General features: G+C 50.2%; 3 protein-coding genes, 1 long non-coding RNA gene and 1 pseudogene across 18 annotated transcripts in view; 1 reads left to right on the plus strand and 4 right to left on the minus strand.

Annotated features, from left to right (window-relative positions):
• The window catches only part of LOC131381192 (uncharacterized), a 63,030-nt gene extending 45,832 nt beyond the window's left edge, over positions 1-17,198 (minus strand). Inside the window, exons 1-2 of the long non-coding RNA XR_009209751.1 lie at positions 17,159-17,198; positions 1-59 (exon numbers count right to left, since the gene is read on the minus strand). The exon at positions 1-59 is cut by the window's left edge and continues 61 nt beyond it. This is a non-coding gene — a long non-coding RNA (uncharacterized LOC131381192). The remainder of the gene's footprint in view (positions 60-17,158) is intronic.
• Positions 17,199-22,359: 5,161 nt separating this feature from the next.
• On the plus strand, positions 22,360-22,929 carry LOC116482152 (large ribosomal subunit protein uL6-like; annotated as a pseudogene).
• Positions 22,930-38,360: 15,431 nt separating this feature from the next.
• Positions 38,361-40,541, minus strand: CHST14 (carbohydrate sulfotransferase 14). Its single transcript, XM_032175368.2, has one exon. The coding sequence runs from the start codon at positions 40,301-40,303 to the stop codon at positions 39,173-39,175; it is 1,131 nt and encodes a 376-aa protein (XP_032031259.1). The 5' UTR covers positions 40,304-40,541; the 3' UTR covers positions 38,361-39,172.
• A 2,750-nt stretch (positions 40,542-43,291) lies between these two features.
• BAHD1 (bromo adjacent homology domain containing 1) lies at positions 43,292-71,465 on the minus strand. 7 transcript variants are annotated; one of them, XM_032175939.2, is made up of 7 exons: positions 71,257-71,465; positions 51,696-53,141; positions 49,250-49,629; positions 47,518-47,677; positions 46,990-47,066; positions 46,102-46,202; positions 43,292-45,583 (listed from the first exon to the last, which is right to left on the minus strand). In XM_032175939.2, the coding sequence occupies exons 2-7, from the start codon at positions 53,125-53,127 to the stop codon at positions 45,394-45,396; spliced, it is 2,340 nt and encodes a 779-aa protein (XP_032031830.1). In that variant the 5' UTR covers positions 53,128-53,141; positions 71,257-71,465; the 3' UTR covers positions 43,292-45,393. The 7 variants fall into 7 exon arrangements, with proteins under 7 accessions (XP_032031830.1, XP_032031828.1, XP_032031826.1 ...); XM_032175937.2 differs by having other exon boundaries at positions 49,250-49,632; positions 71,257-71,387; XM_032175935.2 differs by lacking the exon at positions 71,257-71,465 and adding an exon at positions 69,956-70,270 and having other exon boundaries at positions 49,250-49,632.
• Positions 71,466-75,295: 3,830 nt separating this feature from the next.
• Positions 75,296-106,223, minus strand: IVD (isovaleryl-CoA dehydrogenase). 9 transcript variants are annotated; one of them, XM_032175947.2, is made up of 13 exons: positions 106,047-106,214; positions 104,321-104,410; positions 104,056-104,107; positions 101,249-101,418; positions 100,694-100,787; positions 100,356-100,492; positions 98,960-99,056; positions 97,082-97,175; positions 96,584-96,665; positions 95,884-95,988; positions 95,704-95,776; positions 77,342-77,402; positions 75,738-75,823 (listed from the first exon to the last, which is right to left on the minus strand). In XM_032175947.2, exons 1-12 carry the CDS (start codon positions 106,188-106,190, stop codon positions 77,347-77,349), a joined length of 1,194 nt encoding a protein of 397 aa, XP_032031838.1. In that variant the 5' UTR covers positions 106,191-106,214; the 3' UTR covers positions 75,738-75,823; positions 77,342-77,346. The 9 variants fall into 9 exon arrangements, 8 of the variants coding, with proteins under 8 accessions (XP_032031833.1, XP_032031834.1, XP_032031836.1 ...); XM_032175942.2 differs by lacking the exon at positions 77,342-77,402 and having other exon boundaries at positions 75,296-75,823; positions 106,047-106,223; XM_032175943.2 differs by lacking the exons at positions 77,342-77,402; positions 106,047-106,214 and adding an exon at positions 105,726-106,029 and having other exon boundaries at positions 75,296-75,823.
• Between the last annotated feature and the right edge of the window lie 10,981 nt (positions 106,224-117,204).

A 117,204-nucleotide genomic window follows, 5' to 3' on the forward strand; every position in this document is an offset into this window, starting at 1 on the left:
AGGCTGCAGTGAGCCATGATTGCACCACTGCATTCCTGTCTGGGCAACAGAGCAAGACTCTGCAATAAATAAATAAATAAATAAATAAATAAATAAATAAATAAATAAATGTACTTTAAATTTGAGGCTTAATTTACATACAGTAAAATGTACAAATTTTAAAGTACAATTCTGAGTTTTGACAAATGTATGTACTCATGTAACCATCACCTCAGTCAAGATATAGAACATTTCCATCACTCCAGAAAGTTCCCTGTGCCCTTCTCAGTCTGTACTATGCAAAGAAGCCACTGTTCTGATTTCTAATACGACAGATTAGCTTAGTGTTTTCAGACCTTCATACAGAATTGTAGAGCGGTTTATTTAATCCAGTGCTTTTGAGATTCATTCATGCTGTAGTATGTATCAGTAGTTTGTTCCTCTTATGCTTAGTATTCCATCATATGAATACATCACAACGTATTATGACTTTACTTGTTTATGGACGTTTGGTTGTTTGTAGTCTTTGGCTATTATGAATAAACCTGCTATCAACATTTGTGGGCAAGTGTTTCAGTGGACATAGATTTTAATTTCTTTCTTTTTCTCTCTCTCTCTCTGGTCTCCAACTCCTGGGCTCAAGCGATTCTCCTGCCTCGGCCTCCCAAAGTGCTGGGATTACAGGCGTGAGCTACTGCACCCAGCCTAACTTTATAAGAAACTACCAAATAGTTTTCTAAAGGGATTGTCAATTTGGTATTATTACACAAAGAAGGGAAACAGACCCAGCCACGTTAATTGCCTCAGAATAATTCGCCCAAGCCTATGTGTTCTGGAATCTCTCTAGCTGGGGCTGGGAAAAGAAAAGGTTGTGAGGTGGGAGTGAAGAGATGCTAACCCGGGAGAGCCAGCCTCGAACCGTCCGTCCGTCCTGTGTGCTGGGGGAGGAGCCCCGGGTACAGGCAGGAGACAGGGCTGTCCCGGCTGAGCTCTGGGGTCCTGCCTGGGGGTTGGCCGGCAACATCACTCCTTGCCAGCTTCTCGGGCCCCCTGGCTTGCCATTGCTAACCCAAACTCCCCCACTGGGAAGCAGCAGGAGGGCGGGCACAGCACTAAGCTGCCTTCACACCGAGGCGCCGGGAAACGCGAGGCCCGAACAGAAAGCCTAGGAGGCGTCTCTGCAGATCCTGCAGGGGGAGCCGCTCCCACCGCCAGAGGATGGCGGAGGGCGGGTTTCCACCGCTTGGAGGGGAGGCGGGAGCCCCCTTGGCCTTGGCGGGAGTGTTCCAGAGCCTGCTCCCCTGACACAGCCCCCACGGTCTACACAGCGCGCTGGACTGTTAGGTCTTTTCTCTATTCTCCAGTAAGTGATTTTGTTGGAAGCTGCTTACATGGAGAAGTGAGATCACATCGAATCGTAAAATCAAACATCTCATCTCAGCTGAATATTCCTTTGGTTCCAAAGATACCAACTCGCAGATTCTAACAATAGAGTTGTCGACATTGAAACAGGAGTGGAGGAAATAGATTTTAAATGTTGGCATTTTATACAGACAGCCATTTGAACCACGAAATACCATCTAACATACAATGGGTAATTGAATAGAAAGCAAACACTTTTTCATCAATAAGATGGAAACTGCCTTTTGTTAAAAACCTGAAGATACACTCTGAGGAGGCCCAATTTACCTGGCAACTATGTGCCTTTCTGTCTGACTTGTCCTTGTATGTTAATATTTTGATTTACTTGAAAGGAAAAGTTGTAAATATATGAGAAGTGTTCATGATGAAATGGAATGAAAGTCTGAGAGGCCTAATCAACCAGTTGTCTGTCCTCAGATATTCACTGGGTTCCCAGGTTAAATACTGCAGGGGTTCCAAAAGAGGTGAGGAGGGCCAGCGGTTGATTTCACTGGGAAGACAAGACTTAGGCACAAGAAGCAATTAGCTATACAGGATGGTCTGTACCATGTAATTATGTCACTAGTCATGAAGATTCAAATTTTCCTAAGACCACCATCATCCTACCAACGTAGAATTAAAAGTTCACTGAGCCGGGCACAGTGGCTCATGCCTGTAATCCCAGCATTTTGGGAGGCCAAGGTAGGCGGATCACGAGGTCAAGAGATCGAGATCACGCTGGCCAACATGGTAAAACCCCATCTCTACTAAAAACACAAAAATTAGCTGGACGCGGTGGCGCATGCCTGTAATCCCAGCTACTCAAGAGGCTGACGCAGGAGGATGGCTTGAACCCGGGAGGCAGAGGTTGCAGTGAGCCGAGATTGCACCACTGCACTCCAACCTGGTGACAAGAGTGAGACTCCATCTCAAAAAAAAAAAAAAAAAAAGTTCACTGAAATTATGCGAATTTTTTTACATTTAACTTTTTGCATAAGCAATATGTTAACAAGATTCAACCGTAAGGAGATATTTAAAACATTTTCACAAAGTCTCCCTCCTATGGCATCTCTTAGCCACCCTTCCCATCTGTTTTCCTTCTACTTTATTAATCTGATCCCAGAGTTGCTTTATGCACCAACACACACATAGGAATAAGCTCCCCTCCTTTTTACACAAAATATAGCATACTCTTCACACTGCTCTATATCTTGCTTTTTCCCCTTAATATATTTTGAAGATCTTTTCATTTTTTTTTTTTTTTTTTTTTAATTTATTTAGAGACAAGGTCTCATTCTGTTGCCCAGGCTGGAGTGCAGTGGCGCAATCATAGCTCACCTAAACCTTAAACTCCTGGACTCCAGAAATCCTCTCACCTCATCCTCCTGAGTAGCTGAGACTACAGGAATGTGCCACCACGTCCAGCTATTTTTATTTTTTCGTAGAGATGGGGCTCACTTTGTTGCCCAGGCTGGTCTCAAACTCCTGGCTTCAAGCAGTCTTCTCACCTCGGCCTCCCAAAGTGCTGAGATTATAGGTGATAGCCACCTTGCCCAGCTGAAAATCTTTACATATCAGCTTACAGAGAGCTTTCTCATTAAAAAATATTTTTCAAATAATACGGTATTATCTCACTGTATGAATGCACCATAAATTAATTATCCAGTCCTTTTATCTGTGGGCATTTAGGTTGTTTCCAATGTTTTGCCATTACAAACAATAATGCAGTGAATAACCTATTATACATGTCATTTTACACATAAGTTTATCTTTAAGGTAAATTTCTAAAGTGGCGTCTGCTGGATGGAAGGAAGTGCATTCGCAGTTTTGAGATATATTGTCGAATTGCTCTCTGCAGAGGCTGTCCCACATCGCCCTCCTATGCCCTCACCCACAGAGTGTGTTATCAAAGGTTTGGATGTTTGCCAAACTTTTCGTGAAGAAGGTTTTCAGTGTAGTTTTAATTTACATATATCTTACGAATGAGGTTGAACATCTTTTCATATATTTAAAGCTCATTGTGTTTTTTTCCTGTGTATAGACTCATACCCTTTGCTCATTTTTTATTGGGTTATTAGTTTCAGGTTTTTATTTCTAAGAATTCCCACGTAACAGAGAAATTAAGTTTTTTGTTTGTTTGTTTTGAGACAGAGTCTCACTCTGTTGCCCAGGTTGGAGTGCAGTGGCGCGATCTTGGCTCACTGTAACCTCTGCCTCCCGGGTTCAAGTGATTCTCCTGCCTCAGCCTCCCAAGTAGCAGGGACTGCAGGCATGCACCACCACACCTGGCTAATTTTTGTATTTTTAGTAGGGACAGGGTTTCACCATATTAGCCAGGTTGGTCTCGAACTCCTCACCTTGCGCCCGCCTCAGCCTCCCAAAGTGCTGGGATTACAGGCGTGAGCCACTGTGCCCGATCAAGAAATCAAGTTTTTGTGATGCAAGTTGCAAATATTTCCCCAAATTTTACATTGTCTTTTGACTTTGCTTACAGCATTTTTTCCATGCAGGAGAGTTTTTCTTTTTAGTGTGTTAAAATATGTCCATCTTTTCTTTTTGTGGCTGCTGGAGTTTAGTCATAGACAGAAAGGTTTCCCCATTTTAAGAGAGGAGTTAAAAGAGCAGAATGTATTTTATATATATATGTGTGTATGTATATATATTTTATATGTATATGTATATACACATATACATATATACATATACATATATATACATATATACATATACATATACACACACATATATACATATACATATATATACACACACACATATATATGTGTGTATATTTTTTTGAGATGGAGTCTTGCTCTTTTGCCCAGGCTGGAGTGCAGTGGCATGATTTCGGCTCACTGCAACCTCTGCCTTCCAGGTTCAAGCGATTCTCCTGCCTCAGCCTCCCAAGTAGCTGTGATTACAGGTACCCGCCACCACACCTGGCTAATTTTTGTATTTTTAGTACAGACAGGGTTTCACCATGTTGGCTAGGCTGGTTTTGAAGTGCTGACCTCAGGTGATCCGCCAGCCTCAGCCTCGTGCTGGGATTACAGGCATGACCCACCACCAAGCCAACATACTGTATTTGTGTAAGACTATTTGAAACAAAGCATTTATTGCATAATGTTGATCCCTACTCCTGCCCTACATTAATACATACAATAAATAAGCATATGATACGATAATATGATCCAAGGTGACTTTTTTTTTGAGACAGGGTCTTACTCTGTCCAATTCTGAGACCCCCTCCAAAGAGCCCCCTCGTGACTTTGGGGATTGCAGGAATACGTGCCACTCAATGCTCAAACTGCCTGCATCCCTTCTTCAAGCCCTCTGCAATCTGCAAAACTGAAGGGGGGGAAGCAGTATCCCTAAGCAGGGGCTGGGCATCCTCACAGCCTCCTTCCTGCCTGGCACTGGTATCCTCACCTATCTGCAGTGTGGTAACATGACCCTTTTCCCCCAGAGCCAGGTTACCCGCAAGCCAGTAATGAAGTGTTTTTTACAACCCTGAAAGAAATACTTTAATAAAGCATGTGGTTGGATTATCAAACCCACAAGTATAAAAATATTGTGGTGCTCACACATGCAATGCATGCTGGTTAGTGACTGCCTCCAAAAATGTTTTACTTGCCATCACAGAGAAACGGGTTTATTGAAGATAAACGTTTTTAAAAGACTGACACATAATGAAGTGAATCATAGTTCATTCACTCCTTCAACGAATACTAAGCCCTACCATGGACCAGATGAGCAGCATGCTAGAGATGCAGTGGTAGGCAAGAAAGACAGAACTGCTGCCTTTGATGACCTTACCTTATAGAGGGGGATATAGACATGCATCAAATATAGAATTACAAGCTGTGGTAAGAGCTACAGAGGAGAGGGACACAGTGATCAGGGAGCAAACCACGGAGATCTGATCTGGTCTGCAGGTCAAAGGAGGCTGCCCAGAAAAGTAATGACTGAGGTGAGGGGGCATAGACTATGTAATAGAATGGGGGTCCAGGGGAGAAGCCTCAGCATAGGGGAGAGTGTCCAGGGATTATGCTAGGATCACCTCGGGCTCTGGGATAACAGAACTCTCTACCAAAAATGTCTTTTATCCAGAGGCCCACTGGGTGTCTTGGGAAATGGCAGAGAGGATGTTGGGATTCAAAGCTGGGCTCTGGGGACCGGGCGCGGTGGCTCACGCCTGTAATCCCAGCACTCTGGGAGGCCGAGGCGGGTGGATCACCTGAGGTCAGGAGTTCGAGACCGGCCTGGCCAACATGGTGAAACCCCGTCTCTACTGAAAATACAAAAATTAGCCAGGTGTGGTAGCACACTCCTGGAGTCCCAGCTACTTGTGAGGCTGAGGCAGGAGAATCACTTCAACCTGGGTTCCAGTGAGCCGAGATCACGCCACTGCACTCCAGACAGAGCGAGACTGTCTCAAAAAAAAGGTTGGGCTCCTAAATAAGAAAGGTAGAAAAATGCTGCCCCAAACTTCTGAGAGAAGCAAGCTGGGTGGGCAGGAACTCGTCCTAAGGTAGAAGAGCGCTGGGCCACATGAACACCATCTTGAAGAACTAGCTGGTGTCTCGTTCACAAGCCAGACTATTCAAGGTCTGGCCCAGACTCAAGAGAGCTGGACTTGATGACAGTGGAGAAACCATCCCTCCCCTCGCGTTAGCAGAGATGGTAGCTGCAGCTTAATGTCATGAGGGCCAGGGTAGTGGCCCTGTCTCTTTTTGGCAGCCAGTGGCCAGAGCAGTAAGAAAAGGGCAGCTATACAGAGTGGTAGACATGGCAGAGGCAGGAGCAGCAAGGGCAGCTTCAGCTGAGAGTGAGCTGGCAGAGTCAGCCCAGTGGAGAGGAGGGGCCCATGGTGTTGAGGTCTCATCCAGTGACTTCAATGTGCTGGGGGCTTGCTTAGAGATCACGGAATTGTTTTATGTCATTAACTGAGCTGCAGGTTGTCAGATTATGAAAACATGATGATACAGCTTAGAAAATGTCCAGAATTGGGAGGTACCAAGGCTCATAGTCCCTCGAAACAAGTGGCAGTCTCTTGGGGGACATTTTCAGCAGCACTGAGTCAGAAGTGCAATAACACCTGTGACATTCAGGATTTTTTTTTTTTTTTTTTTTGAGACAGAGTCTTGCTCTGTCACCCAGGCTGGAGTGCAGTGGCGTGATCTTGGCTCACTGCAAGCTCTGCCTCCCGGGTTCACGCCATTCTCCTGCCTCAGCCTCCCGAGTAGATGGGACTATAGGCACCCACCACCATGCCTGGCTAATTTTTTTTTGTATTTTTAGTAGAGACGGGGTTTCACTGTGTTAGCCAGGATGGTCTCGATCTCCTGACCTCGTGATCCATCTGCCTTGGCCTCCCAAAGTGCTGGGATTACAAGTATGAGCCACGGTGCCCGGCCGACATTCAGGATTTAAATAAGACCTAGGACATCAAAAACCTCATTTACTGCAGGCTCTGGCTCTTTGGGTGCCTACCACTTCCTCCCTTTTTGTAGATCCATTCATGATTGAGAAATATATCAAAAGAGGCAAGTAGAAAACCTTTATATTTATAGTTATTTAAGGAAATGCATATACAAACCCACTAAAACTTTTTTTTTTTTAGAGATAAGGTCTTGCTCTGTCACCCAGGCTGGAGTGCAGTGGTACAATCATAGCTCACTGCAGCCTCTAACCCCTGGGCTCAAGCCATCCTCCCTCCTCAGCCTTCTGAGTAGCCAGGACTACAGGTACACGCCATCACACCTGGCTAATTTTTTAATTTTTTTTGCAGAGAGAAGGGCTCACTATGTTGCCCAGGCTGGTCTTGAACTCCTGGACTCAAGCAATCTTCCTACCTTGCTCCCAAAGTGCTGAGATTACAAGCATGAGTCACCTTGCACAGCCACTAAAATACTTTAAAACAAAACTGAAAAACCGCTTTTATTGTTCAACAGTTTAACATTCTTAGTATTTGCAATAGCTAAGCTGAAGGCACAAAGGTAAGCAGAAGTAGATATATGGTGTCTATCTGCTTGAAATTCATTGGCTAATTGGGAGCCAGCCATTAATTAAACAATTGCCCTAGGAGATATATAATCACACATAGACAGGAGGGCCATAAAGATGAGGTGCATCTCACTGTGAAAGCTTATAGAAGGCCAACTTATCTACTGGAGGGAGTCGAGGAGGCTCCCCTGAGGAAGTGACATCTGGGAAGGTCTGAAGGATGACAGGCAATGCAAGGTAGACGCATAGGAGGGAAAGCATTTCAGAGGGAACAGCATGTGCAGAGGCTCTGTGGTGGCAGGGAAGCAGGTGTAACTGACACCTGAAAGGCCTATGTGGCTAGTAAAACTGTTCTAGGAAGTGGAGGTCAGAAAGGAAGACAGGGTGGACCATGCAGGGTCTATGGCTGTGCTGAGTGTATAGGTCTTTATTCTATGGCCGTGCTGAGTATATGGGTCTTTATCCTAAGAGTGGAGGGAAGCTACTGAAGGATGTAAGCGGAATTGGGCTGGAATGGGACAATGGAGATTTGGGAAGCTAGAAAGGAGGCTATTGCAATAGTTCAGACACAAGACGGTGTTAGTCGTCACCTTAATTGTGGCACTAGAGAAGGAGTAGAGATACAGAGAAGTGGAGGCATCTTGAAGATAAAACAAGATTGACAACTGACTGGAACATGGGGAGAAAAAGCGGTTAAGCAAGATTCTCAGGTGCGTGGCCTGTGGAACTGCATGAATAGACGTCTTGTTCATCATGACAGGAATAGAGTACAAAAGCAAGGCTTGGGCTGTGTGCAGTGGCTCATGCCTATCATCCCAGCACTTTGGGAGGCCGAGGCAGGTGGATCACGAGGTCAGGAGGTCGAGACCATCCTGGCCAACGTGGGGAAATTCCGTCTCTACTAAAATACAAAAATTAGCCAGGCGTGGTGGCGCATGCCTGTAGTCCCAGCTACTCAGGAGGCTAAAGCAGGGGAATTGCATGAACACAGGAGGTAGAGGTTGCAGTGAGCCAAGATCGCGCACTACTGTACTCCAGCCTGGTGACAGAGCAAGACTCCGTCTCAAAAAAAAAAAAAAAAAAAAAAAAAAAAAAGAATCTGGCACCTCCTCCTCTCTCCCTTGCTCCCTTCTCACCATGTGACATGCGTGTTCCCCCTCCACCTTCTACTCTGAGTAAAACCTTCCTGAGACCTCACCAGAAGCTGAGCAGATTCTGGTGCCACCCTTGTAGAGCCTGCAGAACTGTGACCCAAATAAACCTCCTTTCTTTGTAAATTACCCAGTCTCGGGTATTCCTTTATAAGCAATGCAAAACAGACTAACACACTTCTTCCTCTCCTCCTTTTTCTTGGGGAGAAAAGCATGAATTTTGAACATGTCTAATTGTTAAGTACCTTTGAGATGCCTAAATGGTGGTGCTAATTAGCATCTGGATACATGACTGTAACAGAGGGTGAGCCCTGGGCTAGGGATCTGTATTTGAGATCGTTGGCATATATGGTACTTGAAACACCAGGCATTTGGCCAGGCATGGTGGCTCACACTTGTAATTCCAACACTTTGTGGGAGGCTGAGGCAGGAGGATTGGTTGAAGCCAGCAGTTTGACACCAGCCTGGGAAACAAAGCAAGACCCCATTTCTAAAAAAAAAAAGAAAAAGAAAATTAGCCGGGTGTGGTGATGCACACCTGTGGTCCCAGTACTCAGGAGGCTGAGGAAGGACTGCTTGAGGCCAGGAGTTGGAGACTCCAGTGAGCTATTATTGTACCTCTACACTCCAGCCTGGGTGGCAAAGTGAGACCCCATCTCTAAAAAAGAGAAGAAAAAGGAAATATTGGGCAAGAATGAGAGAGTTGGGAGAAAACATACAGTAAGAGAAAGAGGACTGGGGAGGACCTTGACAAGCCTCAACATTCAGTAACTGAGTGTAGGAAATAACCCACAAAAGAGCCAGAGGAGTAGGCAGCGGTCAGAGAGCAAAGAGTAACACTAGCAGAAGGGGCTGTCCAGAAAGCTAAGGGAGGAGGGTGTTTCAGCAGAGAGAGTGTGATTCTCAGGACTGAATCCTGCTGGGAGGTCAAGAAAGAAGCCTGAGGATGCCCACTGAATCTAGTGAGACAGAGGTCACTGGTGACCATGGGGAAAATGATTCTATGCAGTGATGGGGGCTGGAGTGGAGGAATGAATAGGAAGTTCAGAAATGGAGACAATGCATATAAATAACTCTTTCTAGAAGCTTGGGTATTCTATTAGCACATGCAATTGTGACGTTAAAACCACTGTATTAGGATTCACTGAGGCGAATAACATATTTCAATGGAAAGAGAGCCACTGTTTGTCAATAGGAAATGCACATACTAAAATAGAATTGGTGCCCCTCTTGATGAATCTGTGGAGCATTGATTCTGGTAGGACTGCTACATATATCCTGACAACAACAAGACAAATGTTCTTCATTTTGGGTACGTACCTGTAAACCTAAACAGCATGATCTGTATGTACAGATGGTTTGGTAGACAATTACTGACACAGGGGCATTTTTAGCCCTTTGATCTACTAGGAACAGGAAGTGGCAGAAAAAGAGACTAATCACAGTGACGGATGTTTCCTCAGAACTACTGACTTGCAGTATGTATCAGCACCCAGTTCTCACCACCATTGCCTGTGGCACTTCAAACAGCACGGAGACCACTTCAAAACCACGAGGCAAAGTCTGCTATGGAAACACAAGCATGCGACATTCATTCAATCCACAAATGAGAACTACAAGGGAATGGGAGACTTGGGGACTGAAACACACACTAAAACCCACACTTTGATACCTGATCACGTCAGAAGCAGGAGATTATTTCAGTCATTCTGGATCTCAATACTTGAGACATTTTGACCCATTTGAAGACACTGACAACATTCACTTGGTACCGAATAGGCATCAGCACACTTTTCCGATCTGTGTGCATATACCAAAAATCTCTTAACCCTAGTTTCTGATATCTGAAGTTTCTGTTTTGGCGGCAGGCACCCCTCCTTTTATTTTATCCTTTTTACCTAGAAAGCAGATCCTGAAAAGTTGAAATACATATCAAGAGAATAGAGAATGTTTAAATCTTTCAAATTGGTGTTCATTAAGGCAAGTATCTCACTGGCACATCATATTGACAGCAGCAATGCCTTCCATTAAGAGCGTTGGTACTTAAAAATGGCTTTGGGCATGCTTGAAATGTATTTACTCATCGGCTGAGCATATATTAAAAGGAAGAGTTTTCAGAGACAGTTATTTGACAGTGACAGTTATCTATATTCATACATCAGGTATTTGCTTCTCCCCATCTGTAAGCTCCTCTTTGGGTTTAAGAACACACCAGGGGTGGCTCACACATGTAATCTCAACTTTGGGAGGCCGAGGTGGGAGGATACTTGAATGCAGGAGTTCAAGACCCACCCAAGCAACATAGCAAGACCTTTTCTCTACAAAAAAAATTTTTTTGAGCAAAGGTCTTCTCACTGTCGCCCAGGCTGAAGTACAATGGTGATCTTGGCTCACTGGAACCTCTACCTCTCAGGCTCAAATCCTCCCACCTCAGTCTCCTGAATAGCTATCTATTCACATATATGAGCCAACATGTCTGAATATATATATATATATATATATACACACACACACACATATATTTTTTTTTTTTGGTAGAGACTGGGTTTTGCCATATTTCCTAGGCCGGTCTCGAACTCCTGGACTCAAGTGATCCGCCTGCCTCAGCCTCCCAAAGTGCTGGGATTACAGGCATGAGCCACCATGCCTGGCCCCAAATTAAAAAATAATAATAATAATAATAATAAGCCAGGCATGGTGGCATGTACCTGTGATCCCAGCTACTTGGGAGGATTGCTTGAACCTAAGAGGTCAGGGATACAGTGAGTCGTGACTGTGTCACTGCACTCCAGCCTGGGTGACGAGTGGGACCCAGTTTGTTTTAGTCACGGTTCTTCAGAGAAACAGGACAAATGGGATATATATATAACATAGAAAGATTTATCCTAATGAGAATGTATTGGCAAGCTGGGGACCCAGGCGTATCAAAGGTATAGCTCCAGCTGGAGTCCAAAAGCCTGAGAAGCAGGAGAGGCAATAGTGTAAATTCTAGTCTGAAAGCTGGCAGGCTTTGAGAAACATAAGAGCTTATGTTTCAGTTGAAGTCTGAGGCAGGAAAAGACCAGATCCCACTCAAGGCAGTCGGGCTGAAGGAGTTATCCCTTTACTCTGGAAGGAAGGTTAGCATTTTGGTTTTATTGAGGCTCTAAACTGATTCAATGAAATCCACTCACGTTAGGAAAGACAAGCTGCTTTACTCAGTCTACTCATTCAAATGTTAGTCTCTTCCCAAAACATTCTCACAGACACACCCAGAATAATGTTTGGCCAAATATTTGGGCATCTCGTGGCCCAGCCAAGTGGACATGCAAAATTAACCATTACAAAAGTAGAGCACAGGAAAACCTGCTCCTGCACCTAAAACCAACAGTCACTCATTCTACCTGCTAGTTCACAAGATTACATCCAACAATAGTGCTGGTAAGTACTTTATACAAATGGCTGCAATTTATAGAGTCTTACATGCATTATCCCAATCTAAGTCTCCAAACCCCATCCTACACATCCAGAAACCAAGGCTGCAAGAAGTGACGCAATTTACCCAGTGCCATACAGACAAGTCATGAACTGTGAATCTGAATACAAGTCGGCCTGATTTCCCACTCTGTGCTCTTAACCACTATGCCAAACACCCCAAGGAGATTATGTCTTTACAAGGATAGAGGAGGAAGTATTCTATTATGTGGTACACAGCTAAACTGAGTAATATTTACAGGCATTCCAAGCATCAAAATCTTATGCATAGTTTGAAAAAAAATTTAAAATAGTAGATAAGTGAGAAAGGATTTTTTTCTTCTAGCACAAACCAAAAATGGTCAATGTTTATTATAATTTAAAACTTGAGGCCGGGTGCAGTGGCTCACGCCTGTAATCCCAGCACTTTGGGAAGCCAAGGAAGGCAGATCACCTGAGGTTGGGAATTCGAGACCAGCTTGACCAACATGGAGAAACACATCTCTACTAAAAATACCAAATTAGCCAGGAGTGGTGGCACATGCCTGTAATCCCAGCTATTCGGGAGGCTGAGGCAGCAGAATCGCTTGAACCCGGGAGGTGGAGGTTGCGGTGAGCGGAGATCACGCCATTGCACTCCAGCCTGGGCAACAAGAGTGAAACTCTGTCTCAAAACAACAACAAAAGCAAACTTCAGGAAGTTGATTCTCCATTTCTATTTATTATTATTATTTTTTGAGATACGGTCATGCTCTGTCGCCCAGGCTGGAGTGCAGTGGCACGATCATGGCTCCCTGCAGCCTTGACCTCCCGGGCTGAAGAAATCCTCCTGCCTCAGCCTCCTGAGTTGCTGGGACTACAGGTGCCCGCCACCACTCCCTGCTAATTTTTGTATTTTTTGCAGAGATGGGGTTTTGCCATGTCTCTACAAAAAATGAAACTTCCGGGGCCCAAGAAATCCACCCGCCAAGAAATTGGCCTCTCAAAGTGTTGGGATTACAGGCGTTAGCCACCGTGCCCTCCTGGTTCTACATTTCTGAAGTCAACAAATAATAGCATGTGGATTGTAAAAGCTGCAGTGCTTAATATTAACGCAAGAGAAAAACAAAACTTTTTTTTTTATTAAAATGATGTCTTGCTTTGTCTCCCAAGCTGGGGTGCCGTGGTGCCATCTCGGCTCACTGCAACCTCCGCCTCCCGGGTTCAAGCGATTCTCCTGTCCCAGGCTCCCGAGTAGCTGGGATTACATGCGCCCACCACCGGCTGATTTTTGTATTTTTAGTAGAGATGGGTTTTCACCATCTTGGCCAGGCTAGTCTCAAACTCCTGACCTCAGGTGATCGCCCGCCTCAGCCTCCCAAAGCGCTGGGATTACAGGCGTGAGCCACCGCGCCCGGCCAAAAACCATAACTTTCGGAAAAAAGAAAAAATACATTCAAAGGAGTACACATAAAATATACGCACAGTTCGAAGAGTAGTACAATAAAGGTATTGTATTACTTTAGGTAGAGGTAAAGGTACTCCCTCTACCTGAGCGGGAAGGCTGCCTAGGGGTTGGCGCCCAAGCACCTGGGGACCGGCTTCCTCCAGCAAGGCGCTGCTGAGTACCAGCTCCGACAGAGCCTCTCCGCAGGCTGGTCTCGAACTCCTGCCCTCAGGCGATCCTCCCTGGAGACTCTCCTGGAAACAGCAGTTTCCAGCGCCGGGGACGGCGGTCCGCCCACCGTCACCTTTGTCTCTGCCAGTCCTGGGGATGTGGCTCCCCTCAGCAGGCACCACGTTTTCCATGGCTGAGGCAAGGACAGGCCTCCTGCCAGGAAACCCAACATGGTGAGAAACCTGGTTGACTTTTGGGCCTCACTTTTCTCACCACGGAACCCGAGCGCTCGGGGAAGAGTTTCCCTGTGCCTGGTTCCTGGTGTAGGGCTCAGTGGCGGAGAGGGGCGTGGCGGATGTGGAAGCCCGATTTTCCTACTGTCTGTTCGGAAGATTTTCACTTCTCCGTGTCCCCAGCATCTGTCTCATTCTCAAATCTGAGCTCTAGGTTGTCGCTGGGGAAAATCTCGGGTCCGCATAATTGTTTTTGGCTTTCTGGGGGGCGGGGAAGTCAAGCCACCATTTTAAAACCGGAAGTTCCCTTTCTCCCTGAATCATCTCGGCTCAGCCACAAGTTAGAAGATGGAGGCGGCACTCGCTCATGGCTGGAATCCCAGCGATGTGGGATGCCCAGGCGGGAGGATAGCCCGAGGGCAGGAGTTCGAGACCAGCCTCGGCAACATGGAAAGACCCCCCCCCCGCCTCCTCCCCCTCCCGTCTCTACAAAAAATACAAAAATTAGTCGGACGGTGTCGCGTGTCTGTAATCCCAGCTACTGAGGAGGCTGAGGTGGGAGGATTGCTTGAGCCCAGAAATTCCAGACCAGCCCGAACAACATAGTGAGACCTCACCTCTACAAAAACAAATTTTTTTGGAGACAAGGTCTCACTCTGTCACCCAGGCTTTCGCCTGGGCTGGAGTGCACTGGCATGATCTCGGCTCACTGCACCCTCTGCCTTGCGGGCTCAAATAATCTTTCCTCCTGAGTAGCTGGGACCACAGGTGTGGGCAGCCAAGCCTGGCTAATTTTTTGGTTTTGGAGATTTTTGTTGTTGTTGAGATTTTTTTTTTTCTTTTTGTGAGACGAGGTTTTGCCGGGTTGTCCAGGCTGGTCTTCGTAGTCCTGGACTCAAGCGATCCGCTAGCTTTGGCCTCCCAAACTGCAAAGATTGCAGGTGTGAACCACGGTGCCCAGCAAATTTTTGTATTTTTAGTAGAGACGGGGTTGCACCATGTTGGCCATGCTGGTCTCGAACTCCTGACCTCAGGCCATCCCCACCCCCACCTCAGCCTCCGAAACTGCTGGGATTATAGGCGTGAGTCACCGTGTCCGGCCGAAAAACATAACTTTTGGGGGGGAAAAAAAAAAAAAACATTCAAAGGAGTACACATAAAATATACCCACAGTTCTAAGGGTAATACAATAAATGCTCAGGTACCCACCCACTCTGTCTACCTGGGGGGAAGGCTGCCTAGGGGTTGGCGCCCAAGCACCTGGGGACTGGCCTCCAGTTTGGCGCTGCTGAGTACCTGCTCTGATTGGCTACAGAGCAGTTTCCAGGGCCGGGGATGGTGGTCCGCCCACCGTCCCCTTTGTCTCTGCCAGTCCTGGGGATGTGGCTCTCCTCAGCAGGCACCACGTTTTCCATGGCTGAGGCAAGCACCGGCCTCCTACCAGGAAACCCAATATGGTGGGAAAGCTGGCTGACACTTGGGCCTCACTTTTCCCACTACAGAAACTTTCCCCCGCGCCTGCTGCAGAGCTCAGTGGTGGGGAGGGGCTTGGCGGATGTGAAAGCCCAATTTTCCTACCGCCTGCTCGTTAGATTTTCACTTCTCCGTGCTCCCGGGATCTGTCTCATCCTCAAATCTGAGCTCCAGATTCTCGCTGAGGAAATTCTCGGGGCTGTATATGTGTTTTTGGCTTTCCGGGGGGGCAGGGAAGTCAAGCCGCCATTTTAAAGCCGGAAGCCCTCTTTCTCCCTCAATCATCTGGCTCAGCCACAAGTTAGAAGACGGAGGCGCCCAATGAGTTCATGCCTGGAATCCCAGCGATGTGGGATGCCCAGGCGGGAGGATCGCCTAAGGGCAGGAGTTCGAGACCAGCCTCAGCAACATGGAGAGACACCCCCCCCCCACCTCGCACCCCGTCTCTACAAAAAAATACAAAAATTAGTCGGACGGTGGTGCGCGTCTGTAATCCCAGCTACTCGAGAGGCTGAGATGGGAGTATCGCTTGAGCCCAGGAGTTCGAGACCAGCCCGAACAACATAGCGAGACCTCACCTCTACAAAAAGAAATTTTTATTTATTTATTTATTTTTTTGAGACAGAGTCTCACTCTGTCGCCCAGGCTGGAGTGCAGTGGCGCGATCTCGGCTCACTGCAAGCTCTGCCTGCCGGGTTCACGGCATTCTCCTGCCTCAGCCTCCCGTGCAGCTGGGACTACTGGTGCCTGCCACCGCGCCCAGCTAATTTTTTATATTTTTAGTAGAGACAGGTTTTCACTGTGTTATCCAGGATGGTCTCGATCTCCTGACCTTGTGATCTGCCCGCCTCAGCCTCCCAAAGTGCTGGGATTGCAGGCGTGAGCCACCGCGCCCGGCCAACAATTTTTTTTTGTAGACAAGGTCACACTGTCACCCAGGCTGGAATGCAGTGGCGTGATCTCAGCTCACTGCATCCTCCGCCTTGCGGGCCCAAATAATCCTCCCTCCTCCCGAGTAGCTGGGACCATAGGCGTGGGCAGCCACGCCTGGCTAATTTTTTAGTTTTGGGTTGTTGTTGGGATTTTTTTTATTTAATTTTTTTTTTTTTTTTGGTGGAGACGGGGTTTCGCCATGTTGCCCAAGCTGGTCTTTGTAGTCCTGGACTCAAGCGATCCGCTAGCCTTGGACTCCCAAAGTAAAAGTGCAAGGATTACAGGCGTGAGCCATGGTGCCCAGCGAATTTTTGTAGTTTTAGTAGAGACGGGGTTGCAACATGTTGGCCAGACTGGTCTACAACTCCTGACGTCAGGTGATCTGCCCGCCTCAGCCTCCGAAAGTGCTGGGGTTATAGGCGTGAGTCACCGTGCCCGGCAGAAAACCTAACTTTTGGGGAAAAAAAAAAAAAAATTCGAAGGAGTACACATAAAATATACGCACAGTTCGAAGAGTAATACAATAAATGGTCAGGTACCCACCCCCTCCGTCTACCTGTGGGGGAAGGCTGCCTAGGGGTTGGCGCCCAAGCACCTGGGGACTGGCCTCCTCCAGTTCGGCGCTGCTGAGTACCCGCTCTGATTGGCTACAGAGCAGTTTCCAGGGCTGGGGATGGTGGTCCGCCCACCGTCCCCTTTGTCTCTGCCAGTCCTGGGGATGTGGCTCCCCTCAGCAGGCACCGCGTTTTCCATGGCTGAGGCAAGGACACGCCTCCTGCCAGGAAACCCAACATGGCGGGAAACCTGGCTGACACTTGGGCCTCACTTTTCTCACCACGGAACCCGCGCGCAGAGGGAAAGTTTCCCCGCGCCTGGTGTGGGGCTGAGTGGTGGGGAGGGGCGTGGCGGCTGTGAAAGCTCGATTTTCCTACCTCCTGCTCGGAAGATTTTCACTTCTCCGTGCTCCCGGGATCTGTGTCATCCTCAAATCTGAGCTCCAGATTGTTGCCGGGGAAAATCTCGGGGCTGCATATTTGTTTTCGGCTTTCGGGGGGGCGGGGAAGTCAAGCCGCCATTTTAAAACCGGAAGTCCCTTTTTTCCCTGAATCATCTGGCTCAGCCAGAAATTAGAAGATGGAGGCGCCCACGAGGTTCATACCTGGAATCCCAGCAGTGTGGGAGGCCTAGGCGGGAGGATCACCTGAGGGCAGGAGTTCCAGACCAGCGTGGTCAACCTGGAGAGCCCCCTGTCTCCACAAAAATTAACCAGATGGTGGCGCGCGTCTGTAATCCCCACTACTCGGGAGGCTGAGATGGGAGTATCGCTTGAGCCCAGGAGGTCGAGGCTGCAGTGAGCCGTGATTGCGCCACTGCACTCTAGTCTGGGTGGCAGATAGGGACCCTGCCTCACCAGAAAAAGAAAAAAAAAAGGTATGTGAGAACATTTAGTACATGTGTTTATCTACAGGAAACAATAAAAATGGCAAAGCTGGTTTAAGAGCTGATGTGAGTTTTCTAGAAACTTGCCTTTCCCAAAGCGGATTCAGAGGAACTCCACACTTGTGAAAAAGAGATTACCTGGTCAAACAAGTTGGGAAGAACAGTGTATGTTCTGTTGTCTACACCTCTCACGCAAATATAGGAGACACATTAACGTATTAGGAAAAAGAAACATTCTGCAGTCATCTTTTAAATGTTATGTAACTCTGGATTTCCCTAACATATTTGACCACCAAAAGTTTTCACGAGGCCTGTCACCAGAATGCAACTTGTATTGTTCCTCTGGGGAAATGCTAGCACCTGACTGGCTCAAGGTAGGCACTCACTAATGACCCTGGCAGTGCATGAATGGTTTTCTGACCGGTGATGTTCGTGACAGCACACACTGAATGGTAAAGTATCTCTACACCCCTGAGAAAAGTTGTGGCTCCGGAGGGAAAAGGACTGAGGACAAAGCCATAGCACTTCAAAGAGAGGGGCAGAGGGGGAAAACCAACACAAGATTGGCAAATTTGCTTTGTGGGTACAAGGAGTTTTGTACCCACAAATGTTTGCAACTAATGTTTGCAACGTTATCCTAATATTTCAGGTGGTGCTTTACAGGAGGAAAGGAATGCCTTGAATTATGAAAAATAAAGCATAAGATCTTGTTATTTCACTTGTGTTTTAACCAGCAAGAGTCTCATTAACAATTATTAAATTAACAATTATTTTAAAAATGTTATTGTTCCAATAGCAGTTTAAGAATACAAGCTACTGAGCAAAATGTGTAAACACATTGTGAAGCTGCTTCCTAACCCTCTGGACATAGCCAGGGAACATACACACAAGTAACATTTTCATCACAAACACCTACACTTAACAAGATTAGAGCAAGGACAATTAAAAATGATACTGTCAGGCCGGGTGCGGTGGCTCACGCCTGTAATCCCAGCACTTTGGGAGGCTGAGGTGGGCAGCTCATGAGATCAGGAGATCGAGACCATCCTGGCTAACATGGTGAAACCCCATCTCTACTAAAAAATACAAAACATTAGCTAGGCATGGTGGCACACACCTGTAGTCCCAGCTACTGTAGGAGGCTGAGGCAGGAGAATCGCTTGAACCTGGAAGGTGGAGGTTGTACCACTGAACTCCAGCCTGGGCGACAGAGCGAGACTCCATCTCAAAAAAAAAAAAAAAAAAACAAAATACTGTCAGGGCTAGGTGCAGTGGTTTATGTCTGTAATCCCAGCACTTTAGGAGGCCAAAGCAGGCAGATCCACTTGAGGCCAGGAGTTCAAGACCAGCCTGGCCAACATGGTGAAACCCTGTCTACTAAAAATGCAAAAATTAGCTGGACGTGATGACTCACGCCTGTAATTCCAGCTACTTGGGAGGCTGAGGCGCAAGAATCTCTTGAACCTGGGAGGCAGAGGTTGCAGTGAGCTGAGATCGTGCCACTGCACTCCAGCTTGAGCAACAGAGCAAGACCCTGTCTCAAAAAAAAAAAAAAAAAAAGATATTAGCGGTCCAAAGAGGTGGCTCACCTATAATCCCAGTGCTCTGGGAGGCCGAGGCATGTGGATTGTTTCAGTCCAGGAGTTCGAGACCAGCTTGGGTAACATAGCAAGACCATGCCTTTACAAAAAATACAAAAATTAGCCGGGTGTGGTGGTGCATGCCTGTGGTCCCAGCTACTTGGGAGGCTGTGGGAGGATTGCTTGAGCCTGGGAGATTGAGGCTGCAATGAGTGGTGATTGTGCCACTGCACTCCAGCCTGGGCTGTTAACAGATCAAGATCCTATCTCAAAAATAAACACAAACAAATAAAAATGATACTGTCCAGTTCCTGTGGGACTTACAGCCTCAGATGGTACACCACCAGAGAGCCAAACAGAAAAGGTCAGGTTTTGAGAAAAGTGGACATCCATTTTAGGACAAAATACTATCCATTGCAATAATCAGTTAATGTTCTGTATGTAATAAAGTCTTACATGAGTGTATAGATTAAGACAGCAGTATTTTCCCCAGAGTGTCACAATGCTAACTGAAGAATCCAACAGCAACAATAGTAAGTAATAATAAAGTCAGATTGGCTGGGCATAGTGGCTCACGCCTGTAATCCCAATGCTTTGTGTCTGAGGTGGGAGGAATGCTTGAGGCCAGGAGTTCAAGACCAGCCTGGGTAACACAGCGAGACACCCCCACTTCTACAAAACAATCTTTAAAAATTAGCCAAGCATGAGCCAGGCATGGTGGCTCATGCCTGTAATCCCAGCACTTTGGGAGGCCGAGGTGGGCGGATCATGAGGTCAGGAGATGGAGACCATCCTGGCCAACATGGTGAAACCCTGTCTCTACTAAAAATACAAAAATTAGCTGGGCGTGGTAGCGCGTGCCTGTAATCCTGTAATCCCAGCTACTTGGGAGGCTCAAGCAGGAGAATTGCGTGAATCAGGGAGTCAGAGGTTGCAGTGAGCCAAGACCGCACCACTGCACTCCATCCTGGCGACAGAGCAAGACTCCGTCTCAAAAAAAAAAAAAGAAAAGAAAAGAAAAAAAATTAGCTATGATCATATCACTGTACTCCAGCCCAGGTGACAGAGAGACCCTGCCTCGAAAAAAAAAAAAAAAAAAAAAAAAAGCCGGCTATGTATTCCATGAGCTCCTTTGAATTTGATGCTTATTTGTGATTTCCCCTTGCATCATGACAAATCCACTGCCCATGGCTATTACTCTTGACTAGGCTCCTAGAATTAGGAGCCTAGACTGTAGGCTCCTGGGAACGCTCATATGTCTCAGCAGAGACCAGATAAAAATGCTTAGCAGCAGAAACACAAAGTGTCAGGGGCCCTCAGCACCCTGAATGCCATCCAGGGATTCTGAGACCACAGGTTAAGGAACCCTGGTCTACCAATAGCATGTTTTGCAGAAATAGAAAAGATCATCTTAAAATTCATATGGAATCTTAAGAGGACTCCAAATAGTAAAAAAACAATGTGAGAGAGAAGAACAAAGCTAGAGGCCTCACACTTCTGGATTTCAAAACATGACAAAGCTATAGTAAACAAAATAGTATGGTGCTGGCATAAAGATAGTCATATAGACCAATGGAACAAAATAGGGAGCCCACACATATATGGTCAAATGATCTTCAGCAAAGATGCCAAGACTACACAATGAGGAAAGGGCAGTCTTTTCAACAAATGGTGCTGAGACCATTCACATGAGACAACATTCACATGTAAAAGAATGTAGATGGACTCTTAACCTTATGTTATATACAAAAATTAACTCAAAATGGATTAAAGACCTAAACATAAGGTCTTAAACTATAAAACTACAAGAAGAAAACTTAGGAGGAAGGCTTCATGACCTTGGAATGGGCACTGGTTTCTTAGATGTAACACCAAAAGCACAGGCCACAAAAGTAAAAATGAAACTACATCAAACTTAAAAACCTCTGCACAGCAAAAGAAACAGTGTGAAGCGGCAACCTATGGAATGGGAGAAAATACTTGCAAAGCATATATCTGATAATGGATTAATACCCAGAATATGTAAAGAATTTCCACAATTCAGTAGCAAACAAACAAATCTTGATTAAAAAGTAGGCGAAGGTCTTGAATGGACATTTCTCCAAAGAAGATATACAAATGGTCTACAAGCCTATAAAAGGCTAATGAGGGAAATGCAAATCATAAACCACAGTGAATTATCACCTCACATCCATTAGGATGGCCACTATAAAAACAAAACAAAACCGAAAAACAGTGTTAGTCAGGGACAGTGGCACATGCCTGTAGTTCCAGCTACTGAGGAGGCTGAGGCAGGAAGATTGCTTGAGCCCAGGAATGTGAGTCAAGCCTGGGCAACCTAGGGAAACCCCATCACAAACAAATGTTGATGAATGTAGAGAAATTGAAAACCTTGCACACTGTTGGTAGGATTGTAAATAGTGCATCTACTATGGAAAACACTATGGAGGTTCCTCAAAAACTTAAAAATAGAGCTACCATATGATCCAGTAATCCCACTTCTGGGAATACAGCCGAAAGACTTGAAATAAAGATCTCAAAGAAATATTTGCATGCCCACATTCATTGCCGCATTGTTCACAATAACCAAGATGTGAAAACAACCTAATGTCCATTGTTGGATGAAAGAAAATGTGGTGTAATAATGGAATATTATTCAGCCTTAGAAAGAAGGAAATTCTACGCTTGATCTTAGCCAAAAGGCCGAGAAGCGATAGAAAGAAGGAAATTGATACATGTTACAACATGGATGAACCTTGAGGACATTATACTAAGCAAAATAAGCCAGTCAAAAAGGACAAATACTGTACAAGTCCACTTATATGAGGTATCTAAAGTAATCATACTCATAGAAACAGAAAGTAGAGTGGTAGTTGCCAGGGGATGGTGGAGAGGGAGGGGAGATGGGGAATTGTTCAATGGGAATAGAGTTCCAGTCATACAAAATGAAAAGGTTATGGAGCTCTACTGTACAGCAGTGTGTATGTATTAATACTATGCTGTACATTTTAAAATTGTTAAGAGGGTAAATTGATGTTACATGCTTTTTTATCACAATTAAAAACAAAACTATGGTCTAGAAACATCCTTTCTTTGCCGCATCTACTGTGAGAATGAAGACCATTTTCAGCAATCAGACTATCGACATTCCAGAAAATGTCGACATTACTCTGAAAGGACACACAGTTATCATGAAAGGCCCCAGAGGAACCCTGTGGAGGAACTTCAATCACATCAATGTAGAACTCAGTCTTCTCGGAAAGAAAAAAAAAAAAAGAGGCTCCCAGTTGACAAATGGTGCAGTAACAGAAAGGCACTGGTTACCATTCGGACTATCTGTAGTCATGTACAGAACATGATCAAGGGTGTTATACTGGGCTTCTGTTACAAGATGAGGTCTGTGTATGTTCATTTCCCCATCAACATCATTATCCAGGAGAATGGGTCTCTTGTTGAAATCCAAAATTTCTTGGGTGAAAAATACATCCGCAGGGTTCAGATGAGACCAGGTGTTGCTTGTTCAGTATCTCAAGCCCAGAAAGATGAATTAATCCTTAAAGGAAATAAGATTGAGCTTGTTTCAAATTCAGCAAGCCACAACAGTTAAAAGCAAGGATATCAGGAAATTTTTGGATGGCATATATGTCTCTGAAAAACAAACTGTTCAGCAGGCTGATGACTAAGATCTAAGAGTTGTCCAGCTACAGAAGCAAGATGTCAGATGATTCCTAAAACCTACTTGTGATATTTAAATGATGCAATAAAAGACCTATTGATTTGGGGAAAAAAAAAAAAGAAACATCCTTTAATGCTGTTCTGGGTGATGTTCCTCAAGCTGTATCCTCCAGCCAGGTCCTGGAAGACTTATTTTCCAGGTTTCTTCTAGAAAAGGAATGTAAAACTGAGCTTTCTAGACACTTCAAGAGCTGGAACGACAGAAGAGAAACCACCCGATATCAAGGAGTCAGGTATGGTGGTACACGGACTTGTATTTTTGAGTAAGGACACGACACCACAGAGGAAGATGGCAGAGAAGAGAGTGTCTCCTGAGGACAGGGAGGGGGCAATGCCAAGAGGAAGCTGCCCCCAAAGAAGGGCACAGCCATGGGACTAGAGTACTGTCCAAGGCTGGCCACCACTCCACAGGCTGTTGAGTAGCATGGAAACATACAGTGAGGTCACCAGAACAACTGGAAAAGCTACCATATTGTGGAGGGGCAATGTGAGCAGCTGGGATGTTCAAAAGATTAGCTGGGGAGCAGGACAGAGAGGAGTCTGCAGTTCTGGGAATGACAATGCCATCTTGAATGGCACTTAGAGTCCAATAAGGGCTACACACCATTTAAAAACACTAACTGGTAAATTGCTTGATATTTGATCTTTGAGGGGGTCAAAGTGAATCACTACTTTGTGAGTCCTTTGAGACAGACTTTAAAGTTTAATCCTCTGACATTTTGTAGGTTTTCTAATTTTCATGATAACAATTATAGGCCTGGCCACAGATTTAAGAAAGAATATATTGGCTGGGCACGGTGGCTCATGCCTGTAATCCCAGCACTTTGGGAGGCTGAGGCGAGCGGATCATGAAGTCAGGAGATTGAGACCATCCTGGCTAACACAGTGAAACCCCGTCTCTACTAAAAATACAAAAAATTAGCCGGGCGTGGTGGTGGGCGCCTGTAGTCCCAGCTACTTGGGAGGCTGAGGCAGGAGAATGGCCTGAACGAGGTGAGTCGTGCCATGATCTACCTGAAAAAAAAAAATCTGTCTCAAAAAAAAAAAAAAAAAATATATTTATATATATATATACACACACAAGATATTATATATTATATTATATATTCATAAATGCTTTCCCAGAAGTAGACTAGGAAAGGGGAATATTTATGTACAACATGTTCAGCCCAACTTGTCCCCTTGGCAGCATGACATTGTTGTCCCTTCACCTCATGCTTGGTGCTTACATGACAGAGAAGCTGTACCTTGAGAAATTCAAACAGCAGTCCAACAAGGCTTACTGTAATAAAACCACCAATATGCTTCTGTTCTCATACTGTGGAAAAGTGACTTGGGACAAACCCAGGAATCACACACTTGACATCTCCAGAAATTACTAGGTAATTTGCTACTTAATCCTGTGTCTGGGAAGACTTGGAAATCAAGTCACTCTAATGTCTGAGACCTGAACTCAGTCATTCAAAAGAAACAGGGGTGAACTAAAGAGGGAAACATGGGCCGGGAGTGATGGCTCACACCTGTAATCCCAGCACTTTGGGAGGCCTAGGCGGGCGGATCACGAGGTCAGGAGATGGAGACCATCCTGGCTAACACGGTGAAACTCCATCTCTACTAAAAATACAAAAAAATTAGCCGGGCGTGGTGGCAGGCACCTGTAGTCCCAGCTACTCGGGAGGCTGAGACAGGAGAACAGAGTGAACCTGGGAGGCGGAGCTTGCAGTGAGCCAAGATCGCACCACTGCACTCCAGCCTGGGCGACAGAGCGAGACTCTGTCTCAAAAAAATAATAATAATAAAAATAAAGAGGAAAACATAAAGAGTTATCGGTAACAGAGCGCAACATTTCTCGTGCGTTAGTAAAGTACCCCCAATTAAAGAATAAGAAAAAATGCCTAGATCTCTGGGCATGTACTCAAGCAAGCACAAACATGAAGCTAAGGACACATATGCTAAGTAAAAAAACCCAAAACTTACAAATTCAAACAAAATTACAACAGAAACAATTCAAATTAACATCATTAACTTCATATGGCAAATGCTACTGTGTTTTCTGCAACTGAATTCTACCCACCTGACTATGGTGCCGACTGCTAGAGTACAGGTTTTTTGAGTTTAGCAACTTCATTTTACTAAGGGCTCAACTTCTCCACCATTTTTTAAATACCATCACCATTACTTATTAGTTCAGCCTGTTTTTTTCCTAATCAGAATGGAACAATTTGGGTGGAGCTGCTTGGCACCACCTCAGTTGTAAATGTAAACTCAGAAGCTGCAATGGAGTGGCAGTGCTCTGTATAAGGCAGTCATTCCAGCCACCAGGAATTTTATATAATAATTTGTTTAATTATCATCAATATTTAAAGTTCAAAATTAGAAGACTCCAAAAATACTTCCTTGAGTCCTCGTTTGACAAAAACTTCCATAGCCTAAACCCAAGGCTCTTAACCTTTTATTTATATCACAGCCCCCTTTGGTGGTTTGGTGAAGCCTCAGAAAAATGCTTTGCATAAAAAATACATCAGATTGCAAATGAAACTAATTATATTGAAATGAAACTAATTATATTGAAATTGAGTTATCAAGATAATAAAAATATTTTATATAATACAATATTGATATGTATAGCATTCCCCGTCCCCTTATCTGTGGTTTTGCTTTCTGCAATTTCAGTTACTTGCAGTCAACCATGGTCCAAAACTATTAAGTGGGAAATGCTAGAAATAAACAATTCATAAATTTTTTTTTTTTTTTTTGAGACGGAGTCTCGCTCTGTCGCCCAGGCTGGAGTGTGGTGGCGCGATCTCGGCTCACTGCAAGCTCCGCCTCCCAGGTTCACGCCATTCTCCTGTCTCAGCCTCTCCGAGTAGCTGGGACTATAGGCACCCGCCACCACGCCTGGCTAATTTTTTGTATTTTTAGTACAGACGGGGTTTCACCGTGGTCTCGATCTCCTGACCTCGTGATCTGCCCGCCTCGGCCTCCCAAAGTGCTGGGATTACAGGCGTGAGCCACCGCGCCCGGCCAACAATTCATAAATTTTAAATTGCACACCATTCTGAGTAGCATGATGGAACCTGACACCATCCCGCACTGTCCCTTTCTCTTCACAAGAAGAAAAGTACACAAGAATACAGTACAATAAGATATTCTGAGAATAAGAGAGATATATCACATTCATATAGCTTTTATTACAATATAATTTCTCTGGGGCCGGGCGTGGTGTCTCACGCCTGTAATCCCAGCACTTTGGGAGGCCATGGTGGGTGGATCACGAGGTCAGGAGATCGAGACCATCCTGGCTAACATGGTGAAACCCGTCTCTACTAAAAATACAAAAAATTAGCCAGGTGTGGTGGCGGGCACCTGTAGTCCCAGCTACTTGGGAGGCTGAGGCAGGAGAATGGTGTGAACCCGGGAGGTGGAGCTTGCAGTGAGCCAAGATCGCGCCACTGCACTCCAGCCTGGGCAACAGAGAGAGACTCCATCTCAAAAAAAAAAAAAAAAAAAAAAATATATATATATATATATATATATAAATTTCTCTATTTTATTATTGGTTATAGTTGTCAGTCTCTTACCATGTCTCATATATAAATTAAACTTTATCCTAGTTATGTATGTATGTATGTATAGAAAACATAGTATACGTAGGGTTTGGTACTAGTCACAGTTCCACTGGGGCTGTTGGAACCATTTCCCTCGTGGGCAGAGGGGGACTACTATACCTATGAACGTGTTAAGGATCTAGCAACAGATTTAATAATTTCCATACTTTCTAAGTGGTGGTGAGTATAATTGACATTTCAACAACTGTAAAGTGATATAAAAATATCTATGATTTCTATAAAGTCACAGATTTTACTATTTCATAAAATATTTTATATATTTCAGAAGAGGTTAGTGAAAATAGGTAACTTTTCCCCCAACTTTACCAATGCCCTGAATTCTGTCCACAGACCCCTAAGGGGTCCTGAACACCCCAGGTAATGATGCTTGGCCTAAACCTTACCCAAATAAGATGGTTAAAGTAATACACATGTATTCAAGAGTAACTGTGGCTTGGATAATTAGGATCTGCCCAGGCATATGGACCATCCATCTCTCTCCTTTCACGGAGAAGCATGGCCAGGCCCCAAACCCAGCACTCCTGGCCAGCAGGTCTCTGAACGTCTGTGGAACCATTCTATGAGAAGCTTAACTCTCCTGGCATGATGAAGTTCTTACCTGGATTTTCTCCTTTTACCCTTTTCTCTTAAAGAGTCACTGCAGGGGGAGGTGTCATCCTCCCCTTAGCTCTCAGGCACTCTGCCCAGGGAGGAGCTGCACATTCCATGGCACACTTGTGTGGCTCCCAGCCCAGGAAGGAAAGACCTTAAAGAGACTGCTCATCCCCTGGGAGTAGGAGGGTAACTCCCTAGAGTGCAAGGACCACTGTGGCCCTTATGCAACTGATCATGAGGAGACCCCCCGGAGTAAGAAGGTAACAGCCAGCCATGTGGTTGCCCCCTCCACCCACTCTCTGGCTGGAAAGGGCGGAAATGTCCTAGGGTTGCTAGGCAACGGGACAGAATTCAGTGATGACTGTACCCAGAGGATTGTTACATCCTAAGTTGTGTGTGTGTGTGTGTGTGTGTGTGTGTGTGTGTGTGTGTGTGTGTGTGTGTGTGTGTGTGTGTGTGTGTGTGTGTGTGTGTGTGTGTGTGTGATGTGATGCATCACTTTCCCTGGAGGTCTAGAAGGGGCAGAAAAAGTCTTATTTCTAAGGTAGCCTAAAAAGACCACTTGGGGTGGAGGGATTCCAGACAGGGCTGACTATGGAGGCGAGGGCTCACTGCAGATAGTATGTTGCAGGTGTCCTCTCCCCTGGATTACCCTTCTTTCTCCCAAGCCAGACCCTGTCAAGCTCTGCTGCTCATTTGTGGCTAAAGGGGGCTGTTCAAGGTGCTAAGGGGGGCTGATAAATGAAGCCATCATAAAAAGAACCCATCTGCTAAGACATTACAGCTGCATGAGATATGAGTGCACAAAGCAAACTACCAGCATCCAGTCCCAGGGCAGCCTCTTAATAGCTATGGGGCAGCCCTCTCTGAGCCTCAGCCCCCATTTCCATAAAATGAAGTCAAAAAACCTATCAGAGTTACTGTGAGGATGAAATGTGCAGGTCCACCGGAATCTGACATGAGGAAGCCATCAGAAAATCTAAATTAAGGGATATTCTGCAAACAGCAGATTTGAATGCTTCAAAATGGCAATGGTATGAAAGACCAAAAAATAATAATAATAAAATGAAGGCTTGTTTTAGATTAGAAGAGGCTGAGAAGCACTTTGGGAGGCCAAGGCGGGCGGATCATGAGGTCAGGAGATCGAGACCACGGTGAAACCCCGTCTCTACTGAAAATACAAAAAATTAGCCGGGCGTGGTGGCGGGCGCCTGTAGTCCCAGCTACTCGGAGAGGCTGAGGCAGGAGAATGGCGTGAACCCGGGAGGCGGAGCTTGCAGTGAGCCGAGATTGCGCCACTGCACTCCAGCCTGGGCGACAGAGCAAGACTCCGTCTCAAAAAAAAAAAAAAAGAAAAAAAAAAAAAGAAGAGGCTGAGAAGCCATGACAACAAAATGTAGTGCATGACCCTTGATTGAAAGCTGAATTTTTTTTTTCCTTTAAGAGATAGGGTGTCACTAAGTTGCCCAGGCTGGTCTCTATCTCCTGGCCTTAAGCGATCTGCCCTCCTTGGCCTCCCCAAATGTTGGGATTACAGTTATGAGCCACCGCACCCCACCTAATTCTTGGATTTTTTTTTAAATCATAACACACATTATTCAGGCAATTGGGAAAATTTGAATGTGGACTTATATAATACTGTTGTAGTTATGTAAAATGCCTTAGTTTTGAGTACGATATTCAGTTAGATAGCAGAGTGTTCTTTTCCTTAGGAGACACATGCAGAAGGCAGAAGTTTTTTGGGATGAAGCATCATGATGTCTATAATGGAGTCTCAAATGGTTTAGCCTACCATACATATATAGAGAGACAAAAGAAATATGGCAAATGTTCAACGGTGAATCTAAGTCGTGGATGTTCACTGTCATAAAATAGTTATAAAAGTAATTCAATGGGCATCTTCAAAATAAAGAAAAGGAAAAAAGTGTACTGACCCCTCTTAGCACAAGGTCTGGCACAAAGAAGTAATCGGCAAGTGGTGGCTCCTTACTATGATAAGTTGACTTTTGCATGTACGTGGGGATGATTTCCTAAACCAAGAGAACAATGCCGTAGAACGGTGGAATGACAGGCTTCTGGCATGGGATGGTGGCAGGATTTTGGGTGCTGGAGCCTTCCCACTCTGCCTGGCTCTTTAAGGAGTGTGAACAGTACTCCCAGATACAGAGGGCTCCCCCGCCTCAGATGGCGGCATCATGATCTTCACACTGTGGGAGGAAGATGTCTGAGCCCAACAAGATTAGGTCATCAGCCAAGTTCAGAGTCTGGCCTTCAGACTTCTCCGTGGAAGGTAAGGAATTAGAGCTGAAGATGATGCTTTCCATCCTAGCCCTGTTGGAGGCAGCCCCCTAGGTGCAGAATTCAGAGAGCAGATAGTACCTTTGTGAGAACGAGGAGGTGCTCCTTCCTTCCTCTGGAGACCCAGCCTGTGTCCTGGTATCAGCTGCACAGGCACACACAGCAGCCCTGATCATTCCATTGTATGTAATATTGGCTTCCATTTATTGAATGTCAGGCACTTTCTGTGACTTATTTTGAAACCTCACAACAATTCGTCAAGATAGATATTATTTTGCTTATTTCACTTGTGAGGAAACAGAAGGTTTAAAGGCTTGCTCAGTCGGCCCAGCCAATAAGTGCTGGAGCAACAGAGCAGAATCTGAATCTAGGACTTCCTGACTCCTAAGCTCTCATGCCACTGCTGCACTCCATTTTTCCGTGTGTGGAGTTTTATGCTGTGCAAAACTCCCTTCCTCATGTGGTCTGCAAGATCACCTAAGGTGATGAAGGTGACCAGTGAGAAGACTGAGACTCAGAGAAGGGACTTGCTGGAGATCATCAGAAGCTTATGGCAGAGCCTGGACCAGAATGCCAGAATCTGCTTGCTCTGTCTCCTTTATAAGCAAGAGACTCTAACAACCATCAGAGGCCAAGCCCAGGACCCAGCCCTGCCTTGACCACTTCTTCCATCCTGGACCCCAAGCCCCTGCTATTGCTTCTTTAGTGGAACATCTCTCCTTCCTTTCAGTTGTCTCATTTTAAGAGGCAATATGCCAACCACCAGATGTCCATTGAGATTTGTGATTTCTCTTCCTGCAGAAGTTCCTCTTCTCATCCATCATTCCATTCATCCATTTATCCATCCAACTACTTTTCTACCTGGTCATCTGTCCTTCCATTCACACGTGTTACACACACACCTCTCCCTCCATCCGATCAATCATCAGGCCCTCCACTGATTCAACATTTATCAAGCACCTGCTACTACTATGTACCAAGTACAAAGAGGAACAAGACCTGGCTCTTGCCTTTGGAAAGCCTCAGTTTGTAGGATAGACAAGTAACAGCATGGGTTGAAAGCTCTCCTAGAAGTACGCACTAGGAACCATGGGACTTCAGAGGAAGAAAGGGCTAACTAGTCAGTAGCTGAGAAAGGTCTCAGGGAGGGCCAGCATCTGAGCTGCAATTATGAGTCTCCTTCCTTTTCTCTTCCTCCTCTGTGGCCATCGCTCCCCCAGTCCTCCATCTAGTCATTTTTTTATCTGTTGGTACCTGGGCTGAGGATAGTCTCAGTGGGCAAAAATCAAAGACCCCTCCCCAAAAGTTGCACAGGGTCTAGTGTTTTCCTTCCTGGCTTTCCTGCCATAGTTAGGCCAGCTCATTCTCTTTCATCTGTCAGAACAGCTCTCTTTTATTACTGGACATCTGTACCCAGGCAGCAGAACTTCTAGGAGACTGGCCTGCCACTGTGTCTGTCAGCTTCTTATTATAAATTCTCATGGGGGAGAGAGGGATGCCTGTGCTGCCAGGAGTCAGCTGACCCCCAACTCTGCTTAGCTTCTCGACCAGAAAGACTGGCCCCACCCAACCAACCCCACTATTCTTGGGCCTGCTTCCAGTGCCTTCCTCCAGGCAGCCTGTGGCCCTTCTAAGCAGCACATTAAGAGCCCAGCCTGATCTCCACCTCCCGTGGACTTCTCTGCTCTGGTGGCCCCTCTGGCCATGGTGCTTGGATTCTTTTTTTTTTTTTTTTTTTTTTTTTGAGATGGAGTCTCACTCCGTCACTAGGCTGGAGTGCAGTGGCACGATCTCAGCTCACTGCAACCTCCGCTTCCCAGGTTCAAGCAATTCTCCTGCCTCAGCCTCCCGAGTAGCTGGGATTACAGGCGCACGCCACCAAGCCCAGCTAATTTTTCTATTTTTAGTAGAGACGGGGTTTCACCATGTCGGTCAGGCTGGTCTCGATCTTGTGACCTTGTGATCCACCTGCCTCGGCCTCCCAAAGTGCTGGGATTACAGGCATGAGCCACCGCGCCCGGCGGTGCTTGGATTCTGAGGACTCTGCTGCCCCTGGGCTCTGGCGGGAGTCACAGAGGCAGCTCTATCTCTCCAGCACTGAGAACAGAAAAATAATCAGGTGATGCTTGGTGGGCTCCTGCTCTTTGGGCTACTGTGAGGCTGAATATCTGCTTTTCTCCATCTGCAACCCAGCAGTGAGGCAGCAGCCCAGCCAAGTCTGGGGACACTGCTGGGCCACTGGCAGGAATGGCACCACAGGCTCCTCCTTCCCGAACCCTTGAAGCTCCTCATCTCTCTCTGCTCCCCAATGCCCTACCCCAAGGCTGAGGCTGGCACAGCTTTCCTGCTAGAGGGTTCAGGGCGCAGTACATTACCTTGCCTGAACTTGGTCCTCCTTGTCCCCTCACAATGACAGATCAGGGCTGATCCTGTGATTCCCTTTGCGTCTATGAGTTCTCCTCTGTAGATGAATCCTCTGTTGAAGCAAGGATCAGGCAGTGATGAGCTGAAGAGCTCAGTAGAAGGACGCTACAGAAAATCTGGCATTCATATGCATGCAGGACCCTGCACATTCTCTTTGAGGGAATTTCCCTTCCCTCTCAGGCTGCCCCTGGAGTTTAAGTCCAGCCAGATAATCACATTGAGAGGAAGATTGGATGATATCCCGGAAAGGTCCATGACACTAGCATCTAGATTCGGCCTCTGGGTGAATCTGCTCCCTCCACCCCAGCTAAGGATGTGAGCCTATGAGAGAGGAAAGTAGACAAAGGTGAGCATCAATGTCCACCAATTAACGACAAAGACACAAACCAAACATAATCAAAACCTGCAGCAAGTTGGGTAAATTGCAGAGAAAATGTCCTGAAAATTATAGCATGAGCATTTCGGCACAGTGATGGCGCATGTCTTCCATGCTCAAATGAAGGGCAGAGGCTGGGTGCGGTGGCTCACATCTGTACTCCCAGCACTTTGGGAGGCCAAGGTGGGTGGATCACTTGAGGTTAGGAGTTCAAGACCAGCCTGACCAACATGGCAAAACCCCATCTCTACTAAAAATACAAAAATTAGCCAAGCATGGTGGCACACGCCTGTAGTCCCAGCTACTGGGGAGGCTGAAGCACAAGAAATGCTGGAACCTAGGAGGCGGAGATTGCAGTGAGCCGAGATCATGCCACTTCACTCCACCCTGGGCGACAGAGCAAGACAGTCTCAAAAAAAAAAAAAAAAAAAAAAGAGGAGGGCAGAGGCAGTGGTCCAGCTATAAAGCCAGGGGATGGCCATGGGAGAGAGTTTAGTTCAGTACTCCCAGGACACCTAGAGCTCTTGCTAGGCCCACAGCTGTTTTCTGGTTGTTCGAAAGGTCACTGTGTCAACAAAACCCCTGGGGGCCAACACTTATAAGTCACAGCAGACATGCCAGGTCTGCGCAGAGGTGCACTGCTCAGCTTGTTCTTCAAGAGAACTTGCTGGGAGAAGCGCAGCTGGCTGAGAGCCTCCAGCTGCCACACCTTTCTGTCTGGCTCAATATTCAGGTTTCCCCTGGCTGCTTCTACCCAATGCCTGAACATGCCTGGGGTGCTAACGCTGCACCATTTCTGCCCACAGAGAGCCCCTCTAATAGGCAGTGTTTGCCCGTGATTCTCTGCTGGCCTTACAGAGACTTTCTCGAGCTGCACTGTAATCTGAGACTCTTCCTACCCAATGCTTCCTTCCTTCTCTCCTTTCACAAGTGTAGGCTCTTTCTGCCTCCTGCTCCTCCCTTCTCCTTTATCCTCCACAGGTGTTTCCCCCGATAAATCTCTTGCACATCTAATTCTGTCTTTGTATCTGCTTCTCAGAGGATCTGATAGTCTAGTATATTCATGGTCTGGGTCCAACAGTACTGGAAACTTGATCTTCAGGTAGGCAAACCTAGGGGATTTTATAATAGCTGAAGAGACTTGTGAACAGAATCATTTGTGCAGTGTTGAGAAAGAGGGCTGGAGAAGGGGACATGAATCAGAGAAAAGGAACATGAGGCACATCACAAATCCAATAAGCTGGGTAGTTTATAATGCATATTCATTTTGAGGGGAACAAACCTTAAATGGACAACAGTGGATTGGGTAAAGAAAATGTGGTACATATACACCACAGAAGACTACACAGCCATAAAAAAGAGCAAAATCATGTCCTTTGCAGCAACATGGATGGAGCTAGAGGCCATTTTCCTAAGCAAATTAACACCAGCAACAGAAAACCAAATACTTCATGGTCTCACCTATAAGTGGAAGCTAAACACTGAGTATACATGGCCGCAAAGAAGAAAACAATGGACACTGGGACCACTTGAGGGTGAAAGGTGGGAGGAGAGTGAGGATCCAAAAACTACCCAGTCAGTACCATGCTCATTACCTGGGCAATGAAATAATTTGTATGCCAAACCCCTGCAATACACAATTTACCCATGGAACAAACCTGCACGTGTATCCCCTGAACCTAAAAGTTAGAAAGAAAAATAGAAAAAGAAAAACCTTAGTTGGAGCTGAGTTTTAATCCTAACCCTGTCATCCCTTTGGGCAAGTCACTTAGGCTCAATTTCCTCATCTAGAAAATGGAAATAATGTTACTTACCTTGCTGGGTTGTAAGAATGGAGAGGATGACACATGTAAAGCACTGGCACGGGTACTCTCAGTTCACAGTAGTTACTGTTCATTATTAGTCTTTCTCTTTAGGAAGAGAAAGAATGCCTTCCTCTTTTTAGAGCCAGGCAGGGGCTTGTTCAAAAACAAAGATCCTTCTAGCCTGGACAACACCCTGTCTCTACAAAAAATAGAAAAAATTAGCTGGGCATAGTGGTGCACACCTGTAGTCCCAGCCACTCAGGAGGCTGAAATGGGAGGATTCATTGAGCCTGGGAAGTTGAGGCTGCAGTGAGTCATAATTGCAACACTGCACTTTAGCCTGGGCAACAGGGCAAGACCCTGTTTCAAAAAAAAAAAAGAAAGAAAAAGAAAAGAAACATCCATCCTTAGAGGGTCTTGGGAGCTTGGCCCAGGCGGGTGGGTCAGCTGCCCCACTTGGCCCTTACTGTGTCCTGCAGGGGCCCTGTGTGGTGTGATGCTCCTGAGGTGTGGTGGCAGAGGCGAGAGTGGGAGGAGGAGCGGGAAGAGCCTCCAAATTTAAGGTTGTTTCTGGGCAGTAGCTTCAGATGGGATGAGAGATGGACAAGAAGTGGAGCCTGGAAGTGGAATCAGGATCGAGACAGGAAGGCCAACCTGCTTTGGGCTCCTCCCCTTCCTTTGCTCATAGGCCTCAGCTGTGAGAGAAGTTAACTGCCCCTGTGCCTAGGGGACCTGGGTTGGGTTGTCCGGGGAGTCAGTTCTAAAGGGGCCCCTTGTCTTTTGAGGGGCCAGGCGGTAGGGTAGGGCTTGGCTCCAGAGGTTAGGGAACCACAGCAGAAGCAATGAAGAGGAGGAATCCGCCAGGTGCGGTGGCTTACGCCTGTAATCCCAGCACTTTGGGAGGCTGAGGTGGGCAGATCACAAGGTCATGAGTTCGAGACCAGCCTGGACAATACGGTAAAACCCAGTCTCTGCTAAAAATACAAAAATTAGCCGGGCATGGTGGTGCGCGCCTGTAGTCCCAGCTACTCGGGAGGCTGAGGCACAAGAATTGCTTGAACCCGGGAGGTGGAGGTTGCAGTCAGCCGAGATTGTGCCACTGCACTCCAGCCTGGGTGACAGAGTGAGACTCCATCTCAAAAAAGAAAGAAAGAAAAAGAAAAAAAAAAAGAAAAGGAGGAATCCCCAGAAGACACAGTCCAGGCGTCCAGTCCTGAGAATGCCCCCGTCCCTGCCCCGGTGACCCACAGCCGGTAGTGCCTCCAGTACCCAGCATAAAGCAGGTCCCCACTAGGGCCCGCTGGACCCCACAATTCTATGCCAACCTCCTTGGCAGCTTCTTTTAAGAAGTCTGTTTTCCTGAAAGGAAGGCTAGATGAGAAATTATTTTCCTCAGGGGCTGACTAGAGGAAAAATAATGACCCAGAAGGTGGCATTTGTCTCTCCTGTCCCTCTCCTTTCCTTTTCTCCACACCCTCCTCCCCACACCACAGGTTTCCAGCTGTGGCTGTCAGGATGCTCTACGGCCCAGCACCCCTTTTCTGCCTGGGAGGAGAGTAGCCAATTAACCACATCAAGAACACTGTCTCCCACTCCTCCAGGGCAGGAACTGGTAAAAGTCAGCTGGGCTCGCCGGGCGCGGTGGCTTACGCTTGTAATCCCAGCACTTTGGGAGGCCGAGGCGGGCGGATCACGAGGTCAGGAGATCGAGACCACGGTGAAACCCCGTCTCTACTAAAAATACAAAAAAAATTAGCCGGGCGTGGTGGCGGGCGCCTGTAGTCCCACCTACTCGGAGAGGCTGAGGCAGGAGAATGGCGTGAACCCGGGAGGCGGAGCTTGCAGTGAGCCGAGATTGCGCCACTGCACTCCAGCCTGGGTGACAGAGCGAGACTCCGTCTCAAAAAAAAAAAAAAAAAAGTCAGCTGGGCTCAATTGGGTTCTTTGCAAATGAATGAAAGAACTGAGGAAGGAGAATGTTTGCAAATACCCCTGACTACAACCCCACCTACCCTTCCTCTAACTTCGCTTTCCTATTCCTTCTTCTCTCTACCCCTACCTTCCATGAGCCTTCCTCCTTTCCTCCCTCCCTCCTATCTGGGAGGCAGACAGACCTGGGTTGGACACTTTGGGCAGGTTATTTATCCTCTCTCTGCCAGTTTCCATGTCTGTAAAACAGGATGACCCCACCAGCACGCAGCTGTTGTGAGGATTACATGGGGTGAGTATAGCAGCCGGCCCCAGTGTTCTCCAGGTTCTCCGGTTTGTGCTGCAGGCCCCAGTGAGGGGGACTGATTAGCTGCTGTAGGTCTGGAGCCGCTAAAGGTCCCAGGCAAGGAGGAAAAAGAGGATGCAGTAGGGGGGTCCTGAGGGGTCGGAAGCTCGGAGAAGGACTGACTCATTGGTAGAGGAAGTAAACCCAGAGGCCAAAGGGGCCCTGCCCAGAGGTAGCAGTGATATCCAGTGCTGGGCCGGACACAGTGTCCTGACTTCTCCCTTGTCCCCACAGGCCTCTGAGGGGTCAGGTGTTCAACCAGCATCCAAAAGAACATCCACTGAGCCAGGTGCGGGGATGGGCCCTTTTATTCATTTTGTCTTCATTAATCCCCCCCCCTCTCCTAGCAATCTACATGTTTTTATTCCCACGACACATTGGAGAAAACAGAGGCTCTGGGAGATAGGCAGCTGGTGAGGAATAGGGCTGGGACTTGATCGGTCTAGGGAGAGTCCCCAGAGCCAAGGGGACTCTGAAGAAGGACATCTGAGCCAGACAGGGGGTCAGGTAAGGCCTTCTGGAAGCAACATGGCCTGATGAGTCATAGTGGAGAGCCATAAGTGCCCATAGAAGCCCCCTACACCAAATATGGGAAATAGTTTTCCTCTCCAAAGTCCAATCAATAGCAAAGCTAGGGACAGGTAACACCTGCAAGGGGGCCCTCCCTGCCTCCCTTCCTTGGGCCCCACCTCTTACCATAGCCTCAGGTCTCTAAAGTACAGCAGTTCCCACTGGGGATGTGTGAAATAGGGCTAACAGAAGGGCCAGCTCTGGCCTTGCATCTCTCCCTTGGGCCCATCTCCTGATGGGCCTGGGATCCCTGGAGACCAATGGGGACAGTGGGCCATACTGAAGTCTGTCCTCTGCTGCTCCAACTGTATTCCTTCCACAACTTTCTCTGGACCTAAGTCAACAAGAGCCTGACCCTCACTCAACCTGCTTGCCTTCCTTCCTTGTAGTGCCAGAAAAAAATCTCCTTGCTCACACAACAATTTTCTTTTTCATTTGAAAATGGTCCGGGGCCAGGCGCGGTGGCTCACGCCTGTAATCCTAGCACTTTGGAGGGGTTGAGGTGGGCGGATCACCTGAGGTCAGGAGTTCGAAACCAGCCTGGCCAACATTGCAAAACCCCATCTCTACTAAAAAATACAAAAATTAGCCAGGTGTGATGGTGCGTGCCTGTAATCATCCCAGCTACTTGGGAGGCTGAGGCAGTCGCTCAAACCCGGGAGGTGGAGGTTGCAGTGAGCCAAGATGGTGCTACTGCACTCCAGCCTGGGCGACAGATCGAGACTCTGTCTCAAAAAAAAGAAAATGCTCTGGGGGAACTTCTCATTCAACTCTTACTGAATAAGAGGAGGATCCCGTATCTCCTACCCACCTACTTTTTTAGGGAATAATCCATGTAGGTATGCTCTGGACCTGAGGCCATTCCTAACTGGGCTTGCCCTTTGGTGACATCCCGGAATCTGAGTCTGTGATCTGGTATAGCCTATTAGAAAGCCCCCAAAAGGCCGGGCGCGGTGGCTCATGCTTGTAATCCCAGCACTTTGGGAGGCCGAGGCGGGCGGATCACAAGGTCAGGAGATCGAGACCACGGTGAAACCCCGTCTCTACTAAAAAAAAATACAAAAACTTAGCCGGGCGTGGTGGCGGGCGCCTGTAGTCCCAGCTACTCGGAGAGGCTGAGGCAGGAGAATGGCGTGAACCCGGGAGGCGGAGCTTGCAGTGAGCCGAGATTGCGCCACTGCACTCCAGCCTGGGCGAAAGAGCAAGACTCCGTCTCAAAAAAAAAAAAAAAAAAAAAAGAAAGCCCCCAAAGTCTCCATGGAATGGCAATGGCCCACTGGACTAGCCCAACCAAGTTATACCTTACTTTCTGTATCTATAGGCTGCCTCCCCTGACATGGGAAGACAGACATCGAGGAGATCTGCTGGGCCCACGGGAGCTCCAAGGGAAATCACAGAAATGCTCGCCTTATATATAAAACTGCTTTATTAAAAAGTCAGCTATTAGGAAAACAAAGCCCTTACAAGGGTTCTATCAAAAAGTACAAATTTTAAATAAATGCATCAGAAAAATGGCAGCCAGATATACCAGCCACAGTCACAACCTCAAAGGCCTTGTGGTGAAGGAAGGGAGAATTAGGGAGGAGGTTCCGAGAACTCAAGGAAGAGGCTGGGCACAGGGGGTCTTTGGGTGCCTGCAGAGCTGGGTCCTGGAGCTACCAGGCAAGGACCCTGCTTCGGTTTTCCTTTCCTTGGAAAAATGGAAAGAACTGGCAGGTGTAGGAAACTTTGAGACTGGAGCAGAAAGGCACAAAAGTCATTTATAAGGTATGATTGCTCACTCTAGTCCTGAGGCACATGGGGTGGATAAATGGGGGCTCAGAGCCACAGGGTCCCTGGCTCTGGTCATGCTTGCCCCTGGCTGGTACCATCTCTGAGTTTGGCCACAGGTTAAATTAAGGTAGACCAAGGGGACTGCATAATCCTGGCAGCCTGGGGTCTGGAGCATCTTTAGATCAGATGTGTTGCTTCATTGGCAAACTGGTGTCTGCCCCCCAAGAGATCCGCCCAATGAGGAGCAGCAGGTCTCCTGCCTAGCCCTGTCCTCTGAGTCACTGTGGGTACCCACCCTGGACAAGGAACTTCTGAGGGCAGTCTCTGCCATCCAGGATCCTGAGAAGCCCCAAGCCCCAGAGCCAGAGTTTCTCCGAATGACAGGCAGAAGCACAGGAAGCTGGCGTTGAAACCAGTCCCCACCAGCTGCTGGCCCCACACCCATGGTCACTGCTGACACGCCTCCTTGGTGACATTAGGCAGTGGGTAGGCAAAGAGGGAGAAGTCCAGAATATACTTAGGCAGCACATCCTGCAGCAGGGCCCGGGGAGCACTGCACAAGTGGTAATGCAGGCTTTCGGGGCTGGCTGGCCGGTACCAGGCCTGGCGAGCTGGAAATCGGACGTGGGGTGGTGCCCGTACCCACTCCAGCACCTGATTGGCATCAGCCTCCAGCCTCTCATAGGAGCCCACAAAGTCATAGTGCACGGCACAAGGCTGGCACAGGTGGTACACGGGCATCCAATGCTCATTCATGCGCTCAGGGTCCTCGTCCACCAGGTATCTCAGAAACTCGGGGAATGTGACATCGTCGCCTGCAGGGCTGGGCCCCGCTCCAGCCCTGTACCGCCTCACTATCTCAGCCCCATAGCGTTGCTGGTACTCTCGGATCTCGCCAAACTTGTTGCGGTAGGCAGAGAGGAGGCGTTCCAAGGGGTCCCGCACAAACAGGAACTTAAAGTAGTGCTGCAGGCGGTAGCGAATCTCCTCAGGCCGCAGGTCTGCCAGGAACACCAGGTCACTGCGGTGGTCCATCTTGAGGCGGACGTCCACGCTGTCCAGGACGCCCGCCAGCACCTTCATCACCCGCTTCCAGTTAGAGCAGGCCACCTTGGGGACGTAGCAGTAGAGGAAGCGGTAACGGTCACTTACGAGGATGTGGCGCAGCAGGGTGCGCCGCTGCCCCACCGGCAAGTCCCAGGGGTCCCGGGGCATGCCTGGCTGTCCGCACACCGCCCGCAGGGTCCTGTTCCGGACGTCCTGCCGCACTTGAAAGTCCGCGTCCCCAGCACTCAGGGACAGGCCCCCAGGCTTGGGGGCTTTCCCGCGCCAGGCTGCGCCCTCGCGGCCGGGCGGGTGCAGGGGCAGGGGCTTCATCTCGGCCAGAATGCCCCGCTCGATCATGAGCAGCAGCCCGCTGGAGGCCACAATCACCGCGAACATCAGCATGGACGGTAGCAGCAGGGGCGGCCCCCCCAGCCCCGCCCGGGCCCTGCCCAGAGGGGCCCGCCTCAGCGCCCGGCCCAGGGGCTCGGCGCCATTTGGGGCCGCCAGCGGGGTCAGCGGGCGGGGGAACATGGTGCTCCCGGGATGGGGACCTGCGCGGGCCCGGCCGATCCGAGGGCGGCCTGGGAGGCGGGCTCGGGCTTGGGGCGGGAGGAGGGTCTGGGCCCGGAGGGAGTTGGGGAGGGGAGGGCAGGGGACAGCCTTGGCGCGTGTAGGGGTGGCCGGCTCCCGGGCTGAGGCGCAGAAGCGGGCGGCTGGCGGCGGGCGCGGCGAGGGACCCGGGCCGGATGTCCCGCCCGGCCGCTCTCCACCCCGGGCCTCGCAGTGACACAGGCGCGGGGGCGGGCCCACGCCGGGGGCGGGGAGAGGGGCGGGCGCCCCTGCGGGGCGCGGGCTTGGGAGGGCACACGCGGACCCCTACCCGGAAGAGGGCGCCTGAGTCAGGGCCACCCCTGTCCTCTGGGCTTGGGGACAAAAGCTCCTGAGACCTCGAAGGCAGAAAAGACTCGAGGCTGCTCTCGTGCAGCGTGTGTCTTTAGGGAAGTGGACAAGGGGGATTCGCCACAAACTCAGGCCTGTCCTAGCCCTTACTCCAGCAACGGGTCTGGAGGCAGGGAGGCGCGCAGCGCTCTCTCCGAGTCCATACATGCCGGAGGCTGGTCTTTCCAGCTGGAAGCGGAGTCCTCGGTGTGCTCCCCCCTGCCACCCTTACCTCCCTCCGTCCCGCAGGTCGTGGCCACTCCAGGAAGGAGAAGCAGGACTGTCAGACACTGACCTGTGTCTCCATGGTGACCCTTGTGTTTAGCAATACCTGGGGACTGACTACAGTGCTTGTCCACTGGGTAATGCTGAAATGTCTGGAAATGGAGTCTCCCCTCCTCTGCCTTCTCCTCACTAGGCATGAAGCAGTGGGATAACTGGGCACTCTGGGGAGGGTCTGACACATTGGTCCGTCAGCTGCTGGTGTGGCCAACACACATTTGGAAGGGTGAGGAGCTGGGGGCACAGAACAGCAGGGAAACAGCACGCAGTCTCCTTGCCTGGAGCTAAATGTGTGCTCCATGGCACCAGGCTGGTCACTTGGGCGGACAGCAGACCCAAAGTGCTTTGGATGTCAGCAACCACCATTTCCCACTGGGAACCCGGCTCAGTAGCCAGACTTCGTCCAGCTACGTGCTTGCTGCCTGCAGAGAGCCAGCAAGGCTCTGAAGCAGCAGAGGAATATGATTAGAGCCCAAGTGTATTGAGGACAGCGCCCAATAAGTGTTTTGTATTCATTATCTCCTTTAGTTGTTACAGCCACCCTGAGAGGGAGCTAGTGTGGCCATTCCCTTTGTACAGCTGAAGTAACAGAGGCTCAGGGAAGATGTGACTCAGTATGGGTGGTTCTGATTCTAAAATCTAAATTTCTGATCACGGCCCTTCAGAGATTAAAGGAGGATATCATGGAATGACTAGAAGGGAGGAAGCAGCTGACTCGAGGGCAGACTGTACAGAGCAGGTGATGGAAAATAGAAGATACCAGTGGGAGAATAGAGCTACCAGTGATCCGATGAATTCAGAAGGGTGAGGGGAATTGAGGGATGAGGTGATACTAGAGGGCTCACTGATGGCCCCGCAATCCCAGCAACAGGAAAGCACACAGGATGAGCCAGGGGAAGGAACGGTAAAGCCTTGCAGCCTTCCAGCTCTCCAGGGCAGGCGCTCCACATCTGATTGCCCCAGTGCGTCTGCAGGCTACCACCTGTCCATTTGCTGCACCAAAAGTTTGTGTGAAGGTTCTGCCTTGTCTACGCTGCTCCTTGCTTCCAATAATCCTAAAGGTATGCATTTCTGGTGATAGGATTTTCTATTAAATTCATATTTTCCAGTAAGTATGTTTTTTAAACCAGGAAAGGAAAAAAAGACCTTAGACCTTTAAAAATTTTTTTGATAATGTGGCTACGTGTGCTCCCTTCTGTGTTACAGGGTAGTTTTCTGTGTTAGCAGTCAGGGTGAGGCAGGGGAAGTCCTTGGGCCTGGTACTTATCTCCACACCAATTTCTTGTCTGTAAGGTAAGTGAGGACAAGCTACCACTCGCCTCAAGGGAGTCTTGTGGACAGCACACTGAAGGCAGAGCTAGAAAAATCCATCGTGGTGTCTGTGCCACCAATAACTTCTGAAAAAATGTTCCTGCCCACATGCACCATGCCTTAGCAAAATGCAGAAGAGGGTGGGGGCCGTGCTGTGGCTCCCAGGAACCTCTATGGCCTTAGAGCTGCCCCACCTGGAACATGGTCAACACTGAGGCTTCCAGGCTGGGACGGGGGCTGGGCTGAAGCAGGGGTCAGCTGGCCACAGACCCTTGGCCCCATGATGTGGCCTTCATTTCCTCAGCAAGCAAGAAGCACCAGCTGCAAGACACTGAGGCCCTAGGACAGTGCTGGCCAGTTACCCAAGGTGATGAGGAGGAATTTTTTTTTTTTTTTTTTTTTTTCTGAGACAGGATCTCACTCTGTCACCCAGGCTGCAGTGGTATGATCACGGCTCACTGCAGCCTCGGGCTCCCGGGCTCAAGCAATCCTCCTACCTTAGCCTCCTGACTGAGACTATAGGCATGCACTGACATGCCGGGCTAATTTTTAAATTTTTCGAGAGACATGGTCTATGTTGCCTAGGCTGGTCTTAAACTCCTAGGCTCAAGTAACCCTCCCGCCTCTGCCTCCCAAAGCACTGGGATTACAGGCAGGAGCCACTGCGTGAGGCCAGTGATGAGAAGGTATTTTTACCATGTACCTACGAATTTCCAGGTCACTGGTCAGGTGAGGGCTGGCAACTGAAGTATTTCACACAGACCTAGGCAGGCAGCTGTGGCCACCATGAAATCAAGAAGTCAACTCCAAGTTCCCAGTCCCTCTGTCTCCTTCCCTCACTCTCTTTTCCCCCTGCTTCCCTGCCCTCTTTGCTCACTGGCCGCGGTGAGTATCCATGCCACAGGGGTTAAGAGGGGCCTCTGAAATAAGAATAGTGGGTCTCTCCACACTCACACACCAAAAGATGACAGGACACACAGGAAATGATCCTTTTCTAAATCAATACAATTTCTCAAATTTATTTTTTTCTTAAAGAAGAACTTCTAATCTCTGTCAAAAGGGAGGTGAGGAAAGGTCCTTCCTCCCTTGTAAACACTGAAATACAGATCTGGGAAACCAGGATCAACACACACAAAAAGTGCATTTTACAAAATATCAACTAAAATATATTTTACATGGATTATGCTTCCATTGAAATTCTACCAGCTGCATTTTCAGGTTCGAAAAAATATTTCCACATCTAAGAGATTTCAAAAGCATTTAAGTTCGGGGCAGCAGACCCTACCTCCTGGGAGGAGGGCCTTGATCTCCTTTCCTGCTAGGTGAGGCTGGGCTCCTTGGCAGCAAGGGCCCAGAATGAGCAGGCTCCAAGGCTGGCTCTGCAGAGCCCCCACTGCCACTCTGCCAACCTCATTTACTGCCCCATCCTCCCAGACAGACACCTTCCTCCAAACAGCTTATTCAATATAAGGAGACCCAAGTCCCTTTCCTTCAGGTTTGACATCAGGCTTCCCAAGCATAAATTCACCTCTGAAGCCTCCAGGCCTCACCCAAACCCAATGACCAATCAGGAGCAACTCATCTACTAAGGGACAGGGCAGGGCAAGTCGGGGGAGCCCTCAGGGTTCATTTCCACCTCCCTCTGCAGCCCCTGCCCAGCTGTCCTCACCCAGTGCCACCTCCTCAGCCTGCTGGGTTCGTCTGCCCCTCCTCCCTAAGGGAAGACCCAGGGCTGCAGTTCTCAGCCCCAGCCCCTGCCCCCAGGGGTATACCCTTGTGGAAGTGCTCAGCTAGCAGGTTCCCAGCGCCAGGCCCAAGCCACACTGCACTCCACTCCCTCTCCCACCATACTCCTCTTTGGTACAGATAGGAAATAACCAGGCTGCTCCAGCCCCCTCAGAGTCTCAGGGCCAGGGCCAAGGCCTAGTCTCCACAAGGACAATAGGGGACTGAGCCTCTTAGTCTACTCTGGGGAGCAGCATGAGGTGAGAACAGGGCCTCTGGGCAACAGGAACAAACTGAAAATGCAGGTCCTTAGCTCCTAGAGCAAGTGGCTGCAGCTCAGCAGGTCTGTGGACTGATACAGTGTTGATTCTTGCTGGGATGTAAATTAGTGCAATCTACAAAAGACTAGGAAAAGGGTGGCAGGGCAAGGGGAGCCACAGCACTCCTTTGGTTTGATTTCAGGTGGGTGTGGCTTGAAGAATCACGTGTGAAGTTCTGCAAGAGGTTTCCTGGAACCTCCATGTGTAAGGCAAGAGGAAAAATCTTCAACAAATCAGGTAGCAATTTTCCTTGCCCCCTGCCCCCAGCCCTCTCCCAGCACCCATCTTCCCTCCCAGACGTGACAAACCCCACAATGATCAGTTAACTTTCTGGGAAGCCAGACCCGATGGGTGGCCCTCTCTGGGAGATGGACAGGAGACTCCCACAAGTGGGCCACACCCATGACTGTGAGAGGTGGGTCAACTTGTCCCAGCACCAGTTGCTACTGCAGGGCAAAGGAGGAAAGCCAGAGAAAGGCCTCAAGTCTAGGAAGAGGAAGTCAATGCTCTGGAAGCCAGACTCTGGCTCTCTATGCCTCAAAGGAACAAGCTCAGAGCTGTACTGGGATCTAGGAAAGCCTGGTCCCAGGCTGAAGGAGAAGCGGCGGGTCACAGTGGGTGAGGTAAAGCTGGCCCCCACTCCCCCTTTGAGGGCCCAGGGGAGGCTACGGAAGGGCCTGTTGGGTCTGGTTCCTGAAGGACCTTGCCCCTCCTTCCCGCCACCACCCTCCTAGGGCCCCATTTCCCTCAGGCTTGGCCCAGCCTCAGAGAAGACTACTTCTTCGGAAATCTCCACCCAGGGGAACCACAGAAGGTACCTTGGGCCAAGCTGAGAGCGCTGATGCTTTTCTTATACCCTGGCCTCCCCAGCTCCCTCCCCTGGAGCCCAGAACCCACAGGGGCCCCTGCCCTCCCCCCCAAGAAAACCACAGGCCAGCAAACTTAGGCCTCTGTGGCCCCCTAACCAAGTGCTGTGCTTCAAGCAGTGCCCCCTACTCCGAGCCCCACTTGCCCATGGGTAGCCCCAGCACGGGTATGAGGAGGCTACTGGGGGTTCTTAAGGATGCGCCCGTGGCGGAAGTCATAGACATGGCGGCAAAGGAACACCAGCTCAGGGTCCGTGTCTTCTGGCACTGTGCGGTGGGGTGGGGTGGAATAGTCTGCAGAGGGGGGAACCAGTGCTGTCTTTCGGCTGGGGAGGCCTTCACCTCGGCGCTTGGCCATGGCACAGAACCTGTAGAGAGATACCATTCACTGTCTTTACTCCAGCCACTTTTGCAGGAAGACCAATTCCTTCCCTACCCTACCCTACCCTACCCTACCCTACCCTACCCAGAGAGCTAGGCTATCCTAGCTCCCCAAGGGGTGGTGCTGTCTCCACCCATCCCAGGGGTGATGTCTGCTCTGCCAACCACCAGGCTATCTTCTCTGTCACTGGAGAACCACACTTGCCAGGGCCTCCCTCCATTCACCTGCCAATTCGCCTGAATTTTTTCCAAGAGCAGTAATGTTACCCCCCAACTCTGCTCCAACCATTCTACCTCAGTGTGGCAACACAATTTTTCTTCTTTCTTCCAAAAAATATCAGATGGCAGAGGCAGGCAATAAGGAAGTAAGTTCTGGGAGATTAGGCTCTGAGTAAGATCAGGTAGAGAGCAGAATGAGATCCTCTCGGGGAATTCCAAGCAGCCCCAAATATGCCTGGGGAGCCTGAGGGAAGAGGCCAACCAGAGGGTGCAGGGAACCACCCACCTGCAGTACTCGGCAAAAGTCAGCACATAGCACTTCTCCTCAATGCAGGCTACACTGTTCTGGTCCTGATGTCGCGATGCAAAGACTTCATTCTGCAAGGGCTCAAAGGGAGACAGGTGGAGGTTGCTACCAGGGCTGGAGAGCACCTCATTCCCAGAGCAAGGCAGACATTAACCCCTCTGCTGGGCCTGCTGACCTGAGATGACTCCAGCAAGCTTCCCTGGAAATTCAGCCTAAGTATGCCTCGCCTACTGCCTCCAGGCATTCCTCCTGAGTCCCTTCTAGGTCCCCTCCTTCTCCAGAATAGCCAGGTATCTGCTCCAGCCCCTGATTGTCACTGACCTCCCAAACCCCAGCCCTGCCTAGCGTAGGAGAGGGGAAATGTTCTTCATCTTTCCAGTTAGATGAAAAGTCCCTGCAAGGGAAAGTGAAATAAAAGGTGAGCCCAGGGCACACACAGATGGCAGTCACCTCTTTTAGCACACAGCTTGGTGGAGAGCCTATGGGGCGTAAGGAGGAGTCTTTCCTCCCCTCCCCTCCCATACTACAGAAAATACCAAAAGTGACCAGGTATGCAGCTCCACCTCACCTTTCCTGTTGCCAGGAGAACACATCCACTTGCTCCCACTGGCACCTGCTACCTCAAGGGTTCCCTTTCTGTTCCCCTTTTTAAGACAAAGGTTATTATTCCCTTTGAAACATGAATTGGGGCAGTGTTGGGAAAAGAGAATAAATCCTGGGCCCTTTCCCAGGTTCTCTGGAGTCCAAAGTGACAAGCGCAGGGATTTGACTACAGCCCATGGCTGCCCTCCCCCTACCACGTCTTAGTGCCATAACCTTTCCCTCTGTCTCTCCTGCCCTCCCTGACCCATCTGCCAGGCAGCTCACCTCGTGCATGCTGGGACTGCGGCCTCCCTGTAAGTGCTCAGGTCTGTAATACCACAGGAGGCTCATCATCAGCTCTCCTGGGGGGACAACACAGTAGTTATGGCTTGAACTGGCAACCTGTGTTACTTAAGACAGGCAGAGAGGCTGGCTGGCTGCCCTGGAGGCTCATCCAACCTCAATACTGCAGGCTCCGGCAACCCATGTCCCCTGCCCCAGGCCAAGCATTCGGAGGCCTGGAATGCTATTAAGCATGGAGGGAGAAGGGGGAGAAGGCACTGACAGGTGAGGTGGGGGGACAGGTGCCCAGGCTCTGCTGGCTGGAAAGGTTAATGAGCTGATCCAACCCAAGCCACAAGGTCACCCACAGCCCTCGGCAGCAGACAGACCCCAGCCGAATGGAAGGCAGACTCTGTGCCAGGAACACGGGGAGACTCATGCCAGGTCAAACTCCAGGCAGGGGCCAATCTGGGGCCTACAGTTCTGCTGAAGGCAGCTTCCCCTTGGGTCCCCAGCCAGAGGGAGAGGTACCTGACTCGGGGTTCTCCCAAAGGGCAGAGATCTTGGCCACATAAGGTGTGGAGGTCTTTCGTGGGCCTGACTTGAGAAGGACAGTGTCCCGGACTCGGATTGTCTCCCCATGCCGCTCTACCGCCTGGTAGCTCTTTCGGATGGCTGGTTCCGGCTCATCCTAGGCAGCAAACCAATGACACAAATAGGCTTGCAGGGCCACACTCAGAGTAAGGACAGAGAGAGGGAATGACATCCTTTCCACGATTTCCTCAAGGTAGTCAAACCACTATCCTTTTTTGGATGGGGCTGGGGAATTCTCATGGTTGGAGAAAGGATGAGAAAAGGGAACAGGGGTGGAAAAGTGGCCTGAAGCTTCTGGGGCTGAGCTCTGACCACCATACCCTTGACAGCTGACTCTCACTCCAAGCCCCCCAGTGCTGAGTAAGTGCTCATGCTTCCTAATGGAACAAGTCTCAGTCTGAACCCTCAAACCACTGTTATAAGGGGAACAGCCTTTGACAAATTATTTAAAGTATTGCTAAGCCTCAGCTTCCACATCTGTAAAATGGGATTAATTATAGGAAGATGGGATATACCACATAGGGTAGTGGTGAGGATTAAAGGGCATAATACTTACAAAGTGCTTAGCTCAGTTCTAGCATCTAAGAAGTGCTCAATAAATTTTATTTATTTATTTATTTATTTATTTATTTATTTATTTATTTATTTATTTTTAGAGACAGGGTCTCACTCTGTCACCCAGGCTGGAATGCAGTGGTGCAATCGTAGTTCACTGCAGCCTCAACCTCCTGGACTCAAGTGATCCTCTTGCCTCAGTCTCTCAAGTACCTGGGACTACAGATGCATGCTACCGTGCTTGGCTAATTAAAAAAATTTTTTTTTCTGTAGAGACAGGATCTTGCTATGTTGCCCAGGTTGGTCTTGAACTCCTGAGCTCAAACAATCCTCCAGCATCAGCCTCTGAAAGCTCTGGGATTATATGCATGAGCCACCTTGCCCAGCCTCATTAAATTTTAGTTGATATTCTTTTTATTTTTAATTAATTACTTTTAAAAGCCAGGGTCTCACTCTGTCACCCAGACTGGAGTGCAGTGGTGCAATCAGCTCACTGCAGCCTTCAACTTCTGAACCTAAGCAATCCTCCCACTTCAGCCTCCCGGTGCACACCACCATGCCTGGCTAACTAATGTTTTTACTTTGTAGAGATGAGGTCTATGTTGCTCAGGCTCGTCTCGAACTCCTGGCCTCATGCAATCTTACCACCTCCACCACCTAAAGTACTGGGATTACAGATGTGAGCCACTGCACTTGGCCTCTTTTCATCATCCGAGATGTTCTCTGTATCACTAATTTGCTCTGCTCATTCCAACTTCCCCTATATAGACTTATCCAGAAAAGTTCTCCATTGAAAGTCCTCCATTTTACAATCCAGAGCGTAAGGGACAGAGTGAGCAGGGAGGGGAGGGGAAGACACTCACCGAGATGGCAGCCACCAGCTATGACTGTGTGTCTCCTGACCTCCCTGGGCTGTCTGGTACAGGATCAGTAGGGGGCTAGGGAAGCAAGCTGGTGGGCCAGCATGACTGGTTCCTGGGGTACAAGTAAACTGGAGTCCCTTGTCAGCTCTCAGAGTAGCTAGAACCAGGTGCTTCTAGCACCTACCTCACTGCAGGCCATGTGTCCCCACTGCCTCCCTCCCTCTCGTTATCAGCTAAGAGCTGGCGCTTACCAAGACATACACAGCCTTCTCACAGGCAGCCCCAACAGGAACCCAGCCATTAGTGCGGCGGCGACGGCGGCGGCGAGGGCGTGGGCGCTGGACACGTGGCTGCTTGGGGTGGCTAGGCCTGCGGGCAGCCTTGCTCCTTGCAGTGTGCCTGCAGCTGGAGCCCGTGCGCAGACCTGACTTAGAACCGCTGGGAGGTTTGGCGCTCTGAGGGCACGCACGGGCTACTGTCTGGGGCTCCGAGGTGGGTGTCTGAAGATGGGGGACGGGCTCTGCTGCAGGTGGCACACTGGGTACAGGGCACCCCAGGAGTGGGTGGGCGGGTGAGGCTGGGTGGCCAGCTTCCGGGAGAGGAAATTCCAACTGGCCCAGGGATCTGCAGCCTTCTAGGAAAGGGAGAGAGTGGTCAGGACAGAACAGGCAGTGACCCCCATCACCCATCTGCTTTCAGGGCCTGCTCCTGTCTTAATTCGAATTGTGCAACCAAAGGCCACTGAGGTGGCCGATGGGATCAGAGGCCTTTTTATGGTGGACTGTCAGAGTGACTCTCTAATGGGACAGGGGTGTTTCCTGATCTTGGAGATTGGCCATCTCCCCTTTTAGTCTGAAAGAGAGGTGGTTGGAACATGCTTTTTAACTCCGAACTTTTTTTTTTTTTTTTGAGACAGAGTCTCACTCTGTTGCCCAGGCTAGAGTGCAGCGGTGTTGTCTTGGCACACTGCAACCTCCGCCTCTCGGGCTCAAGCATTTCTCCTGCCTCAGCCTCCTGAGTAGCTGGGATTACAGGTGCCCACCACCACACCGAGCTAATTTTTTTGTATGTTTAGTAGAGATAGGGTTTCACCATGTTAGACAGGCTGGTCTCAACCTACTGAGCTCAGGCAATCTGCCCGCCTCAGCCTCCCGAAGTGCTAGGATTACAGGCATGAGCCGCCACGCCTGGCCCTGATATTAATTTTCTAAGGCTTTCATAATGCTTGGGAATAGGGGTTCTGGAATCAGACAGCCTGGGTTCTGCCACTTACTAGCCATGTGACTTCAGGCAAGTCACTCTGCCCCTCAGAGCAATATAAATAGTGGTTACGAATATCATACATATTTGGTAACTGGCTGGTTTTCTTATGAACACATTAACTCATTTCATCCTTACAAAAACCCTATGAGATAGGTATCATTACCCTCATTTTATAGTTAAGAAAACTGAGACACAGAGCAGTTACTGACTCGCCCGTAGTCACATGGCTAGGGAAGTGGGGGAGAACATTTCACTCCAGGCAGATCAGCTTCAGAGTCTGTGCTCAATTACATGCCAAGCAGCTTCCCATATGTAAAGCACTCAGAACAGTGCCTGGTACATGGTGTTTACTGGTGTCCTTATTATTAGGGAGAGGGGATAAGCATCTAGACTTGGGGAATGGCACAAAAAAAGAAGGAAAACCCCAAGCAGCAGCCTGTTCTCATGTCATAAGAACTCTAACTCAAGCCGCAACCTGAAACAACCAGTCTGGCCAGGGCCAACTGGTCTATAAAGTTGTTTTATAGACCCCTACAAGAAAGGATGTCGGGGGAAGGGAGACCTGGAAGGTCCAGCCCTCACCTCCCCAGCAGCAGGGCAGACCTGCTGACCAGCATGTTTCATTTCCACCCAGGAAGCAGGCAGGGAGCCTGAAGAGGCAGGTGAGGATACCTCTGCCAGTTTAGGGAAGAGAAATGATTCTGGGAGTGTTTGAACAGCCAGGGCGTGGGCCTCTCAGGTGTCTGGGTCTTGTCAGGCAGGCAGACACCAAAGCTGTGGGCCCTGATCGCATTCCATCCATGTCGGGGAACTCTGCTTGTCTGTTCTCATGGTGTACCCTCTCTATCCACACCCAGCAAAGTGATGCTCAGTCTGGGCAGTTCTCTTTCAAGGCCTCTATAGCCAGAACAAAGCTGCCCTGTACAGTAGGTACCACCTACCGAGCCTGGTACCTACCACCCTTCCCATGAACGCTGAACTTGGCCAGCATGCAGAGAGTACTGGTTTCTAGAAAGTAAGGAATTCTAGCTTTCCTCAAGGAGGGTAGAAAGGCCTTGAGAACAATTTGGTAAAAGTCCTAATTACAATATCTAACCTGCTCTTCAGAGTCTAAGAATGGGTATCCCAATGAGGAGAGAAGAGAGGCCTTCCTGTGGCCTGTACCACTGCAATGCTACCTAACTGCCAGGCCAAGAATCTCCATAGGTAGCCTGGGCAGAGCAAGGCTGTCCAGAGCTACACATGGGGCCCTGTTCTTGGGAATGCTCCTCAGCTTGGGGCACAGACTACGGGAGTTCTCACTTCTGAAAGCCCCCTACCTTCCAGTTAGTAGCCAGACCCCAAGGGAGACCCCGGCTCAGATCAACAGCCCAACCTCCTGGGATGCCATCTCTCCGAGACTCCCCAGTACATCTTGGGCCCAGGAAGCCTCACCTGCTGCAAAAGGCATTTTGTATGGGCAGCCGCCACAGGTAGCGCCAGCGCGGCTGACAGACAGGGGCAACACTCCGCAGATGCTGTAGCCATTCACTCCAGTGTCCTCACTAGAGCAGTAGCGAGAGGAGCCCCAGGGAGGGTGCTGGAAAGGGGTGCCTGAGGGCACTGAGCTCGGAGCTAAGAGGAGCCCCTCCTCGTGAGGTGCAGCCACTGGGGACAGCTTGCCCTCAGGGAGCATGGGGCAGGGCGAGTAGCCCCCACACTGCAGCCCCTCTTGGCCACAGTACAGGTAGACGCTGCCTAGAGCAGTGAGCTCAGGCCTAACACACAGGCCATTGTAGTCGGCGGGGTTGCCAGGCATCGGCAGCGGGGACAGCTGAGGTGTGAGGAAAGAGGGCTGATGCAGTTCCTGCTTAGGGGCAGGTGACTCCTCGCCTGGGCGCCCAGGCTCCGGCTTCAGAGCCGCCTGTCCACCCATCAGCAGGGGCAGGTGAGGGCGCAGCCCCAGAGGGCTCTCCAGAGCCTTGCTCAGGGGCTGATGAGATGGCTGGATGGATGGCCCACAAGGAGTTGCAGATGGCCATGGCTCATCAGGGCAGCCTTGCCAGCCGGGTGGGCCTGCAGCCTCCCCAGAGCTGGCCCCCTGCCAAGCCTTGGGATAGTTCTTGCCATTGACCTTGGGCCACTTTGGCCTCGGGGCCTTGGGTGCTGGGGGCTCCGTGGAGCGCCCATCTACTTCTGCATGGGCACGAGGCAGCCGCAGGGGTAGCTCCCGCTCCTGGCTCAGTTTTAGGAAAGCAGCTGCGTTCAGGCTAGCCAGTCTCTTGGGAGCTGGGTCTCCATCTCGGCGGGGACCTTCATCTGGTGCTGGCTCTGGAGACAGGTCCAGACTTCCTCCTCCAAGGTCCCCCAGCCGGGGCCGCTTCTTGGAGGAGGACCAGCCCCCAGTAGCACGATCACGGTCACGGCTGCGGTGGGGATCCCCTGCTCGACTGCGGCGGGTGCCTGCCAGGCTGCTGGTGTCCTCTCGCTCCAGCAGCAGGTTATTGAGAGCTTCCGCATTGAGGGAGGCCAGGCGCCGCTTGCGGGGCTGGGCAAGGCCAGGGTCTTCACTGGATGGGGCCGGGCTGGGGGGCTTGGGCAGGTCAGGCGGTAGCTCATCAGCTTCATCTGCACTCCGGGGACCGGCCACATTCTCCAGGCGAGTCAGCAGCACTTTGCAGGCCTTGGGCTTCTCAGGAACCAATGGGCGCTTACGAAGTGGGTAGTTCTTGCGGCGCCCTGTGAGGTGACCTGGGCTCTCGGGCATGCCTGGCTCCACACCCTCAACCCCCTGCTCCATGTTGCTGTCTTCCATCTGCAGGGGCTCTCGGCGGCCAGTGGGGCCCGAACTCAGCATGGGAAGGGACTTTCTCCGAGTGTGTGTCATGGAGTACTTCCAACCTGCAGGACAGAAGGTGGGCAATGAGAGAAGCCCTCTCTGGCCTGCTCCTGCTTGCTTTCTCTCCCACTGCAGCCTACCCAGCCCCAGGTGCAGTGATCCTGGCCTACAACTACCCTGTCTCCAGTATGGATTTTCCCAGGACTCCCTCTCCGGAGTGTGAAGGTGCAGTGGAATCAAGCTACCAGCAGCTGTGCAAGGACTGGTTCTTCCTCTTTCCTTTTAGCCTAGGGTATCTCTGAACTAAGCCCCTGAAGAGCCTAGGGAGCAATGCAGACCCCAGGGACAGGGGATAGGAGGAGCTGGTGGCAAAGCTCTTTGTTCTCCCCCTGTCCTTCTCTCACTAGATACTCATCACAGGATAGGACGAGGCTCTGAAGACAGAGCCTCCCAAGATGGGGGACTGGGTGGTAGAAGTCCATTTATTCTTTCTTCTTTTTTTGAGAGATGGAGTCTCGCTGGAGTGCAGTGGCGAGATCTCGGCTCACTGCAAGCTCCGCCTCCCAGGTTCACACCATTCTCCTGCCTCAGCCTCTCGGGTAGCTGGGACTACAGGTGCCCGCCACCAAGCCCGGCTAAATTTTTTTTTTGTATTTTTAGTAGAGAGGGGTTTCACTGTGTTAGCCAGGATGGTCTCTATCTCCTGACCTTGTGATCTGCCTGCCTCGGCCTCCCAAAGTGCTGGGATTACAGGCGTGAGCCACTGCACCCGGCCAGGAGTCCATCTATTCTTCCAAAAGTATAACCAAGGCATTAACAACCCCCTCCCCAAAGGCAGGGCTTCTGAGGTTGGCCACAGGAGGACAAGAAGACAGACAGTGAAGAGTTGAGATGGGGAACCTGCCTGCTGGGCCATGAAGGCAAAGTTCAGTCTCTGAGGACTCCTCCCCTGGCACATAAAGCAAGACTGCCACAACCTGGGTCTAGCTGGAAAAGCTCTATCAAGGGTGAAGTCCTGGTTTTGAGGGGCCTATGGTGGAGAAGTTTCAGCTTTGAAGGGCCCATGGTGGAGAGGTCTCAGGTTTGAGGGGCCCATGGTGGAGAAGTCTCATTTGAACTTTGGTTCAAATTCCAGGCAAGAGCAGCCCAAAGGGTGCCAGTACCCAGGGCAAGGGTAACAGTAAGGCCGGGATCAGCATATTCCTGGGGGTAGAGAAAACCCAGGGACTGTGCGTAGACCTGCCACACAGCTTTAAACCCCTGCCGGCCACAAAGAGTTGGGAAAAGAAAGTATCAAAGAGAAGCACTAACACAGGAGACAAATGAGCTGCCTTGTTAGTTGTGCTCGGTTCTCCCTCTTTGTAGGCAGGGGCAGGATGCAAGGAGGTGGGGAAGAGTCTCAGGAAGCCCAGAGCCCCTGACAGAAAATGCAAATGACCTGGAATCATCCTCTAACTTTGCTCGGCAAAACACTCCAACATACACCTGCAGCAGCCTGGGTCCCAGTTCTGAGTGAGAAGCCAGAGCTGGCTGTGCACTGGAAGCTGGCATGGCCAAGACAATGAAGAACTCCAGGGGGCGGTGGTCAGAGACTACGGGGCTGTTCACTTCCTACCACTCAATCCAAAGCACAGGGGCTGTCAAGTAAGGTGCCAGACAAGTTCTGTCCCTCACCAGGCACCCCTGCGACTCATCCCCACCCAGCAGGCCCAGGCTTTTCAGCTTAATTTCCCCACTGCTATTGGCTGTTCACACTCATTCTACAGAGGAACTGAGAGCAGTCCCTGCTGGGCCAGGATTTAACCCTGAAAGTCTCAAGCCTGAGGGCTCCCAGGGATTCCTGAATCTTTCCCTGTTAGCTCCCATGGCCTTGGGCCAGTGGGTGGGGTCACTGGACACCTCCTCTCCAGAGACATGCTACATTAATTGAGAAAGAGTGCTCAGAAAACCAGGCTGAGGGTGGTGTGGGCAACCTTCACCCCTGAGAAAGGACACGGAAAACTGGAAAGGAGAGGCAGCATGACAGGCTTTGCTCTGGCCACGTGCGGGGACTTGCCACTGCTCAGAGACCAGGCCCCGGGCAAGACAGAGTCACAGAAGGCAAACCCATTCATTCCTGAAGCACAGACAGAGAGCTCCTAAAAAATCCCAGGCATCTGCTAGGCTCCATAAGTCTCTTTCCTGCTTCTAATCAGGGTGACCACCCATCCCTGTCTGCTCAGCAGGCTTATTGGCAATGCCGGGCGTGGTGGCTCATGCCCAAAATCCCCACACTTTGGGAAGCCCAGGCGGATGGATCATGATGTCAGGAGATCAAGACCATCCTGGCTAATACAGTGAAACCCTGTCTCTATTAAAAATACAAAAAAAAAAAAAATTCAGCCGGGCGTGCTGGCATGAGCCTGTAGTCCCAGCTACTTGGGAGGCTGAAGCAGGAGAATCACCTGAACCCAGGAGGTAGAGGTTGCCGTGAGCTAAGATCGTGCCACTGCACTCCAGCCTGGGCGACAGAGTGAGATTCCATCTCAAAACAACAACAACAACAACAACAAAATCCCATTTCCTATAACCCACAGGCCCTTCTCTCATATCCAGGCACCCCTGTGCTGGAGGTGGAGGAGCATGCAACGAGAAGCAGCAGAAGCACATCAGTATTTCCTAGGGAGCCCAGGTCCAGCCCTCCCCAACTCCTAAAGGGCCTGGAGGTGATGCATGAGTGAACAGACCATGCATTTGAGAAGGGGCCAAAGCCCCTCAACAGGCCCCAAGTTACCAGAGGGGCTGGGCCTGGGAACGGCTGGGAGCCAAGGTGGAGATCACCTGGGCTTGTCGTCTTTGAGGATAAGGACACAAAGTACAGAGTGAGGAGAAGGCAGCTGGGAAAGACAGCACAGGGAGGTGCTGTCAGGCCTGGCTACTGGAAGTGTTCTTAGCAGGGGGATGATTGGCCACCCCTGACCTCCTGCTGGCTGGGAGACTGGCTGCATGGACAGATGGTCCTCAGATCTCGGGATAGTTGTCCCCACTCAGTCTTCCCCTCTCAACACACAGAGGTCTCAAGCAGAGAGAGGTGGGAAGGGAGTCAGTGCCTTGACTACACAGCTTCCACTTTCAGGAGTCTGAGCCCAGAACCTTTGAGAATCTGTTCCCTGTGGACTAATCTTGCTCTTTAACCTCTCATTCAGCTTTCCAGTCCCTCAGGGACACCCACTACTCCCCTGGGGGGTAGGGTGCTGACGATCCCGGGAAGCCTCTGAATCACAGGGAGCGAGTCACATTTCCAAATTGAGCAGAACAGCCTCCTGCTAGCCTCCCTAAAATCTGCCAAATCCCCTGGCACTCGCTAAAAACACCCAAGGCCATCAAAAGCACATCGCAAAACAACTCCTAGCTTTCCTGTGGTGCAAAATCCAGCCACTCAGCATCCTAAGGAGAGGCTGGGGTCTGCTGCCTGCCTCTCGCTGCACTCCATTCTGGGGAGAGCATGTGTGAGTCATGCTTTGAAGCCAATCGAAGAAGCAAGAAGCTGGGCTGCAACTTTTTCCCTGGGGTGGGGCTGGATGGAGGGGCTACAAGCCTGCCAGGGCCCCTTCAACCCACAAGGGATGGCCCAGCTATCGGGCTGGTTGGGGAGAGGGGATCCCAGCAAAGTAGCAGGCTTGGTTCCCCTCTCCTAACCGTGCCAGTCCTCCTGCTGCCCCTCTCACTTATACACTAGCCACCCAGAAACTTTCAACCACTGCTGGGGGACAAGGTGCGCTGGGTGCTCTCAGCACTATCCCCTCCTCTCTGGGAAGCTGTGTCCTCCCAGACACGGCACGGGTGGTCCATGCCCTCTTGGGAAGGTCTCTAGGAGGGATTCCCAGGGCACTTTCTTGACACTAAAAGATGTCAAGAAAGCTCTCGCTGGAGAAAACCAGTCTGATTGTCCCCAGCTCTGACACAGCTGCCAGGAAGGATAGCGGCTGGCTGGTGGGCATCCAGGCTAAAGACCCAGAGAACCACAGGTTGAATCCCAAATCCTCAGAAGTGTACTCTAAAGACAGTAAACAGGCCACCTTCACCTCAGGGGCATCAGGATCTCAAAATCGAGGGGGAGGTCAGACCCAGCTAAACTGTCACAGTAGGGTCTGGGTGTAGTCATCGCCACAGAAGCAGAAAGGGACAGATAGATGCCCTGCTCTGGCCCTCAAGCTGCAGCAGCACCATACACCAACCCCACCAGCACGAGCAGAGCACAACCAAGGTGCTTCATGCCGGGCTGAAGGTTCAAGGGAGAGTCAGAGACCCAGGGGAGCACGGGGTGCTGGCACTGCTCTGGGGAAACAAGGGTGAGGGCCTGGAAGGGCAGGTCACAGCCCAGATCACTCCCACAAGCAGAAGCTGCCTGGGGCAGGAAGTGGCCCTCAGTTGTGGTTGCTGCTCTCCCCTTACCCACCCAGCTCTGGGTTGCACCCCGCACACCATCCTGAGGGTTTCGGGACTACACTTTAAATTTTGCTTTTCAGGCTTCTTTGGTTTTTCGTTTTTGTTGTTTTTTGTTTTTGTCTGAGACAGGGTCTTGCTTTGTTGCTCAGGCTGGAGTACAGTGGCGCAATCATGGCTCATGGTAGCCTCGAACTCCCAGACTCAAGTGATCCTTCCACCTCAGCCTCCCGAGTAACTGAGACTATAAGCGCGTGACACCATGCCCAGGTAATTTGGTAGAGACAGGCTGCGGGAGGTGGGGGGTGCGGGGGGTAGAGGGCCTCACTATGTTGTCCAGGCTGGTCTCAAACTCCTAGGCTCAAGTGATCCTTCCGCCTTGGCCTCCCACAGTGCTGGGATTACAGGCATGAGCCACTACACCCAGCCCAGTTTATTTTTAATGAGAGGGAGGGATTCAGGGGAGCCTTAGACACGGGCAGATCAGGTCATCTGGGTGAGGGCTGGGAAGGACCCTGCCCCATTAGAAGCCACCTCCTTCCAATTACAGCTAAAACCACAACTGGAGCTGAGTTAAGCATTGCCCTCCTCTGCATTCTCTCTTGGAATAACCCCTCCCATCCGTGAAAGGAATAAAACACTTGTCATGAGCACTGAATTTCTTGAATCTTCTATCAGAGAAGAAATGTGGCAAGAGCACAAAACCAGGCTCCTTTTCACTTAAAGTTAGTTGCTGTTACTTTATGGAGAAACAGGTGAAGCTGCTGAAATTCTTATGGTAAAGCCAGGTAAAGACATAGCTGGTAGTGAATCTCTTAAAGAGCTGGTAAAGCAGAAAGAACCAAAGCACTGAGTCAGGCAGACCTAGATTTAAATGCTCTGTCCCTCCTGAGCAATGTATTTAACTTTTCCAAACTCCAGATCCCTCATCTAAGATGGATATACCAAAAAGAGTCTTCCTTAAGAGCGGTGGTAAGCAGAGGTAGGCAGGCCAACCTCCCCCATCCTTCCAACCCAACAGAGGAGGGCAGCTGGCCGTGGCCGGCCATTCCCCACAGCACGAGCCCGGGACAGATTCCTCCTACCCCAGTGAGAAATCTGAAAACCCAAGCTTGCACCTGAACTCTGCTCTGCCACTATTCCACTAAAAACACCTAAGTGCCCACCCCAAGGAAAGATAATAATGATGACACTCCTCCTTTTCCCTTGCAGGGTGAGTTGGGGGGGGGCGGGTTCAGTTTACAACTCATCAAGAGGGCCAGGGCAGAAACTATCCCAACAGACCCTGAACAACAGCTCTGTGCCTCTGAGAAATACTCAACTCTACAGTGAAAGGCCAAGTTCCTCAGATGCTAACGGCAGGGCTAAACCCACAACGTGAGGTCAGAGGGTGTGCGTCCTGCCTGTCTTGCCACCTGAATGAGGCTTCAGTGCAGGCACCCATGCAGAGCAGAAGTCTCAGCTCCACAGCACAAAGCTGCAAGGAGCACTGTCCTCAAAGAGAGAGAGAGCAGGGACCTCAGCCACCAGCCCTGCCTCCTCAGTGCCCATTCAGCCTCACTTGCTGCGAGCACTCAATTCATTCTGCAACCAGACTGGGAGCCTAAAAACACCTGGGCAAGAAGCACGAAGTGCAGCTGAAAGGAATTGGCCTGATTCATCTGGACACAGGCTTGCTTTTAGACTGCCCTCAGGTCTGGTGGCAGGGGCTGAGGTCAAGAGAAACAAGAGTATACCTCTCATATCTAGAAGTTGCTATACAACACACAGATCCCTGAGTGAGGAGAGTGGGCAGAGAGCATTGTGTTTTAATCATACCAGTGTTCTGCCTTATGAACTTTAACCTGACAAATTAGAAGGTAATCACATGCAATAAAAAACTAGTCTTTAGAGGCTTTCTTAAAAGGCACATGTCCCTACTTCAGGCAACGTGCCTTCCCCCAGCTTCTTCCCAGTACACAACTCCTGTGTGCATAAGGTAGACCTGCATCCACAGGTGCTAGCCCAGCTAAGCCTGCCTCTCATTCTCAGGCACACAGCACCTCTTGTGACCTTTGCCCACTCAGCCAACATTTGCTGGCCCCCCACAGCAGAGGGGAGACCCATGTGGGGCTGGAAGCCATTTCATGCCACTGCTAATCCTATGTGGCCTTAGTCAACGGCTTGAACTCTGAGCCTTGGTTTCCTTGTCTACACAGCAAGGTTGTTGTGAGGATTAAATTAAAGAAGAATGTGTGTAAAGTGCCTAGCAGAGTTCCTGGAATACAGTAGGTTCTCAATACAAGCTCATTTGTTTTCTCTTTCCCCTACAAGCACCAGACTAAGTGCTGGAAAAAATGCAAAAGACTAAGAGTTGGAGCATGGGCTGGTAGGAAGACAGAACAAGATAGTGTGACAAGGGCTATAATGGACTGTTCAGAGCTTGGCTGAGGGGTTCCCCCAAGGCAGCTTCTCAGAGGGTACATATGAGCCAGGCATTTAGACACTGAGGGCCTACTTTATGCCACGTGTACCGTGGGAACAAAAGCCCAGTAGGGAGTGGGCAGCACTCTGAGAAATTCATTTCATAAATGTTTGGATGCAGGAAGGGGTGACAAATAAAACCTAAAGTCTTTTTTTTTTTTTTTTTTGAGACGGAGTTTATGCTCTTGTTGCCCAGGCTGGAATGCAATGGCGCGATCTCGGCTCACTGCAACCTCTGCCTCCTGGGTTCAAGCGATTCTCCTGCCTCAGCCTCCCGAGTAGCTGGGATTACAGTCGCCCACCACCACGCCCAGCTAATTTTTGTATTTTTAGCAGAGACAGGTTTTCACCATGTTGGTCAGACTGGTCTCGAACTCCTGACCTCAATTGATCTGCCTGCCTCAGATACCCAAAGTGTTAGGATTACAAATGTGAGCCACTGCACCCAGCCCAAAAGCTAAAGTCTTAAAGCAGGAAACAAATGCAACTTTTCCCAGACTCGCCCCTATTGGCTCCATGTAGGATGACTCCAGGTAGGGGCTGGGGGGCACCCCTTAACTCTGGGCTAAGGCTCCCTCAGACCCTCCCATCCAGATGCCACACTGCCCAGGATCAGCCAGAGGCAAACCTACACCTGCAGCAAGACCCATTTGCTCTGAGCAGCTAACAATGTGGGAGGAATAAAACAGGGGACAGGGCACACCAAAGCTCAGCAACAGGCCTCAGCAGAACCGGGAAAAACCTTGTGCCACTGATGCACCATTCTTCAAAAAACATGAACAGCTCACCAGCCTTCTCCAAGCACCTGCCCAGGAATGGCAAAGAACGTGTGTTGGTTCAACCACCAGGACATTACATGCACCAACAACTTAGATTTCTAAAATGGCTTGCCAAGACTACAGGTGCTAGCTCTAGTCCTGAACAGAAACTAGCCAGCCAGGCCAAGATGGAGCTCTGCCTCCAGCCTCCTCCGCAGAGCACTAACCTCCTGAATGAACCAGCTGTGAGGAACAAGATCCAAGACCAGGCCTCCCCCACACTCCACTAGCAGTAGAATCGCAAGGCAGATCCTATCAGAGTTATGGGCACCCTACCCAAATATCACTCACCTAACTAGTTAAGTGGCTAGTGCCACCTCCAATAGGATGCCAGCCCTATGGGGACAGGTAGGCTCTGTCTTCCTTAACAGTAAATCCCACCCACATGACTTAATAAGAGCTTAATAAGAATAAATGAAGATCTGGCTGTCCACCTGCCCCACCCTGTGTAAAAATCTTTATCCTAGACTTAGAGCACCACTTGGAGCTCAAGACAAGAGCCCTCTGACCTCCAAACTCTCCTCCATCCCCAGGAGTCCACTGTGCATCTTCAATTTAATCCACAGTGCAACAAGGTTACAATAGGAAATCTCTTGTATTTTCATGGCACAACCCTCCTTCATTACCATCCATTTTCATTTTCTTTTCTTTCCTTTTTTTTTTTTTTTTTTTTTTTTTGAGACAGGGTCTTGCTCTGTCACCCAGGCTGTAGTAGTAGTGCAGTGGCACAATTATAGCTCACTGTAGCCTCGAATTCCTGGGCTCAAACAATCCTCCTACCTCAGCCTCCCGAGTAGTTGGGATTACAGGCACACACCACCATGCCTGGCTAATTTTTAATTTATTTTTATTTTTGTAGAGACAAGGTCTCACTATGTTGCCTAGGCTGGTCTCAAAGTCCTAGCCTCAAGTGATCCTCCCATTTCAGCATCCCAAAGTGCTGGGATTACAGGCGTGAGTCGCCATGCCTGGCCTCATCTTCTTTCTTCTCTTTCCCAAGTTGCCCAGCTACCTCTGGAAAGCATTCCACTGGCTGTGGCTGCCCCTAAACCATTAAGCAAGTGAATGTAGTACTACAGACACTTGTATCAAGACAAAGAATGTCACAGATACGTGAAATCGGGAGCAAAGAACTAAAGTTAGCATTATCAGTCCCCAGACGCCCTAAGTGTGCAGGGTTGGAAATTTCTGATTCACTGCAGAGGTGACTACTGTAAAAGGATGGTCAATGTTTGTCAAGCACTCACTATGCACCTGGCGAGGTCCTAAGCACACTACATTCACTATCTCATTTATCTTCACAACAGCCTTATGAGCTAGTTGTTACCATTTCATCCTAACAAGGAAAAAAAACAGGTACAAAGAGTTAAAAGGAAGGCTGGGCGCGGTGGCTCACGCCTGTAATCCCAGAACTTTGGGAGGCCGAGGTGGGTGGATCACCTGAGGTCGGGAGTTCAAGGCCAGTCTGACCAACATGGAGAAACCCCGTCTCTACTAAAAATACAAAAATTAGCCGGGCGTGGTGGCACATGCCTGTAATCCCAGCTACCTGGAAGGCAGAGGTTGCGGTGAGCCGAGATTGCACCATTGCACTCCAGCCTGGGAAACAAGAGTGAAACTCCGTCTCAAAAAAAAAAAAAAGAGAGAGTTAAAAAGAGATGCTGGGTGGGAGTGGTGGCTCACACCTGTAACCTATAATCCCTGTGCTGTGGGAGGCCAGGAGTTAAGAGACCAGCCTGGGCAATACAGTGAGACCCTGTCTCTACAAAAATAAAAAATTAGTCGGGCATGGTGGTGTGTGCCTGTAGTCCCAGCTACTTAGGAGGCTGAGGTAGGAGGATGGCTTGAGCCCGGTAGGTGGAGGTTGTAATGAACCGCGATCACGCCATTGTACTCCGGACTTGGTGAGAGAGCTGGCTCTTAAGAAAGAAAAAGTTGCTAGGATTGAGGACAGAGGTGAGCCATCCCGGCCTCTACACCAAGGCCCACACTTCCTGCACTGCAACACACTGCCTCTACTCAGGGCATCACAGGACGGCTGCTGGATCACAGACCAAGATGCAGGATAACCTGCACGTTGTTTTATTTTTCTGTGCTTTAGTTATTGGCATTACCACACATTATTAGTTTTCCCACCACAGAGGAACTAAAGATGTACTCCAATTAAATGGCATCTATGGGCTAGAACATAAATACAATTAAAAAAATTTTTTTTGAAAGAAACTTTTGTTTTTTTGAGATGGCGTCTTGCTCTGTCATCCAGGTCGTGCAGTGGCGCGATCTCGGCTCACTGCAACCTCCGCCTCCCGGGTTCAAGCCATTCTCCTGCCTCAGCCTCCTGAGTTGCTGGGACTATAGGCGTACACCACCATGCCCGGCTAATTTTTGTATTTTTAGTAGAGACGGGGTTTCACCATGTTGGCCAGGATGGTCTCGATCTTCTGACCTCGTGATCCACCTGCCTCCCAAAGTGCTGGGATTATAGGCATGAGCCACTGCACCTGGCCGAAACAAACATTTTATATCCTAGAAAAAGGTGAGATGCTAAGAAGTTAAGTCTGGGCTAAATAAATAAATGAATAAATGAGAGAGCTTCAAAGATACGTTGTCCTGATTTTATACTAAATCCAGAAAAAGGTAACCCCCAACCATGCATCTATCCAATATCTCTCGTCTCAGGTGAAATTCCCTTCCCCAAGCCCAGACTGCAATGAAGACTAAAAACTGGTCATCATGCTCTAAACTGTCATCTTAACATGCAAAGACATATTAACTGCCCCTTGTCTACCTCTCTCTGGGCCACATAAATTCAAGTCCTTTCAATTTCTCTGAAGATTATCTCTCAGTTATTCAATCATTTTTATTTTTATTTATTTATTTATTTATTTTGGAGACAGAGTCTTCCTCTGTCGCCCAGACTGGAGTGCACTGGTGTGATCTGCAACCTCTGCCTCCTAGGTTCAAGCAATTCTCCTGCCTCAGCCTCCTGAGTAGCTGGAATTACAGGTGTATGCTACCACGCCTGGCTCGTTTTTGTATTTTTAGTAGAGACGGGGTTTCAGCATGTTGGCCAGGCTGGTCTTGAACTCCTGACCTCAAGTGATCCACCCGCCTCAGCCTCCCAAAGTGCTGGGATTAAAGGTGTGAGCCACGGCACCTGGCCTCAATCATTTTTATAATTCTTTTTTACATTCTACCCCTCCAGGCACAAAGCAGGAGATACCCCTGACTACTGAGGAAGGCCCTGCTGGCCCTGACTATGGTGGAAATGTGACTTCACCCCTCCTTCGGGCATACTTGTTAGGATCTCCTGGCATCAAGCGGCACCCTAATAATACCTTTCCCACGATTTCTACATAGGTCCTCTAAAAAACAGTAATTCACCTCTAAACCACCGGGCCACATGAGAATGTGATTAAACACTGTGGACAGGTAACCAGAGTTGGAGAAGGGTCTGTGTGGGCTGCCCCTCTCCACTGCACGCAGGAAGCTGAAAAAGCTGCACCGATGGAGGCTAAGAGTCCCCAAAAGGCATTGGAGATGGAACAAAAGTAGGAGCCATCAACACCACTCCAGGTGAGATCCCTGGGGTCAAGAGAATGGCAGAAAGGCAGGTCCCATTCTCTTTACCCAAGGACAGGAGGTCAAAGCACCTCTTTTCTCCAAACCCACTGGAAAAGGAACACATGCAAGAAAAAATATTGAGACCCAAGTTCCTGCCTGACATTGATAACGTGACTAAGAAAAGTCACTTGTTTTTTTTCATTCAGCTAACTTGGTCATAGTGCTTAGAAATAAGTTCCCAATTCAAATCAGCGAGGCTGAGAGACAAACCCCTTTTTTTCTCCTGGTGGATTGGGCCTGCAGAGGATCTTAAAGACAATGTTATTTTTTTGTGTGGGGGGGACACTGAGTCAAGTGAATAACCATCCTTGCAGGTGTTTCCCACTGGGAAAAATGAAATCTGATGACCCCACTCCCACCCACAGGGACACAACACAAAGTCCTGGATGTGACTGTACTCCAGGGCCTGCTTACCAAGTCACCTGGGGCAGGACACCAACACCCCTGTTGGAACCCCAGGGCTGGGCCGGTGTTCAGTGAGGGTGCTTGTCAGGCCGTCTGGCCCTTAGCAGACCATGTGCAGCCTCACTGCTGCTGGTGCTCTTCCTCCTCCTCCTTTTTAGCCATTTTACTGCTCATTAGTGGCAGTACCAGGAGGTGGGCAGGGGAACATAAAGGAGCTGAAATTCAAACCAGCCCATTTTACACCAGTTAGGTGCCTCCCATAAAACCGCGCAAGATTTCTTCATCCAAGACCTCCCTGTCCTCTGTCCTGTGGAGGTCTAAGCAGCCTGAGGGGTCAGGAGCTACACAATCTCCAGACCCCAGGATCAGGAGCCTCTACCTCTAATTATCACGAGCTCTTGACTGCACATGGTATTTTCTGTCACTTCAGGGTTAACAGGCATTTCCAGCCATGAGCTGGCTCATCAAGTCAAGGCCAGGAAACCTGCAGAGCGGGAGTGCTGGGGCTGCCCTCAGAACCGAAGCACACTCTCCTCCTTGTCCCTCCAAAGTCCCCAGCACAATGGCAAGTTCACAAAGGAAGTGAGCCTTGCCAGACTGTGCTAGCAAATTCCCATAAATACTTGGGTCGGGGTAGTACTGCTTATGTAAAATGCTTCCCCATTGAGAGATGCTGCTTTATTTACATTCTTCACAACCCATTCATAAAAAGGAGGCCCTTTAATGTCGGGGCTGTTCGTATAATGCTCCATAAACTCGGCAGCTTCGCCTGGCAGCCTTAGTTCAACACAGGCTACTTCTCAACTCCAGACATTTTTTCCTTAAGGTTTTTTTTCTCCTTAATGACTCACCTTGCGACAGGGTGCTGAGGCCAGATGTTGCCGGAGCAAGGCCAAGAGGAATAAGAACAGATAAAATGAAAACACACAAGTCCTCCTGGATGCTGGAACAGAGAGGTGAGGAGGAATGAGAATAATTTTGAAAATTCCCCATAGAACTCCAATTTGAAGCATGTATGCTAAGAGGCTGAATTCCTTCCAGGTTTACTAAAACTTCCTTTCTGGATGTCAAATGCTCCCCAACTTACACCTCTAACCAGAGAAGGTGTGAAAGGGTTTTTTTTTTTTTTTTTTTTTAACCCAAAAGGAGCTCTCTCTGGTTTTTAATTTGCACTGGGGATGAATAAATAAACAGAAATTTTCTCTGTTTCTTGATAGAAGTGTTCCAGGGGCTGCTGGCTCCAGAAGGGGCACAATTTGCTCCGAGTGAAGAAACTCAGGCAATGCCCGGAAAGAGAGGAAGGACACACAGCAAACACAGCTGAGGAGCTGAGAAGAGAGCCCAGGAGATGCATTCTGAGGTAGCTTTTCTCCTGCTACAGTAGAAGGAGGAGAGAAGTAGTAGGGATTTTTTTTTTTTTTTTTTAATTGACAGGGGAGCGGTCTGCATTGCCATGGCAACTGTGAGGGGTGGCCTTCCCGCGTAGAAGGGAAATGCTGGTCCATTAATCATCAAACTGGGGCACAAAAGGGAGGTTTGGGGGAAAGGGGATGGATGCAGAATATATTTTTTCACTATCTAGCCTCTAACCAGTCATCAGTCCTCTTTCCCGTTTCCCCCATGGTCCAGGGTTGATGATGAACAAAAAAAGAAGACTGAGAGAGCAGGGATTGTAGCTTTCCTTTATGAGCGGTCCAATGTGGGGCTGATTGTGCCTCTTATGTTGGTGGTGCCCCCATAAACACCTCTTCCAAACCAGCCCCAAAAGTCCCATCTATGGGCCAGACCCAGGAGTATTTTTCTTTTCTGTGCTCAGAATTTTGTTTTCTCCCTCATTTGCACCCGGTTTGAGAAGAGATAAAACATATGGATTCATTTAGCATGAACAACAAGGAAAACTGCATAAGAGCAGCAAAGCCGGGTAGAAAGAATGGTGGTCCGGTGAGGTAGGAGGAAAACAGGATTACAGCCCTTTTCCAATGTCTATATGGTATCACATAAGCAATCCATAGGACTCTTCACCAGCAGAAATATCAGAAACAGCTGTTAAATTTCCCATTTACAGCACCCCAAACATGCCCTATCCATATGCCTTTGACAGAAAGGGCTGGAAACCTCCAAGGACTCCAATATGAGCATTTCTGGAGAAGCTGAAAGGAAGGTCTCCCTCTTGTTCCTGCCTAACTCAGCAACCAACCACATTTACTCACTCAACAAAAATGATGTGCACAGCACTGTACAAGAAATACCAGAATTTTCACACACACACACACACACACACACACACACACACACACACACAGAGCTTTAACACTCATATCGTTCCTGTCCTTAAGAAACTTCCAACCTACAAAACCACTCAAGAGGATACCACGTTAGAAAATCCAGAGTCATAAGCTCAGGCGGGGATGACTATGTTGGCCTGGAGTGGTCTGAGCAACAACCAGACTAAGGACAAGTGGGATTCAAGTGGGAGTAAAGGAAGGGGAGCGGCAGCAGTGAAGATGCAGGAAGAAAAAATGTGCATGGTATGGCTAGGGAAGAGCTAGAGGGGACACTGTCTAGGGTCAGACTGCAGGGAACGGGGAGCCATTGCAAGTTTGTGAGAAGGGGAGTGACACCGGGAAGGGGTGTTTTAGGAAGAATGACCTGGTAGCTGCATACAGACTGGATCAGAAGGGCCAGGAGGGAAAGGGAGGCTGTAACAACAACACAGGCCTGACATGGGGACAGCAGGGCAACAGAAAGGAAGAAAGAGAGGGAGATATCAAAAATAACCTAATCACTGGCTAAACTCTCCGGAGCAAACCCTCCTTAACACCAGATCCAACCGGCCTGAGTCTCCTGCCAGGTAAGAGACCTACCAAAGAGGGAAATGCTATTTGGGCAACTCCCCTTCATATTCCAGTGGCCAGACCACGTCATCCCCTTCTGACTGCCACCAAAAGAAATCACATGCCGTGTAGCCTCACAGAAGGCACAAAGGCCTTGAGATTCATCATCACTCTCTGGATTTTAGACATGCAATTAAATTATCTCAGAACAAACTTTAGCCTCCTGAGTGAGGTAATACCTCCCTTTCTCACAAGCCTCAGCTCCACCCAGGCTGGGGTCTAGATCATTCTAGGGAGGTCCATGGGGGGTGGCCATGAATAAACTCCCATGCCCATGCTACCCCTCTGACGAGGCAGACAAGCAGCTTTCCCAGGTGGTATTACAGCCAACCACAGTTGAGAGCGGCTTCTAACCAGCCCTACCTGAGGTGGGACTCGAACTCAGATTCTCAGCAAAATCCACATTCTAAAACAGCCTGAGTTTCCCTGTCCTTATGATCCCAACTCTTCTTTTGGGTGTGGGGTTCACACGGGGGGCATGGGAGCTCTGAATGAGTTTTTACAAGCAGGTAAACAACATCCAGCTCACAGCTGGTCACTGGTGGAGTTGGAGGCACTCACAGCTTAAGCCAGTGGTTCCTAAGCGTCCTCCAAGCTGGCCAAGGACAGTGGTGCCCCTCCAAGACATGTGGTCCCTCTGGGCTCTTTTTCTCCTTTTTTTTTGTGGAAGATAGCGAGGTGAAGAGAGTAGGGAGGAAAGTCTCAGGTGGCACAAAGTAAAAGGACTGGAAACCTTTTTTATTTCATTATTAAATTCCTGCCTGGATTTATAAACTCAGCTTCTCATTTCTCTAAGTGGGTACCTTCGTGGCTAAGGAAAAGTGCTGGAGGCAGCTGCGGAGGGCTGGCGGGAGCCCACGGGGTTGGGGGTGTCTCTTGTCCTAATCAAACTAGTCTTCTGCACTTCTAACACTGTCGACAATGGGCAACTAGGAGATGTCCCAGGTGGGGTTAGACTTCTGCCTGTAGGCAGACTCTGCCTGTTGAAAAACCCCTCATTCTTGACAGGCTCTACAGCGGCTCACCGGGTCTGTCGCCTCGGTGAGTAGCAACCCCGTCGCCACCAGCCAAGGCACATCATGAGCATACACCCCCACCCCTGCCCCTCGGCCCCCGGCAAGTAGACCCCACTTCCCAGAGCCTCGAGGCCAACAGAGAGCGGCTAGAGCGGCAAGCCAGTGCCGCAGCTCCTCCCGGCGGGCGCCCCGGCCCCCGCAGTCCCCGGGGCAGAGTCCGGCCCCGTCGCCCGCCCCTCGGAGTGGGTGCCTCGGACCCGCTCCCCTCCCCGACGCCACCACCTGCGCCCGCTCCGGCGCCGCCTTTGTCCGGCGCTTCACCGCCGAGCGAGCCCCTCGGGCCCGACCTGACCCGGCCCCCAGCCCCAGAGGAGAGGCGGCGGAGCGAGCAGGGCAAGACCAGGCCGGGCCGCGAGCACAGGGTCCCGCTGTCACTTGGAGGCGGTCTGACAACTTCGATTCCCCCCGCCCCACCTCGGACTCGGCCGCCGCCCCGCAAGGTCCCCGCAGGGCCTCCCGCGGCCCACACTCGCTTTTCGAACCGGTCCCCTTCCGTCTTCGGCGCCTCCCTTCCTCTCAGCCCGATCGAGTCGGGTCTACACTACTCCCCACCACCGCCCCCGGCCCGGCGCGGCCCTCATCCCCTGCCCCCCATCCAGCAATAACCGGTCAGCTCCCAGCGCGGGAGGGCGCCCCCCACCCTGAGCGGGCGATCCCGCGGCGCCGCCCCCAGCCGCGGCCCCTTGCCTCGGGGACCGCGATGGGGGAGGGGGCGCGGCGGGGGCCTCGCCGCCCGCGCACTCGGAGGCGAGCCGGCTCCGCGGCGGCGAGGGAAGACCGGCGTCCTCCCGCCCTCCGCAGCTCGGGACGCCCGCGCCGCCGCCGCCCGGCCGAGCTGCCACCCTCCGGCCGCCACCCACCCCGCCCCCGGCCTGCAAGGCGGGCGGCCCCCGGGGGCTGTCACCTCGAGGCGCGCCGCGTTCCCCGATGGCGGGACCGTGCTGCCGGACCCAGGGGAGGGAGGTGGCGCGAGCGGGCGGGCGGCCGCACCTGCTTCGCGTCGTCCGTCCGTCCGTCCCTTCCCGGGCTGGCGGGGGCGGTGGCGCGGCGCGCTCGGTGGGGCGCGCTGACGGGCGGCCGGTCCTCTCCCCCTTCGCTCCTCTGCCTACCTCGCTCGCTCCCTCCCTCCAGCTCGCCCCTTCCCCCTCCTCGACCCTGTCCCCTGACTCACCAGAACGGGCGGCGCGGACGGCGCGGCTCTGGGCGCCCGCAGGCCCCGGCCGGGCTGGAATCCGGCGGCTGGAACCCCCCGGGGGCGCTCAATTCCCGGGCTCCACGCTGCTGCGTCAGCGCCTCCTCCTGGGGGCCGGGGCCGGGCGGGCGGAGCGGGGACCGCGGCCGGGCGGGGCCGTCGGGGGGGCGGGCGCGCCTGGCCGGGGCGGGCGGACGGCGGAGGCCGGACGGGCGGGGCGGGCAGCCGGACGGGCGGGCGGCGGGGGCCGGGCTCCGGGATCCGCTACGCCGCTCGCGGTTCCCCCACAAACTCCCCGAGAGCTGAGCCTCCGCCGCCCTCCTTCCTGCTTCCTCGTCCCCAGCCAATCAGCAGCGCGCCCCTCGGCCAGCTCCGCCAATCAGCCGCCCCGCCCTGCGCTGGCTCCGCCAGCCAATCCGGCCCTCGGCTCCCCCTCCCGGTCTCTGACCAATCAGAACCGTGGGTCGGTCGTCCCAACGCAGGGGGCAGCACGAGGCGGCCGGGGGAGGCGGTGCGGGGAGTGGTGGGGCCTGGGGGGAGGGGTGCGGTGCCAAGGGTGGTGGCAATGGGTGATTTTCTTTGCCGGCTTCTTGGATTTTTCTCTTCGTCTTAAGAACCTGAGCCCATATCCCACGGGGACTAGACCCCAATCCCCCAGCTGCTAGCCCCCCGGAAAAATCTTATCTCCCCCCGCCCTGGCCATCACCCCTCCGCATCCCCTTTCCCCCAAATCCTCCCCAGCACGCGCTGGAGAAAGCTGCGGGCCGAGGAACACCCCATCCTCGCCGGAGGCTGCTGCCCCCAGGGCAAAGCTTCGGGAAGACCAGCCGAAAATCAGGCGAGAACAACCCCCCTTTCCTGCAGAAAGGGCCCCAGACTCCTGCAAAAGGGCCCCGACTGCTGAGAAGCCCCTCCCGCCCTTGCCTCATCTTTCCGACTTCCCTGCCTGCCACGTCTCCTTTCCTTTCCAGCAAGGTCGGTCCTGGCTTGGTAACCCCTCACCCGCATCTCTTTTTCCTCTTTCTGCCCTTCACCTACTGCCCCCAACCCCAGCTCCTAATTCACCCTCTTCAGAAGCAGAGTGTGGAGCCCTCATCCATTTCCAGCTGACAGCAGAGCCTGGTCTGTGAGTCCTTGACACCCACACACCCTCTTCCACCACCGCGGGGAACATCAGAGCTCTCCGGGGGAGGGAGAAAGGGGCGGGCAGCCTGACAGGAGCGGCTGGACTCCCTCCCTCGCGTCCCCAAGCTACGGGAGAACCAAGTGTAGACACTTACCTGGCTTCCCCCTAGTCACCGAATGCTGTGGCTCCGTCTCTCACCCCCACAGACGTGCCTTCCCAAGCCAGAGCACGCTCGCGGGGTCAGTGGGATGGGTGGGCACAGCGGGCTGAGGTCACAGAGAGAGATGGGAAGTCCCTGTAAGGTGCGGGAAGGAGCTGTGTCTTGGGCACCTGGTGGTGCCAGAGCCCGCCTAGGACTTCACTAAGCCTGGGATATGCACACAGTAGGTTCTCGAGAAATGCTGAGTTCACCCCTGAACAAAGCCTCATTCCCAATTCAGGCGGGGGAGGGGAGCTTTAGGAGGTAAAAGGAGCAGCGGCAGAAAGGGTAGTGTCAAGTCACCAGAGCGCTGGAGCAGCCCAGGGAGGGGCTGGGCCCCAGGAACGCCTTGGGCAGAGAGAGGCACCCATAGTGCTGAGGCTGCCCAGGCAAGCAAGGAAAACCCAGCCCTGGAGTGTGGCCCAGGGGCTTCGGAGGGGCTCCTCCTGCACCACACACAGCGCCCAGCCTTTCCTAGACCTTGGGACTCCAGCGCTCACCCAGGCAGCCTTTTAAGACAATCAGGGCTGCTAGCCAATATGGCTGGGAAACAACCTCCCCCAGAAGCAGTTCCCCATCTGCCTCCAAAGCTGTCCAGGGGGCCCAGACTGTCTTAGCTGTTTGGGGGGACACATTTAAAGGAGGCGCCCCCTCAGCAGGGAAAGTGTGTGAATGGAAGCTAAAAGCTAAGACTGTGGCACGGAAATGTCTCGAAGGTCCAGGTTCTCCCACTGCCACTTCTCCCACCTCCCACCCCCCACCCTTGGGGAAAGCAAAACCCCCAAAGCTGTAAAAGTAGGACACTGAAAGATTTCTCCCTTTCCTGGACAGGACAGAGGTTCCCGGCAGTGCCCCCCAACACACACCAGGCCAGCCCTACTCCCCACCTCACAGAATTCCCCCTCTCCCTGTCCCAGTCTGTCCCATAGGCAAATTAACCCCATGGTGGCCCCCACTCATCAGAGATTGGTGGTGGAGGGTACAGCAGTGGTGGCCATGGGAGCAGAGCCATGCTACAGGCCAAGACAGAAGAGAGGCCAGGCTCCTGTCTGCAGCCCAGGCGGCGCTGACCTTGGCAGCCACTTCAGGCCTGATAATGGGCAGGGATGGAGGCCGGGAGGGCCAGAAGAGGAATATACCTGGTGGCAGGGAAGGAGACCCAAGTGGCAGGAAGCCCATGTTCAGCCGAGGAAATGGTAGCAGGATGAGGTGGCAGGATTGGGTGTCTTCCTGGTGTTGGCATTAGGGGGCCCTGGGGTGAGCAGGGGAGAGTTGTCTTATCGGGGTCTCGGTGGGAGGGAAAGGAAGGCATACCGACTGGAGAGGAGGCAGAGTAGTCATGACAGCCCACCCCCAAGTGCCTGCCTGGCCGCTGGAGGAGTTCTCCCCTCAGAGCCTCCAGTGTGAGTGGCTGTGTCCGCTGCCCCAGGAGGCTCTGACTGAGTGGGCTATGGTGCAGGGACACAGGCTGGCTAAAGGCACTAAGTGTTCCTCCTGTGCCAGCTCACTGAGCCACCTCTGTCCCCCCTTCCTCTCTATTGCTTGTTAAAACAAGCCGGTAAAGAATAGGCAGGGGCTACACCCTGCCTGTTCCCCAAAGGGAACTTTTGGCCTCTCCTAGCCTCCTTCACCCAACTTTCAGGGACCTCTGCAACTGGGCCTCCTTCTTTCCCAGTCCAAAGCCCTTCCACAGCTGGAAAGGGCTCCACCTCTTCCTCCTTCCTTGGGTCCTGTAACCTTTCCTGAGTGAATGCTGCCCCCACCCCACTTCACACTGGGTAGCTGTGCCACGCCTGGGGCCCATCACCTTTCCTCTCCCTGGTATGTTTGGCAGCCCAGAGGTCTCCCACTGAAAAAAGGGTTTGGCACTTGGTGTAGAAAGAGGAATGGGTCCATCGGGTCTCCAGAGTCTTCCCCGGGCTGCTGCCAGGCAGGGGCTCTCTCTCCCCAGACACCTCCAGACCCATCGGGAAGGGTTAACTGCCTCAGAGGGAGATGCCGTAGAGGAAAACATCCAGGGCCAGAGAGACCACGCGGCGCACCCCTCCCCCACCACACACAACCAGACTGACAGCCGGGACAGACTGGCTGCTCGGTCATCTCCAGCCCAGCCCCAGCACCTCCCCGCCACTGCCCACTGCAGTCCCCGAAGACCGCCTGGCCTGAGATCCAACCACCTGGCACCAGGCAGGGCACCCCATCTGCAGTGCAGTCCCTGCAGTGGTGGCAGTGACCACTTTCTCCTCCCTCCAGCCCCTGCCCAGGTCCCACCTTCTTTCCTGGAAGTGGGGCAGCCCCTGTCCCAACCCCCAGAATACCTGAAGTCTAGGTCCCTACAACGCTTACTGAGCCACCTGGCTCCTCAGCCCCACTGGACGAACTGAAGGGCACAGCTCTTTGGGGGAGGAACACCAAGGCAACAATTAAATGCGGCAGCAGCATTTGCCCCCTCCCCCATCATAGGAAGCCCCTGGGGGGTGGGGGAATAAAGAAAGCTGGACTTTTATAGTCCATTTGCTGTGACCCACTCCCTCTTAAAGGGATTGGAACACCCCTCCTTAAAGGGATCTCCAGAAATTATTTGCCCCCCAAGCAAATCCTAGTGCAGGTCTGGTCTTTACCTGCGGAGGCCCTCATCCCTAGGGATGAGGAGGTAGAAGTGCTCCTCCAGACTCTTGAGCTGGAGGGGCAAGGTACCCTCCTACCACCAAGGAGCCAGCTGTTGAGCGCCCAGTGAGGAACAGGACCTCTTCCTCCCCTAAGGGCACCTACGGCCCCGGCCTTGGGGGTTGGGAGGTCCCGGTGAGGTAGGGAGTGTGTGGGACTCAGTCTCCGCACAAGAAGGAACAAGGGGGCTGCATGCGCTCAGTCTTTGGGGAACACATGTCCATGGCGCTGTGTCCAAAACCCCCATCTGCCCAGCACTAGCCTCCAGATTGCCGGCCAGGGGACGTCTTTGCAGTCTGCCTCTCCCGGTAAAAGCTGTTTCTGCGTTCTCCTTCCCGCCCTCTGAATCCCGTCTCCTACCCTCTTTGGGGCCCCATGCCTTTCTCTTGGGGTGCATTCTCTGCCCCTCACCCCAGTCGCCTCCTCCGCAGCCCCAACAACTGCGGACTACACCCTATTTCAGGCTCTCTCCAGACCTAATCGGAGTGTCCCCGGGGTCCTTCTCACCCCCCCCCACACCCCCGACTACCGTCAAGTGGTGGGGGATGGGCACCCCCCCGGCTCCCGGGAGCCCCGCAGAGTCGCATCTTAGCCCTTGGGCTCACTTGGTCCCTAGTCTCGCCCTGCCTCTGGGACTGCAGAGTTCAAGGAGGGGGTGGGTGTAAGTGGGGGAGGAGGTGTCCGAGGGCACTCCAGCCTGAGAGGGACAGAGTCGGAAGCGGGCACTCACTGAAGCCACCCCCCTCTGCCCCTCCTCCCTTCGCTGGGGGAGGGTCGACGCTGCCGGGGGGAGAGGTTCCCCGGCGCTCAGGAGCCCTCCAAGCCCCCCACCCCTACCACTCCCTGGAGGAAAGACTCCCCCAAGGGCTGGTGCTCCAAGCCCTCACCCCGGCAGCTGTGGCAGCCTCCGGCTGAGGTCAGGCTCCACCTCCTTTCTCCAGAGGGAGAGCGCGGAGGGTTGTTTGTTGTTGGGGTGTGAGAGAGAGAAGGTTCGAGATCACCTGGCCCGGTGGGCACGGCTCCGGAGCGGGAGCTGGGCCGGGTGGGCTGGCTTGGGCAGGAGCCCGCCGCTACGCCCTATTTCAGGCTCTCTCTGCAAGGGCGAAGGACTCCCCTCGCCCACCCCCAACCCCGGCTCCGAGCCCGCGGCCCGGGCGCCCCCTCTTCGCGCCCCTGCCCGGCTCTCCGGCCCGCGTGGGATGCCAGGACGCCCCAGGCAGAGGGCCTGCCTTAGGGTTACCACGGGGAGCCAGGCTTTCCTGCTCTCCAGGAGCCTGCAGTCGGAGGCTGGGATGGGCTGGGGCTAGAGAGACAAGTAGACGGAAAACAGTGATAACTTTATGACAGCAACACGTAATGGCTGCTGAGGAGGAGGGAAGGCTGCCAGGGTCTGCCCCTGGCAAGGGGCTGGGGTGAGGTGCGGGGACGTTCCGAGAAGGGGCTAAGGCGAGAGCGGAGCCTGAAGGAGCAGGCACTCTTCGGGCAGGCTGCCATAGGTAGGGGAAAGATGAGGACACCCCAAGTGCCGAGTACCAGTTTCAGCAAAGGTGCAGAGCTGTGGTATAAGGGTGAGGCAGCAGATGAGGCTGGAGAAGTGGGTAGGGCCACCTCAGCTTTGTAAACCCTGCCAAAGAGCTCTGTCCCAAAGGCGTTGGAGAACATAGAAGGATTTTGAGGAAAGGAAGCTTCTGGTCTGAGATCCGAGAGGCGAGTTGGGGGAGCAGCACGCGGGGTGTGAGTTCAGGCAGGAGGATCTTGCATCTCAGTTCCCTCGCAGTGCTCACCTGCTCCAGGGACGTCTGACCTTGGGTCTCGCCCTGCCTCCCAGGTGGGTGTTGGGCGGAAAGAGTCTGCTCTGGGGGAAAGAGAGCCCTCTTTTAGCGCTGTCCACAACCCCAGCCGCTGCTGTCTGCCGCCAACCAGGAGCTCTACCATCTCTTTCCCTGGGGAAGAAACGCAGAGACCCCCATGCTCCATCTCCTCCCTCACTCGCTAAGATAGGCAGCCCTCCCAGAATCCATGCCATTTCCGGAGCAGCAACAAGAAAGACAAACATGGGGACGAGCTTCGCTTCACCCTCCAGGTGCTTTTTCCCCCACCCCACTGGAGACAAACTGGCGGTACATATTTCTCATAAAAACCATATAGGAACGGGGCAAACGACATCCTATATTGGTTTCTCATTCTCACCCCAATCTCAGTAGGTGTATGCAATTACTATTGCCATTTCACAAATTAGGAAATTGAGGCTTAGAGCCATTAATGCCTGGCCTGAGCCACACAGGCAGGGCTTATACCCTAGCTGGAATTGTACCACTTGCCCAAGCCCCCAACAGTGACTTCTGCAAGCTTGGAGAGGCTGACCCCACCAGACTTCCGAGGCCAAGGATGGCCAGGTTCAATAGGAAGGGGTGTGAGGGTGTCAGTGAAGCCTCAGACTATAGCCCTGCCCTTTCCTGTGAGCCTCTTCCCATGACACCGGGAAGCAGATTCCCTGGGGCTTTTCTTTGGAGTCTCAAGCATAGGTCGTGCCCATTCATATTTGTTTATGGATCTCTCAGACTCCTCCAGAATCCTTATCCTCAGAGTCCAAGACTGACTTCCTGGAAAGGTCTCCCGAAGCTCAGGTGAAACTGTTCTGAAGCTCAAGTCCACCTTGCTGCCTGCTGCCCTGAACTCTACGGACTCCAAGTTGTCTCCTCCTCACATATTCCTGACCATCTGCTGCTTTGCCCGTAAGTCTTTATTTATAAGATTATAAACCCCTGCAGGGCAGGCCTATGGCTTTAACATCCTCTTTATGGCTTCCTGTGTGTCTAGCACAGTCCTGGCCCCAAGGAAGGATGGCATTCTAGGTCCCTCATAACCTGGCCCCAGGACATACAGCCCTCTACCTCTCCCCTTTCACAGGCACACTTAGGGCTCCCAAACTAGTAGCCTTTGAGCAAAAGTAAGCAGGCAGACAAGTTCTATTTAACTGTCTATGGGGCTTTCAAAAAGGATTAAAATTAGGGGCCAATGCTGAAATTTTTGGAGATTGAAAATAAAAATCCAGGTTTACAGTTTCTCTTGAAAAAAATCAAAAGATTTTCTACCCTTGGCGCACGTTTTCACTTGCAACAATAGGTTGGTACTAAGTAGCAAATGCAGTCTGTATGGGGTAGGCATGCTCCAGTTTACCATACTCCCACCTTGCCCATGTGGGGCATTTACGGGACCTGAACCCTGAAGGTTTTCAGGTGTGTGATCCTTGCCCTGCATTGCGGCCACAGAGACATGGATGGGTATCGTGATGCAGGCCTTTGCAGTGTCTAGTTCCCTTGAACCTACTCAGACAGCCCTGTTGCATTCTCATGCCAATCTCTAATAGTACCTTCATTATTGCCCCAGGAGCAGATGTTTACTGAGCACACTCCAAGATCCATGGACCCAGGCTGGAGACGAAAAGGGAAATTAAACATGGTCCAGAGTTTGTGGGCTCTTCTAGGTGACTCCTGAGAACATGGCATGATACCTGGCAAATAGTAGTTGCCTAATAATGCTTGGTGAACTGAATAGTAAACAATTGGTAAATAGAAACTGAATGGATAAATACACAGAGAGAGGAGAATTATTCCAAGAAACATGACATTTCTGTGATGATCTAGGTTTGTGTTGCTTGGGACCTCAGCTTCCAGGGTCACCTCCTTTACTGTTACCAGAACACTTGTCTGCTCAGATATCAACTTGGAGTATGACTTCTCCCCTGAGGAACTCCCAACGCTGTGGACTGGAAGACCAGGGGTGCATCCACTATGTTGTTTCCTTTATTCTAGACGTACAGACCCCTGGGAAGATGAGGAAATCCAGATCTGGAATGGGCAGTGTATTGAGAGCCTCCAAAGCGGGCAGGAGGTCCAGAGGGGGCAGATGTCTTACAGAAGGCATAAACAGGCACTCAACATACGTTTCTTTATTTAACCTTCAAGAACTCTGGTAGGTAAATGTACTCTCAAATTTACAAACAAATGAGGAAACTGAGACCTGGAGAATCTAAGTAACTGCCCAAGATCACATAGGCTTGGAGTGGCTCCAAAACCTTTGCTTTTTTTTTTTGTATGGCATTTAACATATAAAATAGAGGTCTAACCCTTTATATGTCTAAAAGCTTTCTTCTTTCTACATTTCACATAGCGTAGTGGTTAAGAATGCAGACTTTCTGAGTACAGTCCTGGCTCTACAGCTTCTTAAAACATATAAAGTACTTAGAATAGCACCTGATGTAGCCACAAGTGCCCCCAGAACATTAGCAATTGTGAATCTATTTCATCATGCCCAAATCTGGCCATGCCTGAAGCCTGCCCTGCTTCCATACTGGAATCAGTCTTCCACCTCTGTTTTGTACTCCTTGTCTCCCATCTGGTGCTCTGACAATGTAGTGCCTGTGGCTGTATTCTGTCCACCCAGCAGTGGGCCCCACTCTGACTTCAGTTAGGCAGGATGGCTCCCTTTGCCGGGTTTGGAGGAGAGGCCAGCCCCTCTTCCCATGGCTTCTCCATTCCATCCTCCCAAGGCCAGGGCCCTAGCCATTTCCCTCTTCGGGAAAGATTCTCTGTGGCATCCCTAATCACATTCTTCAAGGTGAGGTAGTTCCATCTCCTACAGGCTCCCAGCCACAGCCACTGACCTCTCTAGTCTTGCAAAACCCAGAGCAGAGGAGAGAATCACCTGTGGTTCTTTTGCCATCTTCACTTAACCTCAGTGAACCCACAGCAAGAGCCAGGACCAGCCCTTTCCAGCAGACACCCTCTGCGGGGACTACAGTCTGGGCCACAAGTATGGTGTTAACCAACCACGGTGCCACCTGTGCTCTGCACCGTGCAGGCACCAAGAAGACTTGGGAGGCCATGCAGATAGCATTGCTTCTGACCTAGGAAAGCTACTCCACCTAGCAGAGGCGTGATCCTCAGAAACTGAAGAGCACATCAAAGAGTGTATGACCTAAGCAAGACTGGACCAGATGATTAGTAACTGGAAAAGTGACATCAAGACTTAGATATGATAGGCCAGGCACAGTGGCTCACACCTGTAATTCCAGCACTTTGGGAGGCCGAGGTGGGCGGATCACTTGAGGCCAGGAGTTCAAGACCAGTCTGGCCAATGTGGCAAAACCCTGTGTCTACAGGTGTGGTGACACGCATCTGTAGTTCCAGCTACTCAGGAGGCTGAGGTATAAGAATCGCTTGAACCTGGGGGGTGGAGATTGCAGTGAGCCAAGATCGAACTACTGTACTCCAACCTGGGTGATGGAGTGAGAATCTATCTCAAAAAAAGAAAAAAAAAAAAAAAGAAAAAAAAAAGACTTAGATATGAGAGGCCTGACAATTTTTCCCCTTGATTTGTGAATATTATACTATATTTAAACATCTAATAAGGGCATTTATAAAAATTACACTTACTTATATGGACAACAACTCTTCTTTGTTGAAAGGGATTATGGGAAATCAGCAATTGCCTTCTTCGTTGCTTCCCTCTGTCAGGGTGTATTCTATGATAGGTAATGTTCCTGGAGAGATTCCATGAGTTAGGCACTGTGTTAAGCTCTTTACACATACTCTTTTTTTTTTTTTTTGAGATGGCGTCTCGCTCTGTAGCCCAGGCTAGAGTGCAGTGGCGTGATCTCGGCTCACTGCAAGCTCCACCTTTCAAGTTCACGCCATTCTCCTGCCTCAGCCTCCCGAGTAGCTGGGACTACAGGCGCCCGCCACCGTGTCCAGCTAATTTTTTGTATGTTTAGTAGAGATGGGGTTTCATCATGTTAGCCAGGCTGGTCTCGATCTCCTGACCTCGCGACCCGCCTGCCTCAGCCTCCCAAAGTGCTGGGATTACAGGCGTGAGCCACTGCGCCAGGCCTACACATACTCTTAATCCCCAGCCAGTCTTATGAAATAGATAATGTTATTATTCTCATTTTACTGATGAGAAAACTGAGGCATAGAGTGGTTCCGTAACTTCCCAGGGTCACATTAATAATAGTGGAGCCGGCTGGGCGTGGTGGCTCACACCTGTAATCCCAGGTCTCAGGGAGGCAGAGGCGGGAGGATAGCTTGAGCCCAGGAGTTCGAGACCTGTCTGGGCAATATAGCGAGACCCCGTTCTCCACAAAAAGGAAGAAAAAAGAAAGACAAAAAAAGAAAAAGCGTAATAATAGTGGAGCCAGGGTTTAGATCCCAGCCTTGTCACTTTTAATGATTTCTCCATCACTTCTTCCTAAATAAGCTTCCCCAAACAATTCTCTACTCATGTTTTCCAAATGTCTGTTAGCAACTCATTCGAATTTTACATATGAAGTTGCTGTGAGCAACATTCATCTCACTGTTAGATTGGGGGCAAAATGTTGCAAGTAGATTGTCATATTTCTTTATAAAAAGATATTCCTTTGGCAAAGCCGTTATCAAAAGTACCCTTTCCCTGCCTTCTGCACTCTCTTTGACACTGAAACATCAATATGGTCTTTCAGGAACATCAGATACACTTCAGCCAGCTTCCAACTACAAGCAAACTCAGTGTTCTCGCAATGTTTCCATTGTGGGGTAAAGGCACTGGCAGTTTTAAGAGTCAAGAACCTTGGACTCATCCTTGGCACCTCCCTCTCCCTCCTGAGCCGCCACCCATAGCTAATCCATCACCACAGCCTGTCTTTTACTGGAGCCTCCAGCCTCGAATCTCCTCCCACCTCTGTGACCAACCACAGCCCAGCCTCCCGCATCCACTCTGCCCCAGTCAGAGGGCTCTCAGTCAGAGGATCTTTCCAAAATAGACTGCCTCATAGCACTCTCCTGCTTAAACCCTTCCGTGACTCCTGCTTACACTCAGGATAAAGATCCAAATCTGGAACTGACTATTGTTGCCGCCCCAGCCAGGAGGCTCTCTGATCTCATCTCTCGGGCTCAGTCACACTCCACAACCTGCAATGCTCTCTTCCTAGCAAGCCTGGCAAGCCAGTGATTCCTGGCTAAGACCTGCCTCCCCGGCTAGGCTAGGGTGAAAACCACATCTGCGTCTCCCTGGGTCCTACTGTTTCCCCGTGGCCCACACGGTACCTGCACATGATAGGTTCTCAGTAACAGCTACTCAGTGATGAATGAATGGCAGAGAAATCAAGCCTTTGCCTGCGCCCCAGCGGCTCTGCAGCCTGACTGCTCTGCCAGGTGGCCACAGTGCTAGACTTCCATATTAGCTTAGAAAACTACCTCTTGCAGCCACACTGCGTGCCAGGCTCTGCCTCCCTACCTTTAAACACACTCATCCTGACCCAGTTTGCCTGTTTTCAGGAGTGATCACCAACATTTGTACTTTTTGTGACTTGTACACATTTTTACTATAAAATTTCCTGACCTGATTCATTCAACAACTGGATAACAATTGGTTATGGGTTTGACAAGGCAGACTCATTGAAATCTGGAGGCATAAAAGTTACAGTTCTGGCTTCAGCAGTCCAGATGGCTTCCCCAAGAAGCTAGGGGCTGCGGCCCCAGAACTCTGTTCTTTTAGCTGCCACTAAAAAGATGGAAGAATTTAGTTCAAGGCGAAGCCTTGAGAATCCCCCCTGCCCACTCCTGCCCTCCCCGCTCCAAGGCCACCCTTGATGTTTTATTTAAATCTGATTTCATCTAGATAAGCTTGGTGGAGGGCGAAGGAAAGAAGTTATCCTCCCTGCAGCCTGCCCCCGCCCCCTGCTTTGCATTCATTATGCAAGTATTTATTTGGAGGGAGAGGGCCTCCACTGAGCCAAGTGCAAAGTGCTGGGGATATGGCAGCAAACCAGAGACAGGTGGGTGTGTAGGTGGGTTAGTGCTCATGCTGGGTCTTAAAGAATGGGTAACGTTAAAATTGGAGTAATTGAGATGTCTCATAGTTTTTATGTCTATCTCCCCAACTAACTCGTAAACTTTTTTGGCCCCATACTGTTACTAGTCTTTGAATCCCTGGCACCCTGGGACATAATGGTCCCTCAGCAAATGCCAGTTCTTAACTGAGCAGGGCATTGGTGGATGTGGGGGCAGGTCACTCGAATGGGCTGATCCTGGGGTGTGCCAGCTGGGGGACAGGTGCCTGAGTGAGGACGCTGGCCATGCCAGAGCATCCACTGGCAGGGGATGGAGTGGTGGGCCACAGGGGCTTGGCAGACGCTCTGAGGCACAGAGAGATGAAGTTTTCACGGGGCAGCAGGGAAATGAGTTGTATGGCTGTTCCTAGTAAGTGGGCAGGCTGGGCGGAGGGATGGGGCTTATTAGAGGAGCTTGTAGTATAAGATGGCTGAGCCCACAGGAGTGGCCATAGGGAGTTTCCAGCCTTGGGGATGAGGGGAATGCAGAATTGGGACCGGGCTGGGTCCTCATTATTGAGGGAAACGCTGTTGGGATCCACACAATGTGAGCTCTGAGGCAGCTGCAGATGTCCCAGGCAGGGCTGAGGAGCCTGCATTTCTCTGCCCGATCCTTCTTTGGGGAGGCCTCACAGTCAGTCCTACAGAGAGATTGTCTTGTTGCCCCTATTGGCAACAGGCTCCACATTCTGGGGCCCTTCCAGGGCTCTTGCCCCACCCCCCACAGCCTCTCTCCAGGCTCAGAAGTCCCGAACAGGAGGTTGCAGCCCCCTTGGAGGTGTGGGTGATCAGGTGGGAGGGCAGAAAAACTGCAGCACAAAGGTCTCTGACAGCCTGGAGGGCCAGTGAATGGGGCACCCAGGTGTGTGTGGCCGGGTTCCCAGCACTCGGGCAGCCTGGCCATGGAAGGAGAAGACTACGGAGGGCCCCCACTTGCTCCTTCACTCTGGAGACAAGCAGCCTCCCAGGGAGGGAGGGTACCAGGGGAGAGGGAGGTCCCAAAGGCCAGCCTATTTCACAACCACCTGCTTCTCCAGCCCCAAAGGACCATAGGGTATACTTTGCCCAGGGGTACCTGGGAGGGAGGGGCTGGGAAGAGGTACAAGAGGACCTAGAACTGGCTGGATCTCAATATCTAGGTAGTGATTCTGAATTGCTGCCAGCTCTGGGCCTTGGAAGCAGTCTTAGGAAGGGAGAGCAGATCTCAGCTCTCTCAAGCAGTCTCAAGCAGCAGTCATATAAAACCCACAAACAGTCCAGTCTTTTTTTTTTTGACACAGAGTCTCACTCTGTCACCCAGGCTGGAGTGCAGTGGCCTAATCTCGGCTCACTGCAACCTCCGTCTCCCAGTTTCAAGCAATTCTCCTGCCTCAGCCTCCTGAGTAGCTGGCATTACAGGCGCGTGCCACCACACCCAGCCAATTTTTGTATTTTTAGTAAAGATGGGGTTTCACCATGTTGGCCAGGCTGGTCTCAAAATCCTGACCTCAGCTGATCTGCCCGCCTCAGCCTCCCAAAGTGCTGGGATTACAGGCATGAGCCACCATGCCTGGCAGTCCAGTCTTAATTAGCAACCTTGGACTGGTCTGACTCCCACCCTTCCACTCTGGGCCACTGGTGGGCTTCTGGAAAGAAAGGAGGGGCTGGGCAGGATGCAGGCCAGTTATGAAGGACATCAAGTCTTCCTTCACTACCCTTTTCTCATTTCAGGTTCCTCTTTCCTCCTATTTTAAATCTTAAAATATCTTATAGTAAAGTTATCTTAATTTATCTTATAGTAAATTTCATTTAACTATTCTACTTCGACAAGTAAAGAGAACTACTGTATGCCCAGCCCTGGCTAGCCTGGCAGCATCAGACAGGACTCAAATATGAACTAAGGGATTTTGCTACTCTATTCCTGCAAATAGGAAGAATTTGCGGGAGAGGGCAGGTTGTCCTGAAAACACATGTCTTTGTAGAGGTTGCCTCTTGGGAACCCAGGCAGATGTGCAAGGGGACTCTCAAGGCAGGCCAGGCAGGCAGCCCCCAGCGCTGGGCTTATCTCCCACAAGCAGCTGCGTGTTCACGCTCCTTGCCTCTGCTCCTGCAACATGTCTGACAGCCTCTCTGAAAGTGTGTGCAGAGGTATGCATGTCCATGTGCATGCTCACCCATGTTTGCTCCTGGACAGGCACAAGGCACAAGCTGTGTCTGAATGGATCTGCATCTGGAGCTGTGTCTCTCTCTGCCAGCGCGAGCGTAGCCCTAATCTTCTTGCTTCCTTCCTTCCTTCTCCTGGCAGCAAGGGCAGCCCTCTGTACTTCTGCCACTGATCCACTGGCCACCTTTGAGGAGTGGAGGTACTGCCTGTGCTGAGATATTCCTGGGCCTGGAATACCTTTTTTTCTTCAAGAAAATTCCCACTTATCTATCTGGCCCTTACTCTTTCGTGTCTTCAGGGCAAAACTGGAGCATCCAGCTGCCTGGCAGGGTAAATGGAAACGTAATTGTTGCTCTCTGAGGCTGGTCTGTGTTAAATCATTATTGTCTCCCCAGCCCGTCGCCCAGTGCCTGGGTCTTAGTAGCTTGCCTATAAAGGTTTGTTCAACATGTGGTTTATGGGCCTGGCGGGGGAAGCGGTGATGCACAGATGCACACTTTTTTGCCATCTGACTTTTCTCCCTTGCTGAAAATAAGCTCATGGGGTTGGCCCTGGGGCTGGCATTCAACTTTTGCCCCAAGTCACCTCTGGCGGCATCATTCTAACAGACCCACAACTACTTTGGAAAACAGTTTTGAATTATCTACTAAGGTTGATCAGGTGCATAGCCTACATCAGATAAATTATATTCCTGGGACTATGACTTGAGGAACACTTGCACATCTGTATCAGAAGATACCCACAGGAATGGTTTTTTTTTCTTTTTTTGAGACAGTGTATCGCTCTGTCGCCCAGGCTGGAGTGCAATGGTGCGACCTCGGCTCACTGCAACCTCTGCCTCCCAGGTTCTAGCTATTCTTGTGCCTCAGCCTCTAGAGTAGCTGGGATTACAGGCATCCGCCACCACACCTGGCTAATTTTTGTATTTTTAGTAGAGACGGGGTTTCACCATGTTGGCCAGGCTTGTTTCGAACTCCTGACCTCAGGTGATCCGCCCGCCTCGGCCTCCCAAAGTGCTGGGATTACAGGTATAAACCACCGCATCTAGCCAGGAATGTTTTAGAATAGCGCCAAACTGGAAACAGCCCAAATGTCCATCGACAGTAGAATGGACAATTAAATTGTTGTATTTCCACATTATGGAATACTACACAAGAAAAAAAATTGAAGAGATTACAGTCCTGCTCTTTAACATGAATGAGGCTGGGCACCGTGGCTCACACTTGTAATCCCAGCACTTTGGGAGGCTGAAGCAGGAGGATGGCTTGAGCTCAGGAGACCAGGCTGGGCAACATAGTGAGACCCTGTCTCTGTAAACATTTAAGAAAATAAAGAAAAAAAAATAGCTGGACTGGGCCTGTAATCCCAGCCACTGAAGAGGCTGAAGTGGGAGAATCACTTGAGCCCGGGAGGTCAAGGCTGCAGTTACTCATGACTGCGCCACTACACTCCAGCCTGGGTGACAAAGTGAGGCCCTGTCTCAAAAACAATAAAAAATGTAAAAGAGCTGAGCATGGAGGCCACTTTGGGAGGCTGAGGCAGGCAGATCCCTTAAGCCCAGGAGTCTGAGACCAGCCTAGGCGACATGATGAAACCCCATCTCTACAAAAAATGCAAAAAAATTAGCTGAGCTTTATGGCAAACCCCTGTAATCCCAGTTACCTTACCTAGGAGGCCCAGGCAGGAAGATGGCTTGAGCCCAGAAGGTTGAGGCTATAGTGAGCCATGATCATGAACAGAGTGAGACCCTGTTTCAAAACAAAATGAAAAACAAACAAACAAAAAAACCAAGAAAACAAGAAAACAAAAACTATACAATGATGAGCCAAGAAGCAAGACATGGAAGAATATATACATATATATATAGTATGAGTCCAGCTATAGAAAGCTTGAAATCAGGCAACCTAAACAATATTGTTCAGGGATCTATACAAAGGCAGGAAGCCATTGAGAAACGTAAGGGGAGGATTATCACCAAATTCAGGATGGTAGCTCCCCTGGGGAGAATATGTCAAGGAGGGGCACATGGGCTTGGAATACTGTCTTCATTGACCTATGTGTTGGGTACACAGGAGTTTGTTTTGTTATTTTTCACACTGCATATGTGCATGTATGTACTCCCCCATATATACCATGCATTTCACACAAGAACACAAAGGCCGTGTGGCTCTGCTCTGCCCCTTTCCCCTTCCAGCTCCCATTCTCATCCTCAGCTAGCAGAGAAGGGTCAGGGTCTTTTAGCACAGCTTCCTTCTGTCTCTGAGTGGGTCAGAGGAGTATGGGGGTGAGGGCCTCCCTTCTGTGGCTGGGCTCTGGCCACTCCAGGGTGGGAAGGCCTGGAGAAAACAGGGCCAGGCAAAGCCGGCTGGCTCTGCTGTTTCTGCCAATGCTGGGATTAGGCCAGGGCTCTGGCCCACCTGTCATTTCACTCATTCAGCATGAACATAGCCACTGAGCACTTACTGTGAGCCCCGGGTGCTACTGGGAGAGTTCAGATAAGTGAGAGAGGGTCTTTGACCTCAAAGATCTTACAGTATGCTCAGAGAGGACCATATACACAAATAACAGTATACCAGCAAAATGTGAGCTAAGTGTCATGTGACTACTCATCTACTCTTTCGATAAACATTTGTTGTGCACCTATTAAATGCCAGGAACTGTGCTGGATGGTGATCATGTAAAGACAGTCAAATCACAGTCCTAGCTCTCAGATTCATAGCCTGCCTAATGCTGGGGAAACTGGAATAAACAACTGTGTGGCAAGCCCATCAGTGCAGATATGCCCAAGCAGAAGGAGGAAGGGAACTCGTCCAGGATGGATGAGATGGAGACAGAGGAGTGAGGGAAGGTTGGAGAAGAGAGGTCTTCCTGAAGGAGGCAGGCCCTGGCCTGAGGCTTTAGAGATGGGGAAGCAAGAGAAAGGTTGAAGGGCTGGAAGGACTTCCAGAGCTGCCCCAGACCAAAGGCACAGGGTTGAGAAACACGGCAGTGAGGACTCCTTGCAACAAGAACATGAACATTCAGCAGGGAAGGAGGGAAACAGCAGAAGGGGAAGGCCCAGGGGGGTTAGAGTCATATTTGCCTTGCCAAGCCTTAGATCTTTTTTTTTTTTTTGAGACGGAGTCTTGCTCTGTCACCCAGGCTGGAGTGCAGTGGCGCGATCTTGGCTCACTGCAAGCTCCGCCTCCCGGGTTCACGCCATTCTCCTGCCTCAGCCTCTCCTAGTAGCTGGGATTACAGGCGCCCGCCACCTCGCCCGGCTAATTTTTTGTATTTTTAGTAGAGACGGGGTTTCACCGTGGTCTCGATCTCCTGACCTCGTGATCCGCCCGCCTCGGCCTCCCAAAGTGCTGGGATTACAAGCGTGAGCCACCGCGCCCGGCCAGCCTTAGATCTTATAGGTGCTGGGAGCCACTGAAGAATTTGCGGGGAGCTTGATAGTTCACTGGTTCAGTGTAGAGGAAGGGTTGAGGGGCATGGCCTGGAAGAAGGGAGGCAAGTTGGCAGGATGTTAAGATCCAAGAAGTATTTAAGAGATACCAGGCTAGCCTCTGAGAGTGGGTGGGTGGTGGGTGAGGGAGAGAGGCCGAATTCTGGAATGGCCCCCTGCAAGAGTAACCAAGTGGTGCACACAGGGAGAGGAGAGCTCCCACTCTGCACTAGCGTGGCTGTAGGCTCTGGGTACCAAGTGTGGGCAGGGGTTGGGGACAGCCAGGAATGTGAATGGGGCTCTGCACCACCTGATTTCAGGGCTCCCAAACACTGGCCCGTGGACAGGGCTGGCCCGAGGAAGTGAAAAAAGTATGGGCATAAGTTCTCATAAATCAAATGTATGCACTTTAAAGAACTATCCTTGGGCTGGGCGTGGTGGCTCATGCCTGGAATCCCAGCACTTTGGGAGGCTGAGGCGGGCAGATCATGAAGTCAAGAGTTTGAGACCAGCCTGGCCAATATGGTGAAACCCTGTCTCTACTAAAAATACAAAAATTAGCTGGGCATGGTGTTGTGCACCTGTAGTCCCAGCTACTCGGGAGGCTGAGGCAGAAGAATCGCTAGAACCCAGGAGGCGGAGGTTGCAGTCAGCTGAGATTGTGCCACTGTACTCCAGCATGGGCGACAGAGTGCAAGATTCCGTCTTAAAAACAAAAACAAAAACTATCCTTAAAAGTGCTTACAATTAAATCAATAAGTAAGCATGTCACTTAGAGGAATGAAGTGAATTATCAAAAGAAGCCCCTTAAAGATTCAAAAGTGGTTTTGTCCCGGGAGTGGGAATGGGGATAGGAGGGACAGGGGACTTTTATTTTTTTAAATAAGCTTTTAAAAACTGTAGTATTTTTTAAAACCATGAACATAAAGCATATGCAAAAATTTAAGGGCTGGGCACACTGGCTCAATGCCTATAATCCCAACACTTTGGGAAGTGGAGGTGGGAGGATCACTTGAGCCCAGGAGTTGAGCCCAGCCTGGACAACATGGTGAGAGCCCGGCTCTACAAAAAATACAAAAATTAGTCTGGCATGGTGGTGCACACCTCTAGTCCCAGCTACTGGGGAGTTGGGGGGGTGGCAAGGGGGAGGGCTGAGGCCAGAGGATCTCTTGAGCCAGGGAGGTCGAAGCTGCAGTAAGCTGAGATCACGCCACTGCACTGGGTGACAGAGTGAGATCCTGTCTCAAAAATAAATAAATAAATAAAAAATCCTGGCCTAGCTGGGCGCGGTGGCTCATGCCTGTAATCTCAGCATTTTGGGAGGCTAAGGCCAGTGGATCAATTGAGGCCAGGGCTTTGAGACCAGCCTGGCCAACGTGATGAAACCCCGTCTCTACTAAAAATACAAAAATTAGCCAGGCATGGTGGCACATGCCTCTAATCCCAGCTATTCGGGAGGCTAAGGCACGAGAATCGCTTGAACCCAAGATGCGGAGGTTGCAGTGAGCCGGGATCGCGCCACTGCACTCCAGCCTGGGTGACAAAGGGAGACTCCATCTTAAAAAAAAGAAAAAAAGGCCGGCCGGGCGCGGTGGCTCACGCCCGTAATCCCAGCACTTTGGGAGGCCGAGGTGGGCAGATCATGAGGTGGGCAGATCATGAGGTCGGCAGATCGAGACCAACCTGGCTAACACAGTGAAACCCCGTCTCTACTAAAAATACAAAAAATTAGCCGGGCATGGTGGTGGGCGCCTGTAGTCCCAGCTACTCGGGAGGCTGAGGCAGGAGAATGGCGTGAACCCGGGAGGCGGAGCTTGCAGTGAGCCGAGATCCCGCCACTGCACTCCAGCTTGGGCGACAGAGCGAGACTCCGTCTCAAAAAAAAAAAAAAAAAAGCCTTGTATGAAATGATGGTAATAGAGGATAGGCTTCCCCCAACCCCTCTTCCCTTTAATGTCCTTATTGGCTAAAACAAAACGTCGTTGAGTCCTGAAATCCCAAACTGGGGGCCTTGAACCCCAGGCAAAGGCCAGATAGGCTGGCTCCGCACGTTTGCAACCCCGCGGGCAGCCGGCAGGGGTCAGGCGAGCTCCATGTGACACCCGAGCTGCGTCTGGCGAGCCAGTGCTGCGCTCCAAGAAGCGCGCTGCCTCGAGGGAGAGGGTCAGAGGAAGGACTCTGGACCTGCCCCCTAGGCTGGGGGTCGCGACAGATAACCACCTGGGTCTTAGGTCCCAGCTCCCACCCGGCAGGCAGGGGACTGGGCACCTCTTTCCAGACCGCGCACTGCGTTTATACCAGGTCTGGTCCCATCCCGCCGAGGGCAACTCACCTTACCGGTCTTCTGAAAGGGGGCCCTGCGCGAAACCTTGCCTCCTGCACTCGGTTGTGCAACGATCAGGGAGCTCAGACTTGAGAGGGTTACATGGGCAAGGGATTGTTATCACTAGATTATATGGATTTAGAATTAGGACTTAGGCTCCTGGGGAAGCCTGCTCTAGGACCCAGATGGTGGTTGTAGATTGCCTTGTCTAGAATCACCCTTGGGGATGTGAATAGATAGGTCTGGGGCAGGATCCAGGAACCTGCATTTATTCCAGGTTGCCAAATTCTGATAAGGGGTGTGCTCAGACCACGCTTAAAAAACATCCCAGGGTTCTGTTGCCCTCCCACAGGGCAGGCAGCATCAACAGCAGCGAGCTGCCCTGATAGTGTGACCTGCCTAAAATTGGAGTGGAATAAGAGCCAGCCGCAGGAAGGAGCAGTGCTGGCAGCTGGTGCTGCAGATTTGCCCAATGCATGTAGGCAACCAAACACGCCCACAAGAACCAAAGTAGACGTGCCCCTTGTTCTTCCATTTACCACTCAGGCTGCATGGTTCATTTTGTTTTTTTGCTTTTAATTTTAAAACATTTATTTTGCTTCACATACAGAATCAGGAAAGAAATCACCTCCCCAAGTCGACAGGGCTTAGACAGACTGGATGAAGCACCCCATTTTGCCACATTGTCTCCAGGCTGGTCGCTCCAGCCACACATTAAGCCAGCAAGATGGCCCTTTTAATCACATTCATCTCCAACACAGCAGGGAGCAAGACAAGGAAGTGAAAGGCACTGCCTATGAGGCCAAGATCTTGCCCTCAGGATGGGACTGAACTGGGGTTGGTGAGGAGCTAACCCCACCTGTCTCAAGCCTCAGGCTAGGAACAGCACTTGGCTGCAGGCCAGGACCAAAAGCCAGGATAGGCGCTGCTGGGCTGAGAGCCAAGAAAACCAGTTCCCTCTTTTCGGAACTCAGAAGGGGTGGAACAACACAGACCCATTCCCTTCTCAGATCACACTCTATCCAGACTGTTGTACAGTGGGGCCCAAAGCTGGAATTCTCAGAACACCTCCATTTTTGCCACTAGCAGATCTGGATTCTAGTTTGTTTTGACCTTGAGAAAGTCAAAGTGCGTTGATCTTTTTAAAAACATAGGGGCGGTTTTCAGAAATCTATAAGCTTCTTTCTGGCTGTAAGAACTTAGCACTCTGGGCTCCCTGCTTCCTTTAAAACTCACCGGGAGATCTGGGAAAGGGAGGCTGAGACCTCTATCCTAAGGGCTGATTTTACCTTCCTGTCCCTCATGAAAGAACGGGCTGGAGGACAGGAATAGGACCTGGACCAGCCACTCTCCAAGGACACAAGCTGGATCCAGACAGGAAGCAGTGGCAAGTAGATTGCTTCTCCCCAAAATCACTGGTTTAGAAGCAGATGGGTTTGTTTCACAATATATTTAATACAAAATGGCAGCAGCCACTGTGCAGTTATAACAAAATTAGCCATAGGGTATCTGGAGAAATGTACACAGGCAGCCTCAGCTGGAGTCAGGCGAGCCAACTCCGGCCTGCTTGGGTAGGGCCTGTGCCTGCTACCCAGTCAGCTGTGGGTGGTCACATGGCCAGGACTGGAAGGTGCCTGTGGCAGGGCGGTGCACAAGGGCTCAGAGGTGCTGTACAGGAGGAGCCAGTCTTCCAGTAGCACACAAAAGCATGCCGTCCTCTGCTCTGCCCCACCGCGGACTCTTAGCAGCATGTGTGTTCATTTTATTACTATTTTTTGAGACAGAGTCTCACTCTGTTGCCCAGACTGGAGTGCAATGGCGCAATCTCAGCTCCTGCCACCTCTGCCTCCTGCGTTCAAGCGATTCTCCTGCCTCAGTCTCCTGAGTAACTGGGATTACAGGCGTGCGCCACCAGGCCCGGCTAATTTTTGTATTTTTAGTAGAGACGAGGTTTCACCATGTTGGTCGTCAGGCTGGTCTTGAACTCCTGACCTTGTGATCTGCTCGCCTCGGCCTCCCAAAGTGCTGGGATTACAGACATGAGCCACCACTCCCGGCCTATTATTTTTTGAGACAGAGTCTTGCTCTGTCGCGCAAGTTGGAGTGCAGTGGTGTGATCTTGGCTCACTGCAAACTCCGCCTCCCGGGTTCAAGCAATTCTCTGCCTCAGCCTCCTGAGTAGCTGGGATTACAGACGTGCACCACCACCCCTGGCTAATTTTTGTATTTTTAGTAGAGATGGGGTTTCACCATGTTGGCCAGGCTGGTCTGGAACTCCTGAGTGCAAGTGATCCACCTGCCTTGGCCTCCCAAAGTGCTGGGATTACAGACATGTGCCATGGCACCCAGCCATCATTTATTTTTATTTTTAGAGACAGGGTCTCAGTCTGTTGCTCAGGCTGGAGTACAGTGGTATCATCATAGCTCACTACAGCCTTGAACTCCTGGGCTCAAGTGATTTTCCTGCCTGGGCCTCCCAAAGTGCTGGCATTACAGGCACACACCACCCTGCCTGGCCAAGCAAGCGTATGTGTTCATAAGCTGCTAGAAGCTGATACCTCTAGAAACTGGAAGAAACAAGGGCCAGGTTTTTTGTTTTGTTTTGTTTTGTTTTTTGAAGAGTTTCGCTCTTGTCGCCCAGGCTGGAGTGCAATGGCACAATCTCGGCTCACTGCAACCTCCGCCTCCTGGGTTCAAGTGATTCTCCTGCCTCAGCCTCCTGAAGTGGCTGGGATTACAGGCTCCCACCACCATGCCCAACTAAATTTTTTCTATTTTTAGTTGAGACGAGGTTTCCACATGTTGGCCAGGCTGGTCTTGAACTCCTGACCACAGGTGATCCACCCACCTTGGCCTCCTGAAGTGCTGGGATTACAAGCGTGAGCCACCACGCCTGGCTAGGCTAGGTTTATTATTTTTTTCCCCCAGAAAAGAGACTGCAAGTTGAATTTGCTTTATCCAAAATGCTTGGAACCAGAGTGTTTCAGATTTCAGGATTAGGGATACTTAACCTGTACCAAGTTCCAATTCATGGAGAGGGGCCATGATTCTGCTGTGCTTGAGCAGAGAGATCTCCCTGCCAGAGGCTCACCCAAAAGAAAGAGGTGGGTACCTGCATGCCCCCAGGTGCCTACCCTGGAAGGTGGGCTCAGAAGTTAGAGAGCAAGGGCACAGAGTCACCAAAACCTGTCCCAACAATCCCCAGACAATATGCTTCCTGCTGAGTCCATTTTAAGTCACAGAACACTAGTCGTGGCACAGGCCCTGCTGTGAGGCCCATGATGCTTGGGAGTTGTTGTGGAGAACTTAACCTCATCCAGAGGCCAGAGGGCTGACAAGAGCAGCTGGGCAGGAGGGCCTGCTGTGGGCAGGGTGGGAGAGCTGCCACATCTCTACTTCCCAAGAAAGGCCACTAGGTGCAGAAAAGGGTCTCAGGACTAGTGAAAGTCTGCATTGAAGGCTCTGCCGATGACCAGCCGCCTCACCTCGCTGGTCCCAGCCCCTATCTCATACAGCTTGGCATCTCGAAGAAAGCGGCCCATGGGAAAGTCATTGATGTAGCCATTGCCACCTGCAACCAGGGTTTGGGCAGAGAAGAAAGGAAGTGATTGACAGTGGGCAAAACAAAGAAAGCAAACAGAATGCCAAGTATATAGAAACAGGCCACAGGAGGAGAGGGTGATTAAAGAAAAGCAGCAAAAGGTAGCAAGAGGGAGGGGTGTGGGGAATACACTAGTCCTTCCTTATCCTTGGGGAATACATTCCAAGACCCCAGTGGATGCCTGAAACCGTAGATAGTACCAAACCCCATATATATGTTGTTTTTTTCCCTATACATACATACTTATGAGAAAGTTTATGAGTTAGGCACAGTAAGAGATCAACAATAATAACAAATACTAAAATAGAACTATTATGACATGCCAGCATCACTACTCTTGCAATTTGGGGCCACTGAGTAAAATAATAAGAGTTACTTGAACACAGGCACTCTGATACCAGGACAGCTGATTGGATACCCTAGGCGACTACTAACGGGCAGGTAGCCCACATAGCACAGATAGGCTGCACAAAGGGACGATTCATGTACCAAACATGACAGAGCAGCATGGCACAATACTTCATCAAGCTATTCAGGATGGCGTGCATTTTAAACTTATGAACTGTTTATTTCTAGAAATTTCCATTTAGCTTTTTTTTTTTTTTTTTGAGAAGGAGTCATGCTCTGTCACCTAGGCTGGAGTGCAGTGGCACGATCTTGGCTCTCTGCAACCTCCGCCTCCAAGGTTCAAGTGATTCTCCTGCCTCAGCCTCCTGAGTAGCTGGCATTACAGGCGCGCACCACCGCACCTGGCTAATTTTTGTATTTTTAGTAGAGATGGGGTTTCACCATGTTGGTCAGGCTGGTCTCGAACTCCTGACCTCAGGTGATCCACCTGCCTCGGCCTCCCAAAGTGCTGGGGTTACAGGTGTGAGCCACCGCGCCTGGCCTTTTTTTTTTTTTTTCCCGAGACGGAGTTTTACTCTTGTCACTCAGGCTGGAATGCAATGGTGCGATCTCTGGTCACTGCAACCTCTGCCTCCTGGGTTCAAGCGATTCTCCAGCCTCAGCCTTCCAAATAGCTGGGATTACAGGCTCCCGCCACCACATTCGGCTAATTTTTTTTTTTTTTTTTTGTATTTTTAGTAGAGAGGGGGTTTCACCATGTTGGCCAGGCTGGTCTCGAACTCCTGATTTCAGGTGATTCACCGGCCTCAGCCTCCTCAACAGCTGGAATTACAGGTGTGAGCCACTGTGCCCAGCCACACATTTTTTTTTTTTTTTTTTTTTTGAGATGGAATCTCGCTCTGTCACCCAGGCTGGAGTGCAAGGGTATGATCTCAGCTCACTGCAACCTCTGCCTCCCGAGTTCCAGCAATTCTCCTGCCTCAGCCTCCCAAGTAGCTGGGATTACAGGCATGCATCACCACGCCTGGTTAATTTTTATATTTTTAGGAGAGATGGGGTTTCACCATGTTGGCCAGGATGGTCTCAAACTCCTGACCTCAGGTGATCCGCCCGTCTCAGCCTCCCAAAGTGCTGGGATTATTGGTGTGAGCCACTGTACCCAGACCCATTTAGTATAGTTGGACCTTGGTTGACCACACTAACTGAAACTGTGGAAAGCAAAGCCGAGGAGAAGAGGGGACTACTGTACCTTCTTGGGGGTAGGGTGGGCAAGAGGTTGCGGCTGAAAGGCCACCCAGAATGCTAAGGTTACCAAAGAAAGAGGGGTGCCACTGACAGGCATGGCAAATGGGGATGAGAGGACGCCCACATAGCAGCTCAAGGATTCAAACCTCAGCTGCTCAGCTCGAGTCTGTGCTCTTAACCACCGCACAGCATGGAAACAAGGCTGGTCTACCTCTGAGACATCTCCCTTTCCCATTTCCTAGAGTCTATGAGGCAGGGAGGATGAGAGGGGGGTGTTGCCAAAGGCAGCAGCAACTCCTGGCATCTAGCAGTTTTCTCATTTGCTTTCCATTTCCTCCTTGTAACTGCGACAGAAAGAGTCTGAAGGTCCCAGCTCAGCTGGGCCTAGCATAAGCACATAGTGAGGAGTGGAGAGGAAACTGCTTTCTTTTTTTTTTTTTTTTTGAGATAGCCTCTTGCTCTGTCACCTAGGCTGGAGTGCAATGGTGCAATCTTGGTTCACTGCAACCTCTGCCTCCCGGGTTCAAGCGATTCTCCTGCCTCAGCCTCCCAAGTAGCTGGGATTACAGGCGTGCACCATCACGCCCAGCATGGGGTTTCACCATGCTGGCCAGGCTGGTCTTGAACTCCTGACTTCAGGTGATCCGCCCACCTCGGCCTCCCAAAGTGCTGGGATTATAGGTATGAGTCACCACACTCGCCCCGCAACAGCTTTCTGAAGTAGCCACAGGCCCCAGGAGTGAGGGAGCCCTAGGAGTGGGAAGTGGGGATCACTCACCAAAACATTGAATGCCATCCAGGGCTACCTGTGTGGCACACTCAGCTGAGTAAAGAATCACACCTGCACAGTCCTACGGGAGGAAGCTCGGGTCAGCAGGGCCCTGTGAGGCACACAGACAGCAAGTCCCAGCAGCTGGCCCACTGCCACCGCCTCTCCCCGACTGAGGCTGGCCCTCACCTTAGCAGTGCAGTGGCCCTCATCGCAGGCCTTGGCGACATTGTAGACATACTGCCGACACGCCATGAGGCGGGTGTACATGTCAGCCATCTTCCCCTGCATCAACTGGGCACAAAGGGATGTCACAGGTCAACATGCTGGAACACTCTCCCAGTTACCAAAAGCAGGTCAGCAACAGCAACAAGACAGCCAAGGATGAGGAAGCAGGGGCGTGGAGAGGAGATGGGATTTACCCAGGATGATGGAGATGGAGGCAGGTGTGGGAGTTAGGGCCCGAGTGTGGCTGTTCCACAGCCCGCATTACACCCTGAAGTAGCCATCACTGCCTCCGAAAGGCATGGCTCCCAAGGCACCATTTACTCCAACGCTTATTACCTTCCGGCAGCTTCTTCGGACCAGAAGGTCTAACTACAAATACCAACCTCTTTCCCTTCTGCCCCCACAACCTGCACGCTTTGCTCTCCAACCTTACAATGCCTAGTTCATCCACCTCACACAGGAATCGAGGTGGCAATGTGATGAACTTCCTGATGACTTCCAGAGCCAGGCTGCATGCTGAGGAAGACTGCATTCCAAGCAGTCAAGTTCAATTTGCTAGAGGAGACAGTAAACATCCACGGTGCCCACCTCACTTCCTCTCTTTTCAAAGAAAACTTTAGCCCAGTCGAAGTGTGCATGTCAGCAAAAGCACTTGGCTCACCTGGAAGTGGCCGATCTTCTGGCCAAAGGCTTCCCTCACGTGCAGGTAGGGAATGGTGTGGTCCAGGACCGCTTGCATGAGCCTGTCAGAAAGGAGAAAGGCCCCGTGGGCACCTCCTCATCCCACCACCGGGTGTGGTGGCAAAATGCTAGCGTGCGAAGGCCAGAATCCCAGGGAGGAGAAAAGCAACCTCCGAAAGTCTTGCCACAGTTATGGCACTGATTGACCAGAGGTGCAGGGGCGTGACAGCCCAGGTGTCGTTTCACAGCCGAGTAAGCCACCCTGCTCCTCAGGCCTTTTGTCTGTTACTTAATGATATTTCCCCGCTGTGGGAAGAAATCCAACATGGGAGGAGGAGGTTCCTTTTGTCTCCCAGGAGAGTGCAGGGCCAGGAGGCAGCTCCCTTTGGCCCCGCAAGGGGAAGGCTGCTGCTGCTCATGGTGGGTCACCTGCCAAAGAGGCCGACAGAGCCCAGCTTCCCCCAAGCCTCACACTTACCCGAGAGGCCCCCCAGCCAGCACCAGCCGCTCCAGGTCCAGCCCAGTCATCAGCACGTAGACACCCTTATTCTCATGGCCCAGGATGTTGGCAGCTGCCAGGGTAAGTGCTGGTCAGAGGGAGAGAGCTGTCCACAGCCTCCTCACTTTTATCAAAGGTACTAGATTTGGAAACATGGCTCTCAAGTAAGGCACTAAAATATGTCACTTGACCTTTATTCAACTAAGGTTCCAGGTGAAAGAAAAGGATCAAGTGAACCCCTTCCAGTCAGAAGTGGAGCCGCCAGGACTCCCACCCCATCCACGAGGCCAACCACAAAGCCCAGGGTTGTTAGATCTTTCCCTTCCCTCTCTGGACTCCCTTGGATGGGAAAGAAGAAAAGTTAATTGGTCTGGAAGTCACCCAATCCCTCCCTGACTCTTTCTACGCAGGCACCTATAAAGAAACCAGAGAATTACTCTTTCCCCCAGGTGGAGTCAGCTCTGGTCCAATGTCACCTCCCTGCAGGGTAGTCCATGAAAGCTTCTTTGTCCAGGAGACAGGCCATTCAGAGCTAGTGACAGAAGCTGCTGAGCACCTCTCCACCCAGTAAAGCCAGGAGACTGGATGGCCTTGGGAGGTGTGGGCAGGAAAACGAGTTGACACTACTGACCTACCTTTAATGCTAGCTGAATTTTTTTCCTGTCAACAAAGAAGGAGCTGCACAGCTCCCCCTCCCTGGATGCTCCCAGTAATTAAAGCACACTTTTTTGGGCTGTCGGTGATAGGCATGGTATATGGCTGAGGCAGACAGCAAATCTAACTGTTGATCAAATCCATGCCCCTGGCCGTGCACGGTGGCTCAGGCCTATAATCCTGGCACTTTGGGAGGCTGAGACGGGTGGAGCACCTGAGGTCAGGAGTTCGAGAGCAGCCTGGCCAACATGGTGAAACCCCATCTGTCTCTCTACTAAAAATACAAAATTAGCTGGGCGGTGTGTGCCTGTCATCCCAGCTACTCAGAAGGCTAAGACAGGAGAATCACTTGAACCCAGGGGGCGGAGGTTGCAGTGAGCCGAGATCGCACCATTGCACTCCAGCCCTGGGCAACAAGAGCGACACTCCATCTCAAAAAAAAAACAAAAAAAAAATTAGCTGGGCAGGGTGGCGCATGCCTGTAATCCCAGCTACTCGGGAGGCTGAGGCAGGAGAATCACTGGAACCCAGGAGGTGGAGGCTGCCGTGAGCTGAGATCACGCCACTGCACTCTAGCCTGGGTGACAGAGCCAAGACTCCTTCTCAAAAAAAAAAAAAAAAAAAAAAATCCCAAACAACAAATCCATGCCCCTGGTCTGGTTAGTACATGATGGCTGTGCTGGCTCTCCCACAGTGCTCCACCATGTCACATTTCAGTTACACCTCGGGGGAGAAAATACTCAGACTCAAACAGAACTGCCTTCTCTCTACTGAGTCTGGCTTCCATCAGTGGATTCAGATGTTTTGTTTTTTTCTTAGTATCATTAATGCTAAAAATGAATAACTCATTTTTAAAATATTTTACAAAAACGTGAGTTAATGAGTTACTCACATGCAGTGGATGGGCGAAAGTACAGGAAGACTGAAGGACATCAGTGGGAAAGGGTAGGTCTGACCCTTCTCCTCCGGCTACTGAGTACAGACCCTACGTGGAGTGTGTGATGCCAGTCAGGCATGCCGCTGCAGGGCCCTGGCCAGGAAGGAGCGCTGTCCAGCAGCCCCAGCTCACAGCCTAGCCACGTGTCACTGAAGCGCTAACAATGCCAAGCCTCTCTAACCCAGAGGCTTTCTCAACTTGAGAACAGCCAGATCAGCCTGGAAGGGGGTCAGGAGAGGGGCTCCCCAATTCTCGGTGCTACTTACCAGGAACCTTGCAGTCTTCAAAGATTAGCTCACAGGTGTTAGAGCCCCTCATCCCTAGCTTGTCCAGCTTCTTAGAGGTGCTAAAGCCAGGCATACCCTTTACAGGAAACAAAAGGTAGCCCTGGTTACAGATTAGCTCCAAGGGGGCCTCGTAAAGAAAAGGCCCCTGGGAAGAAGGCACCCACCTTCCTATTGAGTCCCTGTACCTGCACAGCATGGCAGCATCCTAGTCCCATGCTCCCCCCGGGACCTTCCGGTGCTAACGCCCCAGATTGATCCCAGCCTCCTCTGCCACTAGCTTGTGTTCTCCCCAGTTCTCACGGGGACAGTTCTTTCTCAATGATATGCTCAGTTCCCTGAGCCCTCCTGACCCCCCTGGCCTTATTTCCCTCCCCCAGGGGACATTACTTCCAAGACACTGTCACCAGCCCAGTCAATTCCCTTATCCTCTGTTGTTCTCCTGTCTATACCCAAAGGGATCCTACTAGGGCTGAACTGAGCCCTCTGTGCTTTGACCTGGACTGCTGGGTTGCAGCATGTTTTGGCAAGTGCCCAGCAAAGTGCTGGCACATGCTGCCTTCAGCCCGTAATAAGGGTGGCGTCACACAACCTGGAGATTTCCCATGTCAGCCAGGTCCCTACTGCTCCAACCCTAGACAGCTACTTTCCCCCTCTCTATGGAGGGTACCGCAAACCTTTACAATACTCGCTCATGAAACTCTCTGCCAACTCCCCGACCTGTGGCCCCAGCCTTCAGAGGGCCCCTGGCTTCCTCCTCATGATCATTAGGCAGGTGGTTTCTGCACCATCACCTGTAACCCATCCTTCTCTCTCCTGCCCCCACTCACCATTGTGTTCTGCCCACTCATTCCCACACTTTTCAATTTCTCCCTCTATTTTCTTTTTTCTTCCCTTTTTTTTTCCTTCTGACCAAAAAATCTGCTCAGTTCTCTCATTTCTAAAAACAAACCCAAACTCCTAACTTTTCATTTGAACTCCTGCTCTGCTTCCTTCTTGCTTCTGTTGTCAAGGCTGTTGCAGGGGCAGTCTCCACTTGTATCCCACCCACACCTCAGTCTCCCACGGCCACACTCATCAGGTCCACCAAGGGTACCCTGACTGTCACGTCCCAACCTTTCAGTCCTCCCCTTTCTAGGCCTCTTTGTGTGGCCTGGTGCTGAGGACGGCTCTACCATCTTCAGAAGTGACCCATCCGCCCTGGACTTCCTGGACTTTTGGTCACCCTCCTTGCAGTCTGCTCTCTGCCTCACCCCCACCTCTGGGGGCCTTGCAGAGCACACAACACTGATTCCATTTGAGATCAGTGAAGGGGCTATCTCTGGTACGACTGTTAGGAGGCAGAAGCCTCCCTGGCCCTGCACCCACCTATACTCACCTTCTCCACAATGAAGGCTGTGATGCCCCGAGAAGCTGGCACAGCAGCCAGATCTGTCTTGGCATAGACAATCAGGACGTCAGCATCAGGGCCATTAGTGATCCAGAACTTGTTGCCATTCAGGATGTAGTGATTTCCTAAGGACAGGATGTTGGCTATTTGCTGAAGCCATCTTGGCCTGTCTCAGCCAGGCCATAGACCTTCTGCTGAGCAAGAAGCTGTCCACCTCTGAGAAAGTTCTGGAAACCCAGCAGGGGCCACCCCCAATTGTTGCTCCCTCACCCTGATAATGTCTGTACCTCTGCCCAATTTGGCTCCCAAGTTGAGAGTGGCCTCACCTTTCTTTTCCGCTTTGAGCTTCATAGAGACAACGTCAGAGCCTGCATTGGGCTCACTCATGGCCAGGGCTCCGATGTACTCACCACTGATCAGCTGCAAGGAAAACCCCCAACAGGCCTTGTTACAAGCTCAGAGTACCCTAGAGCAGCTCACTGGTACTGCTTCTTCCATCCACATTACACCCCTTCAAACTTCGCTCTCAGACCAGGGTATCGGTAAAGTCCTAGAAGTCTCTTCTAAGCCCAATGGCTACAAGCCTGAAAATGCCTCTCCTTTTTCCATTCCCTTTGCAAAGGAAGCTAGTCCTACTCTTCCATTTCTTAGAGTTCTCTTCAAATGTTGTCTGTCTGTTGTTCAATGCAAGAGTTCTGGTCCTATTTTTATTATTTTTGGCTCAAGTATTTTAAAGCAATCCATGGCCTCTTCCTAACTACATTTGGTTCATGGCAGCATGCTACAGAAAGCAGGTCTGACTGCCCCCCAAGGGGAGAGGTTATCTTATAGTTGGTGGTTGCACTGTGAGATTAGCATGTATTACGTTTCCATTTCCTCACCTTCGGGAGATACTTCTCTTTCTGGGCCTCATTCCCATTGCGTACAAGCTGGTTGATGCAGAGGTTGGAGTGGGCACCGTAACTGAGCCCCACTGCTCCAGAAGCTCGGGATATCTCCTCCATCACCAGCACATGCTCCAGGTAGCCCAGGCCGGAGCCGCCATACTGAACTGCGAGTGGTGTGGTACAAGGGAGTGGAAAAGGCAGCCCAGATTAAATCGGGACATTAAGAATCTTACATTTGATGGCAGAAGGGAAGCACCTTGTAGCACCTATTCCAAATTCTCTCTAGCAACAAGAATAAGCTGATGCCACAGACCTGCTTACAAGCTCACTGGGCTGGTTTTGCCTGCTGGTGCTTGTCAGCTGAGGGGTGATGCAGAAGGCAATCATTGCAACTCCTGCTTTATCCCAGACAGACTTCTTGATGAAGATATGTGAACAACCTGAGCATCCGCTACTCAGAAAGTTACAGAAATGCAGAGGCAGATGAATAAATGAAGGAAGAGGGCCTGGAGAAAAACAAAGGCATTGGGGTGGAGGTGGTGTCCAAAGCACCAAGAACAGATACAAAGCCAGAGGATGTGATGTGTCTGCAAAAGGCCTAAGGAAGGTGAGATTTTATAGCATAGGGCTGAACCCAAAGAAGCAGGGCTGGAGGCCGGGCGTGGGGCTCACGCCTGTAATCCCAGCACTTTGGGAGGCCGAGGCGGGCAGATCACGAGGTCAGGAGATCAAGACCATCCTGGCTAACACGGTGAAACCCCATCTCTACTAAAAATACAAAAAATTAGCCGGGCATGGTGGCAGGCGCCTGTAGTCCCAGCTACTCAGGAGGCTGAGGCAGGAGAATGGCGTGAACCCGAGAGGTGGAGCTTGCAGTGAGCCGAGATCACGCCACTGCACTCCAGCCTGGGTGACAGAGTGAGACTCTGTCTCAAAAAAAAAAAAAAAAGAAAGAAAGAAGCAGGACTGGAGGACTGGTGACAGGACAGGAGAGCCACAGCCTCAGGGACAGTCTTGAGGTTAGCTGTGCAGCAGAGGGCAGATGAGATGCTGTCAGAGAATTTCAGAACTCCTCATAAAATATATGGTTTTTTCCTTGGCAGCAGATCCAAACTCAAAGTGGCTGAGTCACCTGATACCACCCCCAGCCCTGCTGATTGGGTCAAGCCTAGCAAGGTCCTATACACATGTTCACTCTGACCAATAAGTCAGGCTCGTCCTAGGCTCTAAGGAAACCTTGACCTGCCCCTACAACTGCAGGAAGGAAAGCCTGAAGGCAGGTGATATTAGAAACAGCCACCATGACATCATGCAGAAACCAGAACTTGTAACCAGCTTTCTTTTTCAGGTTCCCTTGAAAGAGTTTTCATCTGATTTCTTTTCTTTTTTTTTTTCAAAAGGCGGGCTCTCACTCTCTTGTCCAGGCTGGGGTGCAATGGTGTAATCATGGCTCACTGCAGCCTTGAACTCCTGGGCTCAAGCGATCCTCCTGCCTTGGCCTCCCAAGTCGCTCGGAGTACAGGAGCCCACTACCACACCTGGCCATTTTCATCTGATTTCTAACTGCCTCTTTCTTCCGTAAAATACAATCTGATTCAGAAGCATATTGTCTGCAGGGAGTGGGGTACATAAACCCCCAAAACACAATAGGAGAGTCTTGCTTAGGAGTGCCCAGCAGCCTTTCCCCCATGCTTTTACATTAAGATGGTTTCAATTAATCTTTAAGTGGTTTCATTTTATGAAAGGTGATATAACTTTCTAGGATGTAAGGAGAAGTATATTGGGTTCCACTCATACTCTCATGCCCAGAGTGAATACAGGCCCAAGCAGGTTGGGCTTTTTTTTTTTTTTGAAACGGAGTTTCGCTCTGTTGCCCAGGCTGGAGTGCAGTGGCACGATCTCAGCTCACTGCAACCTCCGCCTCCCAGGTTCAAGCAATTCTCCTGCCTCAGCCTCCCGAGTAGCTGGGATTACAGGGATGTACCACCACGCCCAGCTAATTTTGTATTTTTAGTAGAGACGGAGTTTCTCCATGTTGGTCAGGCTGGTCTCGAACTCACGACCTCAGGTGATCCGCCTGCCTCGGCCTCCCAAAGTGCTGGGATTACAGGCGTAAGCAACCACACCTGGCCTAGGCTCGTCTCTTTACCGGGCACTGCACGCCAGTCTAGGCCTCTTTCAGAGGTTAATAATATCCAAACCAGAGCCTGCCCACTCCCTGCCTTCTCCCTCCGGACAGCCTGTTAAACACATCATCTGGCCGCCTCATCTGGAAGCCCAGATAGACATCTCTCTCCCCTGCCCACCCCCCACCCTACTCCCCCTGCCATCTGCTCCCAAATGAGCTCCAAGGTTTAAGCAGAAGAGGACACAGGCAGTCCCTGCAGGGACACACCTACCCAGAGTGTTCCTGCTGAGAGGCCACCGGTACGACAAAGCTTATAGGGATTAGGGGAAGCAGTAAGACTGAGGTACTATGAAGACAACCACTTGATCCAGAGTTTTCTAAACTTCCCAAATCACCTGGGTGAGCCTATTAAGTATGCAGAGTTCAAGAGTTGGAGTGATCCTGATCCAAGTGAGCCACAATGACCTAATTAATCCCTCTGCCTTCTCCACATCACTGTCTAATAAAATAGAAGAGTGTCCTGTTCTCTGGGCTGACGATCAATGGGTGCTTTCACAGATGCAGTTCTGGGTTTCTTTAAGCACAATCTTTCCCTTCCCTTCCTGCTTCTTTTGGGAACTGTTTTAAAGGGCACATAAGAAAAGTTCTTTTTAGGGAAAGACACTATACTCACCAGGGGCTGTGATGCCCAATACGCCCAGGTTCCCCAGCTGCTTCCAAAATTCCTGCCAACAGAATGGAATGGAGTGGAATGAGTGTTGAGGGGAAAGCAGCCAGTCACATGTGGCTGGAACAATGAGACCCAGACACTTCAGAGAGAGGGGCTGCATTCTTAGGGAGGCTTCATTTACCAGAAAACTGTGTGAGCTCTTCCAGGTAGCAGTGCAGCTCAGCCCCACTCCCTGACTGCCCCCCACTGCCCGGGCCTCCCAACTCACTCGCAGGTTCTTGAACTCGTTGCTGCGATCAATCTCCTGGGCCTTGGGGGCCAGGTGCTCCTGAAGGAACTTAGCCATGGTCTGACGAAGCTAATAGAAGACAGGTAAACAGATGCCACTGCAGACAGTATCTCCACTACCCAGGCACATTCAAGAGAAAAGGCCACAAGTAACTTCCCCAAACAGCATCGGACTGAAACTGAGAGGTCTCAGTAGTTTATGCCTCCTCAGAGATGATCTTCACCCCTCTTTCTTAAGGTCTTCAGCCTAGACAGCTTGATGGTAATTTTTAAAACGTCACACCCTACATAAAAATCATTCCATTGGTTTCCACTGTACTTAGAATAAAACACAAGCTTCTCACCCAGGCCTACTAGGCCCTGCAGGAGCTGACCCCAGCTGACTCTCCTAGCTTCCCCAGCACCTTCCCTCCTCCCACCCTCTGTGCTCCAGCTGCATTCCAGGCAGACTCCAGATCTCAACAGTTGTCAGGCTCTTTCAAGCCCCTGAACCTTTGGCTAAAAGGGTCTGATTACCCAAAGAGATTAGAAATTCCTCTTGGCGGCTGGGCATGGTGGCTCATGCCTGTAATCCGAGCACTTTAGGAGGCCGAGGCAGGAGGATCACCTGAGGTTGGGAGTTTGAGACCAGCCTGACCAACATGGAGAAACTCCGTCTCTACTAAAAATACAAAATTAGCCGGGCGTGGTGGTGCATGCCTGTAATCCCAGCTACCTGGGAGGCTGAGGCAGGAGAATCACTTGAACCTGGGAGGCGGACGTTGTGGTGAGTGGAGATAGCGCCATTACACTCTAGCCTGGGCAGCAAGGGTTAAACTCCGTCTCAAACAAACAAACAAACAAACAAACAAAAAGAAACTCCTTTTGCCAGGAAAGCTTGAGAACAGGGATTGAACCCTTTCCGCCTGAGGTGGTTCACGGAAGCTCTGAGCGCTCGCTGGCTATAAACATAAACTACGGAGTTGCTGGGAGGCTCATACCTCCGCCAACTCCATCCAGCCTCCACGTGAAGCCTCAGGAAGGACTCTGGTTCTGCTCCATTTGTAAATACTTCTTCGTCTTCTTTTCTATTTTTTATGAGATGGGGGTCTGGCTATGTTGCTCAGGCTGATCTCAAACCCCTGAGCTCAATCCTCCCACCTCAGCCTCTTAAAGTGCTGGGATTACAGGTGTGAGCCCCGGCGCCTGGCCTCCAACTATTTCTTTCAAGTACTTGTTCAACTTTTGTGTTTTGACCCAATGGGCTGAAGAGCGACAGGAGAGCTCACTGTGGCTTTTTAAAACCCCCAAACTGTTTATACAAAAAAGACTCCCTGGTAATTACAATGATCACCCAGGTGTGAGAAGCATACATCAGACTGTTCAGGTGTAAGTGAACTACATACAGATTGAGGGCCCTTGTGCCACAAGCGGTAGGTAGCCTGGCCAATCCTCCACCAAAACACCATCAGTCTCCCAGGAGCTCTCCCAGCCTCGACTCCTCCTCTCTACTTCCAGCAGTACTGTCCCACAGTCTCAAATCTTCACTCCACAGACGTGAGGCTGAGGTCAGAGGACTGGGCCCGAGGTCGGAGGCCCCGCGTCCCGCCCCGGCGCTGGCGCTCCCAACGACCCACGGGCAAAAGCCAAGGCTGGGTGGGCGCTAGGCCGACGGGGACCAGGCAGGAAGGAGGCCTTTGGGCCAGGAAAGGGGTCAGTCTCCTCACCTGCCTCTGCTCCTCGCTTAGCCCGTTGATTGCATCGTCCACGGGCAAAAGCGAGTGGGCCCGCTGGGAAACGAAGCCGGCAAGCGGCGGCCGCAGCCTCCAGCTCACCACACGCCACCCCAGCAGCCGAGTCGCAGTCGCCATCTCTGCTCTGCACGAAGAGCCAGCGCTGCAACTGAGCCAGCTCTTAGCTCCACCAATCCAGGCTTCGCCGCCCCGCAAACCGGCAAGGGGGTGGGTCTGCAGCAGCCAATCATCCTAGGCGGCCCGCCGAAGGCGGTGCTGTCCTTGGACCGCACGCGAGCCAATCAACCGTGATCGCCTGCCAGCTTCCAGCCAAGTGCAAAGGCCGCAGGCCCAGTGGCCCTGCCCCGAGCACTGGAAATGCTGGCGTGCTCCCTAGGATGAGTGTTTTTAGGGGGGTAGAAGAGGAAGTGTTTTTTTTCTTTTTATCTCCCTGCGTTGAAATAGCAGCCCCTAACTGCGGAAATCTCTCTGTGGGAAAGCAGAGTGTGGAAACAGCAATCAGAAAACTGCCCACGTGCCCAGTAAATTGGTCAAGCATCTCTGGAATAATTAAGATCGGAAAAGTAGTGCTTGATCTAATGTGCACATTGATTATAACTGAGTACATCTTGCTTTATTATATAACAAGGTTTGTAGATTTAGATTCATGTTTTATGGGAAAGGAGTTATTAAGGAGTAGCTGCCTTCTAGATTGGAGATGCGCCTCGATTTACAGTGAGGTTACTTCTCGATAAACCCATCATAAATGGAAAATATTGTAAGTCAAAAATGCACTTTAAAAATACACCTAGGCCGGGCATGATGGCTCACGCCTGTAATCCCAGCATTTTGCGAGGCTGAGGCGGGCGAGTCACCTGAGGCCGAGAGTTTGAGACCAGCCTGGCCAACATGGAGAAATCCTGTCTGTACTACAAATGCAAAAATTAGCCGGGCGTGGTGGCGCATGCCTGTAATCCCAGCTACTCAGGAGGTTGAGGCAGGAGAATCGCTTGAACCCGGGAGGTGGAGGTTGCGGTGAGCTGAGATCGCGTCATTGCACTCCAGCCTGGGCAACAAGAGCAAAACTCCATCTCAAAACAAAAAACAAAAAAAAACACCTAACCTACCAAACATCATAGCTTAGACTAGCGGATCTTAATCGTACTTAGAACACTTATAATACCTTATAACTGGGCACAATCATGTAACACAAAACATTTTATAAGATAGTGTTAGATATCATTTATTGAATATTATACAGTTTCTATTGAATGTCTATCACTTTCACACCATCGTAAAGTTGAAAAATCTTAAGTTGAACTACTGTAAGTTGGGGACCATTTGTATTTAATATGTGTTAAATATTAAATAGTACATATTTACGTATTATACTATATATTAAATAAGATGTATTAAATAGGCTGGGCGTGGTGGCTCATGCCTGTAATCCTAGGACTTTGGGAGCTTAGGTGGGAAGATCGCTCGAGGCCAGGAGTCCAAGACCATCCTGTGCAACATAGGGAGGCCTTGTCTCCACAAAAAATTTGAGAAAACAAACAACAACAAAAGATGTATTAAATAGTAAATAATATGTATTTAATACACCATAAGAATAGCAGTCAGGACTTAGAAACACGGGTTCAGGACACAGGGAAAGGAAGAGTGGTGAGGGGAAAGAGGAGAGCTGATGGAATTAAGTCTCTATCCCCTCCCCACTTGCTCTATTTTCCTCCTCCATGTTGAGTCAATGTTCTTTATTTTTTAAATTTAATTAATTAATTAGAGATGGGGCCAGGGTGGGGTGGGCGGTCTCTCTATGTTGCCCAAGCTGATCTTGAACTCCTGGGCTCATGTGATCTTCCTGCCTTGGCCTCCCAAAGTGCTAGGATTATAGGCATGAGCCATGGAACCCAGCCAAGTCAATGCTCTTGAACAACTCATCTCAGGTTGGTACCCTGAGTGCAGGAACGGGTCTATGCAATCCCACTACATAGCTGTGGGACTTTTGGCAAGTTTCTTAGATCTTTTCAGTCGCTGTTTCATCATCTTTAAAAAGAAAACGATACCAACCAACTTTAAGGCTATTATGAGGAATAAAGGAGATTGCATACTTAATAATTCAGCACAGTACTTGGCACATTGCTCTCATTTTTAGATCATTCATACCACATCCAACTTCCCTGCACACATTCCTCAGCTTCTAACTCACCCCCTCACCATAATTTGAAGTCCTACTGAGAAGTTAACACCCGATCATAGCACTGCTTTTTTTTTGTTTTTGTTTTTGAGACGGAGTCTCGCTCTGTCGCCCAGGCTGGAGTGCAGTGGCGCAGTCTTGGCTCACTGCAAGCTCCGCCTCTCGGGTTCACGCCATTCTCCTGCCTCAGCCTCTCCGAGTAGCTGGGACTACAGGCGCCCACCACCATGCCCGGCTAATTTTTTGTATTTTTAGTAGAGACGGCGTTTCACCGTGGTCTCGATCTCCTGACCTCGTGATTCGCCCGCCTCGGCCTCCCAAAGTGCTGGGATTACAAGCGTGAGCCACCGCGCCCGGCCAGCACTGCTTTTTTGTTGTTGTTGTTGTTTGAGACGGAGTCTCGCTCTGTCGCCCAGGCTGGAGTGCAGTGGTGCCATCTCGGTTCACTGCCAGCTCCACCTCCCGGGTTCACACCATTCTCCTGCCTCACCCTCCTGAGTAGCTGGGACTACAGGCGCCTGCCACCACACCCGGCTAATTTTTTGTATTTTTAGTAGAGACGGGGTTTCACCGTGTTAGCCAGGATGATCTCGACCTCCTGACCTCGTGATCCACCCTCCTTGGCCTCCTAAAGTGCTGGGATTACAGGTGTGAGCCACCGCGCCCGGCCGCTTTTTTTTTTTTTAATCAGGTTGAAATTAATTTTTTTTCTTTTTTGAGACAGGATCTCTGTCACCTAGGCTGGAGTACAGTGGCACAATCATGGCTTACTGCCATGACTGGACTCAAGCAATCCTCTGTCCTCAGCCTGCCAAGTAGATGGGACTACAGGCACATGTCACCGGCCTAATATATATATCTATACACATATACATACACACATATATATATGTGTATGTATATTGTAGAGATGATGGTCTCACCATGTTACCCAGGCTGGTCTCAAATTCCTGGCCTCAAGCAATCCTCCTGCCTTGGCCTCCCAAACTGCTTGGATTACAGGCATGAGCCACTGTACCAGCCCACCTTTATTAGTTTCTTGAATATTCCAGTGTTTTACGTAAATACAAGCAAGTATGAATATATATTCTTCTTCCACTTAACAATGTATCTTGGAGATCTTGGCATATCACTAGGTTAAGAGCCTCCTCTTTTTTCTTTTTTTAAAGACTATTCCATTGTATAGATACAACTTAGTTTTTCTTCTTATGAATGAGGTGGAGAATTTTTTCATATCAAAAGCCCTTATTTTTCTGTGGACTGTCAGATCATGTCTTTTGCCTATTTATGCGTTGCACTGTTGGCACTTTTCTTAACTCAAACCTACAATAAATGTGTAGGTTCATTGGAAAAGAATCAGGTCTGAGAGGAAAAACTTTGAGCTTGTTTTGGGCACAATTATGTTTGAAGCACTTTTGAGTCATCTTAAGAGGTAATGTGGGCCAGGCATGGTGGCTTACGCCTGTAATTCCAACATTCTGGGAGGCTGAGGCAGTAGGATCACTTGAAGTCAGGAGTTTGAGACCAGCCTGAGCAACACAATAAGACCGGTCTCTACAAAAAATTTTAAAAATTAGCCAGTGGTGGTGGGTTGTGCTTGTAGTCTCAGCTTCTTGAGGGACTGAAACAGGAGGATGGTTTGAACCCAGGAGTTTGAGGTCACAGTGTGTAATGATCAGGCCACTGTACTCCAATCTAGGCAACAGAACAAAACTGTCTCTAAAAAAAATTAAAACAAAAAATAAATAGTCCCAGCTACTCGGAGAGGCTGAGGCAGGAGAATGGCGTGAACCCGAGAGGCGGAGCTTGCAGTGAGCCGAGACTGCGCCACTGCACTCCAGCCTGGGCGACAGAGCGAGACTCCGTCTCAAAAATAAATAAATAAATAAATAAATAAATAAAAAGATTAACAAAATTAAGCTGGGTGCTGTGGTACATACCTGTAATCCCACCTACTCAGGTGGCTGACACAGGAGGATTGCTTGAGCCCAGGGGTTGGAGTCTAGTCTGGGCAACATAGCAAGACCCTATCTCCTAAAATAAAAAAAAGATTTTAAAAATTGATAAACCGCTAGCAAGACTTATCAAGAAAAAAAGAGAAATTGCAAATATCTGATATCAAGAATTAAAAAGGGGACAGCTCTCAAATCCTACAGATATGAAAAAGATAAGGATATTTTGAGCAATTTATGCTAATAGATTTGATAATGTAGATGAAATGGACAAATCAAACTGACACAAACTGACATAATAGAAAATCTGAATAGTCCTATATCTACTAAATAAATTGAAATCCACAATGAAAAACCTTCCATGAAGAAAACTCCAAGCCTAAATGACTTCACTAATGAATTCTTCCAAATACTTAAGTAAGAAATATGGGTATAGGCCAGGCGCGGTGGCTCACGCCTGTAATCCCAGCACTTTGGGAGGCCAAGGTGGGCGGATCATGAGGTCAGAAGTTCAAGACCAGCCTGGCCAACATAGTGAAAACCCATCTCTACTAAAAATACAAAAAATTAGCCGGGCATGGTTGCGGGAGCCTATAATCCCAGCTACTTGGGAGGCTGAGGCAGTAGACTCGCTTGAACCCGGGAGGCAGAGGTTGCAGTGAGCGGAGATCCCGCCACATCACTCCAGCTTGGGCGACAGAGTGAGACTCTGTCTCAAACCAAAAAAAAAAAAAAAAGAAAAAAAATATGGGTATAAACCTAAGAGAGAATAAATAAGAAATAATACCCGGTGGCTCAGCCTGTAATCCCAGCACTTTGGGAGGCCGAGGTGGGCGGATCACAAGGTCAGGAGATCGAGACCATCCTGTGAATGGTGAAACCCCGTCTCTACTAAAAATACAAAAAAAAAAAAAAAATTAGCCGGGCGTGGTGGCAGGTGCCTGTGGTCCCAGCTACTCAGGAGGCTGAGGCGGGAGAATGCCGTGAACCCGGGAGGCGGAGCCTGCAGTGAGCTGAGATTGCGCCACTGCACTCCAGCCTGGGCGACAGAGCGAGACTCTGTCTCAAAAAAAAAAAAAAAAAGAAATAATACCAAACTTATTACTTCAATTCATTTTATGAGGCCAATATAATCTTGATACCAAAAATCTTACAAGAAACGTTACAAAAGAAGGCTGGGCGCAGTGGCTCACGCCTGTAATCCCAGCACCTTGGGAGGCCAAGGTGGGCGGATCACGAGGTCATGAGATCGAGACCATCCTGGCTAACACGATGAAACCCCGTCTCTACTAAAAATACAAAAAATTAGCCGGGTGTGGTGGCGGGCGCCTGTAGTGCCAGCTACTTGGGAAGCTGAGGCAGGAGAATGGCGTGAACCTGGGAGGCAGAGCTTGCAGTGAGCCAAGATTGCACCACTGCCCTCCAGCCTAGGCGACACAGCAAGACTCCGATTTCATACGATACAAAAGATTAGAGGTAGATAATAAACCTTAATATGAAAGGTGAACAATAAAGCTTTGAGCAACAAAGTAAGATAAAAATCAAACAAATCAAAGTATAAAGTAAAAACATAAAATACTGCAGGTTCTCTCCTATAAGTGGGAGTTGAGTATATTGAGTACACACAGACACAAAGAAGGGAACAACAGACACTGGGGCCTACTTGAGGGTGGAGGGTGAGGATCGGAAAACTACCTATCAGGTTCCATGCTCGTCACCTGGGTGACAGGCAGTTTACCTATGTAACGAACCTGCACATGTACCCCTGAACATAAAAGTTTAAAAAACAAAGTAAAAACATGTTCATACAGGCCAGGTGTGGTATATAATTACATCCGTAATTCCAGCACTTTGGAAGGCCAAGGTGGGCGGATCACCTAAGGTCAGGAGTTTGAGACCAGCCTGGTCAACTTGATGAGACCTCATTTTTGCAAAAATACAAAAATTAGCCAGGCAAGGTAGTGTGCACCTGTAGTCCCAGCTACTCAGGAGGCTGAGGCAGGAGAATCACTTGAACCTGGGAGGCAAAGTGGCAGTGAACCAAGACTGCAACACTGTACTCCAGCCTGGGCCACAGAGCAAGACTGTCTTAAAAAAAAAAAAAAAAAAAAAAGAACAGAAAAAAACAAACATGTTCATATTGTTATAAATAAATGGGACGGAGAAGGAAGAAATCCTCCTTACAGAAGAATTCCAAACAATATAGACAGGTAGATAGTTCTCACTCCCCTTGAGAGTGGGCTGGAATTAGTGATGACTTCTAAAGAGAGTATGGAAAGAGTATAATAGTAACTTTACAGTGGAGAAACCCGGCGAACACTGCCTTAACCAAGTGATCAAGGTTAATATCACTAGCAACAAGTCAAGTTGATATTATATACCTGTAACATTGTGTCTGGAGTTAGTTCCTTCTGGTGGGTTCTTGGTGTCGCTGACTTTAAAAATGAAGCTGTGGACCTTCCTGGTATTACAGCTCTTGAAGGTGGCATGGAACCAAAGAGTGAGCAGCAGCAAGATTTATTGTGAAGAGCAAAGGAACAAAGCTTCCACAACCTGGATGGGGAGCCAAGCTGATTGACGCTGCTGGCTGGGGTTGGGTGGGGGGCGGGGGGCGGGTGGCCAGCTTTTATTCCCTTATTTGTCCTTGCCCAGTTCCTGCTGATTGGCCCATTTTACAAGGTGCTGATGGGCACATTTTACGAACCTCTAGCTAGCTACAGACCACTGATTGGTGTGTTTTAAAATCCTCTTGTAAGACAGAAAAGTTCTCCAAGTCCCCACCCGACCCAGAAGTCCAGCTGGCTTCACCTCTCAATATGTGTTGAGTACACTTTACATATGTGGTATTCTTCCCTAAAACACATAACCACAGTCTAATCATCATCAAAAAAAAAAAAAAAAAATCAGACAAATCCAAATTGAGGGATAGTCTACAAAATATCTGACTGCTACTCCTTGAAACTGTCAAGGTCATGAGAAACAGAAACAGATTGAGAAACTGTCATTGACCAGGGGAGACTAAGGAGACATAATAACTAACGACAAAATGCAATATGGCATCCTGGACGAGATCCTAAAACAGAAAAACTACATTAGTAGACAGACCAATGAAATCCAAATAAAGCCCAGAGTTTAGTTAATAATGACCTACTGATGCTGGTTTCTTAGTTTTGACAAATGTGCCATGGTATTGTGAGATGTTAACATTAGGGGAAGCTGGGGAAGGGGTACATGGGAATTCCCTGGACTATCTTTGCAACTTTTCCATAAATCTAAAATTATCCCCAAATATATAAATTATTACTATCTTTTGAGACAGGGTGTCACTCTGTAGCCTAGGCTGGAGTGCAGTTGAGGTAGATCAGGTAGGCACAGCCTCACTTAAAGGGGAACAAGATACTTGCCAAACTGACAGATGGAGAGAACAGCTCAACGCTGCACAACCCGCATCAGGAACTCGTGGTCAGAACATCCTGCTGCAAGGAGGAAAAAGAGTAAAAGGGGAAAAATCCTCGAGCTTGCACAGGCACAGAAACCCTTGGTCAGTGTCTTCACATTGACCTATACTCATTTTAACAGTACAAACACACCCCGGGATGGAGAATTACGATGCTAATGAGACATGCAATGTATATACTGGCATGTATAGCAAAAGTGTGTGCTCATCCAGAAGACCTTCCACAACATGCTTAACAGCAACACTCATTCCCACCCTTTAATGAATAATTATATAAGCTTCTCATAAAGATAATTTCCCCAGTGTAGGATGGGGCTGTCTCATTCTCAAGTAGCCCTCTCTGGCCCAGCTATCAAGAGTGTACTTTCACTTTGCAATAAACTACTTTGCCTACTTTTACTTTGGATTTGCTCTCAAATTCTTTTGTGCACTAAAGTCAAGAACCTGAACCGGCCCACCAACAACACAGTGGAGCTTTCACAACTCACTGCAGCCTCATTCTCCCTAGCTCAAGCGATCCCCTCCACCTAAGCCTCCAGAGTAGCTGGGACTACAGGTGTGCACCATCAAAAAAATTTTTGGTAGAGAAGAGGTCTTGCTATGTTGCCCAGGCTGGACTTGAACTCCTGAACTCAAGTACTCCTCCAGCCCCAGTCTTCCAAAGTGCTGGGATTACAGGCATGAGCCACTGTGTCTGGCCAAAATGTATATTTCAAAAAAGACTGACTAAACCTCCAACTCTCATACATTGTTGTGGTGGTATAAACAGGTACATTTATTTTGGAAAACTGAGTTGCTTACCCTCCGACTCAGCAGTTCTATTCTTGGGTATCTATCCAAGAGAAACCAGTGCAGTTTTATTAATAGCCTAAACATAGAAACAAATGTCCACTAGCCAGAGAATACTGATACATTCAACGATACAAATTATAGAGACATGTTGAGCTAAAGAAACCAAACATAAGAGTACATACTCGGCTGGGTGCGGTGGCTCAAACCTGTAATCCCAGCACTCTGGGAGGCCAGGAGTTCAAGATCAGCCTGGACAACATAGTGAGAGCCCCCAGCTCTACCAAAAATTTAAAAATTAGCGAGGTGTGGTAGCATTCACCTGTAGTACTAGCTACTCAGTTGGCTGAGCCCAGAAATTCGAGGTTACAGTGAGCTATTATTGTGCCTCTGAACTCCGGCCTGGGCAACAGAGCAAGATGCTTTTTTTTTTTTTTGAGTTAGGAGTATCACCGTGTTGCCCAGGCTGGTCAAGAACTTCTGGCCTAAAGCTATACTCTGTCCTTGGTCGATCTCTTTAAAGAAAAAAAGGGAGCTGGGCTTGGTGGCTCATGCCTGTAATCCCAGCACTTTGGGAGGCAGAGGCAGGCGGATCGTATGAGCTGAGGTGTTTGAGAACAGCCTGGGCAACGTGGCAAGACCTCATCTCTATAAAAAATACAAAAATTAGCTGGGTGTGGTGGTGTGTGCCTGTAGTCCCAGTTACCTGGGGGGCTGAGGCAGGAGGATCACTTGAGCCCAGGAGGTCAAGGCTGCAGTGAGCCAAGATGGCACCACTGCACTCCAGCCTGGATGACAGAGACCCTCTCTCTCTCTCAAAAAAAGTATATACTATGAGTCCATTTATATGAAATTCTTGAAAGGACAATACTAATGGACGGTGATTTTGTAGAGTAGTGCTCACTTCCACAGCAGCAACAGTAAATTATGAACCTGTACACTTAAGGTTAGTGAACTTTAAGCCTCAAATTAAAAAAAAAACAAAACTGGTTAAAGTTTGCCATTTCAACCATTTTATTTATTTATTTATTTAGAGATGGAGTCTTGCTCTTGTCGCCCAGGCTGGAGTGCAGTGGCACGATCTTGGCTCACTGCAACCTCCGCCTCCCGGGTTCAAGCGATTCTCCTGCCTCAGCCACCCAAGTAGCTGGGACTATAGGCACGTGCCACCATGACCGGCTAATTTTGGTATTTTTAGTAGAGACAGGGTTTCGCCATGTCGGTCAGGCCGCTCGAACTCCTGACCTCAGGTGATCCACCCGCCTTGGCCTCCCAAAGTGCTGGGATTACAGGTGTGAGCCACTGTGCCCGGCCTCAACCATTTTAAAGTGTACAATTCAGTGGCATTAGGTATATGCACAATGTTATGCAACCACCACCACTTTCCATTTCCAGAACGTTATCATCCCAAAGAGAAACTCCCCTCCCCTCCTGCTCAGTCCCTGGTAATCTATATTCTACTTTGGATGGATTTGCCTACTGTAGCTACATCACATTAGTGTTTGTGTACTTTGAAGCCAGATTGGCAGAGAAAGAAAAATGGTAAGGAAACAGCTTCTTGAGATATTTGGCTGTGAATATAGTGTATGTGGTAGCTGGAGGGGATGAGGGTGGGGTTTTGGCTTTATGTTTTAAGATGGTTGTAATTTGAACTTAAGAGTCAAACTTGAGAGTTCCCAGGTCAGAAGGAAGTTGAATAACTGAGGCCTGCAAAGGCATGGTAAGATCAGCGACTATGTTTTGGGGTGGGAAGAAGAGGGCGCTGGAATAGAAGTTTGGGGCAAATTTATAAAGGGAATCTTTGCCAGGATAAGTTTTAAACTTTAACAATATCACCACCAGGATTTGAGTACCTTTGCCAGGCACTGGACATAATTCCCTTTTATAACCACCCAACAAGACAGGTATTATTGGTATGAACTTATTCATCCTTTTTTTTTTTTTTTGAGACGGAGTCTTGTTCTGTTGCCCAGGCTGGAGTGCAATGGTGCCATCTCGGCTCACCGCAACCTCGGCCTTCCGGGTTCAAGAGATTCTCCTGCCTCAGCCTCCTGAGTAGTTGGGACTACAAGCGCGTGCCACCACACCCAGCTAATTTTTGTATTTTTAGTAGAGACAGGGTTTCACCATGATGGTCAGGCTGATCTCCAACTCCTGACATCGTGAGCCACCCATCTCAGCCTCCTGAAGTGTCAGGATTACAGGCATGAGCCACCGCACCCAGTCTGTTCATACCAGTTTTATTGGTATGAACTTAGTTTGAGAGAATTTGCCAAAGACCAGTTTTTAGTGGATAGGCTCAAAATATTCGAAACATAACCAACTTTGTGAATGTCTGTGTGAGAAGGCAAACAATTTTGGCCCTCTAAGCTCAGGTTGGAGTGTTACTGGCTTCACTGAGTGTCTCTGGGCAGCCTTAAAGATGCTGAAGGGTGGGGGTGGGAGGGTTTGGTGAAGAAATTAGGAGGTGCAGAAAGAACAGGAGATGGCCAAAGTCAGCCTAGTTTGGTTAAGAAAAAAATTTGGCCATGCCTGTGGTAAACCAGGGGGGAGACCTGTCATGGACTTCAGGCCATGTACTAAAGGATCTATTGGACCAGGCCTAGGATTGGCTGTGCAAAGCAAACAGCAGGCAGATAATCATGCTTAAGAGTGCAGGGAGGGCTGGGCGTGGTGGCTCACGCCTGTAATCCCAGCATTTTGGGAGGCTGAAGTGGGTGGCTTACTTGAGGTCAGGAGTTAGAGACCAGCCTGGCC

Source organism: Hylobates moloch, unplaced genomic scaffold, assembly GCF_009828535.3.
Source record: "Hylobates moloch isolate HMO894 unplaced genomic scaffold, HMol_V3 SCAFFOLD_14, whole genome shotgun sequence".
Taxonomy (NCBI): Eukaryota; Metazoa; Chordata; class Mammalia; order Primates; family Hylobatidae; genus Hylobates; species Hylobates moloch.

Bases quoted from the DNA above. Each gene is read 5' to 3' on its own strand.
- CHST14 (XM_032175368.2), bottom strand. From the start codon at position 40,303: ATGTTCCCCCGCCCGCTGACCCCGCTGGCGGCCCCAAATGGCGCCGAG.
- BAHD1 (XM_032175937.2), bottom strand. From the start codon at position 53,127: ATGACACACACTCGGAGAAAGTCCCTTCCCATGCTGAGTTCGGGCCCC. The intron at 49,633-51,695 runs GTGAGGCTTCCT...TCCCTTTCCTAG, and splicing joins CAAAATGCCTTTTGCAGCAG to AAGGCTGCAGATCCCTGGGC. The intron at 45,584-46,101 runs GTGGGTGGTTCC...ATCTCTCTACAG, and splicing joins ACTTTTGCCGAGTACTGCAG to GTTCTGTGCCATGGCCAAGC.
- IVD (XM_032175942.2), bottom strand. From the start codon at position 106,190: ATGGCGACTGCGACTCGGCTGCTGGGGTGGCGTGTGGTGAGCTGGAGG. The intron at 104,108-104,320 runs GTGAGTTGGGAG...TTCTGTTGGCAG, and splicing joins ACGAGTTCAAGAACCTGCGA to GAATTTTGGAAGCAGCTGGG. The intron at 100,493-100,693 runs GTGAGGCCACTC...TCCTGTCCTTAG, and splicing joins GCTCAAAGCGGAAAAGAAAG to GAAATCACTACATCCTGAAT.